The following is a 141,482-nucleotide window of genomic DNA, read 5'->3' on the forward strand; positions in this document are numbered from 1 at the left end:
AAATCAGATTCAGGCCTGAGCTTACTTCCCTGTCCTGGCTCAATGTCAAATTCCTCCCTTTAGCACACTTCCTTGTCCTGGTCCAATGTCAAAGTGCCCCCCACTCCCACTCCTGTGCGCCAAGTGGCCCCAAAAGCTCTCCACAATAATGACCAGCTTTGAAAAATTTCTCCCTCACTCCCTTTCTGCAGTTGGAGATTCGAACTAGGGGTTTTGTGTATAGTAGGAAAGTACTCTACAACTGAGCTAAACTTCAGCCTCTTAAGCCTGTTTTTTTTGTTTTTGTTTTTAAGGCAAGATTTGTCTGTGTAGCCCTGGCTGTCCTGGAACTCATTTCTTAGACCAGGCTGTCCTTGAACTCAGAGAGATAGGATCTGCCTACCTCTGTCTCCTGAGAGCTGGGGTTAAAGGTGAGCCCCATCACTGACCGGTTCACTTCTTTTCTTTCATTACAAGGGTCCTAGGGACAAAACTCAAGGGTCCTTAGTCTTGGCAGCAGATATTATTACCTGAGTCATCTCACCAGCCCCTGAGAAATAGATTTGAAACAGGATGGTTTTCAACCCAATGATACCAGAGGATGACCTTGAATTCCCAACTCTCCTGCCTCCACATTGATTGACTTTGCAGGTGAACAGGGCATAGAGGTACACACTTTTGTTGTTGTTTTTTGTTTGTTTTTTTTTTTTTTTTTGTTTTTGAGACAGCTTTTCTCTGTGTAGCCCTGGCTGTCCTGGAACTCACTTTGTAGACCAGGCTGGCCTAGAACTCAGAAATCCGCCTGCCTCTGCCTCCCAAGTGCTGGGATTAAAGGCATGCACCACCATGCCCGGCTGAGGTACACACTTTTAACCCTAGAGAGAGGCAGGTGATTTCTGAGTCCAAGGTCAGACTGGTCTACAAAGGGAGTTCCAGGACTGCCAGGGCTGTTCTACAGAGAAACCCTGTCTCAACAAACAAAACAAAAAGCCAGGCGTGGTGGCTCATGCCTTTAATCCCAGCACTGGGGAGGCAGAGGCAGGTGGATCTCTGAGTTCCAGGCCAGCCTGGTCTACAAAGTGAGTTCCAGGACAGCCAGGGCTACACAGAGAAACCCTGTCTCGAAAAACCAAAAAAAAAAAAAAAAAAAAAAAAAAAAAAAAAAAAAAAACCAAAAAAAAAAAACCCCAAAAAAACAAAAGAAACAAACAAACAAACAAACAACTGAGATTTCAGGTATAAACCTCCAGGCTGGTTTATGTGTTTCTAGGGATTGAACCCAAGGCTTCAGGCATGCTGTCCTCTACTGGCTAAGCTAAATCTCCAGCTAGTGATTTCTTTCCCGTCTCTCTCTTTCTTACATTGGGGATTAAATCCAGGCCTGGGTGTGCTCCATCTCTGAACTACACTCCCAGGTTAACCTGATCGTTTAAAAAAAATGTCTGAATGAGTTGGGCGTGTCGGCAAAGTTCTTTAGTTCCGGGAGCTCAGGAGGCAGAGGCAGGCAGATCTCTGAGTTCTAGGTTATCTTGCCCTGCAGAGTGATTTCCTGGACAGCCAGGACTAAATTGAGAAGCCCTATCTTGAAAAAAAAAAAAATGCTTGAATGCATTACAGATCTTCTTAAAAGCTCTTGTTACCTGATGGTAAAAGTCACAGTTGTGCAACTCAAAACACCGGTTTGTTCCAGATCTTTCTGACCCTTATCTCGTCCCACTCCTTCTCATTTCTTTAGCCACTTGGGGTCCCCTGTGTTCCTGGCAGTTGACAATTTCTGTAGTAGCCCTCCACCCCAGCAGTGCTTCATGTTCTTGTCATCCACTGTTTTACTTTTCTAAATGTCACCTGTCATCACCTGACATTTAGTTTCTGTTCCCAAGGCACAAAAGCTCTGCTACAGCAGGGGTGTTGTTTGTTTTGCTCCATGGATTTCTCCCAGTCTCCAGAACAGCACTGTGTTATGTCTGCAACATAACACTCAATGCATTTTTTGTTTTGCAGAAGACAAACACCTAGTTGCTCAGACACAGTCTTTTTTTTTTTTTTTTTTCCAGACAGGGTTTCTCTGTGTAGCCCTGGCTGTCTGGGAACTCACTCTGTAGACTAGGCTGGCCTTGAACTCAGAAATCCACCTGCCTGCCAAGTACTGGGATTAAAGGCATGGGCCACCACACCCAGCTAACACAAAGTTTTAAAAGTTCTTTAAATTAAATTTTTTTTTCCTTAAGATTTTCATTATCTTCCCTGCATCTGGGTGTGTATGTGTATGGAGGCTTGCCACAGTGAATGCCTTGAGGCCAGAAGATAACCTTTGTAAACAGGTTGTCCTCCATCACTTGGGTCCTCAGGATTGAACTCCGTCTGGCAGGCTTGGCACCAAGCGTTTTTACCTGCTGGGAACTGAGTCTCTCCCCTCCCCCCAGTGGAAAATAACAAATACTTTCAGAATGAAGTTATAGCCACAGCATCTATCAGGAATTTCAACTGTAGGGAATGATTGATGACAAGGTTCAAACACTGGCTCTACAGATGCGGCAGATCATATAAGCACGTGGTCAGGTGGCCGATTAACTGCATATTCATGTTCTGTGTTCACCAGTGCATAAACAGATGGTGACCCAGAGCCGACTTCCTGGATGACTATGCTACGACTTGGACAGGGGTGGAACCTCGAGGCTTGTGCCTAGGGCAGGTGACACCCACAGCTCAGGGTTAGTGCCGAGCCACTCCCACTGCCAGCTCCTTCTCCTAGGGTGTCTTATGACCAGCTCTCCCAGGAATCCTCCCCGCCTGACACTGGCACTTCGCCTCTGACAGTTTCCGATAAAGAATCTCTGTGATCAGGGATATTCCGTTGACTAAATGAGTATGTGTGGTACTTGTTCATAAGTGTTCATGAATGTTTAAAATATGTATTCGTGAGTGGGAAGTGAGATTTGTTTAAATCAAATTTTAGGTGCAACAACTCCTATACTAGACCTCTAGGTGGTCACCAGTACTCGTTGCACACAGCGCTTGGAACAGGTTATCCCTCCATGCCGAGCTCCCGCCTTCTCACCCAGCCAAAAATTAATATTCATTTCTCCTTAAGCCCCAGACTTCCCCTTCCAGAGCCCTTTACAAGCGTTCCAAGCTATGAGCCATGACCTGCCTGTCATGCACAATCCTGAAACTCCATTCCAGTCACTAATTCCTAAAGTCTCCACTGTCACTCACAGACTTCCCAGCCACCTACGTCAGTCTCCATTCCCAGGAGCGCTCCTAGGTCTCCGCTTAGGCTCCGCCCTCTCACGTAATCGTAGCCTACTGAAGCTCTTACCAGGCCCGCCGGAAGCCCCGCCCCGGGAGGTTGCTAGGCTCCGGCAGCCGGAAGTCCCGCCTGTGGAGTAGTCGTCGCTGCCGCCGCCGCCTCCGTTGTTGTTGTGGTCGCTTCGCCGAAGTCCGCGGCTCGAAGAGCCGGCTCCGTCGCTTCCCGTCGCCATGAAGTGGATGTTTAAGGAGGACCACTCTCTGGGTAAGCGCGGTCGGCCTGCGGGGCCCCAGATCGCGGCCCCTCCCCCACTCCCGCCGCCCTGCCGGGCCCGCTGGGTCGCCAAGGCCCCGGCATCCTGGCGCCTCCCACGGACCCGTGTCGCCCTACGTGGATCTCGCTGGGAGTTCCTGAGGGGATCTGTGGCGAGGGACTCCGGGGCTAGGACTCGGGGCGTACGCACGCAGGCAGGTTGCGGGCGGAGAAGGGCGGACAGGAAGAAGGGGTTCCGGCAGCGGCGGCCCTGCTGTCCGGCAAGTGCGAATGTCAGCCTGGTTTTCTTCTTCCCCAGAACACAGATGCGTGGAATCCGCGAAGATCAGAGCGAAGTACCCCGACCGAGTTCCGGTGAGTGTGGACTCCCCGCCCCCTCACCCCGCTGTCACCCTTAGCGTCTAGGAGAGGTGTCGGGCGGGCGCGCTAGGCCGTGCAACAGTTGAGAACTTAAGGTCTCAAGGTGTAGCCCAGAGACCGAGGACAGCCTGGGGTTCCGCCGGCCCAAGCTTGGGGCTTAAGGGGCTGGTGCTGTCCAGGGGCACCAGTGCTGAATCTCCCGATCTAGGGCAGCAAGCTGCTTGCAGCCTCTCGGCTCCCTCACCAATTATGTAAGGAACCGTGTTCTAGGACAGGGCAACAGGTCACTGCCACTTTGGGGAATGATGGTGGAGGGAGACTGGCATTTGGGGTTGGATACGGTAGCATCCTTTCAAGGTAGTCATCTTTAACGCTGGACCTTTAACTTCGAGTTTCTCTTTACCCTGATTCTGCCATCCTTGTTTGACTAACAAATCTGAAATGCTCTCGTTTTGCCTCTAATCAATAAGTATGTTGCTTTATTTCTGCTTTCTGCCCTAGTTGGGGCGATCGTTTCTGATATCACTATTGATTTTTGAAGGACATAAAGTCTTACTATTGTAGTGCTTTGCTTGTAAACAGTCCCTTTGAGAAGCAGGAGGATAAATGTTAACTGTTCAGAGAGAAGCAACAGGCCAAATGAAAATGTCGGCTCTTGGGTGGCTGTAGTTGTATAGCTTTGCCCTTAGTTCATCCATTTCTTTCCAGTGTTGTTGGGGATTGGAATGCTCTAACAGGGTCTATCTATGGATCAAAAGATGACAGATGAAACCCTAGCCAGATCAATCTTTTCATCGGCCTAGATAAAATGTTAGAGAGCTACCCTTGCAGTGGGGTGGCACGTGCCTTCAGTCCCAACATTCAGGGGTCAGAGGCAGCTGATCTCAGAGTTTGGGGACAGCCTGGTCTACAGTTCCAGGACATCTGGGACTAACAGAGAGACCCTGTCTCTGGAAGAAGATAGAAAGCTTTGTAGCTGTGCTTCTCTTACAAACGCTGAGATCAGAAATGAGGAATATCAGTCAGCTCTGGGCCTCCAGAGCGGGGCTTCTTGAGCTGTGGGCATATTGATTTACTCATCTGTGCCGTTTCCCACACACTGCCTTGTCCACACTCTGCTCATCAGACTGGAGCAATCAAGCCCTGTGGGTAAGTGCTGGAGCTCGCTCTCCCTCGCCGTCCCTCTCACAGTGCTGGGAACCAGGTAGCAGCCTTTGTGGATTCCAGGCAAAAGTTGCTCTGTGGAGGACTGGCCTGAGCTTCTGACCCGTCTTTCCCAGGTGATCGTGGAAAAAGTCTCGGGCTCTCAGATTGTTGACATAGACAAGAGGAAGTACTTGGTCCCCTCGGACATCACTGTGGCTCAGTTCATGTGGATCATCAGGAAAAGGATCCAGCTTCCCTCCGAGAAGGCCATCTTCCTGTTTGTGGACAAGACAGTCCCACAGTCCAGGTAAGAAGTGTTTGCTAGCTGGGCCTGTGGCTTGGAAATCCATTCGCCGCTTATAAAACTCAAACCATAGGAGGTGTTCTTAGTACAACTTCTTCCTTTCCTTTTCCTTCCTTCCTTCCTTCTTTCCTTCCCTCCCTCCCTCCCTCCCTTCCTCTCTTTCCCTATCCCTCCCTCTTTCTCTCTTTTGGTTTTTCAAGATAGTTTATTTCCTCCTTTTTTTAATTAGATATTTTCTTTATTTACATTTCAAATGTTATCCGGAAAGTTCCTTATACCTCCCCCCATGCCCTGCTCCCCTACCCACCCACTCACACTTCTTGGCCCTGGCGTTCCCCTGTACTGAGGCATATAAAGTTTGCAAGACCAAGGGGCCTCTCTTTCCAATGATGGCCAACTAAGCCATCTTCTGCTACATATGCAGCTAGAGACACAAGCTCTGGGGGTACTGGTTAGTTCATTTTGTTGTTCCACCTATAGGGTTGCAGACCCCCTTCAGCTCCTTGGGTACTTTCTCTGGCTCCTCCATTGGGGCCCCTATGTTCCATCCTATAGATGACTGTGAGCAGCATCCACTTCTGTATTTGCTAGGCACTGGCATAGCCTCACTGAAGCTATATCAGGGTCCTTTCCGCAAAATCTTTCTGGCATATGCAATAGTGTCTGGGTTTGGTAACTGATTATGGGATGGATCACTGGGTGGGGTAGTCTCTGGATAGTCCATCCTTTTGTCTTAGCTCCAAACTTTGTCTCTAACTCCTTCCATGGGTGTTTTGTTACCTATCCCAAGGATGAATGAAGTATTCACACGTTGGTCTTGCCTCTTGATTTTTCTTGTTTTGCAAATTGTATCTTGGGTATTCTAAGTTTCTGGGCTAATATCCACTTATCAGTGAGTGCATATCAAGTGACTTTTGTGGGTTGTTTCTTTTATGTAGCCTTGGTTGTCCTTGAACTTTTAAACCAGGCTGACCTTGAACTCATCCTGCTGCCTCCCTGGAATTGAAGGCATGAGCTACCACACCCAACTTTTTTTTCCGAGACAGGGTTTCTCTGTGTAGCCCCAGCTGTCCTGGAACTCTGTAGACCAGGCTGGCCTTGAACTCAGAAATCCACCTGCCTCTGCATACCAACTGCTGGGATTAAAGGCGTGCTCCACCACACCCAGCTACTTTCACTTTTAAAAAATTTTTATTCCACACCCAACTCTTAATTTGCATATCAATAGCTTTAGGGGATGGCTAAGGGCATTTATGTTTGAATTAATTTTAAGAGTATCTGGTGTTATTTGATGTATATGGGTGTGTGCTTGTATCTGTGTAAAGTTCAGAGGACAACATCTGGAGTTGATTCTCTTCCACATTAGCACTCAGGTTGTAAGGCTTCCTGACTAGAGCTTTTACTTTAAGCCTTCTAGCATACATCTGGAGACAGGGTCTCTCACTGAACCTTGAGCTTACTGATCTAAACATAGGTCCACTTGCTCACAGAGTAAGTCATCTCCCCAGACCCAGATCTGGACTTTAACATGCACCCAGAAGTTGACTAAGATACCCTGTGTTGACCTGGCCTCCACACACACATGTGCAAACCCCATGCCCTCAACAAATTACTCCTCAAATCCTTCACAACTTTTTTGGCCATAAGCCATAGGTAGAACTGAGGCCTGCGATGAGGGTCTCATCTATTTTTTTTTTTTTTACAGATTTATTTATTTTATCTGTATGAGTACACTGTAGGTGTCTTCAGATACACCATAAGAGGGCATTAGATCTCATTACAGATGGTTGTGAGCCACCATGTGATTGCTGGGAATTGAACTCAGGACTTCTGGAAGAGCAATCTGTGTTCTTAACCCCTGAGCCATCTCTCCAGCCCTGGGTCTCATTGATTCATTTAAACTGTTTCCTTTTCTCTCTACCAGGGACCAGAATTTAGGCAGGGGCCATGTAGCTCACAGCCTGTTTTTAACTCCCCTGGGGAAGGAAAATCGACTAGCTTGGCTGAGACTTGGTTACTCCTTTCCCATTAATGACTGGGCATTTAAAACCCTGAGTCATATTTCAGCTTTCATGTGTCTCCCCAGTGGGGATTCCTTGTTACATCTAATTTAGTGACCTAAACTAGCTAGGGGGCTAGCCTAGTTTGTAGGAACAAGATTCACTGAGAACTACAAAAGATGCCAGATGTGGTGGCATACTGGACCACATGCACACACATACGCATACACACACACACAGCTCTTAGTTTGATTGGGAATTAAAGAATTCCTATACAGTGACCCTGGGCTCTACAGTGACTCTATCAAAAAAAAGGAAGGAAGGAAGGGAGAGAGAGAGAGAGAAAGAGAGAGAGAGAGAAAGAAAGAAGAAAAGAAAAAGTTCCAAAAGAGAGCTAAGTCAAATTTTATATCTTATTTCTATTAAGGTGAAAGATTGGCTATTGTCTTGGTACTGTTTCTTTGTAAATCTTTGTACTATCTATTTCTGGTCTCTGGTAGAGAGGAAGTTCGGGAGAATAGCAGAAGCTTCAGACAAGCCAATAAATACTTGGCCTGAGGGGATAGGAAAGCCAGAGCCTGAAGACTCAGAGCCTGAGCCACTGGGTGCTACCTTTCTGTGCCACCTATAGCTCTGGAGGTCTTGTCATCCCTCTGCCTCTCTCAGCCTTCATTCAGAGGCTCTTGGGCACTTTGTTGATGGCTGTGCACTTTATTTTACCAGGAGGAAGCTGGGGCATCTGTGGGGCCACTCTGCTCCCCTTAAGGTAGAAGGAAGTAAATCCTTGATGGATTCCAGACCTTGCATGGCACCTTGGTGATCCTGCTTTCCTACCTCTGGAGAGGAAGTAGGACACGAGCAGCAGTGGCACTGGTTTAGTGTCCTTAGTGCCTGTCCTCTGGCACTAAGTGGGGACCCAGGTCAGGGCCTTGTCTTGCCAGGCAAGTGTTCTACTAAGCCATGCACTCAGCTCTAGAAGGGAACGGCTCAGGCCTCTCTAATGGACCCTAATGTCTAGGGATGGGAATGGCTTCTGTGTCTCCTCACCCTTCTCCTGTTGTCCCTGAAGTATAAATCGATTGGAAGTGAAGTGGTGCGACAGAGGTCACATCAGAGCCGTTTTCACTCCAGGTTCTTTCTAGAAAAACACGAGACCATTTTTATTTCTTCTATTTGCCTTTCTAGTCTGCTGAGTCTACCCTAAAGCAGGTTACATTCGACTGAAGTGATCTAGGGCCTAGTGATCAGACCCCAGAAACCAAATTCTGGTTCCTCAGGACAGAGCATGAAGGCCTTTAGTACTTAAGGTCCCAGTTACTGACTTTTTGCCCTACAGGCTAATCTGTATTTCTTTGGGGGTTTTAAAAAATATTTGTTGCTGGGCTGTAGTGGTGCATGCAAGTGGGTCTCTGTAAGTCCCATACAGCCTCGTGAATTCCAGGATAGCCAGGGCTACGTAGAAAGACCTTGTATTAGACAAAAAGAAAAGGTTTTAGAGCCAGGGCAGTGCTGACTGCACGCCTTTAATCCAAGCACTTTGGGGAGGCATAGGCAGGTGAATCTCTGAGTTCAAGGCCAGCCTGGTGAATTTTAGGGCAACTAAGGCTACACAGAGAAATCCTGTCTTAGAAAAACCAAACAAATGAAAACAAAGCAAAATGTATTTGTGGGCCAGGTTTGGGGTAGTAGACACTTGTAGTTCCAGTTCTTAGCAGGCTGAGGCAGGAGCAGGCTACCTTGGAGAATATAGTTGAGGCCTCCTCCAAAAATCAAATCCCAAACCCAAACTGGAGAATAATCAAAAGAGGCACGTGGCATTTCAGACCCATGCAAATGTCACTATCCATCAGAGCCCAAAGGGAAGTACAGCAGGGTCTCTTGCCTAAAGCTGTGGTGACTCAGCTTCACCATCTCCTCAAAGTCTGGCAGTTTCCTTAGGGAACCCCGGAGCCTCCGACATTCATGCCATGCTTGCAGCTTGCACAGTGGCTGGGGAGATGAGCAGAGAGAGAAAAGGAATCTAGGCGTGCAGGAGCCCTGGTCCTTCTGCCATGATTGACAGGCTGCAGAGGGGCAGTGGTGCTTGAGGTTGAATAGAGTGCATCGGTTATGGGGAGAGCTGAGCCCTGGGCTAAGCACGGAGAGTCTCGGGTTAGTATTGTAGTTTTGAATACAGATGCTGTATACACAAAGAGGCAAGCCTGAAGGGGTTGTCCTTTGTTTTTTGAGTTACTGTTGTTTTTTGTGGTTTTTTTTTTTAAAGTGAGATCTCAAAAAAAAAACAAAACAAAAACAGCCAGGCGGTGGTCACACACGCCTTTAATCCCAGCACTTGGGAGGGAGAGGCAGGTGGATTTCTGAGTTCGAGGCCAGCCTGCGCAGTGAGTTCCAGGACAGCCAGGGCTACACAGAGAAACCCTGTCTGGAAAACAACCACACACACAAAAAAAGATATCTCAGCTGCCTTTTCTTTCTCTCCTGTTTTTGAGACTCTCTACATACCTCTTAGTTGTCCTAGAACCCAACATAAAGGCCAGGCCAGGCCTCAACTGCCTGTTTGATGTAATATTAGAAAGTTGAATTCTACCTGAGTGCTTACATCAAGAATCTGGCTGAGCACAGAAGAGGAACTATGCCTTCATGCAGGCAGAACTGAGAACGCATTGGTCTACCAGTTTCCCAGGCATGGTAGTAGACGGGAAACCCAGGTCTGCTCTTTGTTTATAGAAGTTTAAAGTAGAGACAGGAAGCTGAGTGTTATGGTGCACATCTTTAGTCCCAGTGCAGGAGACAGGGAGGCAGAGCTCTGAGTTCAAGGCCAGCCTGGTCTACATAGTGGATTCCAGATGGCAGAGCCACATAGACTGTCTCAAAAATAAAACAACAAAAACAAACTAAAAACAGGAGTGTGTTATTGAGTACACATCCTCAGCTTGTTGCCAGCTTGGCCTGGAGAGACCAGTGCTGCTGGAGGTGGCAGTTGGTTGGTTCTCGGTCTTAAAGTCTGGTAAGATGTCTTAGGGACCATCTTGTTGAGAAGTGTGCTTAAACTTAACAGTTGTGATCAATTCTGGGTAAACACTTCTCTCAGAAATGGCTATTGGTCTGGTGAAGGTACCCAGCAGGTAAAGGTGCTTGCTTGGTGGCCTGAGTTTGATCTCTGGAACACACATTGTGGAAAGAGAGAACTGGATCCTACAGATTGTCCTGACCTGTACACACACATAAAAACAATTGTTTTAAAAGAAAAGAAAGGTGTGTTTTAGGAGTGGCAGAAGATGTCAGAGAAACATGTGTCAAGCCGTCCCCACTCAGCTCTGGGTATTTTGGTTTGGGTCCTGTTAAAAGTTCACCTCACAACCAGTGCCTTTCAAGGTTCACCGTGGTGGGCAAAGAGTACCTGCCTTACCCCACTGTCCTCCCTTGCTGAAAGACAGCAAAACACATGAGCTGCACGGCAGATGGCTGGCCAGGTGGTCATCACACCGCCAGCCTATTTATGACTCAGTGTCTCCATGGCCTGCCTTTGGTTCAGAGTTGAAGGCAATTCCACCGTGAGTGGTGCTCACATGAGCCCTAGGTCAGCCTTCCCCAGTTCACAGGACGATAGAGAAGGAAGCTAAAACTAATGCCATAGTGAGTCCCGCACCTGGCTCTTACTGAGACTTGGCGTTACTGTTGGTCAGTTCCTCCACTGGAGAAAGGGTGTTGCCTGGATCTTTGTGACTTGAATGGAGGCACAGGGAGCAAGCAGCCTTTCAGGGAATTAACTGGGATTCTTCTTAGCACTTGAGACATCATCTCACCATAGGTTGGCTCCATGGTTTACATTTGCCATTGGCATTTTCCATTTCTTTCTTTTTTTTTTTTAGAATTATTTATTATATGTACATTTGTACACCATTTCTTACATTTGCCAATTTCGATTTTTCTTCTTTTTTTTAAGAATTATTTATTTTATGTATATGAGTACACTGTAACTGTCTTCAGACACACCAGAAGAAGGCATCAGATCTCATTACAGATGGTTGTAAACCAGCATGAGGTTGCTGGGATTTGGACTCAGGACCTCTGGAAGAGCAGTCAGTGCTCTTAGCTGCTGAGCCATCTCTCCAGCCCTGCATTTTCCATTTCTTTTTTTTTCTTTTTTTTTTGGTTTTTCGAGACAGGGTTTCTCTGTGTAGCCAAGGCTGTCCTGGCACTCACTTTGTAGACCAGGCTGGCCTGGAACTCAGAAATCTGCCTGCCTCTGCCTCCCTAGTGCTGGGATTAAAGGCGTGCGCCACCACGCCCGGGCTTGCATTTTCCATTTCTTTCTTTTTTTTTTAAGATTTACTTATTTATTATATGTAAGTACACTGTAGCTGTATTCAGACACTCCAGAAGAGGGAGTCAGAACTTGTTACAGATGGTTGTGAGCCACCATGTGGTTGCTGGGATTCGAACTCCGGACCTTTGGAAGAGCAGTCGGGTGCTCTTACCCACTGAGCCATCTCACCAGCCCGCATTTTCCATTTCTTAATTCCTGAGAATCAAGAGTTAGAAGGTAGCAGTGCCCCACATCCTCAGCATTGTTCTTTCTAGAGCTCCAGCAGGAGAGTGCATTGTACTGAAGACTTTGGGTGTCTTCTCCATACACCTTAGGTAGGAAGCCTTGAAATTGTGGTTTGGCTTACTTGATCTAACTGTCCAGCGGGTCTGCAGAGCTTGCCTGGCAGGTATGTTAGAGCTGCCTCCGCTTTAGGACTCCTGACCGACCATTCTGATGGCCACCTCAGTGCAAGTGCTCAGGTCTTGTCTCTGAGAGGGAAGGCCATCTGCCCTGAGCTTTATAGAACAGGTCCTAGGCTAACATATGCCTGCCTCTGCTATAAACTATCTCCTACGCAGGGTCAGTATTGCCTGCGTCTGCTTCATTTGAGTGAACTTTTATTGATGGGACATTTGTTAGTCTGTATGAGGCACACTGTTCCACGGAAGATCCTTGCCAAAGGTACAAGGATCTGATGTTAGGTCATTGGGGTTGGCCTACTTCACTGGGTAGTCACAGTACAGGTGGTGGGGCACACTTGGGAGGCAGAGCCAGATGGAACCAAGTTCAAAGCCAGATCTGTTTAGAGTTCAATTTCCAGAATAGCCAGGCTACAGATGGGGTCAGGGGTGGGGGACCTGAGTCCCACCACAAGATTTCATGTCATTCATGGAGATGCTTACAAAGCGCTCTAGAGATCCCAAAGGCAGCTCAGGTTGCCATGAAAATCAACACAGCAGGTTCTCATGAGCCTGCTTCCTCTACCCCAGGACTGGGCTTCCATGGGAATGGCAGGCAAACTTCATGTGGGTCTTAACAATTCTAGAAGCTCCTTAATCCTCAGCAAGTTAAACATGGGTGAACTTGCAAGTGCAAGACCAGCCTGGGCTACATGAGTTGTCATTTCAGCATGTAACCTAACTTGCTTTATTTTGAAATCTTGTGTTTTGCCACTTAGCAAGCCTCAGTTCAGATGCCACATTTCAGTTGCTGGATAAATCTGGTGATTTCTGTTTTAGAAGTAGCTAAATAGGGTTTTCTTCCCTTAACTGTAGGATTTTGATTAGACAATGTGTTCAGAGATGTTTGCCCTCTTTTTGTTATTTAGATTTTAATGTATGTGCATGAGAGTTACCCAAATGTATATATGTGTGCACTGCATGTCTGCTGCCCAGGGAGGTCATTAAAGGATATCAGATTGCCTGGAACTGGAGTTACAGATGGTTGTGAACTGCCCTGTGGGTGGTGGGAGCCTGGGTCTTCTGTAAGAGCTACAAGTGCTCTTAACTGCTGAGCCATCTCTCCAGTGCATCCAGAGTTAGTTCACAAATTCCACATTAAGAGAGCCTCACATAGAGAACTGTTGTGACTGGAAAAGACAACAGGCTTGCTTTCTGTCTGTCTTTCTGTCTTTCCGTCTTTCCGTCTTTCCTTTCTTTCCTTTCTTTCCTTTCTTTCCTTTCTTTCCTTTCTTTCCTTTCTTTCCTTTCTTTCTTTCTTTCTTTCTTTCTTTCTTTCTTTCTTTCTTTCTTTCTTTCTTTCTTTCTTTCTTTCTTTCTTTCTTTCTTTCTTTTGGTTTTTTCGAGACAGGGCTTCTCTGTGTAGCTCTGGCTGTTCTGGAACTCACTCTGTAGACCAGGCTGGCCTCGAACCCAGAAATCCACCTGCCTCTGCCTCCCAAGTGCTGGGATTAAAGGTGTGGGCCACCACTGCCTGGCATAACAACAGATCCATATTTATCCCCCACATTATTACTTACTAATCTACTCACACAGCCATTCATGCTAAGCTTGTAAATGGGGTGGGAAGTGAAAAAGGGAAGCAAAAACTCCCCCTCAATTAATGGGCCGCATCCCTTGTTTACATATGAGTCTCAGTTAAACACCAGCAACAAAGGCCAGGGGTGAATCGAACCCTGAATCTCTTTATTTCCCCATTGGTCCTTGGTATGCAATGCATTTAGTTGTTTTGGAGACAAGGTCTTATGCAGCAAGGCTGGCCTAGAATTTGATAATGGAGCCACAGGTGACCTTGAATTTACAATCCTCCTGTCAGTGTTGGGATTATAGGTTTGAGCCACCATTCCTAGGCTTTTTTATGTAATGTGGGATGGACTGGTGTCTGGTCTGAACCCATGTTGTAACTATACTATTCAAGAACTCTACCAGCTGAGCTGCATCTCTTTTGTGTCCGTATTTAGACAACTTGTGCCACAGCGACTTGTTCTTGGGTCAGATTCTTCCTGCTGGTCCTGGTTGACTTACCACTTGTGCTCATACTTCTTCAGCATGGTCACGTGGCCAGCGCTTGCATGTGGTTGCAGTAGGTGTTACTACTCTCATTGAGACAACTCAGTTTTCCGGCAGTCTGTTTTGCAGCATAAGGCGAGCTGGGCCTCCACCCCCAGGTTTAGTTAAGGAATCCTATTTTTGGAGGTTCTTCGGAAGCTTGAGCAGTCTTATTACATTTTATTCTTTTGAAATAATGGGGATCCAGCCTAGGCCTTCACCCCTGTTGGGCAAGCACTCTACCACTGAAGTACATCCTTGGCCTCGGGAAGGTTTCTTTGGGTCCCAGGTACCGTGGGAGCTTTGCATTGTACATAAGGATCATAGTGTATAAGATCTCTGGGGACTCGAGATTATGGCCTGAGTGTGTTCATAACAAGGATCCACATTTATCTTTGACTTTGAGTCTGAGTTGTAAATATTTAAATAAATACGAAGAGAACCCAACATGTTCCCTGTGACAGTGGGATGATCCTTTCCATCTCCAAGGAGTTGGCTTCCTTACAGGTTTCAACATGAGTGCAGGGATTCTAGGCATGTGCTGGGCCTGCATCCTAATTTGTTGTGATCTCTGCCCTCTTTTTGTGGGCCCTGTGCCTGCTAGGTTAATGTTGTCAGTGAGCCACCGCCACCCCTCAGCCCATCTTCAGTTTTCCTTGCCTCTGTTTTCTTTCCGTAGAGCAGATTGCAGGTCACAGCAGGTACCGGAATTATTTTTACCTCCTAGCCACCAACCACAAAGCGTCCGATCCTTAGGCCTCATTTTTCCTCTTGATACCAGGACTCAATTCTCACTCATTTTTTTTTTTTTTTTCTCTTTCAAGCCTAACTATGGGACAGCTTTACGAGAAGGAAAAAGATGAAGATGGATTCTTGTATGTGGCCTACAGCGGAGAGAACACTTTTGGCTTCTGAGGCCCTTGCTGGGCTAGGTGCGCCCTTCCTGCTTGTGTCTCTTGTAAATAACTGGCTGTTCTCAGTTACTCTGCCAGAGCCTCCACACAGACCTACTAGTGCATTTGTAACTGGATTTATTTCTTAATATATTGGAAGGTTTTGTTTCCTTAGATTAGTAAATTATCATACAGAGTTTTATTTTCAGTTTTCTTTTTGTGCACTGTCCTCATGGCTATTTGCTCCAGGGAACCTGTCCTCTGGGAATCATATTTAATGAAGATATTTCCGTAATGAAGGGAGGTAGGTGTGGTGGTAAAGGGAAAAGGAGGGGCTGATGCATAGTTCTGGATTATGTTGAAAGTGTTAGATGGCTAAGTATTAAAAGCACCCAGATTAAATCCTTAGCAATCAGAACACTTGCTTCACTAGATTTTGCCAACTGCAAATCATGTTGGACTGAGCTAATCTATTCTTCTTTCTGAGACTATTAAGGTAAATAATTAACAATAAAGCCTCCTTATAAAGGCATCACGGTGTGACCATGTCCGTCATTCACCTCCACGAGTCAGGAGTGGCTCCTGCCTGTCAGGCTTGGAGAAGGGCTTGCAGGGGAGAGAGAGGCCTAGCCTAGGATGGGAAGTGCTGGTTGATATCAAAAGGGGATTGGTTTTTCAGTGGTCAATACAGTCAACAGGTTCAGATTTCAGGACTGTAAAAAGGTGTATACTGCAAAGTCTCGCTTTTACCACTTTTTCTGATCTCTGCTGCTTATGGAAAATTGTATGGGTTTCTTCTCAGTATTTGAGTAGCAAAATTTTAAGTATGAATATACTTTTTAAAAATTATTTATTGGTGTTTTGCCTGCACGTGTGTCTGTGTGGGTGCGGTCTGGATTTGGAGCTAGACAGTTGTGAACTGCTATGTGGGTGCTGGGAATTGAACCCAGGTCCTGTGGAAAAGCAGCCAGTACTAGTAATTGAAGAGCTATCTCTCTAGCTCCATGTATACATTTTTTTGTTTACATATGTAAGGCATGTGTGTATGTTAGTAAAGCAGAGGGGGTTGAAGAGATGGCTCAGCAGTTAAGGGCAATGGGTCCTGAGCTTAATTCCCAGCAACCACATGGTGGCTCACAACCGTATATAATGTGATCTGATGCCCTTTCCCTGTGTGCAGGTGTATATGCAGATAGGGCATTCATACAGATAAAAATAAATCTTTCTTTAAAAAAATAAAACATGTACTTACACACTGGATTTTGTTTTGAGACAGGGTTTCACTGTATAGTTCAGGCTGGGCTCCAACTTGTTATCTGCCTTGGTTTGGCTTTCATTAAGTCTTTACTTACATTCTAGCCTGATATACACACGTCCTTTATATGTGCTGTGTTCTTTTGAGACAGGGTCTCTCTATGTAGTCCTAGCTGTCCTAGAGCTTGTAATGAATCAGGCTGGCCTTGAACTCAGATCCTCCCGAGTGCTGGAGTCAAAGGTAGGCACCACCATGCCTGGTACAAACCCTTGTTCTTTAAGGTTCTCGCCAGTCCCTTTAATCTCTCATGACAATAGATGCTTGTTAGGACACAAAAGCATCTTCAAGAAAGTGGCTTTACATCTTCCACAGATGGACTGTGTTTGGTGACTGGTGACTGTAGCCTTACATCAGTCATCAGGATAAGGAAACCAATAGAACCCAGTGAGGGATCTAAGTAAGGGCCTGTAGGGAAAATGAGAATCATAAACTTAATTTTTAAAAGATTTACTTATTTATTAAATGTATATGAGTACATTGTAGTTGTCTTCAGACACCAGAAGAGGGCATTAGATCCCATTACAGATGGTTGTGAGTCACCATGTGGTTGCTGGGAATTGAACTCAGGACCTCTGAAGAGCAGCCAGTGCCCTTAACCACTGAGCCATCTCTCTAGGCCAAGAATGATGAACTTAAGGAATTTGTCTTATTTGATGTGTATGGCTGTTTTGTCTGCATGTATGTCTGTGCACCACTTGTATGCCTGGGGTATCAGATTCCTTAGAACTAACTGGAGTTACAAATGGTTGTGATTTGCCGTGTGGGTCCTCTGGAGACCATGCTCTTAGCCGCTAAGTTATCTCTCCAGCTCCTGCTCTTGGTTTTTTGATGTCTCATTTGTAGCCCCAGCTGGCCTGGGGCTGAAGGGATCACTTGCCTCTCTGCCTCTTGAGTGTCACCAATACCTGTCAAGACCTTTAATTTCACTGTTACCAGGATATATTATTAGCAGGCTAACACAGCTCTCTGATATCTTTCAACTGGAATTGGAAGAAACATTCTTATCACAAAGATCTTGTAGGGTTGTTTTTTTTTTTCCCTAACTTGACTCAAGAAAGAAAGATGTATGTTTGTCTTTGCTGGTAGTGTGAAGCTAGAAGCAAGTAGACCCTTCTCTCGGGTGACCAATGGGAAAGGGAAACTCAGGCCCTTGTTATGGGGCTTCTTGTTTGTGGTCACATGCACCTGTTTTCAAAACAAAATCCCCAAACATTGATTGGATGTACCAAATGAAGACTCAGATGCTGTGGTGAAAGCCACAAGGCTCAGAGAGGCAGAGCACACCCGGCTGAGCCTCCTCCTCCACCAACATCCCAGAAGATGAAAAGCTCCTCCAGGCTGTCTGTCAGCTCCCAGCCCCTCCTTTCTCCTTCCTGGGTTTTCTTATGTTCACTCCTGCCAACTGGCTGCTTCCTCTGCCTCTTTACTTTGTTTAGTTCTTACAGAAAGCTCTTGGGTTTAAGGGTGTGTCTTAGGGCTGAGCCACACCAGAACAAGAAACAGATTTTTACAGTTCACATTCTCAGGGGTTCACACCGTGACCAAATCCTGCAACGTGCAGCAACTTTCTGAGACTGGCCTAGGCTGTAAAAAGGCACTTTATTGTTTGAGTAGCATAGGTTGGTTGGTTCACCGGCTGTAAGCATTATATGATAAGTAAGATTAAACCTCCTTTCTTGGTTTCTTTTCCTGTGTTGACTTCATTCTCAGACAAGTGATGCTTATCTGCTTTGCACCTCTAGTGAGGGAAGAACACTTTTGTGTTTTGACAGTTTTTCTGTCCTGGTATCCCCTCTGTAGACCAGGCTGGTCTCCAAAGATCTGCTTGCCCCTGCCTCCCTGGGATTAAAGGAATATACCACTACTGCCCTTCTAGTACAAACCAAAGTTCCTTGGACTGGGTGTGGTAGCATATACCTTTAATTCTGGAAGCAGAGAGACTGATACCTGAGTTCAAGGCCAGCCAGGATCAGGAGCTAGTTTCAGGGCATCCAGAGTTATATAGAACAAGATTTTTTTTTTTTTTCTGAGACAGGGTTTCTCTGTGTAGCCCTGGCTGTCCTGGAACTCAATTTGTAGACCAGGCTGGCCTTGAACTCAGAAATCCACCTGCCTCTGCCTCCCGAGTGCTGGGATTAAAGGCGTGTGCTATCACGCCCAGAGTTATATAGAAGAACCATTTGTGTGTGTGTGTGTGTGTGTGTGTGTGTGTGTGTGTGTGTGTGTGTGTGTGTGTGTGTGTGTGATTCTTGGAAGGCTGAGGCAGGGGTTATCATTGAGGCCAAGTTGGATCGACAGACCATTTCTCAAAAGTCCCTTGAAGGACTCTGGCCTTGGGCCATAAGCAGTCCTGCTTGGGATGGCAAGTCTCCTTCGGAAGAGAAGAGCAGAAGGGAGACGTAGCTTTCCTTTTCGTCTATTTCTGTTCTAACCACAAACCCACAAATGCACCTGGGAAGAAGCAGCATGACAAATCTCCAAAGGCAAGTGTCACTGAAGCTGACTAGATTTCTTTCTTTTTCTGTTTTTTTTTTTTTTTTGTTTTGTTTTGTTTTGTTTTTCGAGACAGGGTTTCTCTGTATAGCCCTGGCTGTCCTGGAGCTCACACTGTAGACCAGGCTGGCCTCAAACTCAGAAATCCACCTGCCTCTGCCTCCCAAGTGCTGGGATTAAAGGCGTGCGCCACCACTGCCCAGCTGACTGTAGATTTCTTAAAGGCATCTCATATCCCAGGTTGGTCTCTAGCTTACTAAGTAGCCAAGGACTACCTTGAATTCTGTCCCTCCTGAGTGCTAGGGTTACAAGCAGGTACCATCACATTTGGAATGGAGCCCAGGGCTTGCACTTGGGGCGAGCACTCTCCCAATTTAGCTACATCCTTAACCCTGTTTTTGAGTTTAAGTAAGTAGTTCATGGCTATCATATACGGAGCACCTATTGGATACCAGATGATTGATAGACATTACCATGTTTTTTTCCAAAACGCCTGTAAGGTAAGAGTCTAGTTTTCAGACATTGTAGAGGTGACAGAACTGAGACACCAAATGAGACTTAGGAAGAATAACCGTGTTCAGTCATCCCCTGCTTGTTCCTATTACAATGTCCCCAAGAAGACTTGGCCCTGTTTAGACTACCTAACAGCCCATCTGTGCAGTAGTGAGCTGTTTAACCATGTGGACTCGACAGGATTATACTGTGCAGGACGTGGGGCACAATCTGAGGAAAGGGTCATCCCAGCCTGTCTGAGCTTACAAAGACACTTGTCAGTGCCACGGTTGGAAGTGTTGAAAGGGAGGGGCTGTTGATGGAGAGTGTACTTCAGCGGACCCAGGTTCGGTTACCAGTAGGTGGCTTATGGCGTCTCACACCTCTGGACTCTTCAAACTTACCAGCATTTATATGCACACACACATAATTAAAGGTAAAAATCAAACTGTAAAGACAGTGTTGAAACAGCAGGAGAACATCAGCTGCAAAGCCCACCGTTTGGGTTGGAGAGGTGTCTTGGGTAGGAGAACATACCACTCTACCAGGAGATCCTAGTTTGGTTCCCAGCACCCACACAGGGCAGCTCACAACTGCTTGTAACTAGCCTCGGGGGACCCAGGGCCCACTTTTGGCCTCTAACAAACCCTCTCCCCCATGTCCATGAAAAAATTAAAATCTGTAGGGATAGGAGACATGGCTCTGCAGGTAAGAGCATTGGCTGCTCTGGCTGAGGACCTGGGCTTGCTTCCAAGCACCCATGTGGTGGCTCACAAATTATCTGTAATTCCTGTTTCAGAGGCTCCAAAATGTACACACAAGGTGCACAGACATACATAGAGGCAAAACACCCATACATACAAAATTTTAAAAATCTAGGCTGTGCCTACTGCCTAGGGTTTATAATTCCAGCTACTCGAGACAGAGGGTCAGAAGTCCAGCCTATGGTTATGGAGTGAGGCTTTGTCTCAAAATTACTATTTTTTTAAAGTAGAGTTCCGGGGATACAACTGAGATGTAGATGCCTCTAGGCATGAAACCCTAAATTAAAAAAAAAAACTGTGGGGGCTGGAGAGAGGGCTCAGCGGTAAAGAGCCTTACTTCTCTTGCAGAAGGTCTGGGCTTGGGTCCCAGCACTCACAAGATGGCATGGAGACACCTGTCACTCCATCCTCTGGTCTCAGGTACCAGGCACCCATAAAGTACACATATATGTAGGCAAAACATTTATATACAAAAAGTTGGGGGTTTTTTTTGTTTTGTTTTTTCGAGACAGGGTTCTCTGTTTAGCCCTGGCTGTCCTGGAACTCACTTTGTAGACCAGGCTAGCCTCGAACTCAAAAATCTGCCTGCCTCTGCCTCCCGAGTGCTGGGATTAAAGGTTTGTACCACCATGCCTAGCTCAAAAAGTTTTTAAAAAGAAAGATGGAAGCCGGGTGTGGTGGCACAAGCCTTTAATCCCAGCACTCAGGAGGCAGAGGCAGGCAGATTCCTGAGTTCGAGGCCAGACTGGTCTACAAAGTGAGTTCCAGGACAGAGAAACCCTGTCTCCAAAACAAAACATTGACACCAAAACTCCCAGCACTCAGGCTGAGGCTGGAGAAGTGCCATAAGTTGAGGCCAGCTTGATCCACAGAGTTGTGTTTTAAAAAAGACAAATACCCAATGGCACAAAGGAAGATGGCTAATGAGAAGTCAGATCCAAAGCAGAACTTACTTCCATAGCTCATGCAACACAGCTAGAAAAACAGTTCACTGTGCCCATGCCAGGAAGTCTGGGAAGCAGGCAGTCCTCACTTTATAGATTAAACGATAAAGCCTAAGTAAGGAGCAAACCCTAACTGTATGCATAACTGCTTTTTAAAGATTTTGAATATCAAAAGAAGCTATGAAAATTGGAACCCAGTGGAACATGACTGCTGAACAGCAGCGTGGTTGTGTGTGGTGCTGGAAGCAGACCCTGGGCCTCAAACTTGCTTCACAGGCTGCCATGGGCCAATCACAGCCCCATTACAGAGTCTGATGTTCTTCTATACCAGCTATAGCCAACTAGAGGACAGAGTAGGAAAAAAAATGTTGTGGGCTGGGGAGATGGGTCAGAGGTTAAGAGCACTGACTGCTCTTCCAGAGGTCCTGAGTTCAATTCCCGGCCACCACACGGTGGCTCACAGCCATCTGTAATGGGTTCCAAAGCCCTCTTCTGGTGTGGTGCTCATATATATAAAGTAAATAAATCTTAAAGAAAAAAATGTTTTACTGCTGGCAGGAGCAAAACCTAGAAACATTTAGAAATAAATTTAACACAGACATTTGAGGAGAAAAATAAGCAAACAGTATTGCAAGGAGGCACAAACAGATCTGGAGTAAAGGATGCGGCATACTTGCATCTGAGTAAAGATGCAGCCACATCAGACATGTGTCATTAATGCCACTTCAATAAAAGTCCCCCAGAAAGTCCAGAATAACAAGGAATGTAAGATACTCGAAGCGGGAGAGACCAGGCCCAGTAGACAAAGGACAACATCAGTAGTAGCAGTAATGAAGAACTAATCCAGCTCTCCAAGGCTGAGACGGGTATGAATCTGAGGTCAGTCTGGTGGGCTCTTGAGAACAGAACAACCCAAAGCTATGGTGTGATACAGAGTAGAACATGAGAAACTGACCGTGTTTACAATATAAACAGCACAGAAGCTGGGGGTACATGGTACATGCCTGAAAATCTAGTCATCCATACAGTCTCCTCCATCACTGCTGGTACCTTGCCTTGCCTGGTAAATGTGTTACTTTGAATTTGTATATGTACATGCAGGTGAGTGTGTGTGTGTGTACTCATGTACATATGGCAGCCAAGGGTCAGCCACCTCAGCTCCTTAGGAGCTATCCACCTCTTGTTTTTTTTCGAGACAGTGTTTCTCTGTAGCCCTGGCTGTCCTGGAACTCACTTTGTAGACCAGGTTGGCCTCGAACTCAGAAATCTGCCTGCCTCTGCCTCCAGAGTGCTGGGATTAAAGGCGTGGGCCACCACGTCCTGCTTACCTCTTTTTGAGACAGGGTGTTTCACTGGGACCTGGACTGGCCCTTTAGGCTTTGCCTACTGGCCAGTGAGCCCGGTGGTCCTCCTGTTTTCCTAGTTGCTGTGGTTACTGGTATGCACAGTCGCACCTAGTTTTATCATGCTTGGCTTTATGTGGGTTCTGGAGACTGAACTCAGGTCTTCCTGTTTGTGTGGTAAGTATCCTATGGGCTTGGGCCATAAACCCAACACTTACATGTTTCATTTCATTGGGTTAAATAAGGTCATTTAGCCGGGCGTGGTAGTGCAACACCTTTGATCCCAGCACTTGGGAGGCAGAGGCAGGCGGATTTCTGAGTTTGAGGCCAGCCTGGTCTACAGAGTGAGTTCCAGGACAGCCAGGGCACACAAACAAAAACGTCATTTTATTATGCAAGTATGTAAAGTAGGTTGAGTGTACCCCCTTGTCCTCTCCTGCCCCCCACCATAGTCTCTTTGTTCTCCCACTTTTGCTTCTACACATATGTGTGTGATTTTGTGTTTCTATACAGCACAGTGGGAGGCAACTGTGCTGTATAGAAACACAAATTTTCCCACAAATGAGAGAAAGCCCTGAACTAATTTTTTATTATTATTATTCCCAGTTGTACCCACCATCCTGCACATGGTATAAATTTTTGTTGTTTTTTAATGGCTGAAAATAATGGACACTGAGGTTGCTTCATCACTCTGCTCCTGTGGACACTACTGTACTAAACACTGATCTGCAAGTACCTCTGCTACACCAACCTGTACTAAACACTGATGAGCCAGTACCTCTGAGCCAGTGACCTGGAGTCTTTCAGTGAACTTGTCAGTTCCCTCAAGCCACCACTGCCTGCACCTCACCAGTTATCTTCCAATTACTGCTCTATGGCCCCTGCTACACCATAAAATCCTGGCCTCCTGGCTGTCGTCTCTGTCCTGTATCTTTGGTATAGAGGACAAGGAGCTCCCGAGGAGTAATGTCTATCCCATGACCTCTCCCCAAGTCTCCAGAGCGCTGAGCTGGCAGGCTAAAGCCATTGTCCCTTGCAGGATGACTCAGATGCACAGTCAGCATCCTCCCAAACCCGCCTGGGCTCTGTCATGTTCTGTCCGCATCTCTACCCTTATAGGATGCCCTCTACCTTACATGCTTCCCCTCAGAACTCCCATATGTGCCACTTGCTAGTCCCTGAGCCTTCCGGGAAGGCAGGTACCCTAGAACACACCACCCAAGGTTACTGTGTCCTCCCCTCCGCTGGGCACTGGCTTCCATCACAGTCGCCTCCCACTGTGCTGTGTTCCCTGCGAAGTCAACGGGTCCGTCATCTTCTAGAGCTAAGGAGCATCGTGGGGAGAGCGTGCGTCTTCCCAGACCTCAGATACAGAGCTCACACCCCTCTCCTTTCCCTCATCCCTGCCTTCTGAGGAGTTCTTCTGAGCAGCATTTGGAGGCAGCCAATAGAAATGCTCCTCTTGGGGGAGGAGGTTTGAGGGTGGGGCTGGGAGGATGGAGGGGCCTGTGATCTGGCCTTAAAGTGAATAATCAATGAAAAAAAAATGCTTCTATTTTAAAAAAAATTCTACATTGGACCGGGTCATAGAAAAGTTTAAAAAGTGCAGCCATTTCTCCTTCTCAAGGAGAAAGAAACTGACAAAACAAAATCCTTGTGGGTGGCTGGGTGACAAAGCCACAGAGTTAAGTAGGAGGATACATGTAGGTCTGTCATCAGTGGCTTCAGTACGTCTTGCTGGGTCCTAGAGTGAAGCAGATGTGGGCAGAGCAGCGCCCACCAGCATGCAGGCACCTGCCTCCACCACCAGGTTTGTCCAGTAGGCTTCCACTGAGGGTAAGCTTTTAGCTCTGTAAGTCTAGACAGCAGATTGGACACAGTTGCTTCTGAGCTGAAGGGCAGACCCAGACTGGAAGCTCCCAAGCACAAATCACTGTCAGTGCAGGAGACAGCCCTCCTCTCAAACCTGTGCTGTATATGACCGAATTTCACCCTCCCAGCCCCGATGCCAGTGCGCGAGGATTCTGACACTCTGAGGATGATTGATTACCTTCCTAGGATCCTAAACCAGTACATCCTAGGGCCACATTCCACTCTAACCCAGTGCCAGACTCACCGGGGGTCTGCTAGGTTAGATGGGGAGGAGGCCTGCCCTTGTATATATTCCACAGGAATGTACGTATGCTTTAGATCTAGCATGGGTCTAGAATGGGTCTGCTTTGGGCATGAAGTACACTCTAGTTTAACGTGAGTTTTGGTTTCTTGAAAATTGGGTTTGTGAGCCTTGCACCAATTTTATACTCCATTGTTTTAGAATTCTGAAGTATTTCAAGCAAAAAACTAAATTCCTGTGGCTATCTATCTACCTACCTACCTAATTTTTTGAGACCGTGTTTCTCTGTGTAGCCCTGGCTGTCCTGGAACTTGCTCTGTAGACCAGGCTGGCCTTTAAATCAGAGATCTGCCTGTTCCTGCCTCCTGAGTGCTGGTGTTAAAGGTGTGAGCCCTCCCTCCCCCGCAGCTATGGCCCTTATCGTAATCTGGTTAGTTGTTATACTAAACTATGGTAAGGGAGGTGCTTCATAAACAACAGATTGATCCCTCATATGTCTGGAAGCCAGGAAGAACAGATTAAATATGTGTATTAATTAGTTAATATGTGGGTTAATTAACAGATTAATTAGCGAGACACAATCCCTGTTTCTCGATGGTCATCTTCTAACTACGTTGTAACTGGTGGGGATCTTTCTGAGGTATTTATTGATTTTATTGAGGCAGAGTCTTGTATGACCCAGGCTGTCCTTGGACAGGGCAGGTACCATTATGGCATCACACCAATCCCATTCCTGAGGGCTCTGCCTGATCTCCCTCAAAGATTCTGTCATGTGCTACCACTGTCATATGGGGAGTTAGGATCACGACCTAAGAACTGCAGAAGGAGACAGACATCAAGGCAGAGCTGGGCTTTCAAGTAGAGTTTGGAAGGTAATATGAATGTTCCCAGCAGAGCTCTTTTCTCTCCCTTCCTCCTCTGCCTGGCCAGTCTCCCAATACAGGAGTTACTGATAAGCTTCTATAGAGAGACATTCCTGACAGCAGTGGTTAGCTGAACAACATTATTACTGCAGGAAGATACCAGTGGGAAGGACAGTTCTCACAAGAGGCAAAAATAAAACCAAAACCAGGAAGATGCTGAACCTGTGTATAGGAGGAATGAATATAAATATCTGGAAGGAGCAGGGTCCTAAGACTTCAAGAAACACTTTTCTTCTCAACGAAACCCAACTCGAGGCAGACGGCACCCAAGGCTAAGCATTCATCTGCTGTCCAGAGAATCGGGGATACCTCCGGGTACATTTCCTCAGCAGTTCCCCCACAGGCTCACTGTAAAGGCCTGCTGCTGAACGGAAGACAGAGCTGGGAAAGGGCTCTGTGATACCGCCCAGTGGCCAGGTTGGTTTCACTGCTGAGGGGCCCACCGTGCCTCCCTTCGAGACACCTCTGGGTTCAAAGCGCATCTCATTCTCCTGGCTGCCTGGACAGATGCCCACCACTGTTTCCATTGTGAGCTCTTCCCTTGGGAATACGGCCAGTTTCAAGGGACGTGTACTTGAGACCAATGTCTGGCAGTTTGGGTTCCTACTTGGAGTGACTTTCCGCCTCTGCCTCCCCCCCGCCCCCCAACCCCCCAGCCTCTGCCACACTTGGACACCGGAAAGCAGTGCCAATCAGACTTGATTTGAAAGGTTGGTTCCTAACCCTTGCTGACTCATCCGAATAAGGGCAAAACAGCAAATCCACACCAGAGTCCCCAGGCTGCTAGATTAACACAAAAGTCCCCCTCCCCTCCCCCCATCACTAGTATAACTGAGGCCATAGGCAGGTCAGAGGGTCACAGCATCAGAGTGTCTTCCATTCAACAGCAGGCCTTTACATTGAGGAAAATTCCCCAGTGCTTTACTTAGGCAATTAAGAGGTTTCTTCTGCCTCCGTTTTTGAGCCAGGGTATTACTCCTTAGCTCTGGATGGACTGAACTCCGTAGGCCACGCTGGCCTTGAACTCAGAGGTATGCCTGCCTCTGCCTCCTATGTGTGAATCTAAGGTATGTAATGCCACACCCCACCCAATTAAGAGATGCTAAAAAGTGGAACTAGGGAAAGCTCTGAGCCAAGTGCTTGCTTAGCATGCGGAAAGATGCTGAGTTTGATTCGCAGCACACAACTTTTTAAAAAAATGAGAAAGCCTACCCTACACTTGAAAACACTTGCGCAGCCTAGTTGCTGGTACTTGCTTTTGTAGAACAGAATGGAGGTCACAAGTCAAAGGTTAAATGCCTTCCCAGCATACAGCTGGTTGTTGGTGGCAGAGTTGGTACTATCATGTCATTTGCATCCATGGCTGTACTCAAATTTATTCTGATTCCAAGTAATAAGGACTTTTTTTCTAACACATTCTAAATTGAGGTATAATTACATTTAAAAAAACAACAAAAAAAAAAGGAGCACAGAAAACTGTAGACCTTCATAAACTTCCACAAGATCTGCATTCCTCTATTTAATACCCTAAGTAAAACCCTGACTGTTGGCCAGGCATGGTAGCACCCATCTGTAACAGCAGTTTGGGGAAACTAGGATGGGAACATCACAGAGTTAGAGGCCAGCGGGGGGCCTCCTCCCAAAACATCACCAAACAAACAAACACTACCAACCAAGCAACGTGTGGTTTTGTTTTTCCTAGTGCAGGAGACTGAAAGTAGCAACTTGCACGCATTACCAAGTGCTGCCTCCCACCCACTGTCCCCAGTCTAAATAAATACTGACTAAAAAGGCTGCCTACTCCAGCTCTGAAGCGTCTCTGACTCATTTCTCTCTGTCCTTTGGGCTACAGGACCACCTGAAAATCATTTGGGATCTACTTGGATGGCTTTACAGGGAAACAGGCTGGTTCAGTTACAGACACAGCTAGTTTTAATTTCGGTTTTTTGGTTTTGCTTTTGTTTCTCAGGATAGAAGGTAGCCCTGAATGTCCTGGAACTAGCTCTGTAGACCAGGCTGGCCTTCAACTTTTATCAGCTGGAATTGAAGGCACGCACCAACACTGCCTAGCTTGCTTTTTTTTTTTTTTTTTTTTTTTTTAATGTTTTTAAAAAGATTTGTGTGTAAAGTCAAGGCAACTATGATTCTGCAAAATGAGGTATACAATGAACTATTCTGCTCAGAAAATACTTTCTCTCCTCGACCTCGGCCTCCCTGGCTCTGAGCTCAGGCACAGTCAGGATGGTGTGGCTGTACATCCGGAGCCTGCCTGGCTCTTTCTGAATCTAGCCACTCCCTTTGGTTAGCCAGCTCAGTGCCTTTGGGAAGGTTTGCTTGGGCTCCTGAACAAACACACACACACACACACACACACACACACACACACACACACACACACACACACACACACACACACACACACAGACACGATACACAAGTTCTGGTTTTATTGGTGGCAGGATGGCTGTTGTTTAGAAACTGGAAAACTCTGGCTTAGGAACCTTGTTCTAGGTCTGGGTGGAGGCAGCTTTCCAGCAGCCACAGACACAAGCAGGTCAGACAGGGGGCCTGCACCTCTCCAGCTGGCAACCAGGGCAGCCCCTTCTTCTCCACAGCAACTTCCTCAGTGAGCTCATGCCTGGCACTGGGGAATCCATAAAGCATGGCATTTGACGTGGCATCCCTCCATCCTGAAGAAGAACTATGTGCGCACACAGGTGGTGGCAGACACGGCTGAATCAGATTAGGTTCTGAAAATTCTGAGGAAAACTCTCTCTCTCTCTCTCTCTCTCTCTCTCTCTCTCTCTCTCTCTCACACACACACACACACACACACACACACACACACGCAGAGTCATAACATTAGACCCTATTTAGGCACACACGTAAATGTAATCTTTCCTCCAGAGCCAAATTTGCCTTTTTTTTTTTTAGTTGAAGACACAATTTTGTGGAATTACGCATGGGTTAGAGTTGCTGTTCCAATTCCTGTGCAGCTTCATTTCTGAGGGGCTTCTAGTTTTTCTACAGTTTAAAATATAAAATCCTTCACATTAATTAAAAAAGACCCCTGGGTGGGGTAGCACTGGTGGTTGGGCTGGAGCATTTGCCTACCATATGGAAGGCCCTTCCTAGTTTCTCTGATGAGATGGGGCAAAGGGTCCTGCTGGCCGTCCTGTTCCTGGTGGTGGTCTATGGGCACCAGTGGAGTGGATGGATGGGGAGTGGGGACACGCATGAATGTCCTCATATTCTCTGATTTTACCAAAGAAACCAGGTTTGCTGCAGCCAGGGCCCAGAGAGGACACAGGAGGGACACAGGTCAAATGATAATCAGAGCCACCTTTTCTCTAGAGGTCTTCATGGGTTTGGCCCAAGGCTCACACTGGACAATGTTGCCTGACTGAGGATAAACAGGATACGTGGGATAACTTATGGAGAGGGCTGCTTTCTGGCTTGGGATTTTAGGAAGATAAGGAGTTCCAGGGCAGCCTAGGTTTCAGAAGACACAGTCTGAGACCAAGCAAGCAAGCAAGCAAGCACTTGCCAGGATTACAGAGATGTGATGTTAAGGCATACATACAATTCTAAACTTTTCTTTTTTGGGGCTTTATGAGACAGGGTTTCTCTGTCTCTGACAGACAGCTTTGGCTGACATGGAACTCCAAGTGTTGGCATTAGAGGCATGCACCCCAACCCCCCAGTGTAAACTTGGGTTTTAAGAGCATAAACTAGGATGCAGGCTGTTGGATGTTTAAATACCACCTTTAGCGCTTTGAGACAGTAAGTGAAGCTCAAGGGAAGTTGCCTTTAGTGGTTAGCCTTCAGTGTTTTCTACCCAGATGCCAGTGACTAAGGGTGTGAGTAAACTTGACAGATTATAACTTTAGGAGTAAAAATATATTACTCTTTGAGACCCTTTCTTCCTACTGGGTTTGGGTTGCCTTGTCTAGTCTTACTGCAACTTGCTAGGCCATGGTTGGTTGATATCCACTGGAGGCCTGCCCTTTTCTGAAGAGAAATGGAGGAGTGGATGGGGGTAGGGGAAGGTGAGGTGGGGGAGGAAGGACTAGGAGGAGAGGGGAGGGGAAAGTGCAGTCAGGATGTGAAATAAGTAATTAAAAAATGTTACTACTTCACATTTAATTCAAGTCTTTATAATATAAAAATCTCATAAAAGAACACTGCATGGTGGCACACAACTTTAATCTCAGCACTCAGGAGGCAGAGGCAGGCAGATCTCTGCATTTGAGGCCAGCCCGGTCTACAAAGTGAGTTCCAGGATAGCCAGAGCTACACAGAGAAACCCTGTGTGGAAAAACAAAGCAAAGCAAAGCAAAGCAAAGCAAAACAAAACAAAACACTATAAACCACAGTGACATTGAGTAGCAAGCAGAGCTTCTGCTTCCAGGTGGGAATAAGCTGAGTGCTCTCTCCTAGGTGACAGTTAAACAGGGTTAGCTGCTACGTCGTTTGCTGATTTGTTGTAGGAAATTAAGGCATTTGGGAACTGAGTTAAAAAGAAAACAATTTAGTCAGAACAGGAACCTGGTAAGATTGCTCAGCTGATACAGCTGCTTACTGCCACACACACACCGTGACAGTGTGCCCCCCCCCCCACCGTGACAGTGTGGCCCACACACACACACCTCGACAGTGTGGCCCACACAGATAAAGACACTAAAGACAATCAAACCAGGCATTTGCCTCATGTGGTTTTGTGCAGGCTGGAGCCTTCATTCTTGGCTGGCTGTCTCTGTGTGGTAGGAAAAGACGGTGGCTACTGGCAGTTACAAGACTATAGTGGACCTCATGACATTGCTCAGAAGAGAATCCAGGAAGCAAAGTTTGAGGTGACACTTAGAGGCAGAGGTGGGAAGATCAGAGTTCAAGGTCACCCTTGGCTTCATGTTGAGTTCAAGGCCAGGCTGGGCTATAGAGAGAGGGATCCGGTCTCAAGCAAAAGGTAGAAGGGAGGGGGAGGGGAAGGGGGAAAGGGAAAGGAGAGAAAGAGAAAGAGGGGTGGGGAATGATGGTGGCTTCAAAGTGAGACTGTCTCAAAACCAAAACCCAAACCCAAACCCAAACCAACCAACCTTTCTTGGTAAGTCTGAGAACAGAGCTTTCCGAGGCTAGTCCTGTGCTGAGCCTGATGGTAAAGCTAACTCCAACCATGTCTAGTTGCTGAGGACTGGGAAGTGATGATGGTTACAAAGGAAGGCTGCAAACAGGAAATACATGGTTTTCATGAGTCCGGGAGAGGCTATAAAGCTTCCAGCACCCTAAGATGATTTCAGCCCAATGCGTCCTTGCTGAATCAATGTAAGGAGATCTACACCAGAGCTGCTGCAGGCTACTTTAAAAGCATCTGATGCTGTATTTTAAAGAACCAATAAAACACAATTGAAGGCAGCCATCAAGAGCATTACTGAGAGGCTATTTTAGCACGGAGCTGCTCCAGTCAAGTATAGATTGCTGAGGTTCTGCGGTCCATTTATGACACCAGAGAGGTGCAGCGAGCGCTCTGGGAGAAGGCAGCTCATTCTCCTGGGATTTAACCACCAGAAAAGCAGAGGTTCGTTCAGCATGAAGGGAGAGGCAGACCGATACGAAGGGTCCTGATACCAGCAAGAGTTCATTTAAATTGGTGGTAGTCGGGTGGGTTTCTGATCCAGGACGCAAACGGCTGTATCCTGCGGAGGGCACCCCAGGCTTCCTGGTAGGCGGACGCAGCATCCTTGTACTCCTGATAGGTGTCCAGCTTCTTCGTTACCCTAATGCACACATGCCATCAAGCACAGTCCTGACTGAGTGCTCGCCCACCCTCAGAGCGACGGAGCGGCAGGGGAGGAGCAGAGGGAGCACTCTGTCCCTCCACTCCACAGGGAGTGCATGTTAAAGCAACACAGGCTTAAGCAGGTTAGAATCACACAACACTGGCTTTGTATGGCCCGTGTACAATCAGATCAAAGCTTTCTTTTCTCTGTGGTGCTGAGGATCACAGAGTTTCGTGTACACTGGACGGTCTCCTCCTCCTGTAATCGAGCTGTCTACCCCAGCCCTGACTTAGGGTTTCTACCAGAGGTCCTAGAGACGAAAACCTTGACGGTTTTTTATGCTAAGGACATGACATGACACCTCCACTCTCCTGCTATGTGCTGCAGCTGACATCCTTTAGCCTCTCAGGTGGAAAATGCCCCGTACTCTGAGTAGCTGTAATTCTGAGGAGATTTTCTTTAGATTTGGACCAGGACCAAAATGTGGGTGGGAGTGCTCTGAGTCCTTGTCTTGGCCTTGAGTTCTGCCCTGGCTTTGTGGTGTGAGCTGGAACTCTCCAGTGTCTGTTTAGCTCTCACTCTTTCATCCCCTTCAGTACTGGAGCCAGTTCATCACTTTGGGCTGGGCGGGTGGCTCAGCCGGCAGGGTGCTTGCTGATCAGCACAAAGCTCTGCCTTTGATCCTCGGAACTGAGCAAGCCGGGTGTGGAGCATACTCCTAATCCTAGCCCTTGGAGGCAGAGACAGGAGGAAGGCACTGCCGAGGTCATCCTTGGCTATGTAGCAATTTGAGGCTCCTTGGCCTCAGGAGACACTAACTCAAAGGGGGTATTTTTTTTTTCTTTCTTTCTTTTTTTTTTACTTTCTAGCTCATTACCCTGCCTGCCTTTAGCAAGAATCCTACTTAGTATACGTCTACTAAGAATTACTCTAGCCTAGCTTTGAAATTAGCTTAGAAGGCAGAGGCAGGCGGATTTCTGAGTTTGAGGCCAGCCTGGTCTACAAAGTGATTCCAGGATAGCCAGGGCTATACAGAGAAACCCTGTCTCAAAACAAAACAAAACAAAACAAAACAAAAATTAGCTTAGAATTTTTTTTTTCCATTCTGCTCCTGGCTCAAAGTCTCCACTTGTTCATGTACTTGGGAGCTGAGCCCAGTTTCTTTCCCCTCCAATAGTCCTCTTTACCATCTTTCAAAACGTCTGAAGAAATCTTTCTTTACTACTTCTGCAGCACATTCTTCTCATTCACAGAAGATATTTTTGTTTGTTTGTTTGTTTGTTTTGAGACAGGGTTTCTCTGTATAGCCCTGGCTGTCCTGGAACTCACTTTGTAGACCAGGCTGGCCTCGAACTCAGAAATCCACCTGCCTCTGCCTCCCAAGTGCTGGGATTAAAGGCGTGCGCCACCACGCCCGGCAGAAGATATTTTTTTAATTAAAAATTTTATTTTATGCCTGTGAGCGTTTTGCCTGCGTGTCTGCCTGTGCAGCACGCTTGTGCCCCATGCTCATGGTGCGCAGAAGAGGGCGTTAGATCCCCTAGAACTGCAGTGAGCCCCCAGACCTGAGTCCTGGGACTTGGACTCTGGAGGAGGAGCCAATGATCTTAACTACTGAGTCATCATCTCTTCAGCCAGACTCCCCGGAGAGTTTTATAAATAAAATTTGTTACTGGTTGTTAAAACCAACTAAACTATAAGCCAGGCCTGGGCCAAGCACTTTACATGCAGCATTTTCACTTATATTCTTCTCAGCGATCCTGTGACATGGCTAATTATTATTATTATTTTTTAAAGATTTATTTATTTATTATATGTAAGTACATTGTAGCTGCCCTCAGACACTCCAGAAGAGGGAGTCAGATCTCGTTACGGATGGTTGTGAGCCACCATGTGGTTGCTGGGATTTGAACTCCTGACCTTCGGAAGAGCAGTCGGGTGCTCTTACCTACTGAGCCATCTCACCAGCCCCGACATGGCTAATTATTATTAATTTTCTTACCATCGAATAACCAAGACTCTGATAATCAGTCTTCATTGTCAACTAGATTGGATTGAATCACCATGGAAACTAACCTCTGGGCATGTCCGTGAGGGTGCTGCTTTCTGGGAAGGTCTGACTCAGGTGGGAAGGCCCACCCTGGATGTGGGCAGTGCCACACGTGGGCTGGGGTCCCAGACAACAAAAGGAAAAGTGGAGCTGACCACCCATGCTCCTCTGCTTCCTAATTCTGGATGCAGTATAAGCTGCCACCTCACCTTCCTGCCACTGTGGACTGTCCCCTCCAACTGTGAACCAAAAAAGTCACCCTTAAGTGGTGTTTACCAGGTCCTTTTTTATTACAACAACAACAAAGATAACATACAGAGGCTTGCCTTACTAATGTATTTTATCCTGTTTCTTCACTCCTGTTCTTCTTCTTTTTTTTTTTTTTTTGGTTTTTCGAGACAGGGTTTCTCTGTGTAGCCCTGGCTGTCCTGGAACTCACTCTGTAGACCAGGCTGGCCTCAAACTCAGAAATCTGCCTGCCTCTGCCTCCCGAGTGCTGGGATTAAAGGCGTGCGCCACCACTGCCCGGCTTTCACTCCTGTTCTTTACTCTTATTATTGATTATTAATTATATTATGTGTAAGGTCGTTTTTCTTACCTGAGTACCATGCGTATGCAGTGTCTGGGGAGGCCTGAATATGGTGTCAGACTCCCTGGGATTGAGGTTACAGATGGTTGTGAGCCACTATGTGGGTACTGGGAGGTGAACCTGGGTCCTCTGCAAGAGTAGCCAGTGCTCTTCTTAGCTTCTGAGCCATCTCCCCTATTTTATTATGTTTAATTGTGTCTGTCTGTATGTATGTGTGTATGCATGTATGTGTGTATGCGTGTATGTGTGTATTCGTGTATGTGTGTATGTGTGTATGTGTGCACGCTCACATGATGGTACAGGAGTGCGGTGGAGGATACAGGCTCCTGGGGAGAAGACCACAGGTGGACAGAGACTATGCTTCTTGCAGTAAGTACTGATTTCAGTTTTATTTTAGTAAGTTTTGTTAGTGAAGAGGAGGAGGAGGCATGAATTGATAATTTCAGACTATGCTCCTATAGCTCATCACAGAGGCCTTGGCTTCCATCCCAGCATCCTGTCAGCCAATCAGGCAAATGATAAAATGGGGGAAAAAAACCAAAAACCCACCACCACCACCACCAAAACCAGTGCTGTCATCCTGGCACGTGGGAGGCGGAAGCCGGCAAACTGCTCTGGGTTTGAGCTTAAGCTGGCGTAAACTGTGAGTTTTCGTTTCAGGCCAACCTGAGCAATGAGATCCTATCTCAAATCAAGTAAATAAATGTGTAAGATGAAAACCCAACCTTCCCCTTCCCCTTCCTGCATGAACAGCCTTTCCTCTAACTGACCCTGACACAAATCTGACAACTTCCCATTCTCTCTGGGTAAGCAGTAAGCACCCACTGGCTCACTGAGCCTAATAAGCTCACCAAACATAAGCTAGAACCAGAGGAGAAATCTTTACAGACAGGAGGACAGAGGGACAGACAATATCACCTGATGGAGTCTGGCTGCTCGTCATCTGCAATGCTGCTCAGCAGCTTCTGGAATGATCTAAAGAGTTCCACCTTGCTGATTCGGGATCTGTTCAGAAAAAAGGAGGAAAGATCACTTCCAGTTGAGCAGGAACCAGGACTCATCACAGCGCTCACCTGAATAAAGTGGCCTAGCAGAATCTATACACAAACAATTAACCAGGGCTATACAGAGAAACCCTGTCTCAAAAAACCAAAACAAACAAACAAAAAACTTCTGCTGAGACCCTACAGCTGAGACGCAGTCTCCTGGGGCCGAATTATTATAACTAAATACTAGGCACATGTTCATAAAGCCCCAGTTAATTAATTACTACTCAGAAAATTATTACACGAACAAAGTCACCCCTAGGCCTTCTGCATTATATGTTACAGTTGTTTAACTTGGTCTTCTTGGACTCCTAACAGCAGGAGCAGGGGCTGTTTCTGACTCTTTGGTCAGCTTTTGGGACCTTTCTCTCATACTGGGTTGCCTTGTCCAGCCTTAATAAGAGGGAAGGTGCCCAGTCTTACTGCAACTTGCTATGCCATGGTTGGTTGATATCCACGGGAGCCCTGCCCTTTTTTCAAGAGAAACTGAGGGGTGGATGGGGGTGGGGGGAAAGGAGGTTGCGAAAGGAGACAGGGAAGAGAGGAGGGCGGGGAAACTGCAGTCAGGATGTAAATAAGAAGAAATTAAAGGGCTGGAAAGATGGCTCAGTGGTTAAGAGCACTGACTGCTCTTCCAAAGGTCCTGTGTTCAATTCCCAGCAACCACATGGTGGCTCACAACCATCTATAATGGGATCTGATGCCCTCTTCTGGCATGTCTGAAGACAGCTACAATGTACTCATATACATAAAATAAATAAATGCTTTAAAAAAAGAAAAAATATAATTAAAATAATACATTAAAAAAGAACAGTCACCTATTAAACATTAGAAAGAACATATTCAATGGTAAAGGCAACAAAATGTTCACTTTTCATATACCTAGCAATTTTACTATGAATATAATTTTATCAGTTGGCTATATGTGTTGACTAATAAAATAATTAATCTCAGTCAAGACTTCAGATTGAAAAATATTTGCTTGTTTTTGCCTCCTGAGTGTTGGGACTGAAAGTGTGTACTACCAAACCTGGTGTATTACTGAGTATCAACGAAGCATATGGGAACATTTCATGCACAAGAAACTTCTACCATGTCACACTCTATGTCCTGGAGATCCACGTCAAGGCTCAACAGGCCACCCAGCTGACTAGAAGGAGGCCTATGGGGATCTATTTAGCACTGTTATGGCAACACAATGCAAAGGCAGGTGCAGAGTCTAATGCCCTCTTGGGAGGACACCTGGGAAGGTTCTCGACAATCCGTTCCCTGGAGAACCAAGAGGAACTCTGAAGGGGTTTTCCTGCTTAAGTCATCTCATTGGTAACGGTAAGATGTTGCCCACACATACTCGGCACTCGGGCTAAGGCCGGGTCCAGACCAGAGCCTTTCGGGCTATGCTGTCAGCAGCTCATTCCCCACACCAAGAGGTATGTTTATAAGGCAAATTAGTCTGGGAGCATAGCTCATGATGGATGACTGCTAGCCTGCACACGGGCCTGGCTTGGATAGGGTGGACGGCCAGAAACCTGTTCTGTTTGGAAGCTTGCTCTAGTAAAGCAAGCCTTGCCTTAGGTTTTATTCCACAGCAGGACATGAAAGAAAGAAAACTAAATTCAAGACTTCAAAGCCCTAGCCAGAACGTTTATTCAAGGTCCATGATTCATGCGGCTTGCTAGTTAGGAGGGCTTTTAGGGCTTAGAGCAAAGAACAAAGGAACCAACTAGCCATAAAGATAGGGAAGACATACAAGAATGTCCGGACTGGCCTGGCGCCTCCCTATCTCCCGCCCTTCTGACCTAAGCTAAATGTTAACCAGATGCTCTGCTGTTACCTCAATCTGTACGTACAGTCTGCTGATGTTAAAATGAACCAATCATGTGAAACCGCGCCAATTCCTCCCCCAGCCCCAGCCCCTTTTCTATAAATACCCCTAGCTTTTGAGCCACATGGTCGAATCCACTGCCTCCTGCGTGAGATACGTTTCGACCCGGAGCTCCGCCATTAAACTACCTCGTGTATTTCCATCAAGAAGGTCTCTCGTGATTCTTTGGGTGCACGCCAAATCGGGACTTGAGTGGGGGTTTCCCCACTAGGTTCTTTCAGACACAGTAACCACATGAGTAATGCTTTCAGGAGAGCTATGCTCGGTAGAAACTACTGAATTACCTGAGGACCCGAAGGAAGACTTTTTCTAAGTGGCTGCTGCTGGCTGCTGCTTTCTAAGAGACCTGGGTCCTTTTAGCAGAGAGAACCACATGCAAGGACAGGAAGCCCTTCCCTGTGGGTTAACACTGCTGATTATTGCAAAAGAAAGCACAGGGGCTTTTAGATTATTTTATTTCATTTATTTTTCTTTCTTTCTTTCTTTCTTTCTTTCTTTCTTTCCTTCCTTTTTTTTTTTTTAATATTTCATCTGGGAGTTGGGGGAGAGGGATTTAATTTGATTAAAATATACTGTATGAAATTCTCAAAGAATTAATAAAAACACTACTACTTAAAAATGTCAATGCATGGTGGTGGTGGTGGCTCATGCCTTCAATTCCATCACTGGGGAGGCTAGCCTGGTCTACAGAGCAAGTTCTAGGAGAGCCAGGGCTACACAGAGAAACCCTGTCTCCAAAAAGCCAAAACAGGCTGGGCAGTGTTGGCGCCGGGCAGCAGAGGAAGGTGGATCTCTGGAGTTTGAGGTCACCTTGGACTACAGAGTGAGGTCCAAGAAGGTAAAGGCTTTTACACTGAGAAGTTCTGTCTCCACAAACAAACAAAAAACAAAGACATCTCAAAAAAAAAAAAAAAAATCCCTCATCTGACATCTCCCTGTCGCCCATACTTAAGTAGCTTGAAAATAAAACCTCTCACCTGGGCTGGTGAGGTGGCTCAGGAGGAAGGTGCTGGCTGCTCAGAGTGATGACCCGTCCAGGTTGGATTTCTGGCCTCTGTACATGTACTATGGCATGTGTAAATGTGTGCACATTCATGTGCTATGGGATATGTGAGTGCATGCATAGGTGCATACAAAACAAACAAACAAACAATGTATGAATGTAGTTAAAATCTCTCAGCCCGGGTTGGTGAGATGGCTCAGCAGTCCAGAGTGCATATTGGCTTTACAGAGGACCTCAACTCGGTTCTCAGTACCAGAGTCTGGTGGCTCCACCTCCTCATTCAGCAGCCCCTGGCCTCTGTGGTCATCTTCACCCAAGTGTAGACTCTCACACACACACACACACACACACACACACACACACACACACACGTAAAAACAAACAAGCAAACCCCCCTGCTCATCCTTTTCAGTGAGCTGTTTCGTGATCTTTCCAGAATATTCTAGTGTCTCAATGGACACAGAGGCTGTTTTTCTTCGGGATAAAGAGAATTAGCCTCTACTATGCAGAGTAAAAACCAAGCTTCTTAACATGAGCATCTTTTATGAGGTTATTGGTATTTCCCATTGTTTTACACACTCCCTTCTTGAGTCTAACAATGCCATCTGAGGTCCCCAGAGAGTCCAGAGGGGGCCTCACAATGCATTCACTTAGGGATGAGCGGTGAGGGGCCTGCTTCTTCTAGCAGCTGCTGGTCCTAGGATAGAGTGAGCTGGAATCCCTGTACCAGTAATGTTCAAAGGTCATTAGGTGGCTACAAGGGAAATCAATTTTGCAAAATGCCATTTCGCTCAGTTCTGACACTGCTTAACTTTGCTTTACAGTTGGCAAGTAAGCTGGGAGAGGCTGAGTGCTTTGCCTAGTTACCCCTGGGAGAAATGGTACCAGGGTCTGATACTGGCCCCTTCAGTCCCCAAGGTTTTGCTGCCCTGCAGAGTCTTCCTTCTAATTCATATTCTGTCTGTCAGTCAGTCTGTCTGTCTCTATCCTTATCTTGCAGATAAGGATTAAGTTCTCAGCCTGCCTACTGTCATGCTCCCACTATGATGGTCTTGGACTCACCCTCTGAGACCTAAGCTGCCATTAAAAGCTTCCTCCTGTGGGTTGCCCTGGCCATGGTGCTTGGTCACAGCAGGAGAAAAGTAACTAAGACAAGTGGTCTACCCACGAACTCTCGTTGAACAGATAAAAGAACATTGCAGCCCACAGAACAGCTGGCCTTGCCCCCAACTCATACAGACAATAGGGTTAGAAGGTGACACACTCCAGGTCACACAGGGAACACTGACACACTGTGACAGGCTGGAGAGCTGCACCATAGCACTGGAGAGGTGATCCTCCTGATTCAGGGGGTAGCGGTAGCTGAGTTGGCCTCTAGAAGTGTGAGGGTAAAGACTCTAAGAGAAGCCACAGTCAGCAGAGTGGGGGCCAAAGAGGAGACTGAGTCAGTCCCAAACAGATCCAGAGCACAGCAGGAAACCCGCCCCTCTACCACAGGAAACACAAGAAACAAAGCACAGACCTTTGTAACCCTGATTCCTTAGATAAGCAACCAAAGGTACAGCCAAGCAAAAGAGAAAGTACATAAATTTGACCTTATTAAAATTCAAAACTTTTGTGCAGTAAAAGGCGCTATCAAAACAGGGAGCAGCAGAGAGGACTCAGTGGTTAGGAGCACTGGCTGCTCTGCCGAATCCTGGTTCAATTCCCAGCACTCTCAAGATGGCTCTCAAAACTGTAACTCTAGTTCCAGGGACTCTGACACCCGTTTCTGGCCTCTGTGAGCACTGCACACACATAGTGCCCAGACATATATGGAGGAAAAAGACCTACACACATAAAGTAAAATGAACAAAATCCTTTTTAAAAAAGTAAAAAGGGCTGGGTCTGGAGGCACATGCCTAGGTGGGAGGATCTCTGTGAGTTCAAGGCCAGCCTGGTCCATAGAGACCTGAGTTTGGTCCTTGGGATCCACAAGGTGGAAGAGGAGAACTGAACCCCACAAAATGTATTCTGACCTCCACACGGTCCCCCAAAATACATGGATGTAATTTAAAAATTAAAAATAAAGACAAATCAGTTACAGAATGGGCAAGGAACGAGAGCAGATATTTCTCCAAAGAAGACTACAAATGGTTAGCAAGCACACAGCACATAAAAGATGCCCGTAGTATCAGTGACTGGGAAATGCAGAGCGAAACAAGGAGCAGCCCTTCAGACCTGACAGCAATCACAAGCGTGGGGCAGGATGCAAGGCAGCTGGGGCTCCTCTCCAGGGTTCGTGGGAATGGCCATGGCACAGGTGCTGGGAAGATGGTTCACTCATCCTAAAAAGCTAGCCATGTGGTAACCACATGGCCCGCTATTTCACTGGTATGTGTGTTCCCTAGGAGGAATTACAGCATACAAGACAGGTACCTGGTTGTTCACACCAGCACCATTTGTAATAGCAGCCTGGAGCAGAACGTCCCCAAGGCCTCACTGAAGAGAGGAGAGGCCAATGAGGGGTAAGCAAGCTGCTCACCCATGCAGTGAACATGGCGCCAGTGCACACAGCGAGTGCGCTGTGAGACATGTTGGGTAGGTGAGGCAGACACAGAGGACCATGGGGAAACCACGGGGAAACCACGGGAAAGGGCTGCATTTATAGGAAGTATCCAGAAGACAGAAACAGAGAAAGTAAGTGTAGCAAAGGAGGGATTTCCAAGGGCCAAGGAGGAGGAGGATGTGAGGGAGGAGGAGGAGGGGGAGGAGGGGGAGGAGGAGGAGGAGGAGGAGGAGGAGGAGGAGGAGGAGGAGGAGGAGGAGGAGGAGGAAAGAGTAATTAGTTTCCTTTTGGGGGAAATGAAAAAGTCTCAGAATTGGATAGGAAGGGTTGAATTCATAGCTACCCTCTCCCCAGCCCCAGAAAGCTGTACCTGGCCCTAGGGCTTCCAATCTCTTTCTTTGTTGTTCCCTGTGGAAAACCATTGGCTGTAACATCCAAGGGCTGCTGAGGGACAGCGCTCCAGCTGATAGCTAGGAAGAGAGGAATCCTGGGGTTAAAACCTGGCCAGAGGCTTCTCTCGGCAGTGGGCAGCAGGTAGAACAGAGCTAGAACTGGTCAAAGTGCAGAGTTAATGTCCACTCAGTGTAGCCCCGAATGGGACAACTGCATCAATCCCCACTTCCAAGGCTCGGGGCGCACAGCAGTGGAAGAACGAACGACAGAGCTGGGGGGAGGGGGACAGGCTGGGAAATGTTCTCTGGACAGTTATGGCTGCCTCGCCAGCGTAGCCATGGTTATCTGCAAAATATCCAGCCAAGCTGAGTCAACATTTGTTCAGACAGCACTAACTGGAGACCGGGGGCTACAAAAAGTGCAAGCAAACCCCAAGCCGAAAGCAAAGCAAATAAACCAGTTGTCAAATAGTTCACAAAAATATCTCTGTGATTCTACAGCAGCATGAAAGCTGTCTATGACATCAAAATCAAGTTGGGTGTGATGCTTGGCTCACCAGGGTTCAGTGACATCAAACGGTTCACGATTATTACTATAGCTTACGGTTTACTATACTTATTTACAGGGGGAGAGGCATACACAGGTCATGGTGCACATGTGACGGTCAGAGGCCATGCTAAGTGGAGGTGGGTTCTTCGCTCCCCTTATAAGTTCCTAGCTTACAATTTCTTTGAAAATTTATTATATGCTAGGTACAGAATTATAAATTATAATATATATATGCATATTTATAATATTTAAACATAATTTCTTTTTGTTTGTTTGTTTGTTTGTTTGTTTTCAAGCCAGGGTTTCTCTGTATAGCCCTGGCTGTCCTGTAACTCACTTTGTAGACCAGGCTGGCCTTGAACTCAGAAATCCACCTGCCTCTGCCTCCCGAGTGCTGGGATTAAAAGTGTGCACCACCACGCCCGGCTTAAACAGAATTTCTTAATTCTCATAATAGCCATGATAAGCAATATTCTAATCTAAAAATAAAGTAGGCCAAGACAGGGTAAGTGACCTGGTCAGGACCTCACAGGGCATCTTCCAAGGAACACACTGGGGTTCCCACTGTCCTAGGCTTCGTGATGCTGACCAGTTGGGGTTCCCACTGTCCTCCGAGGCTTCATGATGCTGACCCGTCTAGGGCAGTCTGTGATGCTCCAGGGTAAACAAGCCAACCGGGATCCCTTACCTGCCCCACAGGGGACGAGTCGGCCTGGACTGTCACCTCTTTTCCTGTGCACCGCACAGCGGCTCTGTTCAAACAGTAAACCCGACTGCTGTATTTCCAGTTCTTGAACTCCAAAGCCTCTGGGTAAAACCAAGGTTTCCTCACACCTAAGTTCAAAGGAAAATGCACTCAGTTTAGCTGGACCTAGAGAAAAGGCTCTCAGAGCTCAGTGTCCAAGCCTTCCGAGAACCACAGGGCCCAGGAGCTGGGTGAGTTTGTTTTACTTGCTGAGGAGGGACAAGTGAGCCATGTCAGATTTCCCACAGTGAGAACTTTAAAATAAATGAGGCGGTGGTGGCATACACATTTAATTCCAGCACTCAGGAGGCAGGTGGATCTCTGTGAGTTGGAGGCCAGCCTGGTCTCCAGAGCAAGTTCCAAGACAGCCAGGGCTATAGAAAGACCTGGTCTCAAAAAAATAAAATAAAAAAACAAAAACAAAAAGCAAGCAAGCAAACAAACCAAAAGCAAAACACAAAAACCAAACAACAACAAAAGAAGCTTTTAAATTTATTATTTATTTATTGGAGAGAGGCTCCCGGGTGGCCTAGGATGGTCACGAACCTGAATTCCGGCAGAGGATGACCCTGAAATTCTGATCCTCTTGCCTCTGCCTCGTGAGTGCGGGGTTACAGGTGTGCACTATAGCTTACCCTGTTTTATGAGGTGCTGAGGATCAACCAGAGAGCCTTACTTATGCCTGCCAGCAAGCAGTTTACCAACTGAGCAACGCACCCCCATCCCCAGCAAGAATTTTATGGCTTAAAAGATCCCATCCTACCGGTCTGAGGCATAGCTACAAACGAAGTTAATGCCCATCGGTGGGGGTCAGAAATCTAAAATTTTACTCTCATTTTGAGAAACTTAAACTACACCTTGTTCACACAGGCTTTCTAGGAAATCCTTCAAACAACCCAAACTAAAATAACCCTACACTATAAAAGTTGTATTTTTCCTCTTCTGAACAAGCCAGGTGCTCACATGACGCAAATCCAGTGCACAGATGGGAACTTCAGATCTCAGAAACTTTACAACTATTAGCAGCCAACACCACACTCCATGCCCTTTCCAGTGCCAGGAACGACTCGCCTTTTGTGGTTATTTCACAGCAACGGAGTCAAACGTGTGTGTTACTTCACTTAGCTTGATACTTAATGGCTCACTCACATGGATGCTGTAGCATGTATCTGAACACTAACTAGTCTTTTTTTTTTTTTGAGACTGGATCTCACATAGCCAGGTTAGCCTTGAACTTAATGTAACTTCAAGTCCTTTCTAACAGAGAACAGTACTGCTTGTTTAAATGCACAATGCTTTTTTGTTTGCTTACTTTCTTAAAGATTTATTTATTTATTTTATGTATATGAGAACTCTGTCGCTGTCCTCAGTCACACCAGAAGAAGGCATTAGATCCCATTACAGATGGTTACAAGCCACCTGTGGTTGCTGGGAATTGAATCCAGGACCTCTGGAAAAGCATTCAGTGCTCTTAACTGATGAGCCATCTCTCCAAGCTCTGTTTGTATGCTTTTTAAGACAGGGTCTCAGATGTATACTGGCTGTCCTGGAACTCACTACGTAAACTAGGCTGGCCTCGAAGCTCACGAAGGTCCAAATGCCTCTGCCTCCTTGAGCACTGGGACTAAAGACGTATGTCGCCTCGCCTAAATGTTATCACTGGATAGGAGGGAAAGAAGAATAGATGGGGAGAGAGATCTTTGAATCTAATTTTTTTTCTTTTGTTTCTTCTTTGAGCACAACTAGCAAACTGCAACCAACCCCCTAGATGACCACCGACCACCAACCTTGCCTCTTGAGGCCCTAGCATTTATATACTCTCTGAAAAGTTCCCAGAATTCCAAATATCACACAATGGAAGAAACTATCTGCAGCTGGCAAAACCATGTCTCTGCTAGAGCGCGATTCAGACAGTCCTAAGCAGCCCCATAGCCCACACCTGGGATTAAAATGAAAGCACAGTCTTAGAATGTGTTTTTTCTGAGTTTTAAAAAGAACCCAAAATCCCAATATTGTCACTGTAGGGATAAAAACTAATATTTAGTTTTTAAAAATTGTTTCTTGTTTGTTTGCATGCTTTTTTTCCCTTTCTTTTTGAGACTGGATCTCATGTAGCCTAGGCTGGCGCCTCAAACTCTTATCTATAGAGCTAAGGGTAACTTTGAACTTCTGATCTTCCTCTCCACCCCCCACCCCCCCACCCCACCCCGCAAATGCTAAGACTAGAAGTCTATGTCTCCACTGTCACCATCATGCCCAGTTTTATGTTGTGCTGAGATCCAACCTAGAGCTTTCCATTGAAATTAGGCAAGCGCTCTTCCAACTGAGATGCATGCCCCAGCCCTGGCCATTACTCTGCTTACTGCGGAAGTACACAGAAGAAAGCCGATAATGTACAGCCTTAACAAAGAAGAGAAGCGCCCGTACCACCATGACTCAGAGGTGATTACCGACGAGCAGCCTCCTACAGCTTTCCGTACTGGCATATTTTAGGACAAGACAGAGCTTACTTCATCTTCTAAATTGCTCTTTAGGCCTCACAAACATCTTTTACATTAAATATTTATCAACACTATTTTTAACCAAAAAAAAAAAAAAAAAAAACCCTCACTTAATTTTCAACTGTAGAACATTTCTTTTTTCTTTCCTTTCCCTTTAAGTTACTGTGCATATAATGCAAACCTAAGACTTACACAGTCTTAATTATTTCTTTACAAAAAGTGACAAGATGGGAAACTGAAGAGTCTATGGGTGCAGACTGCTGGCTTCTCGCTCCTCCTCTGCTGCCCTCCCCCACTCCTCTCACCTGCCAGTCAATGCTCTCCTCATGGCTTCCTGGCTGTACGGGCACTTCCCGATGACCACAGCTGACAGGTAGATAGGCTTCTCCAGGAAGTGCATCAGCAGTGCGCCCTGGCATCCGAGGACATTCCACCTTGCCATCTTGTCACTGCAGGACATGGAGCATGTCCTGTCTCCCCTGCCAGGTTTTACACGAAGTAGCCCCACCTGGTGGTAGGCAGCACCTGGCTCTCTCAAGTCTCCAGTTTCTCCAGGAACACACTTGGCTCCCGTCCTGTACACATCCACCACTCTGAAGCTACCTGAAGCTATTCCATTGGCAGCATCTGGTTCCTCCTTGGTGAGATCAGAGCTGCTGACATCTGGTTTGACTGGACCACTTTCCTGGGTCCCATGGTGAGCTACACAATTGGAGAGTGACCTGGCAGGTGTTCCCAGCCTCATCTTCTTGGCTACAGGACTGGCGGGATCTTCACAGTTCCTTTTATCTTTAGAATCCTCTAGATTCTCAGTCTCTTGTACAGGTGAGTTGTTGGCCCAACTTCTGATGACAGGACAGCAAGGCTGTTCTTCAAACTCGAGCATCGGGATGATGGAGGCATCCCCACCTGCACAAGAAGGAGCCCCTGAACCAGTAATTCTCAGAATGAGTCCCCCCGACCAGTGACAGCAATGTGCCTTATGAGTTAGAAATGCAAACTGTGAGGCTGGAGAGACAGCTCGGTGGCAGAGGATTGCCTGGCATACTGGAGATCCCAAGTTTGTGTTCTGTCTGTGTGTGTGTGTGTGCACACGCGCACGCGTGCGTGTAGAGCAAATTATTGGGACCTTGGGACCTAATATACATGCTGAACCAGAAACTCTGAAGGTGGGACCCAGAAGTCTGTTTAATAAGCTGAGTAGGCCATTCTGATGCAAGCTTAAAGACTCATGGCCTTAAAACAAGGCAATGTGTTTTCCCTGCTGAGCCCAGATGAATTAAGAGGGAGACAGGCGATAAGCCTTGGTAAAGCATAGGCCTAAGGGGCATATGGCCAGGTCTTGATTGCAACCAACATTAAAAAAAAGGAAAAGAATAAATAAAAACCCCAAACCGCATGCTCATATGCAGGTGTGCACATGGCATGGCACATGTGTGGAGGTCAAAGGACAACTGCCAGTGCCAGTCCCCACCCTCCTCTTTGTTTGAGACAGGATCCTGTTCCCTGCTGCATACGCCAGAAATCCATTTTGTCATAGGAGTGCTGGGATTATAGGTATGGCCTAGTGTGTCTGGCTTTGTGCAGGTTCTAGAGATTTAAACTCGGACGGAATGGCTGATGGCAAACACGGAGACCTCCATGGACAGTCTTCTTTCCTCAGTAACACTCGGGCTGGAGAGGGGTGCTCAGTGGTTAAGAGGGCTTGCTGTCCTTCCATGGGCCAAGGTTCGGTTCCTAGCACCCACATCAGGCGGTTCATAACCTGTAATCCCAGTGTCAGAGGGTCTGCTGGTACTTGTATGTAGGTGGTACACATAAACACCCACATAATCATAACGTAAGCAACAATAAGGAAATGTATCTGTAAAAGTTAACAGTATATAACATATAAACAAACACGTGTCGGACAGCAAGGTGCAGGCATTCAAGCCCACATCAATCTCAGGTCTGCAGGAAGCTCCTTCCTAGACCCCGCAGGTTACAACTTCTCATGAGAGAACTGGAAAACTGACCACTGAAACAAACATTGCAAGGAATTTCTACCACAAGGAAGTTTAGAAGCCCTGCTTTAGACCAGAGTCTCTCAGTGTCTACACTCATGAGACTTTTGTTTGTCTTCTCTTTTGAGATAAGGCCTTCTGTAACTCGTACTGGCCTCATGGTAAGCACTTTACCGAGTTCCAGCCCCTAGCCTGACAACTACTGATTTACAATGAGCAAGGTATCCCAAGGGCACTTGTGGCCTGAGAGCCTGTAAGATGCCTTGGAAAACAGTAATGGCTTATTTCATGGCTGAGTAAATTCGACAAACATTAATCAAAATATCCTCATCTTGGGGATTTTATGATGTATAGTCTCACAGAAAAGACCCAAAATAAGCTACAAGGTCCAGTCCACACCAGTGTTTCTGAAAGCGCCGGTGTCTCCCTGTGCTGTTTTACAGAGTCCTCATCTCTTCTGTGCCCACAGAAACCAAAGCAAACCTGAGGTCAGGGGAAAGCGCAGCACTCCCTTGAGAGGAAGCTCTTTCTTCAAACACCAGCCCAATGTGTGCTGCCTTCCCAGTGTGCAAAGCGTACTTGTAGTCTTTATAACCACAGAGTGGCAAAGGAAAGAGGGACAGAGAAGGAGAAATGTCGCAGGACAGGCCGCCTGGCTGGCTGACTTCCAGAGACCTTACAAGGTGACAGAAACTTTGGAGAATCCACTGGGGCCCACCTCCTACTCTGTAGGCTCAGAGATGTGATCTCGACAGATGCCTGAGTGCGGGAGGCTGACTCACACCAATAAAACACAAAGGCAAGCGTGGAAAGTAGCTAACCGAGACCCACGGTATTCCCTAGTAATGAGAAGTAAATGTCAGGGGGGCCAGAGTCGCACTTGTAGGCAGCGTGCTCCCTTCCTACAGATAAGCCACGGGCGGGGGAGTGCCACACTGTGCAAGGCGCACCACATTGTAAGGTTACTCATGAACAGAGGGAGTTGTGTCAGTGGTTGAAGAATTTTTTCCAGCAAAACAATTCCCAGAGGCCTTAAGATCAACAGAGGACTGCCAACTTCTTACTTAAGATCTTAAAAAGCAAAACAAAATCCAATTATCACAATTAACAAAAGGAAGAAAGAACCTAACCCCCACCCCCACAACCACCCCCCAGCTGTTCTTCCTCCCACTTCTCAGCACACAGTCATCATTCCCCCAGAGCCCTGAGGAGAACCTGGACGTCATCTCTGCCTTCATCCTTCCTAAGCAATCACGAGGTCAGTCACTGTCCTCCTGAAGCCGGCTTACACTTACTCAACTGTCTCCATCGCCTTAGTGACCGCTGCCCTCCCCAGATCACCATACTCTCACCTTAAAACAAGATTCTGAGACCCTTTACACTTGAATTACCTACCACACTACTACCCACTCTTGAGTTTTCTTGCTTTGCACAGACACCCGCAGAGCAGCACGGCCTGAGTCCCCTGGTCTGGGAAGTCCCTCAGGAGGCTGACATCCTGGATAAACCCCCCAGGGCTTTACTCAGGCTAAGCAAGCACTGAGTCTTCTTCATTGCTTGATACTCAGTGTCCCTATTGTGTCCAGTGTTAGAGAACATCGGTTCACGACAGGACCGGTGGCTCACCTCTGTAACCTCGGGAGGTGCAGGCAAGGCGGACTAATAGCAGGACTGGGCTACAAATACAAACATCCCCAGTGTGCGGAACATGCCTAAATTCCCTACACTTGGGAGACTGAGGCAGAAAGATGGCTCAGAGTTTCTGGTTCGGCATGTATACTAGGTCCCAAGGCCAGCCAGGACGACTTAGCAAAAACCTGTGTCACACCAGTGAGAGGGCTCAGTATGTAAGTGTGTGTAAGTATGTAAGTGAGAGGGCTCAGTATGTGTATAAATGTGTGAGAGGGCTCAGTATGTAAGTATGTGTGTAAGTGTGTAAGTGAGAGGGCTCAGTATGTAAGTGTGTAAGTATGTGAGAGGGCTCAGGATGTAAGTATGTAAGTGAGAGGGCTCAGTATGTAAGTATGTCAGTGTGTAAGTATGTAAGTGAGAGGGCTCAGTATGTGTATAAATGTGTGAGAGGGCTCAGTATGTAAGTATGTGTGTAAGTGTGTAAGTGAGAGGGCTCAGTATGTAAGTAAGTGTGTGTGTAAGTGTGTAAGTGAGAGGGCTCAGTATATAAGTATGTAAGTGTGTGAGAGGGCTCAGTATGTAAGTATGTGTGTGAGTGTGTAAGTATGTACATATGCAAGTGTGTAAGTATGTGAGAGGGCTCAGTATGTAAGTATGTAAGTATGTAAGTGAGAGGGCTCAGTATGTAAGGGTTGCTCGTTGCTGCCAAGCCTAATGAACTGAGTTCCATCTCCAGAGCCCACCTGGTGGGAGCAGAGAACGAGTAACTACAAGTTGTCTGTCTGTCTCTGTGTATATACAGCAGCACATGTATATATGTGTATATACAACATACACGCACAGTCTCTTTTTCTCTCGAAATATATAATTTAAAAAGTCTCAAAAAATGTCAGGTGGTGGTGGCGCTCGCCTTTAATCCCAGCACTTGGGAGGCAGAGGCAGGCGATTTTCTGACTTCGAGGCCAGCCTGGTCTACAAAGTGAGTTCCAGGACAGCCAGGGCTACACAGAGAAACCCTGTCTCGAAAAACCAAAAAAAAAAAAAAAAAAAAAAAGAGAGAGAGCGAGAGAGAGAAAGAAATATATACTTGTTCAATGAATAGATGAATGAATGAAATGGGCTTTAAGATTAGTTACTGCAGTAAGACTTTGTGCTTTTTGAGCCCCTAATAATTCTACTGTACTTTTTTTTTTTTTAAAGATTTATTTATTGGTTATATGTAAGTACACTGTCGCTGTCTTCAGACACTCCAGAAGAGGGAGTCAGATCTCGTTAAGGATGGTTGTGAGCCACCATGTGGTTGCTGGGATTTGAACTCCGGACCTTCGGAAGAGCAGTCGGGTGCTCTTACCCACTGAGCCATCTCACCAGCCCTCTACTGTACTTTGTAGGGGTTAAGTTTGAAGATGCCCACCCCTGACTTTGAGAACTAACAGTGTAAGACTCTACACTGCCCTACATCTGCCCTTTGCTTTCCCCAGAAGCAATGTGACTGTGTATATAAATAGTCGCTGCCATTAGTTTTAGCTGTTTTTAGCCAGAATTACCTTTGGAGAAACATCTCTGTGAGGGAGACAAGCACTGGGAAGCAGGCAACAGAACAATACTCCCAAGGTTTGAGTATACTTACAGGGTGTGTGGCTAGAGAAAAACACAAACGACAGGTCAGGTCTGAGCCTCCACAGTCCTCTTTGGGTCCCTGGAACAAAGATGCTATCCTCTTTCAGGACGGCTGCCAAATGGAGCTGATGGAGAAGGTATCTGAGAGGCACAAGATACCAGAATGAACCGGTAGGCTGGTGACGTAGCTCAGGGGACCTTACATGCTGAGGGCCTAGCGAATGCGACAGATACCCCTTGGCTTGATCCCCTTGCGCTGGAAAATCAGTTAAATGGAGAAAAAGGATAAACAGCACACTTCTGTGGTAAAGAGAGCTCTCAGGTTGGATAACTGCAGGAGAGGGCTAAATAGAATGAGACTGGTCGTGACCTGGCCTTATGGGAATGATAGAAATGAGACCGTTGAGAAGGTTGGAAGCTCTCAGGCTTCACCCTGACCTGCTGAGGTCAGAGTCTGAGAAGGCTGGTCATTTTCTCCACTCCCACCCCTGTGCTGGGTTTGAACCCAGTGCCAGGCAAGCGCCCCATCACTAAGCTTATGCCCCGGCCCAGAAACCTGGGTTTAGCAGGTGATTCTGAGGCTTATGCAGGCTAGAGAGCCACTAACTTATGCCCTGGTAGTTCTGCGAGACATGATCTGCATTAGCGCCAGCTTCCTAGAAATGCAAACCCCGTTCCAAGACCGAGACTATTTGGGGAGTGTAGCTTTACCTCTGGAAACTCCTTCTGGCTATGATCTCAGCATGGCTGTCATTGAGGATGTCCCCTGTGGCAAAGACAGGACATATATTGTAATGAAGACGTGGCATCGAGAGCCTGGAAGAACATCCAGCAGGCCCCCACGCCAGCACTCAGGATGACCATGTTACCCTTGGAGGGCACTGAGCTTGTGTTTCTCAATATATGGGACCATAAGACACTTTGGATAGGGGGAAAGCCTACAGGATATAGGAAGAAGTGGGCGTGGTGGGGCATGTCTTTAATCCTAGCATTTGAGAGGCAGAGGCTGGTGGATCTCTGTGAGTGTGAGGTCAGCCTGGTTTATACAGGGAGTTCTAGGCCTGCCAGGGCGACACAGAGAGACTTTGTCTCAAACAAACAAACAAGCCAGCAAAAATATACAAAATCGTTTAGCCACAAGATGTCAAGAATACCCCTGCCCATGTGATGATGACCAAAATACTCTGGACAATGCCAAAGACACCTTGAATACAAAATTGCCAGTGACTGCCAGGTCCACAGTAGTATATGTAACCCAAGGTTTAGGCAGGAACACCATGAGTTCCAGGCCAGTCTGAATGACATAGCATTTTATAGATACGCCTGGCCTATATAGTAAGATCTTATCTCAAAATACTAAGTATAAGCAAAACAAAGTACCTCTAGTCGAGAACCACTGATTTAGAGAAATGATTTTTTAAGTGCTTCAAGATTGAATCTAGGGTCTTACGCAGCCAGGCAAGTGCACTGCCCCTGAGCTACTGCCCCAGATTCTCTCAATTTTTAAAAGATATCTATCTTATTGTACTTTTATTTATTTTGTATATATGTGCCATGGTGTGTGTGCATGTGACACAAGATGCATGGTGACATCAGCGGACGATTCAAAGCCTCCTTCTTCTACCGTGTGGGCTCAGGGAATCAAGCTTACCTTGAGGCTCGGTGACAGGCAGGGTCTCACCTTGAAGCTCTAGCTGGCCTGGAGCTCATCAGAACGCCATAGAAATCCACCAGTCTTGGCTTCCCAAGTGCTGGGCTTACAACCATGCACCACCAACCCTGACACTTACTCTATTTATTTATTTTTGTGACTTGGGGGTTTCACTAAGCTGGTTAAGTTCTTCTTCAACTCCACCTGTGGCCCAAACAGGCCTTGAAATTTAGATCCTCCCCCTGCCTCAGCTTCCTAAGCCACTGAGATTACAGGCTTGTGCCACCCGGTTACAGAAATCTTGCGTCTGCAACTCAGGGATGGAGATCTCTTATACCACGGCATCATAGTCATGCTCACGGTGACACATTTCCACAGCGGACGTGACACTGTCCTGGAATACAGGAGTGACGGCTAGGAGGACGGAAGGGACGTCAGCATTCTTGCTGATGCCGAAGGCCTGTTCATGGTTGCTTGCCGGCTTCCGAAGCTCCAAGGCTGCCCCTTCTCCCTACTAAGCCCGACTGCCTTCCAGATGTAGCGTGGGATGACTGAACTCAGGAACCTTTGGTTCAAACCTGAGAGCGCTGACTGCCTTTCAGAAGCACAAGCCTGGGGATTTCCGCCCCGATTTGGATTTCTTTTCCTTCTTTTCTCTTGAGGCAGAGAATTTACTATGCTGGTCTTGAACGTCTTTGCCACAGCGTCTAGTGTGGGGTTGACAGGGATGCACCACCATGTTCATGTTCAGCTCTGGATTCTCATTTTTTAAGAAAATGAATGGTCAGCTGGGTGGCGGTGCATACCTTTAATTCCAGTGCTAGGGAAGCAGAGGCAGGCGGATGATCTCCGTGGGTTCGAGGCCAGCCTGGTCTATAGAGTTCCAGGACAGCCAGGGCTACACAGAGAATCCCTGTCGCAAAAAAACAACAACAACAAAACGAAGCCAAAGAACGGTCTTCGGATCCTGAGGACAGTCAGTGGTGAATGAAGGGTCAGCCACTCTAAGCAGCATGGCCCCATTTCCTTGACAAGGTCAGTATGGACTTAGCACAGAGACTACTGTTTAGAGCCCAGTCTTTGCTTACCGCTCTCTCGCATCTTGGACTGGCCTATGCATTTTGTTCCTGTTCCCATTGAGACAACTTCCTTTGTCACTGAGAGGAAAAAACAAAACAAAACAAACAAAGCATTAATTAAGCGAGTGGACTCTCAGAGGCTGAACACTTCCTAGTGTTTCGGTTTAATAAGTCCACATTCCTCCGTTCTCTGGAGGATTCTCACAGATGGAGTCAACGGGACTGCAGTTCCCTTGGGGTGGTTTGTCGCCACCAGAAGTACTGCGCCACCTGGTGGGCAAAATGGGGAAAACACCTAACATAGTTCCCATAACCCAGTAAGTTGCAATGGTTGCTGACAGGGAGAAAGAAAGGGGCTCTCACCTTGCACTTCCTTCTCAGGGATGTCACAAGCTTGGTTAGCTGAAGCCTGAATCTTCACCACAGCTGCCAGCAAGGTCCACTCACGATTTGGCTCAGGCTTCCCCTGCTTGGGCAGTCTGACGTTATAGTGTGCATAGCACAGCTGAGCGATCTCATCCGCGGTCCACATAGGTGGAGCTGGAGCTGAGGCCACTATAGAAAGCCAAATCTATCAGAACAGAAAGGAGAAACAGCGTAGTAAGATAGAACCTCACTCCAACACTCCAGCCATCTCTAGTGAAGCCCCACGGTGCTCAGACTAAGGTTGTTTTTTTTTTTTTTTTTTCTTATTAACCTCCCTCCCTTCCCATCTTTAATGAAGAGTGAAGCCCAGGGGCCGGGCGTGGTGGTGCACGCCTTTAATCCCAGCACTGGGGAGGCAGAGGCAGGTGGATTTCTGAGTTCGAGGCCAGCCTGGTCTACAAAGTGAGTTCCAGGACAGCCAGGGCTACACAGAGAAACCCTGTCTCAACAAACAAAACAAAACAAAAAACAACAAAAAAAGAGTGAAGCCCAGAAGACAAGCTATTTCTTCAAGATCAACACAAATGATAAGTTAATGAATGTGGCCATTCTATGTTTTACACTGTCCTCTCAGATTTCAGCTTGCTTTGGGCATGTTAGCACCTTACAAGGTTTCTTTTGAGACAAATGTTCTTTTCCTCCGTTTCTAATCTACCTCACTCCAGCAAATTTCCAAAGTCTCTCACTGAAAGCTCTCACAGCAGCTGTGTTTAAGGGTGTGGGCATGGAGTTATACTTTCTAGGTTTCAATCTCAGTTTTAATACAGATGAACTGTGTGATTCCTGGGTAATTAGTTTTCACATCTGTTAAAACATGACTAATAGTATTTAACATTTTTTTTTCTAGACAGGGCTTTTCTGTGTAACAGTCCTGGCTGTCCTAGGACTTGCTCTGTAGACCTGGGTGCCCTGGAACGCACAGAGATCACCTGCCTCTGCCTCCTTTGTGCTAGGATTAAAGGCACGTGCCACCTAGCTAGTATTTAACATCTCTTATAAATACTTAAAAAGGCAAATGTCTATATACTGTGATTAGCATTCAGAAGATACAACATTTGGTGATCTGGGAAATTTGTATTGGTGGCAGAAGAGAAGCAATGTAACGGGCACACCAAGCCACTTCCATACAACCTAACAGAACATTATGCAGATCAGATCTGAAAGAGGCCTACAGTTGGCAGAAGAAATTCTCTCACTCTTGGCTGTTAGCGCTCACTGGATATAGCTCGACTTCAGTCGATTATATAAAAAGCTCCGTAGATGAGCTCACGCGATGGCTAGAGATGGCAGAGCATTTGTAGAATAAACAACAGAATTGTTTTTTTTGTTAGTTTGTTTTTTTTCTGAGCTCTGATGCGATGTTTTGGCAAGGTATTTCTAAGACTTCTGCAAAATGCAGGCACATTTTGCAGTAAATGGTAATGACTATTCTGGCAGGGGCTGACAGAGATTGTAACTTTCAAGTCTAACGCAGAGAAGTCTTGTATTTCTAGAAGGAATCCCAGAATCCTGTTAGTTCCTGATAGGCATCACAGAAGTTTATTTTATGAAGGTAGCCATCTGCCATTAAATTCGAGGTACACATTAGAACTACAAAACAAGGGGACGAAGCGGTCCAAACTACATCACGTCATTCACGCAGTTGTCGAACGTTTCGATATTTTGGGTCCGCTGTAATTCATCTCTACAACCCCAGGGCTCCTTCATACGAAGCAGCTCACAACAGGTATTGCTTTGGCTAAAAATAACAGTGCAAAGGTTGAAAAAACAAACAAACACTTCTTTTCCCACCCTTCCTACCGCAGGGCTGGAGAGCCTAGCAGGGCTGAGACCCCTCCCCGTGGGAGCAGTGGACACAGGTCCTCACAGTCTCCCCCCACCGCCCTCCCCTCGGCCAACTGTGTAGAGCTAACCCCGAGACGCCGATCCGGAGTCCCTCACACCCTATTATCCACGCGCCGCAACCTCCACGCGATGCCCCTCTACCGCCACGCTCGTTTAACCAGGTTGCGCAGCGGAAGTGACGCCCTAGAGGGCCGCTCCGGTCAAGCTCTGCCCGCAAAGCACGCTGGTCTTTGTAGTCTGTGGGAACGGTGCAAAGGGGAGGAAGCCGCCTCCGCAGCAAAGACCGACTTAGCTCGCATCTCATCAAAATTTTGAACAGAACTATAAGCAGATCCTCTGACAGTTTCTCACCTCAGTCATGGGCTTGGATGACCTGGCCCTCACTCATTTCTCTCATAACCCATTGTTATTCTTCAAATCGTTTCTTTTTTTTTTTTTTTTTTTTTCGAGACAGGGTTTCTCTGTGTAGCCCTGGCTGTCCTGGAACTTACTCTGTAGACCAGGCTGGCCTCGAACTCAGAAATCCACCTGCCTCTGCCTCCGGAGTGCTGGGATTAAAGGCATGAGCCACCACTGCCCGGCTCTTCAAATACAGTCTTATGGACATATATGCATGTATATATTTTAAAAGATTTATGTGCGTGTGCCTGTATCAATTGTCAATTTGTGCACATATGTGCATGCAAATGCCCAAGGCAGCTAGAAAAGGGTATTGGGAACTGGATCACGGTTGCAAGCTGCCTGACACACGGGTGCTGGGTACTGAAGCCTGGTCCTCTGTAAGAGCATCAATCCCTTGCAGCACTGAGCCATGTCTCCTGTACTGCAGTCTAAGTCTGCCTCCAGCCAAAAGGAACCTGCACTGGATCTGGTCTGGTTCTCCCTCAACTCTGCACTCAAGCCCTAAAGAAAATAAAAGGGATTTTTATGGAAGAAGTGACTTGACTTTTGTTCTCTGGTTGTTTCCAGTATTTCAGCACAATGGCTCATACTGAATAGACAGACATTAATATACATTTATTAGAGATTCTGACTGCAGGTGGGGCCGAGAAGTTGGCTTAGGAGTTAAGAGCACACCCTGCTCCCATGGGGCTGACCTTCGTTTTTCAGCCTCCGTGCTGGGCAGCTTACAGTGCCTGTAACTCTGGCTCTAAGGGACCCAACATCTCTGGCCTCAGGGCACCTGCACTCTAAATGCACACACACACACACACACACACACACACAATTGATAATAAAAATAAATCTTAAAAAGAATACAATGACAGAGCTCTAATTAGACCACTCATCAGACCAGCAGCCCGGGGGAGAAAAAGTAACACTGCATGGGTAAAGAGAGAAATGATTTATTTGGTAACGAGGAATAAAAAGAACTTCTTTAGTTCTTCTCTCTTGTGGAGGTTGGACTGCAGTGGCCAGATGGACGGCGCCACACAGGAATCGCTCCCTCAGACCAGATCTGCTGAGATGCAGACACCATAGTTGCATGTGCCTTCTAGACAGAGGGGCTGGCCTCTGTGCTCTCTGGGGTTTCAGTGGTCGCTGCAGTTTCCTTCTTGTCCTCTGGCTTCATGGCAGGAAACAGAAGTACTTCCTAGAGAAGAGGAAAGAGAAGCACTTCCTGAGAAGAGCAGAGCATCTGCCGAGGTTCAGAAGCACCAGGAGCCGGGCTCAGTGGAACTCAGGAGGCGGGGGCAGGCAGACCTCTGCGACCCGACTTCAAGGCCAGCCTGGTCTCCATATGGTTAAGTTCCAGGACAACCAGACTATGTAGTAAGACCCCGCCTTTCAATAACAGGGCACTATGGATTTTTCTCCCCACTATCCTACTTTTGCTGTTGCCTGATGTTACAAAATCTAGAAGTACGCATCCAGACAAGGACACAGAACCTGCTAGGGTCCCATGCCAAAAGAACGTAAAATTGAGTTCCCGGTGCTAGAGATGGCTCAGCCATTAAGAGCACTTGTTCTTGCAGAGGGCCGAGATGTGGTTCCCAGCAGATACATGGTGGCTCATAGCCATGTGTAGCTTGTTTTAGGGGATCTGACATCTCTTCTGGCCTCTGCAAGCACAAGGGATGCTTTTGGTGTAAATGAGCCACATGTATTTTTTTGTTTTACAAGTGACCCTCAGCTGAGTGGTGATGGCGCACGCCTTTAATCCCAGCAATCAGAAGGCAGAAGCAGGGGGATCTCGCATTTCGAAGTCAGCTTGGTCTACAGAGTAAGTTCCAGAGCAGCCAGGGCTACAAAGAGAAACCCTATGTGGAAAAACAAACAAACAAAAAAAAAACAAACCAAAACAAAACAAACCAAAAGTGAATTTCCTCCTAGGCCTCCACCAACATAATCCCTGTGTTCTGGAGGTAGAGGCAGGAATATGAGTTATATCAAAGTCACTATAAACTACTGATGGCCTTCCAAGAGAGCCCAGGCTACATGAGATCCTGTCTCACAACAAGTAACAACACCAGTAAAACCCGTCTTCACACCTCACAGAACGGACTGATTTAAGGCAAACCATGTAGTGAGGGCTCAGCGTTTCCCTGGACACTGAAGAAAAGCAAACCATTAGTACCCCCTCCTGTCTCAAGCAGGAAAGACTAAAATCCCGCAGAGCCACACGCTCGCCAGTCTCCTCCCGTAAAGTGGAACCTCTTGAGCCTCTGCTTTCTTTCCCAGGTCCTCTACGCTGTCCCCAGCACAGTGGAGTCTGGGGAAGCAGGAGCTGGGCGGCCCCTGCGTACATACCTTGATATTGTTGGAATCGGTGAGAAACATGGTGAGCCGATCAATGCCCATGCCCCAGCCCGCTGTGGGAGGCAGCCCGTATTCCAGGGCAGTACAGAAGTTCTCGTCTATGAACATGGCCTCGTCATCACCGGCAGCCTTGGCCTAGAGAAAATAAGAGTGAAATGTTCAAAAGGATCCAAATCATCTAGTCTGGGATCTAGTCAGCGGTCCTCACCCTTCCTAATGCCGTGACCCAACCACAAAACGGTTCCAGCGTTTCTTCATAACTGTTATTTTGATGTTATGAATCATAATGTACATGTCTGATATGAGACCAAAAAGGGCTCAACCCACAGTTCTAGGCAATCTCAGTGTCCATATGAACAGACTCTAACTTTCAGAAGGGGCACCAGAGGTGCCCAGGACAATTTCTGATGAACTTGCTGGAAAATGATTTCCAGAGACCTCAGGATGAAACCCATTTTAAGTAGAATGTGATGGTACATATCTGTAGTTCAAATTACTAGGAGGGCTGAGACAAAGGATTGCCAAGAGCTGTAGGATAGCCTGGTTTAAATAACTAACTCTAGGCCAACCAAGCCTGAACAGTGAGATCTTGTCACAAAAGTTAAGGGAGCCAGGCAGCCCTCATTATTTTATACAAATAATGTACAGTAATTTTTAAAAAGACAGTCTCTGTCTTCTTAAATCTGCTTGGGGATTTGAGACTCCATACAGCTACTACAGTATGGAACTAAAGCATCTTTCTCTAGTTCCTGAAATCAGCCACCATGGCAGAGGTAGCCGGGACTACATAGACATTCTGTTTCAAGACACAAAGTGAAACAAAACAATACCTGCCCCCTTCCAAAAAAGGGGAAAGCTATAGTCTAAGAAAAGGTATGCCTAGCCAGGCAGTGGTGGCGCACGCCTTTAATCCCAGCACTTGGGAGGCAGAGGCAGGCGGATTTCTGAGTTCAAGGCCAGCCTGGTCTACAGAGTGAGTTCTAGGACAGCCAGGGCTACACAGAGAAACCCTGTCTCGAAAAAACAAAATAAATAAATAAATGAATGAATGAATGAATGAATGTCCTTGTTAAATGTACTTTTGAGGTGTCGAAATATAGGCAATCTTCAACTCACTATATGTGTTGTATAATAAAAGCCAGTGTGAGTGGCTGTGGTATGCAGCCCTGTATCCCCAGCCCTCAGAGGCAGAGACAAGAGGGTCAAGGATTCAGTGTGGCCTTGGCTACCCCAGACTGTCTCAAAAACAAAAAGAGCAGCTCTATTTGAATGGGACTTCCTCCTGCAAAGCCTCTTTATGGAGCTGGAGAGTTGGCTCAGCGGTAAGAGATGCTCTTCCAAAGGATTCAAGTTTGATTGCAAATGCACACTTGCGTGCGCGCGCGCACACACACACACACACACGCACACGCACACGCACACGCACACGCACACGCACACACACACACACACACATGCTACAATACAAAAGTTGGGAAGCTTCCCTGGCTTAGGTAAAACACCAAGAAAGTGTCCAGCAACACAGGGTTAAGGGCGGTGCTTCCTGGTGTGAGGGTAAGCAGATGCTAGTCTCACTCACTCACTCACCTTGGCCTGCTCCTCAAACAGCTGCCTCTGCCGCACGGGGTCATTCAGCTCAGTATAGGCATTGCATATCTCCTTCTTCATGACAAACAGCTCAAAGCGCTCCGTGAGACCCTCTTTGGAGCGGTGCCTGGGGACGCGAGACCACAGAGGATGAATATTCAGAGCTCTCATAATGCAATACCTGACTCAAAAGTCAAAACTGGAAGCCTCATCAACTTCCGCACTGATCTCTGGTACCAGAGCCAAGGTGAGAGAGACAAGAGACTTGACTGCACTCCTGACAGGCACGGGGACGGACTGGACCCAGGCCCTTCTGCTTTGCTCTCATACTCTGGGCTCCCACTTGTTTTGGTCAAGGACATATTGGCAAACGTCTGGCATATATTTGCTTGTTGAGGCTTGTTCTTTTGGGATGCCTGCCTTGAGAACCGAACCACCATGCTGACAACAGACTACTGCCAGAGAGATCATGTGAAGAGGCCCTGACAGGATTTCCATCTTAGATATTGTATCAATGCATGTCGCAGAAAGACCACCACCAAGTCAACACAGGACATCAAAAAACCTCTATCACTTTATACCATTAACTTCTGTTTTTTTTGTTTTTTAAAAACACTACTGAAGCTGGGCGTGGTGGCGCATGCCTTTAATTCCAGCACTTGGGAGGCAGAGGCAGGCGGATTTCTGAGTTCGAGGCCAGCCTGGTCCACAAAGTGAGTTCCAGGACAGCCAGGGCTATACAGAGAAACCCTGTCTCGAAAAACCAAAAAAAATAAAAAAAAAATAAAAATAAAAAACAAAAACACTACTGAAGGACCAGAGAGACGGCTCAGCAATTAAGAGCACTGAATGTTCTTCCAGAGGTCCTGAGTTCAATTCCCAGCAACCACATGGTGGCTCACAACCATCTGTAATGAGGATCCAATGCTCTCTTCTGGTGCATCTGAAGAGAGCAACAGTGGACTCATATACAATAAATAAATACTTATTAATAAGCAGTGGTGAAGATTGAGCCTAGGCCTAGACTCACGTTAAGTAAATGTCCTGCTGCGTAGGTACAGCCGCAGAGGCCCACGCCCTACTTGAGGGTTTCTGCAGTGACAAGCTGTATCTTACCATTTGGCCAAAGGACTCATGATCTGTGGGTGATCACAGATGAAGGTAGGGCTGATGCATGTGACTTCGAGGAACTCGCCAACGAGCTTAATAGGAAAACAGAGCAGAGTTACACGTGGCTTCTCAACACCACTGACAGTCCAGCCCAAGGGAAGGTTTTAACTCATACAGATGAGTTCACCTTGTAGCTTTTTCAAAGGACAGAGTTTTGAGTAACATAATATGCACTATTTGGCAGAAGAGAAATATTACATTTCAAAGCTCCCTTTTGCTTATATTTCTTTTTCCCTCATTAATTTATTTTATTCACTTTTCATCCTGATCACTGTGTCCCCACTCCTGGTCTCCTCCGCAGTGCCCCTCCTCCTCTCCTCTGAGAGGGTGGAAGTCCCCTGGGATCACCCCAACCTTGGCACATCACGTCTGTCTCTGCAGGGCTAGGTGCATCCTCTCCCACTGCGGCTGGACAAGGCGGCCCAGTTAGGCAAATGGGATCTGGGGATGGGGATTGAGCCACCCCTTCCCTGGCCTTGGTTTGCTAAGTGAGTACTCTATCACCGAGCTACATTTCCCAATCCAATTCAGAGTTTGAATTCTCCCGTTCCTCTGTAAGGCTTCCCTGCGAAGCTGCAGGGGAGGAGTCTCCCGGGGGATCCATGCCCTAGGGATCAGGGTGCTGGTAAGCACTGGACGAGCACAAGTATGGTCTCTTGCCTTATCAAGGAGCCTGGCTGTGGTCCGAGGTGGGGGGCATTCAACAGCTTTTGCAACACAAATATCATCAAGAATTTTCCGAGTTTCTGTGACAGAAATGTGTGAGTTAGGACAGGGAACATCACTGTGTAAAATGTCTATAAATACAACAGGTGGGACATTTTAGCTTTAACCCAAATAAATCTGGAGCTGACCAAGAAGGCAGGCCACATGGTGGAGTATTGTATGTTACCTTCAGTTTCAAAGAGACTGGTTTCTGGCAGCTTCACACCTAGGGCTTTCTCAAGCTCTTCTACCATGCTGATTCTTCGGAAGGGTGGGGTGAAGTCGACCTCGTAGGCTTGGCCTTCCGGCCCATCTGGGTGGTAGGTGATCTTGTAACTGCCTGTAATGCTCTTCACCATCCCTGGGAAGAAAGCAGCCCTCTCAAGGACGGAGAACAGAAGTTCTCCTCTACAGGCAGCACGGCCGTCTTCCACCCGAGTATGAGCTGAAGGCAGCAGGACTCACCTGACAGCATCTTCTCTGTGATCTCCATGAGGTCATGATAGTCTGCATAGGCCATGTAGAACTCACAGGTGGTGAACTCAGGATTGTGAGTCAAATCAATCCCTTCGTTCCGGAACTGGCGCCCAATTTCATAAACCCGGTCAATGCCACCAACCACCAGCATCTACCAAAACCACACAGCCACAGTCATGTGTTAATAGCCCTATAGGCTCCTAGGAACTAACTGCTTTTCATAGCTTAGGTACGCTTTCCATTCAAAATGCCCAGTGCCCTGCTATCTTTAGACATCAACTTGCTTCTGATTTTATTTGGCTGGGCAGGACTCCCGAGTCTCTTCCTGTGTCTTTGCTATTTCTTATTTGTTGGGTCTGAGTTTCTCCAAAGCCTCTCCACCTGCCAGACACACTAGTGACACGTCAGCATGGAAGCTACCAAAGGAAGGTGTAGGTGTTACACGGAACTCACTGTGGTGAAGGGAACCAGAGGCAGCCATCTTTCAAACAGGTTACTGAAATTCTAGTGCAGTGACCTGTGCCCAGTAGGTGACAGAGTGATATGATCCAGTATCATTTCCAGGCAGGACTCCTTGGCCTTTAAGGTTATTGTGGCTTTCTTACACAGGTGAATAAATTTTGCTCTAACTTGTTACGTATCTGCAACTAAGAATCAGTCTTTGGTATTTATACGGATAATTTGAAGAGATTTAGTTTACTTTTCTAGAAAGAATTTAAGACCAGCAAAAGTTCTTTTATGAAAGACTAAACAGAGAAGGACTGGGATGTAGTTCAGTGGTGGATTTCTTTCTTTTCTCTTGAGCTAGGGTCTCACTGTATGGCCTTCACTGGCCTAGAACTCACTGTATAGGTAAGAGTTAAGGGATCTGCTCGCCTCTGCCTCTGCCTCCTGAGTGAGCCATTAAAGGTGTTTGCCACCGTGGCAGTTGTAGAGAGTGTTTGAAGAAGGCAGGCAGGCAGGCAGGCAGGCAGGCAGACACAACTGAGATCTAACCCCAGGAAAACTGCAGCTAAAGCTTTGGGATTGAGTTAAAGCTTTAACCAGAACAGGGTCGTGTGTACACGTGTACAACACGATGCCTACAATCCTCAGCTGCTTCCAAGGACATCACAACCCCCAAACTACAGAACTGGAGCCTTCTCCTGGCTGCTTTATCTAACTTCACTGCTCCTTCCTGCAGACTGGACTGGTCTGGCCAGTCATTTTTCCAGCCTCCTTCTACTGGAAGGAGACAGGGTGTGTGGCTATTGACTACCTTGTGGTAGAGTTCTGGAGCAATTCTCATATACAAGTTCATGTCCAGCTCATTGTGATAGGTGATGAAAGGCTTGGCCACAGCTCCCCCGGGAATGATGTTCATCATGGGAGTTTCGATCTAAAACAGACAGAAACAAACAGTTCTTAGATAACCAGAGGCCTTGAGGACAGTGCATTCTTTGCATGTAGCATAGACTAGGCCTGTCACATAACAAAGAAGATGAACAGACTATCTGACTCATTAGAACCGCATCTCCATTCCTTATATTACAGAGTACTGTAAGTGCTGACAGGCTGTAAGAGAACTATAAATGAATGCTGCAGCTTTTAGGCTTAATTTACTGTGGTAGTTTGAAAGAGGATGGTCCCCATAGGTTTAAATGTTTGGTTTCTAGTTGGTAAAACTGCTTGGGAAGGATCAGGAGAAGGTGTGGCCTTTTTGGAGGAGATGTGTCACTGGGCATGAGGTTTTAAGGTTTCAAAAGCCTATGCCAGGCCCAGTGTCTGTGTGACTGTCTTTTCTTTCTCAGTCTTTCTGCCTGCAACCTGTGGACCAGGATATAAGCTCTCAGCCCCAGGCCCGCCTGCTTGTGTGCTGGCATACTTCTTGCCATGATGATTCTGGACCAACCCTCTGAAACTATAAGCCAGCCACCAAGTAAACAGTGTCTCGGTCATAGTGTCTCTTCACAGCAACAGAACAGTATCGGAGGCATTTACAGTATTTACTATCTACATCCTTAAAGAAGCATCAGAGGGCTGGAGATGCTCAGCTGTTAAAAGCACATACTGCTCTTAGAGAGAACCCAAGTGCTCTGGCCTCGAAAGGCACTGGCATTCCCATGTACAAACCTACACATACATAAATGTCGTAAAGAAGAAAGAGGCTAAGAGTTATAGAAGACGCTGGGCATCCTCCCCATCCTTTGCACATGCACACAGACACATGCACCAGCACGCAATGTACACATAAAAAAGAGCAGGTTTATTAAGAGTGCACATAGCATGACTACAATTTGTATTTAAACCAAAAAATAAAACTCTGCCGAAACATTTACATGTGCACTCCATATGTAGAGAGAATACATGTGCATTTAGAGTATCCATGTGTGCATATACCTGCCTGCCTATACCTCCTAAGTGCTTGGACTAAAGGGTGCCACGCTACCTGGCTTCTAAAGAGATTTTTAATGCTACAGACCCTCCAGCGTCACTGAAAGTGGCATCATTAGCACAGGGATGGTGCATTCTTTAGAAAGCCTGCCCCATGAGCACTAAACAGGTAGAAGAGACACTGCTCGGGCATGACGGACCCTGGCAGGGTATGCTGTGTAAAGGAAAGACGGGACCGTGAGAGACAAGCACAGCCAAAACGGCGCCGTTCCAGGTAAAGACCCCTTCGCCCTCGTCACCTCTAGGAAGCCCAGCTCATCCAAGAAACTTCTTATGTATGTGATGATCTTAGAGCGGACGATAAATTTCTGCCTCACAAAGTCGTTCAGGATCAAGTCCAAGTATCTTTGACGATACCGTGTTTCCTAAAGCAAAAGCAGCGAGCGGTTAGAAACCGGTGCTTTCTGTGATGGCTACAGGAGGAGGCGCGCATCCGAGATCAGCTGTGGGGCTTACCTTGTCTTTGAGGCCAAAGTGAAGATGAGGCAGCATGTGCAAGCAGGGGGACAGCAGCGTGATCTCCTGGGGGATGATGCTCAGCTCGCCCTTCTTGGTTTTCCCGGGATTGCCCTCAACTCCAATTATGTCTCCCCGGCGCAGTTTGTTATTGATATGAACAAATTCCTCCTCTGATTTGTAATTCCTGGGTGAAAGGAAAGGTAACTGAATGCATAGCTCTACAAATGAATACAGACCCCTGCCTTCCTCAGGAAACCTTCCCTCAGAATACAGACCCCTGCCTTCCTCAGGAAACCTTCCCGCAGAGCCAGACCCCTGCCTTCCTCAGGAAATCTTCCCGCAGAGCCAGACCCCTGTCTCACTCAGGAAACCTTCCCGCAGAGCCCCTGCTTTGGGGACAACTGCTGGAGGGTTTCCTTTATGTTTACTGTACTTTAAGGAAGGACAGACTTTCATTGTTAGGTCTTTCCACAACCTGCCACTCAACTCTACCCAACCATGTCTCACTCCTCGATATCCTAACTCTAAACGACAGTGGGAAAATAGGACCACACTAGCCTGTGTCTTCAACTGCCTGTCTGTTACGCTGCGGTGTGACACAAGTCGTTTTTTAGTTTGTTTGGTTCTTGTATTTTTTTTTTTTTTGAGATGGTTTCTCTGTAGCCCTGTCTGTCCTAGAGCTTGCTCTATAGAACAGGCTGGCCTCAAACTCAAGAGATCCACCTGCCTCCTGAGTGCGGAGATTAAAGGCCTATGCCACCACCACCACCAGCAATACAAGATCTGTAATTGTGTATTTCTGTGTACCTGGAGTTGGCCATGACTTGTAACTTGACCCCCTCTCCTCGCAGGTCATAGAAGATGAGCTTCCCTCCAGAGGCCCTCTTGGCGTGGATGCGGCCTAGAGAGGAAACAATGAAGCCATTGAGAGGAGAAACCTCTTGAGCTCTCTGTGCAACACGGATCACAACAATCTGGGTGTGGCTCGGGGTCTGCAGCCTGCCCTCTTCTTCATGTCAGTGACCTTCACTAAACCAGTCAAGGCTGTACAGGAAGACCTCTCTAAAGACGGTCAGTGGATTCTTGGACGATGGCAGTGGTATTGACAACGCGGGTTTCGGGTCTTCCTGAATCTTTACATAAAAATTCAGTAGCTAGGGACTAGATAGGCTAAGCCAAGCCCATTAGTAACCGTCATGCAGGGAAAGGCCAGGCACAGTAGCACACTTCTTTCCTCCCGACACTTGGAAGGCAGAGCAGTTTCCAGCCAGGAGGTCCCTCAGAGAACATCCCTTCCCCAGAAGCGTCTACTCATGTAGAATTCCACCCATGCCCCAGGGCTGCTCTATTCTCTGTGAGTAGATAGAAAGGCACCGTCTATCCCCACCAGCTGGGACAGTGCAGCATGAGATCTCAAGTTTGAGGCCAGGCTAGGGCACACAGCAATATCTGGACTCAAAAAAACCAAAAGGGGCAGAGGGTGCAAGACCAGCCCAGGCCCTCCTCTGTGTTAGCATAGAAGCCTGCCCTTGTGAGCTGAGAGGCGAGTGAACTGTCAGGGACCTGCCTACCTGCCACTTTGAGGGTGACATCAGTCAGGTGGTCCCCAGGCTGCAGGTGACTATATTCTTGGATGAACTGAGTGAGTGAGATGTCCACGTGGAACTTGTGTGGGTACGGATCCTCCCCAGTGACCTTCAGCTGCTGGACGGCTTGACTTCGGATCTTGTAGTATTGCTGTTAAAAAAAGAAAAAGAAAAAAGAGCTAGTCCTTCTGAAGTGGAACCCTGTCAGGTGTGGCTTCTTCAGCAGAGTATCACATTAATTACGTTCCTTGTCACAATGACAGAATACCTTACAGGAGTATTCTAGTTTAAGAGAATATGGTTACAGCAGGGAAAGCGAGACAGCACAGTGGCTTGTCCAGGCCTTCAGAGGTTTATGACCGTCATCTCTGCAGATCGTGCAAGACACACACACATGTTGGGAAGAATGAAGCTGAACCACAACCCATTAAGACTCGACAGCAGGGGGCTGGTGAGATTGGCGGCTGGAGAGATGGCTCAGACCACTGACTGCTCTTCCAAAGGTCCTGAGTTCAAATCTTAGCAACCACATGGTGGCTTACAACCACCCGTAATGAGATCTGACGCCCTCTTCTGGTGTGTCTGAAGATAGCTACAGTGTACTCATACATGAAATAAATAAAATAAACCTTTAAAAAAATGAATGTAGATTCACAGAATGAATTTAAAATACAAGGTTCAACAGAATTAAAAAAAAAAAAGAGGTTCACCCAAAATAACAAAACTTAATTGCTGCAGACAGTCTCTCTTGTGGACTGCACTTGCGTGGTGAAGTGACTTTCTTAATTATTCTTCTGGCCACACATTAGACTCTTCCCTTGGGCATGCTCAGCAAACCTATAAAGTGCAGCTATGAAGTAGTTTACCACAGGGGTTGTGCGATGGTTTGTATAAACTTGGGCCAGGGAGTGGCACTACCAGGAGGTGTGGCCTTGTTGGAGTAGGTGTGTCTCTGTGGGTGTAAGCTTTAATACCCTAGCCCTAGCTACCTGGAAGGGAGTATTCTGCCAGCAGCCTTCATATGAAGATGCAGAACTCTCAGGTCTGCAACACCATGCCTGCCTGGATGCTGCCATGCTCTGACCTATAAGCCAGTCCCAACTAAATGTTGTCATTAAAAAAAAAAGAAAAGGGCTGGAGAGATGGCTCAGTGGTTAAGAGCACTGACTGCTCTTCCGAAGATTCTGAGTTCAAATCCCAGCAACCACATGATGGCTCACAACCATCCTTAATGACATCTGACTCCCTCTCCTGGTGTGTCTGAAGACAGCTACAGTGTACTTACATATAAAATAAATAATAAATAAAAAAAAAAGAAAAAGGTTGTCCTTTATAAGACTTGCATTGGTCATGGTGTCTGTTCCCAGAAGTAAAACCCTAATTAAGACAGCTTGGCAACTTTTTAAAAATCATATGTATGCATGTGTGTCTGTGTGGAGGTGTGTGTGTATGCATGTGAGTGTCTGTGGAGGCCAGAAGAGGAAGCTGGAGTAACAGGTGGTTGTTAGCAACCTGATGTGGGTATCCTCTGGAATAGCAGTATACACTTAACCACCAAGGCATCTCTCCTTTTCTACCAAGGCATGTTTCCTTTTCTACTGTTAACAGTGGCAAATTAGCCTTGGAGTGATACAAACAAAGGGTGTGGCTGTGCTTATGTACAAAACCAGGAAGTGGGGGAGGAGGGTGCATTTGGCATGAGGAATGTATTTTGCCAACTAATAGACACTCTAGTCTATCTTGAGGGAAGACACCCCTACTGTCATTGTTACAGGCTCAGCTACTTCCACCAAGTAGTTACTTAGGGCAACTAGCCCTACTTGGACTTGAAACTCAGGGTTAATCCCAGCACTTGGGAGGCAGAGGCAGGTGAATTTCTGAGTTTGAGGCCAGCCTGGTCTACAAAGTGAGTTCCAAGACAGCCAGGCCTACACAGAGAAACCCTGTCTCAAAAAACCACTCAGGGCCAGGCGTGGTGGTGCATGCCTTTAATCCCAGCACTTGGGAAACAGAGGCAGGCGGATTTCTGAGTTTGAGGCCAGCCTGGTCTACAGAGTGAGTTCCAGGACAGCCAAGGCTACACAGAGAAACCCTGTCTCAAAAACAAAACCAACAAACAAAAAAACCCCAAAACCAAAACCAACCAAAAACCCCCACTACCAACAACAAAAAACCACCCCGGGCTATGCCAGTGACAAACGGCATGCACTGCTCTCCCAATTCTCTTGTTGGTTCAAGTTCTTATTTATCTTGTTAGTCACTTGGTCTCTCCTGCTGTTTGTTAGCCACAAGCCTCTCAGAAGCTCTGTGTCCAGTCATCCCAGTGGCCCAGGGGGACTCACATTTGGGTCCAGAGTCTCCTCCTCAGCACCCACGCCATTGTCAGCCGTGTGGTTGGGAGCGGAAGCAGTCTGGTTTAGCTGTTTCTCACTCAGCTCTTTCTGCTTGGCCTCCTTCTCTGCCAGTTTCTTCTCAGCTTTCAGACGCCTCTTCAGCTCACTGTTGGGAAGATGACAGCACCCAGTGTGACAGCTGCCTCAAGAACCCTCTGTCAGAAGCTCCACTGCCACTTTCCAAACGCATGAGCAGCCTGGGAAAGTGTTCCTGCTGCACGCCACACCCACAAGTGATCTTACTCCCCAGCTCTAACCTGTTAGTCACTAAGCTATTTGAGGGAACAAGACAAAAAGAAAACCTAAGCTTTGAACAAAGACGCAGCAGGTCATTTCCAGTCTCCACTTGGCATCAGAAACCAACTGGAATCAAGATACTCAAAGGTGAAGAAGCCCATATTTACCAGTTTATGCGAGCACTGAACAGAGATTTCCCAGAAAAGCTGCAGGATAAACTTTTAAGCCCCCTGACACTAGATACTGCATCCTGGTAGTTTGGCATCCCTAAGAAGACCAAGTCCCCCTTGAAGGTGTAAGGTAATACCTCTGGCTCTGTCAGCTTTCTGGCTCTCCTAGAGAAGTGGGCTAGACTGTAGAGAACTGGTCTTCAGAGCTTGAAGACACAATCTCTTCAAGAGATAATTCCAGAACAACTGTCAAAGACTGGGGGGGGGGGGGGATTGGGGATGTGGCCCGGTTGGTAGAGTGCTCGCCTGGCATGCACAAAGCTCTGGGCTTGATCTCTAGCACCGCTGATGTGATACTGCACATCTGTAAACCCAGGACTTGGGAGGTGCAGGTAGGAGACCACAGGTGTAAGGTCATCTACAGCTACGCAGTGGATTTGAGGCCAGCCTGAGACCCAGCTCAGAACAAAACTGGTCCGACACTAACCAGGATGGACTGCTATCCGAAGCAGCAGGATACAGGTAATATCATGCTATGTTTGTAGTCAAACTGCCTAGCACTAAATTCTAAAACACTAACCACTTGAATGGCATTGAGCAAATGACTTATCACCATCTAGAAAAAGGAAAGAAGCCACCCTCTCACCAGTTGTGAGGACTGAGATGTTAATAAGAAATGATCGGGTCCCAGAGTGTAATTAGGGCTCAAAAGTGGGTTCTATGCCTCTCACTACTTAACTCTTCACATTCTGCCTCCAGGACAGAACCCAGACAAGGCTGGATCCATCTCTAATCAAGTCTCTCATCATCCAAACTTCACACATGTTACCTGAAACTCAAAACAACGGGGGCAACTCTGTGACCCTTGACCTGAGCTTGCTATCTGAATCCAGGAAAAAATAAACTCACTTAGACAAGAATATCTTCGTTATTCAAAGAGAATTTATGGATGGATCATTCTTTACAACTGATCAGTCTTCAATAGTGAATCATGGCAAAAGATTCTAAGTCATTGTATATTGTCTGGCTTTAGAATACACCCTTCACTTTGTTTGTTTGTTTTGCACTATTGGAGCTTGAACCCAGGGGTCCAAGTATGCTAGGCAAGAGGTCTAACCCTGAAGTACCCCCAAGCTCCTTTTTAATTTTGAAATGGGACTGCTAAATTGTTTGATCTGCCCCTGAACTTGCGACCCTCTTCCCTTGGCTTCCCAAGTGCTTGGGATTACAGATATAAACCACTGACTGCTCTTTGCTCTATCTTTGTTTTTCCATATGAATTTAGCAAAATTTAAAGAAAGAACTTATCTTTTTTTTTTTTTGATTTTTCGAGACAGGGTTTCTCTGTATAGCCCTGGCTGTCCTGGAACTCACTTTGTAGACCAGGCTGGCCTAGAACTCAGAAATCTGCCTGCCTCTGCCTTCCGAGTGCTGGAATTAAAGGCATGCACCACCATGCCCCGTGTAAAAAATAATTGTGAAAGCTTCAAAACAGGCAGAAATTTAGTCTTTCTAATAAATACAATCTATCTCACTTTCATCTTTCTAACAGTCCGTGGTCTAATCAGTCTGTAACTCAGTGAACAAGCTTTTAAGATAAAGTCTCTTTTCCGCTTCATTCATTTGCTCTTGTAGATTATAAGGACAGTCTAAAAAGAGACCCTAAAGGTAGCACTAAAACTAGGTCAAAGTTGATAAACAAACCCCAGGAAGACAAAAAGAAGGGGAAAATAACTAGCATTTGAAATTCCTTATCTCAGGCAGGGTGGTGTAGCACATGCCTGTAATCTTAGTGTGGGAAGCTAAAACAGAACGACCTTTAGTTTAGGGCCAGCCTTCATTACATAGTAAATTTGAGGACAGCCTAGCCTATATAGCAAGATCCTGTCTCAATAAACAAACAAAAAACAAAAAAACATTAGTCAAAGGGGAGAAAGAGAAAGAGAACAGAAAAGGGACTACAGGGAGAAGGACTCTGAACTCATAGAGTAAGAGGGGAGTCTTGGCTTGGGCAAGAGAGCTCTGTTTCTTTAGCACGTCCAGAGACTTAGCCAGCTAAAAGACCCTGAAGGAAAGATTCTGCTCCTGGAGCAATAAAGAAGGTAATGGGCACCAACCTTCTTCTATCAGAAAGTGGCTGGTCCTTGTGGAGCGTTGTGAAAGGAGCAAGGTGGCCCAGTCGAAGTTCCCTCTGACCCCATTCTGCCCATGAGGTTTGGCGCAGGGCCCCCCTAACAAGCCTGACAGCAGCTTGCATCAACATGGCGGAACACCCTGGAACTACTGATTACCACCACCTAGCAGGAAACAGAGACGTGTAGTCAGAGGGGACCAATAGCATACACCCGCTCCTCCCGCACTCCTGGGGAGGGGAGCCATGATTTGTACTAACGTGCAATGTCCCTCTGAACTTCAGTCCCTCCTGACTAACATCTGCAATGTTCTTAGTCCTGTCATAGAAAAAAACAAAACGTTTCATATCTGGGATTCGAAACCCAAATGCCAGCTGGAGAGAGATGGCTCAGTGGTTAAGAGCACTGACTGCTCTTCTGAAGGTCCTGAGTTCAAATCCCAGCAATCACATGGTGGCTCACAACCATCCGTAATGAGATTTGAGGCCCTCTTATGGGGTGTCTGATGACAGCTACAGTGTACGCACATATAATAAATAAATCTTAAAAACAAAACAAAACAAAACAAAAACCCCAAATGCAAGTCAATAGCCTAGCTGCAGAAATGCTCACAACTTCCTACAGTGTGGACGGCAACATGTGGGGCTCTGAAGTGTGGTCTCTCCCATGAGGATGGACTCCTGGCAACAGGATGATAATGAAAATGCCAAATGCAGATTTTAGACAGGCCTAGCTACTTGGGAGCTTGGGAAGGAACATGTGAGGGAAGGGCAGGTCCTCAGACACCATGTTTACTTGTTATCAACACGATGGCCTCAGAGCTACCAGGATCACACTCTACTGTGTTTCAGTAACTTGAGGAATCTTTCATTTGAGAATAAGTGATTTGGGCAGACAGACCATCTGTTTTTAACTTTGGGGGACTTTCTGGAATAAAACAGTCCTCAGGAAAAAAACTTCAAGAAATGCCAAGGACAATTAGGAAAAAGAAGGGGATATCATATTATTCACATGCACAAAAATTATTTTAGCTGGGAACGTAAAAACTGGTTCATTTTAAAGCCAGCTCGCCGGGCGTGGTGGCGCACGCCTTTAATCCCAGCACAGAGGCAGAGGCAGGCGGATTTCTGAGTTCGAGGCTAGCCTGGTCTACAAAGTGAGTTCCAGGACAGCCAGGGATATACAGAGAAACCCTGTCTCGAAAAAAAAAAAAAAAAAAAAAAAAGCCAGCTTGTGGTGGTACAAACACTTTGGAGGCAAGTAGATCTAGATCTCTTAGTTTGAGGCTAGCCTGGTCTAGGGCAGCCTGTGAGTTCTACACAGGGAAACCCTGTCTTATAAAAACAAAAAACAAACAAAACTACCTGATTTCATTAGGCAACCGAGGATCACAGATTTGGTATAGACTTCCCTTCAGATATCTGTCCCAGTGCTTCAGAGCAATGCTAGGAAGCACACGAGGAACATATATTTTCATTAGCAGTACCCCGGAAATCAAGAGCCTTGTGCATGGAAGCAGCCATTAAGCCACACCCACAACCGCTGGGAACTCCCATTTTCTCATAAACCCAGGGCCGTAGTTTCTGACTTGGAAATGTGGGCATGAACATTTCTCTTGCAAGATTACTACTGAGATTAGACAAAGTTTGTATAGTGCCAGCGTGGTGTTTAACGGGTAAATTAAAGTCAAAGGTATATTTAAGAAAAGTAACTTGAGGGCTGGGTGTGGTGGTGCACACCTTTGATCCCAGCACTAGGGAGGCAGAGGCAGGCAGATTTCTGAGCTCGAGGCCAGCCTGGTCTACAAAGTGAGTTCCAGGACAGCCAGGGCGCCAGGGCTACACAGAGAAATCCTGTCTCGAAAAACCAAAAAAAAAAAGAAAAGAAAGAAAGAAAAGTGACTTGAAAGCAGCAGTAAGGCTTCCTTAAATTACCTGAAAACTGAGGTACTTTCTTTCGCTTGTGACTCAAAATTCCAACTACTGATTTAATAAACTCACCCATCCTCCGCTAAGGAATCCACTAAACTGCTCACACAAAGGACAACCAACCAGGGAGCCTGCAACCCATAAATTTAAACATTTTCTTTAAAATCCTTCTAAACCACACAAAGCAGAAACACAGCCATAAAAAGGAAACCCAGTTATTATCTAGAAGGTTTCTGGTATTTCCCTCGGGGATCAATAAGGGGATTTATTTATTGCTAGGGTACTAACGAAAGCAGCCATGGTATGTGACAGCTTAAACTAGTTATTTCCTACAGCTTTGGAGGGTACTATGTAGTTCCAGGCACTAAGAAGACATTCAAGTCATTGCTAGTGTTCTGTGGGTCAAGTGGACTAGAGTGTAGTCCTAAAAGCAACCAGTTAAAGGGAGGGTAATCTTATCTGCCTACTCAATTCTGGGATTTGGAGTGTTTTACAAAGATACCCCCAGCAGTGCAAAGGGAGCCTGGTGTATCCCGCTAAATAAGGCCACTTGCTCCCGTGTCACAGATCCTTTGAGTGACACATATGGGTAGGTACACTATTGTTTCAGAACGTACCCCCTTTTAACACCCAAGGTGCAGAATAACCTTGGATAGGCCAAGGATAATGTAAAGGTTCTTCTTTTAAGAACAAAGATATTTAACCATTTTCCAGTCTATCCGTTGGGGGAGTGGTTCAATTAAAAGAGCATTTCTTAGAAGGTAGGGAAAAGTTAGTTTCACTTTTCTTTGCTACCATTCCCGGTTTCTGTGCTGGCTTTCCCTAGGTATGCTCGTCCCTACGGCTAGGACCAGGGAACCCATCAGCCACGCAGTTGATCCTCCTGGGGCATCCTGGAGGCTGTAGGTTCTACGGCACTGCATCTCTGTCCCAGCATGTGCTCACCCACCGGAAAAGACAAGAGGGACCCCAGGCACAGTCGCCTTGGCGGGAAAACTCCAGGCACTTCCCATCGGAACACTGCAACAAGAGACACTTAGAGATCTTCAACGACACTTACTTCTTGCTTAGTTTCTGCTCGCCATCCACTTTGACTTCACTCTCCTGCAGCGTGGCCATCTTCCCCACTGGCCCGACCCAGAAAAAAAAAAATTATGACTAGCGTAGAACTAGAACTTCCAGGTCGTGGCTCTAAGTCCTGCCTCTTCCGGGAAAGAGGGCGGGCCCTCGGCCGGACTCTCGCTGCGCAGGCGCAGTGCTGGGCTCCTCCGGCGGAGAGTCCGTCTTAGTGGTGTCGTTTCTGCGCTTTACTTGTACAGCGGGGCGACAGGTATGGCGGAGGCGATGGATCTGGGTAAAGACCCCAATGGGCCCACTCACTCCTCCACTCTGTTCGTGAGAGAAGACGGCAGCGCCATGTCGTTTTACGTGCGGCCCAGCTCGGCCAAGCGCCGGCTGTCGACGCTCATCCTGCACGGCGGCGGCACCGTGTGTCGGGTGCAGGAACCCGGAGCCGTGCTTCTCGCCCAGCCCGGGGAGGCGCTGGCCGAGGCTTCGGGCGACTTCATCTCCACGCAGTACATCCTAGACTGCGTGGATCGCAACGAGAAGCTGGACCTGGAGGCCTATCGGCTGGGCCTGACGGAGCAGGCGTCCGATCCGAAGCCCGGGGCTTCCACCGAGGGCTCCACGGAACCGGAGCCGCAGCCCCTGACCGGGCGCATCGCCTACACCGACGCGGAAGATGTGGCCATCCTGACCTACGTGAAGGAGAACGCCCGTTCGCCCAGCTCGGTCACAGGCAATGCCTTGTGGAAAGCGATGGAGAAGAGCTCGCTCACGCAGCACTCCTGGCAGTCGCTCAAGGACCGCTACCTCAAGCACCTACGGGGTCAGGAGCACAAGTACCTGCTCGGGAACGCCCCGGTCAGCCCGTCCTCCCAGAAGCTCAAACGGAAGGCGGAGCAGGACCCCGAGGCCGCGGATAGCGGAGGTGAGGCCGGCACCTTCGGGGCTCCGGGGGGCGGGGCTGCCTGCCTGTCAGCGAGCGTCTTTTTGGGCGCCGTGGGTGGCATAGCTCAGCCCCTCTTCTCTGTTGAGGTCCGAAGCGAAAGTGCACCGTTTCCTCTTATCCCTTGTTTTCTGGTTTTAATTTGTCTTTTCATTTAACTTTTCCTTCCCGTTGACTGGATGTTTGTTCGTTGATGGATTTGGGTTTGGGAGGGCGGGGAACTTGAGTCTCTTCGCTGTGTCGCCCAGGCTGTCCCCAAACTCTATGCCTGAAATATTCTCCTGCCTTCGGAGTGACTGAGACTACGGAACAGTAACTAGTTTACAAAAACGGCTCTGTGTTCAAAAGGAACACAGTACAGTATATATGGAAATCTTCTACCCTTCCTACCCACCATACCCAGGAGGTAACAGGGTAACCTGTTTCTGTTTTCAGAAATTTCAAAGATATTTTCCCTTCCCCCTTTTTCCTTCCTTCCTTCCTCCTCTCCTTTTCTCCTTTTCCTCCACCTCTTCTTGCGCCTCCTCCTCCTCCTCCTCCTCTTCTTCTCATCCTCCATCTTTTTTATTTGAGAAAAGGCCCCTGGCCGTTCATTTTAAGATATTGCCTATATTCTGGTCTTACTCAATATAAACTATGTGAATGGCATGGCAGGTCAGTTTACTTTCCGTATTTTGGCTTAACTGAATGTACTTCTATATAAAGAGGAAAGTTGCTTTGTGGTCTTCTTAGGTGAGGTGAATTTCTAAGCACTTGAGGTTAAGATCTGGCTGTGATTAGTGTATAGTACAAAGGTGTCGCTTTTTTTACTTAGGTCGTGTTGTAAGTTTGTTTTTTGAGACAGCCAGGCTGGCCTCCCAAGTCTAGGCAATCCTCTTACCTCAGTCTCTAGAGTGCTGGAATCACACAGCTGAGCCACCATGCCTGGCTAAGATATCTGCCTTTTCTGTAACCAGTATTGACAGCTTAAATGGCAGACATTTTTGACTTTAAGGCATGCTTTCTCCATTTGGGCTGTGTGTGTGTGTGTGTGTGTGTGTGGGGAGGTAAAATCTATTTCTCTAGTTCAGCATGCTTAAAGAGCACTGAGTGCTCTTCCAGAGGTCTGAGTTCACTTCCCAGCTCACAGCCATCCTTAGTGGGAGCTGATGCCCTCTCCTGGTGTGTCTGTAGACAGCTACAGTGCGCTGTCAGTGTGCCAGTCTCTTGCTCTCCAGGTTCCTGAGTATTCTCTTTGCTCTGCCTCCCCCTTCCCTCCTCCCTCTTTTCTTCTCCCTTCTTTCCTCCCCCTCTCCTCTCATGGCCCAGTTTAGTGTGGACCCTTCCAGATGCCTCTGGCTACACTCTCCCTCATATCTACAATAAACCTCCACCATACTTAAAATCCTCGTGTCCTCATTTATTTCTTTTTTTTTTTTTAAATTCCTTAATTTTTATTCCTGGTACCACTACCACAATTTACAGGGCAATATACCTGATGTAATGAAAAGAAAAAGAAAAAGACAAAGCTACAACAGATAAAAGACCTCAGGAATGTACATCTAATTGACACTACATTGCATTAATCAATAGCTGCACTTTTTGCAAACTGTGGCTATGACAGTCCTGAACAAGAAGGGTTTCCTGTTTAAGCTGCAGTAACTTTTCTGACTATGGATCATCGTTCCTTCTGTGGCAGATTTTTACAGTTCCTCTAATGCATTTGGGACGACTGTCTCAAAGTAACCTGCAGCTTTCCTGACAACTCCTCGCTCTCTCTCCTGCTAAGAACTGTAGCCGTTTCTGTTTTATTTTAAAACCTTCTGCTACCATATCCACCACTTCCACCTCCAGATCCATAGCCACCACCATAGGGACTGCCTGAGCTTCTTCCACCAAAACTGCCCCCCTTCATGGGTCCATAATTTGATTGTTGCTGTCCACTATAATTTCCAAAGTCATTATAGTTTCCACCACCACCATAGTTACCTCCACCAAAATTTCCTCCTTCATTGTAACCATCATAGCCTCCTCCTCCACCACCATATCCACCACCCTGGTTTCCATATCCTGGTCCACCACCTCCATAACCTCCTCTACTACTGTAACCAGGACCACCACCATAGTTGCCACCATCACCTCCAAATCCATTATATCCACCATCACCACCTCCATAACTACCTCTGCTGCCACCACCTCCACCACCATAGCCACCTCTTCCTCCAAAGTTTCCTCCACCACCTCCAAAGTTTCCTCCACGACCCATAAAGTTGCCAGATCCACCTCCACGATCTCTCTGTGATCCAGCAGACCGCATCTCTTGTTTAGAAAGGGCCTTTTTCACTTCACAATTATGCCCATTAATAGTGTGGTATTTCTGAACAACAATTTTATCAACTGTGTCATGATCATCAAAAGTTACAAAAGCAAATCCTCTCTTTTTCCCACTCTGCCTGTCTTCCATAACCTCTATGGTTTCAATCTTGCCATACTTTTCAAAGTAGTCTCTCAGGTTATATTCTTCCGTATCCTCTTTAATACCACCAACAAAAATTTTCTTCACCGTTAAATGGGCACCAGGCTTTACAGAATCCTCTCTAGAGACAGCTCTCTTTGGTTCCACCACACGCCCATCAACCTTGTATGGCCGAGCACACATTGCAGCATCCACCTCTTCAACACAAGAGTAGGTCACAAAACCAAAGCCTCTGGAACGTTTTGTTTGGGGATCTCTCATTACCACACAGTCTGTAAGTGTGCCCCATTTCTCAAAATGTTCTCTTAAGCTATCATCTGTGGTTTCAAAGCTCAGACCACCAATAAATAGCTTCCTCAGCTGCTCTGGTTCCTTTGGATCATGGCCCTCCATTTTGAGACCGGACTCGCCTCTTCCAACTCGAGTTCAATATGGGACCGAGAGCATCCTCATTTATTTCATTTGGCCTAGAACTCACTTAGAGCCCCAGACTAGCCTCTTAACTCAAAACCTTCCTTGCGTCGTGCTCCCGGGTCCTGGGAGTAGTGGTTATTTTTGGAAACAAGTGTGAGAATTATTGAGTATGCATCTCTTACGCTCTCTGTACATTTCTGAATAATAAACAGGAATTTTCTAAAAGGAAAAAATCTGCGTGCACAGAACTGATGCAGACGGTCTATGCGAATGAGCTTTGTTGCTCTGCTGTTCTTTCCTTTAATAGAGCCACAGAACAAGAGAGCGCCAGACTTGCCTGAGGAGGAGTGTGTGAAAGGAGAGATCAAGGAGAATGGAGAGGCAGACAACAAGCTGTTTGAGGAAGCCGCTCCGGAGTTCGGAGAAGCCGTGGTATCTGAACTTAGTTTACTTATTCCCTCCCCCTGCCTCGTTCTCATTTGCTTATTAACCTGGGCTTTCCATCCACCCGAGGCCAGGAACATACAAGACGGAAGAGGAGAGAAATAGATGTGACCTGGCTTTAGGCTTCACAAAGCCTTTAATATTTGGCAGGATAGGATAAGTGGCTGAGGGAGAAAAATCATCACACCGAATAGGGACAATTTTATTTTAGTTTTTGCTCTGAGACAAGTCTCACTGTGTGGACCTGGAGCCATGGGTGGGTCTCTTCAGCCCAGATCTTGTGAATTTAAAAAAAAATTAAAATTTTTTATTACAATTTTATTTATTGGATAATAAGTCCATCCTCTTTGTCTACCATGTAGAGCCCCGAGAATAAGCTCAAGTGTCTGGCCTGGTGGCAGCTGCTTTTACCTGCACAGCCATCTTGCTGGCCCTGAATTAACACAAGAGAAAGTGGTTATGGAGTCATGGTGGCATGTGCTTTTATTCTAGTGTGTGGGAGAGGCAGGTGGATCTCTGAGTTCCAGGCTAGCCTGGTCTACATAAGTGAGTTTCAGGATAGCCAGAGATACATAGTAAGATCCTGTTTTGGGAAAAAAAAAAAACAGGAAAAAGAAAGAAAGGAAGGAAGGAAGGAAGAAATTATGATTCAGTTTTCTGTTCCCTCCTGCCTTCCTTACTTCTCTTCCAGGCTGGCCTTCCTGCCCTGCTTAAATGCATTTTCCCCTAGAACTGAGGCCTGAATCCAGAGCTGCACACATGCTAGGCAAATGCTCTGCGAGTGAACGATACTCCAAGCCACATTCTGCCCTTTCCTCTTAAAGTTACTGGCCAGCCTGTCACAGTGCTGTTTGTCTGTGACCCCAGCACTTTAGAGATGAAGACAGGAGGAACAGGCATTTAGGGTCATCCGTGGCCGTATTATCTCTGAAGCTATCCTGAGCTACTTTGTCTAAAATTAAGAAAACAAAACAAAAAACCTACCCCAGTGAATGTGGTGGTACATGCCTATAATTCTGCACTTGGGAGTTAACTGAGGAGGGACTCAGAAGTCAAAGGTGAGGGCTGGAAAGGGGCCTTAGAGGGTTAGAGCACTTGTTGCTCCTACAGAGGGCCCAGATTTGATGCCCAGCACCCATAAGGCCGCTTATAACCGACTGTCTGTATCTCCAGACTCAGGGACCTATTGCCCCCTTCTGACTTTTGTGGGTACCAGGCATGCACTTGTACACATACAACCAGGCAAAATACTCAAACACATAAAATAATAATTCTAAAAAAATGTTTAAATTAATTCAAAAAGGGGAAGAAGTTAAAGATCATTGTTTGCTACGAAGCAAATTCAAGGCCAGCTGGGCTGCCTGAAACATCGTCTCCCGGTACAGCCAGAACGGCCCTGAGCTTATGGGAATGCTGGGGTTACAGGGATGTATCACCACACCCGTCTAGTATTTAGTATAAAAGAAGGAAATTAAGTTTGTATAAATGGTAAGTGACTATTACTGATGGCCAGAACTAAAGAATTTCTGTGTTTTGTAGTTTTGCATGTTGTTTTGTTATTTGATGATTTGTTCATTTCCTATCAACTGTCAAACTCAGCAGTTCTCAGACACAGCTCTCATGTAACATGCTTTGTGATATGCCTAAATGTCCTATAGCTTGGAAAGCCTAGTAGACTCATACAGCAATATTGAGGACTTAGTCACAGGCTTCATTGATGAACACAGCATGCCTGGTTCCTGCTTTTATGGAACTTCACATCTTAGTCACAGGCTTCATTGATGAACACAGCATGCCTGGTTCCTGCTTTTATGGAACTTCACATCTGCAAGTGCATTGAATAAGAGATCTAATGGCATACAGGTTACACATGTTCTCTCTCTCACACACACACCATGCATTCTGTATTTTATTTTTTAAGAATTATTTATTATATTTTATGTATATGAGTGTACTGTAGCTGTCTGAAGACACCCCAGAAGAAGGCATCAGATCCCATTACAGATGGTGGTGAGCCACCATGTGGTTGCTGGGAATAGAACTCAGAGCCTCTGGAAGAGCAGTCAGTGCTCTTAACCACTGAGCCATCTCTGCAGCCCACATTCCATATTTTAACCAGTTAAATATATACGTGTAGATATGCACGACATGCTGCCCTTCCACGTATTCTCCACATGCATGTCTGTACACATGTCAGCATGGATAAATACAAAGGAGAGGGACTGAAGGGAGCCTGGGGTGATGGTGATGGTGATGGAGATGGCTGTGTGAAGAGCCAGGGAGCGATAGTCAGGGAGAGAGATACGTGTTCCAAGAGCTCAAGGCTTAATAAATAGGAACTGGTTTCTCTCCTTGTTCTTTCTAGGTGGATGAGAGCCCTGACTTTGAAATACATATAACGATGTGTGATGGTGATCCACCCACACCCGAGGAAGACTCAGAAACACAGCCAGACGAGGAGGAAGAAGAACCAAAAGTTTCTACGCAAGAAGTGGGAACTGCCATTAAGGTGATCCGGCAGCTAATGGAGAAGTTCAACTTGGATCTATCAACAGTTACACAGGCCTTGCTGAAGAACAGTGGTGAGCTGGAGGCCACGTCCTCCTTCTTAGAGTCGGGGCGGAGACCCGACGGTTATCCCATTTGGTGCAGACAAGATGACTTAGATTTGCAGAAGGACGATGACGACACGAAAAATGCACTGGTCAAAAAGTTTGGAGCTCAGAACGTTGCTCGGAGGATTGAATTCCGAAAGAAATAAACAGACAAGAGGATGGAAAAGATAGGTGATGATGTAAGCACCTGTGACCATTGACACCGACCAGCAGGCGATCGTGTCAGCACCAGTGGCCAGTGACCCCGCCGGTGCTGCTGTAGCCACGCAGTGTAATGTAGCAGGATAAAACAAAAGACACTGGAATTAGAGCCGTCCATGGCAAGTATCCCCTGTTTATGATAGGCAAATCTAAGCCAGAGAGGTTGGTCTGTGTACTAGTCATTTTTGGATGGACTGTGTCCCCCGTTGTACAGGTGCCAGGAGCCAAGTGACAAAGTCAAAGTTGGAAATGAAAGGGCATTTGACTTGGTGAGGGAATAATTCTTGTCTTTTGGCAGAAGTTGCTTTAGCTGGAGGGTCCCAAACCAAGAGTCTAGAAGAACGATTTAGTTGCAGAGCTTGTACCATGACTCCCAAACTATCCCATCCCCCAGGGACCTCTGGATTCTGTGTTGACTGAGTTGAAAAACCCCATAGTCATCTTGCTATAAATCTTTGAAATCTCTTCTTCTTCCTTGGCTGTTGCTTTTTGACTCTGAGTCAAGTCTCTATAGAACATACTTGCTTACTTACCACTCAGTTTTGTGTACATAAAGCCCTAGGCTTGAAGGAGCTTCCATCCTTTGTACATTATAAATGATGTCATGTACAAACTTCACAGTCAAGAATCAAAGGAAAAAATCAAGTTACACACACACACACACACACACACACACACACAGTCTTAAAACTCTGTTCTAGAAGGCTGTGATTCAGTGTCTCACCCTTGTAGCTATCCTCGGACACTGTTGGTTGGATACTGTTAATTGTGATATGTCAATTTTAAAATTATGTGGAACATACGTTTTCTGCTGAAAATTATGCTAGACTTAAAATTGAGTGGCCTTGGTCCACTTTGCTGTGTTGTTTTTGTCATTGAAAATAAATAAAACTTTGTGTTGAGTCTTGTCAACAAGCATTTTCTTTGATTTTATATAGGAAACAGTTTAGGTAAATTTTCATTTTAGAATTAATAAGCCTTGAAAAGATGATCCTCTAGGTGGAGTGAAGGGAGGATGTGTCTCAGTCAGGGTTTGTATACCTGCACAAAACACCATGACCAAGAAGCAAGTTGGGGAGGAAAGGGTTTATTCAGTTTACACTTCCACATTGCTGTTCATCACCAAAGGAAGTCAGGACTGGACCTCACACAGGGCAGGAACCTGGAGGCAGGAACTGATGCAGAGGCCATGGAAGGTGCTGGTTCCTGGATTGCTTTCCCTGGCTTGCTCAGCTTTTCTTCTTGTAGAACCCAAACCACCCAACAGCCCTCCCCCTTTGATCAATAATTGAGAAAATGCCTTACAGCTGGATCTCGTGAAGCCGTTTCCTCAAAGGAGGCTCCTTTCCCTGTGAAAACTCCAGCTTGTGTCAGGTTGACGCACAAAACCAGCCGGTACCGTGTGCATCAGAACTATGAAAAGAGGCAGAATCAGTTGAAATTCTGCGAGTTGAAGAGAAGCAAGCCAGAGGTGTGTCACAGGTGTGAGCCCCATCTCCAGCAGTCTGGACACTCAAACTTCACACTCACCAACAGGAATCTGATACGTGTCTACGCGAAGCATTCTAGAGTTAATGTCTTAGTTTTAGGTAATCTTAAAACTTAGTTTTAGTTTTTAGTTTACCTAAAACTAGTCTTAGTTTTAGGTAATCAAAGGATGTGAGAACAGAGGTCTCCTGTTTACCACCTAAGTGTATTTTGGAACTAGATGCACTGAAAAAAAAAAGGTTGTTTGTTTAGAGAGAGGAACTTATGTCTTCTACTTTCTAAAAAACTTCTAGTAGAGTCTGGTATAAGTGAAATGTTTAACCTGAGCCCTTTTCTGAGGATGTTTTAGGCATGTGACACACGTCAGTAATGTAATTCTCACTACTCTGGTGACTAAGATGGGAATTGAGAGGGGTTATATGGTACGATTTGTTTAAAATGTGTACTCTTTTTGATAGGACTCTAAAATGGTTCAAAATTAACTGTCTTAAGGGCTGGAGAGATGGCTCAGTGGTTAAGAGCACTGTCTGCTCTTCCAGAGGTCCTGAGTTCAAATCCCAGCAACCACATGGTGGCTCACAACCATCTGTAATGGGGTCCGATGCACACTTCTGGTGTGTGTCTGAAGACAGCTACTGTGTACTCGTATAAATAAAAATAAATCTTTAAAAAAAAAAAGAAAATTCTGTTTTTGTAAAAAAAAAAAAGACAGCTACAGTGTACTTACATATAATAAATAAATCTTTAAAAGAATTACTGTCTTAAATAAATGATTTATTATGTTCAGGCCTTAGTAAAGTTGCCATCTACTGGTTTTATAGAGCTAGAATCCTATTTTTGTCAAATATTGTCCAGAGATCTGTTATTCCCTACGTCTTAAAAGACATAGAAACCAAAACACAAAGCAGCTTACAACTTGCTATATATTATATATATATCCTGACAGCTTAATCTGGATTGCGTCTGGAACCAACTAAGAGACATGCCTCCGGGATGGTCCGTGAGGTCATTTACAGGAAGGACTAACCAGAGAGAAGAGACCCTCAGAGTGGATAGCGTCTTCCCCTGTAGTGGCCCAGGATATGCATAGGAGGCAACAAGCAGTACTGCTTCATTTGCCTGCCCTGGTTTCTTGCTGGCGAATGCATGTATACCATTGTTGCTGCTGCTGCTGCTGCTGCCATTGGAACCCAGCTTATTCAGCCTTTCAAAGTGGACTGAAAACTATGGGCTCTCCAAGGAGTTCTCTGGGCCTTCAGCTTCAGCTTAGGACTGCTGAGACACCAGGTTTATGGATTGAGTAGCCACAGTGCTCTGGGCACTGTTGGACTAGCCAGCCCTTGCTGTGTAAGGCAGTCTACAAAATGACCATGTATAGTACATATTCATCTTATTGGCTCTGTTCCTCTGGAAAACCCTGATTAAAACAGGCATGCTCTGGCTTTCTGCTTGTGCCCTTTATTCCTCTAGGAATGAGTTTATTCTCCCGCCAATCTTTTCTTCTAACCCTGCAGTCTGTCTTGTGATGATGTCCACCACTGCCTCTTCTCATAGTTTGCAAGTGTTGCCTAAACATAGCTACAGAGTACATGGATTAAACAACAGAAATATGCTGGGCTGTGGTGCCGCACACCTTTAATCCCAGCACTTGGGAGGCAAAGGCAGGTGGATCCCCAAGTTTCAGGCTAGCCTGATCTACAGAGGGAGTTCTAGGACAGCCAGGGCTACACAGAGAAACCCTTTTTTTCTTTTTTTTTTTAATATTTATTTATTATATGTAAGTATACTGTAGCTGTCTTCAGACACACCAGAAGAGGGAGTCAGATGGTTGTGAGCCACCATGTGGTTGCTGGGATTTGAACTCTGGACCTTCGGAAGAGCAGTCGGGTGCTCTTACCCACTGAGCCATCTCACCAGCCCGAGAAACCCTTTCAAGTGACCATCCAAACAAGAAACCCCAACAACAGAAGTTTGTTTCTAAGTTCTGGAGGCTACAAGTCCAGGAACACAGGGTCAAGCTGTGAAAAGGTTTGGTTCCTTCTCTCAACGATCAGATGCCCTCTGGCTGTGTCTCTTAGTACACTCTGATTTCTTTTTAAAGGACAGCTGTTAGATTGGAATAGGGCCTACCTTAATGAATGGCTTCATTTTACATTAGTTAACACCTTAAATACACAGCACAGTGCCCTTTGAGGTCCTAAGGGTTTTCAACATATGAATTGGGAGTAGGGGCATAATGGAGGCCATAACATTTCTCCAAGGGCTAACTCCTGTAGCAACATCACTCCCCTTTCTCCTAAGCCTCTTTTTTTGCCAGAGTATTTTTTTTTTCACTGCAACAGAAATGGATACCAGAAGTAGGGTCATTGTTGTTAAAGGAACAGAGGCTCTATCAGAAAATGGGTTAGGGGGTCATCTGTGTGATGCTTTGTCCAAGAAACTGGCTGCATTCTGCCCGTGTCCTGAAAAGCTGAGTGAAGTCAAACTGAAAGATGATAGACTAGGTTGGCTGGTGTTCAGGCCTGTGGAGAGATCAGCGCCACTGAAGTAAAGTGTCCAGTGCTACACAGGGACAATTGGAAGGATATTCTGAGGTCAAGGATCTCTGACCTTGTAGGAGGCATCGCCTTGTGGAGTTCCCAACTACATTAGTCAAGGGTTTCCTCCAGGTCAGCTCACAGAATCTGATACAGTCATGGCTCGTCGACATCGCCAGCTGGCAGCACAGACTGGCAATGCCATAAGCATTGTCCATGTGCCACTGATCTTAAAAGTATGACGAGCCGGGCAGTGGTGGCATGCACCTTTAATCCCAGCACTTGGGAGGCAGAGGCAGGTGGATTTCTGAGTTCGAGGCCAGCCTGGTCTACAGACTGAGTTCCAGGACAGCCAGGGCTATACAGAGAAACTCTGTTTCAAAAATACAAACAAACAAAAGCTGGAAGGATGTAAGCTTGAGAATGTCATAGAGAACTGCTAAGAGCAGGTGCCACTTGGCAAGATGGGAAGCTCTACAAGGCTGTCTGTCCAGTAAAGCTGAAAAATCTCAGTTGTAGTTAAAATCCTAGGACCATGGTGACATCGGACCACCCAGAGCTGAAGGTGTGGAACTACTGACCTCTGCCTAAGGGAGAAGTTGGCAGCCATAGGAGGCAGGAATGGGGCTGCCCAAACCTTTTGAGTACAAAGATGTAATCTAAGGTCTGGATGCTGGACACAGCTGTTGCTGGATTTGGGGTTTGCTTTGATGTTGTTATTTTAGTATTTAGTACTCTGTCTTTCCATTTCGAAATGAGAATGTTTCTCCTGTGCTATTGCATTTTGGAAATACATAACTTGTTTTGTCGGAAGGGAGTTGAGAGAAAGGCAGAGAGAGAGCCATGAGCGCGTGGAGAGAGAGGGGGAGGGGAATGAAAGGAGAGGGGGAAGAGGGTAAGTGAGCAAGGGCAGGAGAGCAAGAGAGAGCATTTGTTGCTGTTGTTGTGTTTGCTTTTTAAATAGGAGTGGGCTCACAGTAAAGAAATTGGATAGTTAAAATGTAAACTTTCGGGGCTGGAGAGATGACTCAGTGTTTAAGAGCACCGACTGCTCTTCCAAAGGTCCTGAATTCAAATCCCAGCAACCACATGGTGGCTCACAACCATCCCTAATGAGATCTGACGCCCTCTTCTGGGGTTTCTGAAGACAGCTGCAGTGTACTTAGATTTAATAATAAATAAACCTAAAAAAAATGTAAATGTTTAAAACTCTGGCTATTTTTAAAGTTAGATTGTGTTTTACATTATGAGACAAACATGAACCTTTGGGGATGGAAAGGGTGAAGCTGTGGTGTCATCAGTTTTAACTGTCAACAGGATAACGCAAATTAGATTCCTTTGGGAAGAGGCTGAGTAAAGAATTGTTTACATCAGGTTGGCTTCTGGGCATGTCTGGAGGTGCCCATTATGGGTGCCACCTTTCCCTAGGCTTGGGTCCTGGACTTATAAAATTGGAGAGAGAGAGATGCTGAGCACAAGTGAGCATGCATGCATGAATTCTCTCTGTTCCTGACCATGGCTATGACTAGCTGCTTTGAGTTCCTGTTTGGACTTCCCCTTAGTGCTGGATTAGAACTTGGAATTTTAAGTCAAATAAGTCCTGTCTTCCTTAACATTGCCTTTACTGGAGTATTCTACCATGGCAGCAGAAATGCAGACAAAACATTATCTAAGTGCGTTCATTATTCTTTACCTTTTCAAGGTGTTGGTTGAGACAGGGTTTCATGTATCCAAGGCTGGTCTTGAACTTGCTATGTAACTGAGGTTGACCTTGAAGTTCTGACCCTCCTACTTCCATCTGCAGAGTGTTGACATTATAGGTGAATGCTACCATACTGGGTTGTGTTGGGACAGGGCCTTGCATCCCAGCTGCCTTTGAACTGTGTAGCCAAATCTTCCTGCTTCAACCTCCAGAATGCTCTATACAGGTCTGTATCACCAACTCCCAGCTAGGAAAGCTTTCTATTACTATTCTTAAAATAAAACGTGTCATTTGTGATTTAAAAAACAAAAAAGAATTAACATTATTAAAGGGAACTGGAGAGGTGGCTCAGTGGTTAAGAGCAGTGACTGCTCTTTCAGAGGTCCTGAGTTCAATTCCCAGCAACCACATGGTGGCTCACAACCATCTGTAACGGGATCTGATGTCCTCTTCTGGTGTGTTTGAAGACAGCTACAGTGTACTCATATAAATAATAAATAAATAAAACTTTTTAAAAAATTAACATTATTAAAAAGAGTTTGTTATTGGAGGGGAGTGGGGATTGGACATATAACTTATATGCACACATGAAATTCTTAAACAGTAGCCAGGTGGTGGTGGCGCACGCCTTTAATCCCAGCACTCGGGAGGCAGAGGCAGGCGGATTTCTGAGTTCGAGGCCAGCCTGGTCTACAGAGTGAGTTCCAGGACAGCCAGGACTACACAGAGAAACCCTGTCTCGAAAAAGCAAAACAAAAATTCTTAAATAGTAAAAGATTAAGAGCACAACCTAGTGGTATAGTCTAGATCCAGCCCCCAGTAACACACACTAAATTACCACAGGACCCAACTACACTTCTGGTTATGTGTATTCAATGATGATGATGATAATAATAATAATAAAGTCCACACAAACACACGTGCACAAATGTTTATAGTAATAACCATAACTTCATTGTGGCACTAACACAAGTGTTCATCAGATACGGAGAGGATACGCATAAGACAATGAACTACAAGAGCTTAAGGCTTTGGTGAACCTCACAGGGATGACAGAACAAACTATGTCTCTTTCAGAGGGTTCCACCTTGCAAGCATATCCAGGCGGCCCTTGTCCCACCATTGCATAATATAAGCTACATCGTGGATATGATCTAGGTCCTCGGAGTGTCTGTTCTCATGCTCTGGACCAGACTGAGAATAGAAAGGAGCCTGGCTATCTGAGAGATCCTGTCCTGCAACTGGCTGTTCTGGTGAGTGATTCCTGTAAGTCAGAGGGGCATCGGGGTTCTGTCTTTGCTGCACAGCTTCTGGGGTCTGCATGATCGCAGGGCTTGGCACTTGGCTCCCAAAGACCCCAGAGGGATCCCAAGGAACAAATGCCTGCGAGCTAAGAGGGGCAGGTAGGGATGCGTGGTCATCCCAGCAGGGATTAGAGGAAGGGAGACAACAGACTGGGGGAGTGACTCTGTTGAGGTACTGCCACTGAGTGGCTGGGGGTGTCCCCTCATTTGTGCCATGTCTTGATAAACTCATGGGCTCTTCTCTATGCTCAGAATTTAGGGTCCATTGCTTCTCAAACCATGCCTGAGGAAAACAAGAGATAAACATCATAACACAAGTGATAGGAGCTTGTTGCAAAATTCTATCCCATAAGCTTGGAAGTTCAACCAGGGCTATACAGAGAATCCCCATCTTGGAAAAACAACAACAATAACAACAACAACGAAAGTGCTTTGTGTATATATTAGGGCTTCCAGTTTTGTGTTTTCATGGGATTCCTGCGTGTGGCTCTGCATCTCCATGTTTCTTTGACTCTTCCTTTAGTTTGTGGATTCAGATGGGAGGGGGAGGGGAGAGGAACTGGGAAGAGTTGGGGGAGGGGAAGAAGTCAGCATCTTCATCAGAGCAGCTGTGACTAATTTAGGAAAGCCACAAGTTTGGGTCTGTTGGCTCTTGACATTCCTTCACAGGAGTGGGTAAAGGGTCAGGAGACCCTTACCCGAGACTCCAGCCACTCTTACCTGCGCCTCCAATCAGCTGTCTATAGTTCTGCCCTAACTGCATATGGCTTCAGGCAGCGATATGATTTATAACTTTTGGAAGTTAACTGCAGCTATGGCAAAGTTGTCAAGTCTAGGCCAGTTCCCAGGGATGCAACTGCTTTGGGGTCACCCACACTTTCTGCAATTAAGCCCTCGAAACTCACTGGATCTTTGGTCTGTTGTTAGTGTAAACAGACATTGACCCAAGGAAAGTTCAGAGGACACTAGCTCAGCTTCTCCTATCCTGTAAGCAGTCAGGCTGAAGTATGACTAGAGGGGTAGACACATACAAATGGATACTTAACAACAGATGAAAAGACCATATATTACTTTATGTGCATGTGAGCTTGTATGATGTACGTGTGTGCTATGAGCATGCTGGATGCGTGCTAAGTCAGATATTGATGTCCACCATTGTTTGTTTTTTAGTCTCTAGATAGCCCTTGCTGCCCTTGAACTTACAGATCTGCCTGCCTCTGCCTTCCTGAGTGCTTGAAATTAAAGGCATATGCCACCATACTATGCTTACTGGGGACAATTTTGATTGTAAATTGTTTTGGTTGTCACTAAGGGGCTAGAGGATGTGGACGTGACCATGGACTACACTGGTATATATTTGGTAGAGGACAGCTCTGCTGAAAAATATTCTACTGTGCACAAGAACTCTCAAAAGAAAGTTATCTGGGGCTGGAACATTGGCAGCTAAGAGCACTGACTGTTCTTCGGAGGTCCTGAGTTCAATTCCCAGCAACCACATGGTGGTTCACAACCATCCGTAATGGGATCTGATGCCCTCTTCTGGTGTGTCTGAAGACAGCAACAGTGCACTCACATGTATATGTAAAATAAATAAATACATCTTTAAAACAAACAAACAAAAAAACCCAAAAGTTATCTGGCCAGAGAGAGGGGAGTGGGGTAGGGTGGAGAAATATTAAATTACACATTTCCCAGCTTCCCTGCTTGTGACTCTGTATGGATGCATTTCAATTTCGAAAAGCCTTCCTTTGCTGGAATGCGACATTTACTGTTACCAGTTTACACAGTCCTTTGCCCTGTCTGGGTACACCCAAGATAGCCCAAAGCTCCAGTCTCATCCCTAGGGAGAGTGTCACTCACATACAACAGACTGACTCAGTGCCTCAGACACCCAACTTACTTGAGTTCTTGATTCCTCAAAGCCCATTTTCATAGCCATTTCTTTCCTGGCAGCGAGGTCAGGGCATCCGCTCTTCTTAGAGGCTTTCCTTGGGAAGCCCGCTTGACTTCGTTTGAAGGGCATTTGGTGTGGTTTGGCTTAAGATCACAGAAACAAAAAGGAGTTTTTCAGTCAGTTGCATGTTCATGCCAGAAAATAATGCTCTTGGCAGTTGCTCTCTGAGTCTCCCTGGGGTGGGAGGAAAGAAGGCATCGTGGAATCTGTCTGTTCCAGGCAACTCAGGACCAATGTTTGGGATTTTTGTTGTTGTTTTGTTTCTTGAAATATGGTATTAACTTTGTAACTCTGGCTGGGCCGGAACCCACTACATGGACCAGACTGATGCTGAAGTTACGGAGAGGCAGGAGCAGAGATTAAAGGCATGGACCACTATGCCTCACAATTAATGTTTCCTTTGAAACTCTCCTGTCCAGAGCAAGCTCTAAAAGGCTCTTACATGGAGAAATCTTCAGGAGACGTAGATAACGGTCATTTCTACTCTCGGCAAGACTCTTGGCAACACCCTTGGACCAGTGAGTTAATACATTCAGACTGGTCTTGTTCCAAGACTTTTCTTTCTGTGGCTGCTAAACCAAGTCTAACTAGAAAAAGAAGCTGTAAGCTGGTCGTTTTTATTTCGGAGCCAGCAGAGATGGGACGGGACACCTCGAACTGTCTCTACTGTCACTAATACAAACAACAGAATGCTTTGTTGATTCCTTTGTTACCGGAGTCAAAATTGAACCTATTTTCTAATGTCCCCCGTGTTTTGCTTTGGTAACTTCATACTTCTTGAAACAAGCATCTTATGTAGTCTAGGCTGGCTGTGAACTCACCATGGAGCAGGGGTAGGACTTTGAACTTCTGATCTTCCTGCCTCTACTTCCCCAGTGCTAGGATGACAAGCATGTGCCACTAGGCCCAGTTTCTGCAGGGTAAGGGATGGAACCTGAGGCTTTGTAGGCTAGGCAAGCGCTCCACCAGCTGAGGCGAATTCCTGGCTTCATAACTTGATACTTTGGGAGAAGACTTAGGCTGTTAATGACAACCTAGAGATTATGATGAAAGGTTCTACCTTCTTCTCCGTGTTAATTTATCCAAAGTATTTTCAGCTGAGACGCCACAAGCACAGGTGAAGCCTGGAGACTCAGATGCTGTGGCGGAGTCAGCCTTACTCTCTCTATTGTTTCTTGGACTTAACGTCCTTACTGCTAGTTTAAGTACATGAAGGCCTCTGGTCCAAACCAGTTACCAGATATTCCCATAGGATGTCCTTTTTATTGTTGCAATTTGCGTAAGCCGTCTCTCGTACTCAGTATAGATACATGGGATAAATATACCATCTCTCTTACATCATCCTGGACCAAAGCCATACACCCAATGGCTTATCCAAAACCATGTAGCTGACATAAAAATGGAACTCATATGATCAACACACACACACACACACACACACACACACACACACACACACACGCACACACTCGGAATTGTGAAAGAATAAGAAAATGTTTGAGTTGAGGCTGGAGAGATGGCTGAGCAGTTATTAGGGCTTGCTTACTCAATCATGAGGACCACAATTCAGAGCCTAGAACCTACATTGGGAGCTCACAAATGCCTGTGATTCCAGATTTAAGGGATCTAATGCCCTCTTCTTGCATCTGTGGGCACCCCTCCCCACTCCCAGAGACACACACACACTTGCATATTGGTTTTCTAGGTTTATACATGTGTCCAAACTCATTCAACTGTACACTTCTGATGTTTGAATTTTCTGCCCGTAAATTAAGCCAAAAATAAATCGATCAAAACATCAACAAAACTACCCAAGCCCAGGCTCTGTCATGGTGCTGTCCTGAATTGATTTGTACAAACCAGCTAAAAAAATATAATTAGGACATATGGGAAATCTCCATTGTGTTCAGGTAGGAGATAAAAACATATTGATTTGTAAATCCCAAAGATAACCAAGTAGAAAATATGCATACAATGAAATAGTATGCATAGTGTGATCTTTTATGATTATAAATATAACACACATTTGTAGAAAAAGTGTAAGAGTATATTCTGCTATTACTGTGGTACTCTTCATACCATGAGAATGTCAATGCTTTGATTTTATATTTTTGCTTGTATTTATTTTCTGATCTCATACCATGCACAAGAACCATTTCTATTAATAAGTTTTTGTGAGCAACGTGAATATTGTTTAGGAAAACAGTATTTTTTTTCCCTGAAATTTATTTTAGTTACTTTTCTCATTTCTGCAACCAAATATTTATCAAGAAGCAACTCACAGGAAGAAGGATTTATTTTGGCTTACAGCTCAAAAAAAAAACACGGTCTATTACGGCAACAAAGGCATGGTGGCCCGAGAGTGAGGTGCCTGGACACATGGCATCCTCACTCAAGACCAGAGAGAACAGGAAGTGGAGGCCCCCAGGACCCGCCTCCTCCAGCAACTCCGCCTCCTAAAATTTCCACAACTTCCAGAACAGCAATATCAGCTGAGCCCTAAGTGTTCAAAACCCGAGCCCACAGGGGAGGGGGGTGGACTTCTCAGTCAAACTGCAACACCTCTTCCCACAAATATTACATTCCTTTAATCCCAGCACTAGGGAGGCAGAGGCAGGCGGATTTCTGAGTTCGAGGCCAGCCTGGTCTACAGAGTGAGTTCCAGGACAGCCAGGGCTACATAGAGAAACCCTGTCTCGGAAAACAAAGACGACGACATCAACAACAACAACAACAAAGAAAAGAGAAGAAAGAAAAAGAAAAAAGAGTGGAAAACAGGGTGGATCAGGCAATCACTTGGAAATCCTGTGACAAATGTAACTTCAGAATTCATCAAAATATATAGCTATTGTTAAGATATGTGAGGGCCGTGGGATGGCTCAGTGGGTAAAGGGGCTTGCCACCAAGCCTGATGACCTGAGTTCAATCCCTGGGACCCATACGATGGAAGGCGAGAACTGGTTCCTGTCCATTTTCTTCTGACTTCCATGTGTGTGCCCCTCCGACCCCCACACATCTGAACATAATTAAGAACAGGACTTAGAGCCAGGGAAGGTGGCACATGCCTTTAGTCCCAGCGCTAGAGAGGCAGGGGCTCGGAAGATAGCCTGGTCTACACAGTGAATTCCACGATAGCTAGGGCTGTATAGAAAGATTTTGTTTTAAATTTACAAAAGAGAACAGAGCTGTTCCTGTCTAAAAGAACCTCAGGGACAAAAATGGAGAAGAGACTGAGGGAAAGGAGGTCCAGTGACCGGCCCAAATTGGGATCCAGCTCAAAGGGAGGCTCCAAGGCCTGACACTATTACTGATGCTATGGTGTGCTTACAGACAGGAGCCTAGCATGGCTGCCCTCTGAGAGGCCCAACAAGCAGCTGAACAAGTCAGACAGATATTTACACCCAACCAATGGATAGAAGCCAGGGACCCCTGTGATTGAATTAGGGGAAGGCTGGAAGAAGCTGAGGAGGAGGGCGACCCCATAGGAAGACCAGCAACCACAACTAACCTGGACACCAGAGATCTCAGACACTGAACCACTAACCAGGCAGCATACACCAGCTGGTATGAGGCCCCCAACACATAGACAGACAGCGGAGGACTGCCAGGTCTGACGTCAGTGAGAGAAGATGCATCTAACCCTCAAGAGACTTGAGGCCCCAGGGAGTGGGGAGGCCTGGTGAGTTGGGGGGTGGGGACATCCGCTTGGAGATGGGGGTGGGGTAGGAGTGGGGGGAGAATTGGGATGAGGAACTGTTGGAGGGTGGACCGGGAAGAGGATAAGGACGGACTGTTTAAAAAAAAAGATTAAAGATAATTAAAAGAAAGAAAGAAAGGAAGAAAGAAAGAAAGAAAGTAAAAAGATTTTCAGGAGGCGGAGGAGAGTCAGGTGGATCTCTATGGAGATTGAGACCAGCATGGTTTACAGTGAGATCCAAGACAGCCAGAGCTACACAGAGAAACCCTGTCTCAGAAAGGAAAAGAAAGGATCTGGTACACACAATTACAAAGAAATCACAAGGGAACAACAGGAAGGAGGAAAATTAATAAAAAGAAGTGAAACTACCCTGGTGTGTGTGTGTGTGTGTGTGTGTGTGTGTGTGTGTGTGTGTGTGTGTGTGATGGCACAGGTCTTATCCCAGCACTGGGAGACAGAGGCAATGGGATCTCTGTGAGTTCAAGGCCAGCCTGGACTGGGGACAGCCAGGGCTACAGAAAATAATCGTCTTAAACAACAACAACAACAACAAAATGATACTACTGAAAGTGAAATATACAAATGAAGTAGCATCTATTAAGTGGTTTGTGTCTCTACACATATGCACGCGTGCGCGCACACACACACACACACACACACACACACACAGAGCCCTTGCTTCTTCAAGCATCAACTTTGAAACTTTAAGCAAATGAGATGAAATGTCCCCCTCAAACAAAAACAAGTTTAGGTAGTGTACTGGCTGGTTTTGTGTGTCAACTTGACACAGGCTGGGGTTATCACAGAGAAAGGAGCTTCAGTTGGGGAAGTGCCACCATGAGATCCAGCTGTGGGGGGGGGGGAGTGGGGGAGGGCCCCTTGTGGGTGGGACCATCTCTGGGCTGGCAGTCTTGGGTTCTATAAGAGAGCAGGCTTTGTAAGCCAGGAGAAGCAAGCCAGTAAAGAACATCCCTCCATGGTCTCTGCATCAGCTCCTGCTTTCTGACCTGCTTGAGTTCCAGTCCTGACTTCCTTGGTGATGAACAGCAGTATGGAAGTGTAAGCCGAATAAACCCTTTCCTCCCCAACTTGCTTCTTGGTTATGGTGTTTGTGCAGGAATAGAAACCATGGCTAAGACAGGTAGGTAACAGATAACGAAAGGAAAACATTGGCTGGCTATCATTTTACATTAAAATTCATTTCCAACTTCAAATCCCTCACAAAAAGTCACCAGAAAACCCTCCTTACCCACAATCTGTCGCTCTAACCACCTCCGTACTTCACTTTCCTACACAGAAAGCGTCCCGCCTAACCTGAAGACACAGGTGAGTGAACGAGCGAGCAGGTCTCCAGACTCCAGAAGGAGAAGGTGACTGAGGTGGCCCTTAAGGAATGTGCCTACCTCCTTTTCAGGAGCTTGGGTTTAATCTCTTCCTTACATATTCAACACCTTAGGGAAGAAATCTGAAGCAAGGGGATTTCTAACAAAGAGTGGATTTTACTATTGTGATACCTTTCCAGATAGCCTGGATATGCCTGGAGGAGAGAGAGAGAGAGAGAGAGAGAGAGAGAGAGAGAGAGAGAGAGAGAGAGAGAGAGAGAGAGAGAGAGAGATTTTTTTTACATTTGTTTTAAAATTAGATATTTTCTTTATTAACCCTTTCCTGGTTTCCCCTCCGAGAACCCCCTAGCCCCCTCCCCCTGCTCACCAACCTATCCACTCCTGCTTCCTGGCCCTGGCATTCCCCTACACTGGGGCATAGCCTTCACAAGACCAAGGGCCAGAGAGAGAGACATCTTACGGTTATGTACAAAAAGGTCTTCTTTCTTCGTTATTTGTAAAAGGCAAGTGAGACCTATAGCTACATTATGCAACGATAAAGCAAGAAATCCCATTCGTCTGAGAGGGTATTTTGTAGCTTCGGTTGGGTTATGTAATCGACGGGCATTCTGTAAAGGTCCTTAGTTTGTATCATCAAAGTGGGCTTGATAGGGAAAAGCCTTTGTTAACAGCAGAGTGTCAACTTACAGCTTACAACTGTAACCCCACCACTTGGGAGGAGGAGGCAGCAGGATCACTGAGAATTCCGGGCTAGCCTAAGCTACAAAAAGTGAAACCCTGACTGTTCTAGGATGGCCTGCTTTCCCCTCCATGTTTGTCAAGTTTCCTGGGTACCTTGGAAACTGCTTGGACACAATTAATGGAGCTAATTGAGAATAACAATACAGGGTTCGGCAGGTGTACGGTCATGGTGATGAAGTCATTGACATAGCTCAGTATGCCACAAGACCTCCTCCTGAGATTTCTGCTGTTGTTTGCTCCTGCTCTACCCCAGGTGCAAGTGATCTTGGGAGACACTGGAGCACCGGACACTGGAGCATAGAGGTGAAAGGTTAGCTGAGGGGAGATGCCGAGATGCAGATCCCTTCGGTGATGATTCGTGATGGGGCGGGACTTTGCAGTGATGCAGCTCTTAGGTTACTCACACTGTGGAGAGTAACCCCTCAACCATGCTCTGAAAGTGTATATTGGCCCCCCCCCCCAAAGTCATCTCTGGTGGAATGCTTAAGTTGGTCTGTCATTGACGTCCTTCTGGGATTAAAAAGACATTTATTCTTGTCTACCTAGGACAAGTTAATGAAGGACTGTTTTCAAAGCAGAAACACAAAACAAGACACCCCAGGCTCAAGCCGAGCAAAGCTCAGACTTCCATAAAGGAAACAGACTCTCAATTTCCCTCCTGTCTGTGTTCAGGCTGCTTTTCCCAGGGGCCTGCCATACAGACTCCATTCTTGCATAATAACTTCCCGGATCCTGCTGGAATCGTCTGTATTGCTAAGACCTGGGTATTTATGGAGCTACATACCCTTAGTTAAAACTCTCGAAGGCAATCATAACAGGAAGGGAGGCTCTCGGGAGTGACTTCAATCATGGACACGCAGGTCTCAGGAGTTTGAGTATTGACTTAGGACAACAGGAACACAGCCTCATGCCACACTGGCAGCTGCCAGAGGAATATTCTCTTCAGAGACCAGAGATCTCTCTGGAGGCTGAACCTGGTTTTGTGACTTCAGCAAAGAAATTCTTTTCTCTCTCTCTCTCTCTCTCTCTCTCTCTCTCTCTCTCTCTCTCTCTCCTTCCTTCCTTCCTTCCTTCCTTCCTTTTTTTGTTTTTTGTTTTTGTTTTGTTTTTTGTTTTTTGAGACAGGGTTTCTCTGTGTAGTCCTGGCTGTCCTGGAACTCACTCTGTAGACCAGGCTGGCCTCGAACTCAGAAATATCCCACGCTCTTTCACAAGACAGCTTCCAGAAAAACACCACATGACCCGATAGAGTCTCCAAAGAAACCAGACATTTTCTATTTCATTTATAGCCTTAAAGGTGAATGTGATTTAAATAATATGTCACATATCTCTATGATTCAGTTACCATGGGCTTCAGTTTTAATAGAAAGGAGAGGCCTGGCGGTCCTTGGCATGATATATAGGGCTAATATTATCATTAGATAGCCTCGGCTGGTTCTCAGATTGACAGCGGATGAGGCTGCCAAGCCAACCAATTATTTGGAAGGACAGTGATGTGGGTGGGTAAGTTAATTTATATGAATTTATTAGAGTTACTTATATACTATGGATGAGGGGTTGTTTATAGAATATGGGTGGCCCCAAAGCAACCACATTGGCAGAAATGGATTCCCCTCTTCAAGATAACCTTCCACAGTCTATATATTCTGTTTCCACCCGAGACGGCATAGACCATGTCTGTTTTGGGGCAGAATTTCATACAGCTGGCAGGGATGTTGGAGTTTTGTGCCCTTTGTGGTGTCTTGGTTCCACAAGCAGAGGGCTTTTCCTTGATGGAGTCATAGTGTATTAGCGCCACCTTGTGGTCATAGGTGAAGCGTGACTTTGCTCCATTATGACCCCTGACCTTTTTATAGCTTTCCAGCTTCCTGACTGACAGCTCAGATTTCTGCAAACACACGAACACAAGCGTGTGGAAGTTCGATCTCTTTTAATGAAACGAGCAGATGACATTATTATTAATAGGGCTAAGAAGCATCTGCAGTATAAAGTACTGTTTCACAGTTTGTGTCGTGCGTGTGTTTTGCTACTCATGCGTGCATACGTGTTTGATGTACTTGTGTCTGTGTGGGCATGCGGATACAATGGGCATCAGAGGAAAACGTTCAGAGTCAACTCTCTCCTCCCACCGTGTTGGTGCTGGGAATCAAACGTAGGTGGGACTCCTGTCATCAAGCCTGGCAGCAGGTGCCTGTACCCACTGAGCCCTCTTGCTGTTTTAGGTTCTTGTAAAGTGAGAAGCCAAAGGAACATCAAAAGTAGTTTGTCACTTAAAAATTTAGCTTCTTTTCATTAAATAGTTTAAATCGATAGATAAAATGTAAAAAGTGCGTGTGTGGGTGGGGTACAGATAAGCTCTTTCAGTTCTGACCTTTGTTTGAGACAGGTATGTAGCCTGGGCTGACCTGATGCTCACTATGTATTCTAGGATGGCCTCAAACTCCCAGAAATCCTCCTGTGTCAGCCTTCTGTGTGCTGAGATTACAGTCATTTAAAAATGAGAATTTTAAAAACTAAATTCTTGGCAGTTAATGGAATGGTCACACAATGTAGTGTACTCATTGAGAATACTAATACTGTCTCTCCTTTTTTGTTTGTTTGTTTTTTGAGACAGGGTTTCTCTGTATAGCCTTGGCTATCCTGGAACTCACTCTGTACACCAGGCTGGCCTCGAACTCAGAAATTTGCCTACCTCTGCCTCCTAAGTGCTGGAATTAAAGGTGTGTGCAACCACTGCCCGGCTCACCATTTGTTTTTTTTGTTTTTGTTTTTGTTTTTGTTTTTTTTTTTGAGACAGGGTTTCTCTGTATAGCTCTGGCTATCCTGGAACTCACTTTGTAGACCAGGCTGGCCTCGAACTCAGAAATCCACCTGCCTCTGCCTCCCGAGTGCTGGGATTAAAGGCGTGAGCCACCACGCCCGGCCTTTTTTTTAATCTTTTTTTTTTTTTTTTTTTTTTTTTTTTTTTTTTTTACCATTTGGTTTTTGCAATGCTTTATTTTAAACAGCTGCAAACAATCCAGGCCTTTACTTGGTCTGTGTGATTAATCGTTACACCGTGTGTGTGTGTGTGTGTGTGTGTGTGTGTGTGTGTGTGTGTACTGTATGGCATATATGTTTTGTGAACATACACCTGTATGTGTGTCTGGAGGCCGGAGGAGGATGTAGGGTGACATGCCCTAGCACTCTTTGCCATGTTCCCCGGAGTCAGTTTCTCTCTGAACCTGGAACTAGGTTTGATGCCTCCACACCCAGTCATTCTCCTGCCTCTGATTCCCACTGTGTGGGAGTTACAGGGTTGTCTGACTATGCCTGACTTTTTTCTTGAAACGTAAGTATCTGCCAGGCAGTGGTAGCGAATGCCTTTAATCCCAGCACTTGGGAGGCAGAGGCAGGAAGATTTCTGAGTTTGAGGCCAGCCTGGTCTACAGAGTGAGTTCCAGGACAGCCAGGGATAAACAGAGAAACCCTCTCTGGAAGAAAAAAGAGAAGAAGGAAGAAGAAGGAAGAAGGAGGAAGAAGGAGGAGGAGGAAGAGGAGGAGGAGGAAGAGGAGGAGGAGGAGGAGAAGAAGAAGAAGAAGAAGAAGAAGAAGAAGAAGAAGAAGAAGGTGTTTTCATGCTCAGTATGTGCTCTTACCCACTGAGGCATTTCCTCAGCCTAGCAATTCAACTTTGAAACTAATTTATTTGATTGTATGCCACAGCTTGTGTGGAGGTCAGAGGACAACTGGTGGGAGTCAGTGTCCTCCTTCTACCATGTGTAGCCCAGGGACTGAACTCAGGTTGTCAGATTTGGCGGCAAGCATCTCAACTGCCTGAACCGTATTGCCAGTCAGGCCTGTGTAAGATAGATGCTCTAGCAAGCTTACCGAAGAGGAATTATTTTCTGTGAGTGAGTGAGGAGTGAGTGAGCTGAGCATGAGAAATATTGGCCCATGGTCCTGAGTTAGAGCAGAGAGCACAATGGTTGGTTTTTCATGTTCCTTGGACATGTGAAGTCATACATTTCTACTTGACTTGGTAAGGTGTGACAACAAAACAAAACAAAAACAAACAAAAATACAAAACAAAAAACCTCCCAGCCTTTAATGCAATACTATTTCCAAACTTGCTAATTCTGACTTAGTAATGTGAAATAAATAGCCGAGTATTCCAGTTTTATGTCGGAGGGAGCATACATAAGCTCTAGTGGTCGCTAACACATTATTCTTGGGGAAGGGTGCAGGGGAAGTAATATTTTCTATGTCTCCAGCAATTTCATTTAGTTCCTATAGTATGTGCTAGAATATGAATTCATCGTGATAGCTTCTCCTACACAACAGACTGTGGCTAACACAGAGCAAAAGCAAAACAGAATCTGCAAATTATCAGAGCCGGAGCAAGGGCATAGGAAAATAACACTTCTCATACAAATTATAAAGGACAGTTACAAAGAGGTTCCATTACCCTTCTCCCTAACTCAATTCTACAGAATAAACTCCACATATGTTGTCCCGGGAACTGTTAAGAGCGCATCCACGGGCAGCCTCCACCGGCAGCCTCACGGTGGACCCACTCGGCTGCCAGCCAGGCCCAGATCCTGTGCTTTGAGTAGGTCCACCCCAACGTTCACTCCGTCCATGAGGTGCTGAAGCGGGGGGGAGGAGCCGATGTTGCAGAACCAGATCCAGGAAGGAGTCATCACGATCAAAGATGAAACCCTGGGTCATGTCTGTGATTGGAGCCAGCACCCGCGGTAGGGAAGCAGCTCAAAGGAGCCTGAGAGCAACACAGAGGCTCCGAGGGTGACAGGGTGGTGGCAGAGGAGTCTGCGGAGCCCCGCAGAATCCCCGGAAAAGCTACAGAAGGGCGGCAGGGCCACAGGAAGATGTTTTTAAAAGTAGACTCATGAAACTGAAAGGAAATAGGGTGGAACAGAAGGTGGTGGTGGTGGTGGTGGTGGTGGTGGTGGTGGTGGTGGTGGTAGTGGTGGTGGATCTGGGGAAAGGAAGAAAGGGGTGGAACAACGGACGGATATGCAGTGGTCCTTGCTGTAGCCAGATACCACGGGGAAATTCTGGATCCACGCTCCCGTTTTGTCTAAAAGGCAAAGAAGCTTTTTTTGGTGGTTTTTTTTTTTTTTTTTTCTTTTCTTCTATTGGGGGGGGGTGGTCGTAAGGGTGTGTGTGTGGGTTGGGGGTGGACCGGGAGGACTGAGAAGTAAACGGGATGGGATGCATTATGTATCATTTCCAAATAATCAATAAAAACACTAAGTTAAAAAATGCATCATCATCAACAACAAAATGCATCAATACCATGGCTCTTTCCAAAGATGGCGAAGACAAAAATGTTCCAAACATGGAACTTTCAGAACCAACGTGGCGATTTGAGAGCAGGCTGAACCTTTAGGTCCCAGAGCCCCTTGCGGTGGATCAGGATTTCTGCAGCGCACAATAGAATAGATTAGGATGCCATACTGTTTATATACGGATGAGACCATAACCTTGGGGTGAAATTTTTACTTCATTGTTCCATTTCCTGCCTACCTTTGCCAAACCCACTGTGTACAAATGCAAACGAATCAGACAATCACCAGGGACCCGCAGTGTGTCAACTCAGTTTCTGTTGTTGGTTGGAGACAGACTTTGACATGGTAGCCCAGGCTGGCTTCAAACTTGTAATCCTCCTGTCTCAGCTTCCTTCGTGCTGGGATTGCAGGTGTGAGCTGCTAAGCCCTGCTGTTTGGTTACTTTTCTAAACCGACTCTGCCAAGTCTCTGTTCTTTGTCACACGTGTGCACTGGTATCTCTGTTTAGTATTATGTTTCTAGTCACTGACAATGAAACTGAAGTTTCTTGAAAGGCCTGGAACCAATGTATTGTTTCCTGCAGGGCTCTGTGGATGTCGCATCATGTCTTCAATACCAGGATGAATGTGATGCTGCGTGCCTATAATTTGGGCATTCGGGAAGTGAGGCAGGGGCTGGAGAGACGGCTCAGCGGTTAGGAGCACTGGCTGCTCTTCCAGAGGTCCTGAGTTCAATTCCCAGCAACCACATGGTGGCTCACAACCATCTGTAATGGGATCTTCTGATGTGCTTGAAGACAGGGTATTCATACACATAAAATCAATCAATCAATCAATCAATTTAAAAAAAAGAAAGTTGCAGCATTAAGTCACTGACCCATAATCCCCACTCCCCTGTCCCCACTCCACTCCAGAACAGGGTTTCTCTGTGTAGCCCTGACTGTCCTGAATGTGCTCTTGTAGATCGGGCTGGCCTCGAACTCACAGAGATCCACCTGCCTTTGCCTCCCGAGTGCTGGAATTAAATGTGCGCACCAGCTGCGGCACCTTTCTTAACGAATGAGTTCAATTCAGCTTGCTTACAGAGGCTTAGATGAGGAGCTATGCACAGGAGTATGGGCATCTTACTGTATATCGCATCACTGACGAAAGTGCCTTCACCCCCCAGAAACTATAAACGGTCAGACAGACATTTGTGGTGTGTGTGTGTGTTCGTTAGTTGTGCATGTGCATGCATGTGTATGAACTATGGCAGACGTACGAGTGTGTGTGTGTGTGTGTGTGTGTGTGTATGTGTGTGTGTGTGTGTGTGTGTATGTGTGTGTGTGTGTGTGTGTGTATGTGTGTGTGTATGTGTGTGTGTGTGTGTGTGTATGTGTGTGTGTGTGTGTGTGTGTGTGTGTGTGTGTGTATGTGTGTTTGTGTGTGTGTGTGTGTGTATGTGTGTGTGTATGTGTGTGTGTGTGTGTGTGTGTGTGTGTGTGTACAGGTGGACTCATCTGTTCCTGCTCTGGAGGAGGCGAGGGTCTTCAAGTATTTTCCTTTATCAGTTTCTACCTAAAAAATGTTTTGGTTAAAAGAACATACACAGGCCGGACCTAGGGAAGCCTACCTCCCTGCTCATATGTAGCAGATGTGCAGCTTGGCCTTCCCGTGAGTTCTGAACAACTGGAGTGGGGACTATCCCAAAAGCTGTTGCCTGTCTGTGGGATATGTTCTACTAGCTGGGCTGTTCTGTCTAGACTCAGTGGAAGGGGAGGCGCCTAGCCTCGCAGAGACTTGAAGTGCCAGGGCGGTGTCAGGGTGTATGTGTGTGGGATTCCCAGGGGGATCCTTACCTGCTCAGAGGAGAAGGGGAGGAGGGATGGGGGAAGGATGTGGGAGGGGTGGTCAGGAGGAGGGCAGTGAGTGGGATGTAAAATGAATAAATAAAAAAAGTTAAATTAAAAAAAAGTTTTGGTTAAATGAATTAATTTATTTTATTTATGTGTGGGTGTGAGCCTGCTTGTCTGTATGTGCACTATGAACACACAAGTACATGAAGACACCAGAAGGGGGCATCGGATTCTCTGGGACTCTTACAGGTAGTTGTGAGCCACTGGATGCTGGAGATCGAACCTGGGCTCTCTGCAAGAGCAGCAAGTGCTTTTAACCATGTAGCCAGCTCGCCAGCCCATGTACCTTACATTTTTAAGGCAGTCTTTTTCTTTTCAAAACATTTTTATTGATTATTTGGAAATTTCACATAATGAACCCCAATTGCACTCTCCTCCCAGTCCTCCCAGATCTGTCCTCCGAGTCTGCTGAAAAGAAGGAACGGGGCTGGAGAGATGGCTCAGTGGTTAAGGGCACTGACTGCTTTTCCAGAGGTCCTGAGTTCAATTCCCAGCAACCACATGGTGTCTCACAACCATTTGTAATGGGATCTGATGTCTTCTTCTGGTGCATCTGAAGACATAGACAGTGTACTTACATAAAATAAATAAATATAAATCTTTTAAAAAGAAGGAGCAGGAGGAGGACAAAGAGGAGGAGTTGTCGTCGTCTAATTTGTTTGCCCATATACACTACACACTGGAGTATGGTCGAATTCCCAGCCCTTTAAAGAAAACCTAGTCATCCCCCACCCACGTCCCCACCAGAAGCCATCGCTCGTGGAGAGCCATCTCTTCAGCACCCTTAACACAATTTTTAAGAGTTCTCTTGGGTGGCTTCTTAGCTAGGCTGTGACTTCTTTTTATTTGTTTGTTTGGAGGGGGTGGGATGGCAGTAGGGGCTGTCACATAAGCCTTCTATGTCCCTCTTTTTCAACTATGTTTCTTCATTCATCATTACCACGGCAAAGGAAGCTTCCTTGCCCTTCAGAGTCAGTGGGAGCATGGACCCTGAACTCACATGGTCTCTGGCATCACTATGTGCCACAGATTTCAGCATGGTCTCTAGTGGCAGTAAAGACCAAGGACATCACCATGGCCCTCTGCCATAGCACAGGCTTCGGACACCAACATAGCCCTTGGTGGTGGGTAGCACGGCCCACAGACTTCAACAGGCAGCCCGTGTGCTGGCTAGTTTTATGTTGACTTGACACAAGCTAGAGTCATTTGGGAAAAATGCCCTACCAGATTGGCCTGTAGGCAAGCTTGTGGTACATTTTCTTGATTGATGATTGATTGATTGATGTGGGAGGGCCCAGCTTGATGTGGTGGTGCCGCTTCCCTGGGCAGGTGGTCTTGGGCGATCTAAGAAATCAAGCCAGTAAGCCGCATCTCTCCATGGCCTCTGCATCAGCTCCCGCCTCCAGGCTCCTACCCTGTTTGAGTTCCTATCCTTACTCTTTTTGATGATGAACAGTGATACGGAAACAGAAGTCAAACAACTCCGTTTTCTCCTGGAGTTGCTTCTGGTCATGGTGTTTCATCCCAGCGACACCGACCCCAGCGAGGACAAGAACTACATGCGGATGCTGCACAGTGTGCGTGTGGAGGTCAGAGGAGAACTCGCAAGGGTCAGTCCTCTCTCTGTGGGTCCTAGGGATTGAACTCAGGGTGTCACACTTGGTGGCAGGTCCCTTTACCTGCTGAGCCATCTCGCTGGCCCTCAACAACAACTTCTCCTCTTTTCTCCTTTTTCTGAAGATCAAAGGCAACTTTGGGATCTGGATGGGCTGGGTGCACACCTGCAGTCTCAGTGCTTGGGAGATGTAGGTGGGAAGACTCAAAGTTCAAGGGATAACTGTGGTTTGGTTTCTAGCATACACACAACCTCACAGACCATTACCCGATGCAGCAGCGAGGCTAGGCATGGCGTGGCATACCTATGGTCCCTCCCACCAGGGAGGCAGTGGTTGGAGGATCTCAAGTTCAAACCTAGGCTAGGCTACATGGTGAGACTGTCAGAGAACAGAGGGAACTCTGCATCCAGTGTGCAGTTTCTTGGTGCCTGTCATTGTCCACTCCCTATATCTTATTTTTAATTAGACTTCTCTTGGAAGACTGAGATGTTTTCATTTTCAGTATGAAAATGTTGTGTCCCAAGAGAAAGAAAATGGAAACAGGCTGATAAGATGGCTCAGCAGGTGAGTGTGCTTGCCATGAAACCTGATGGCCTGAGTTTTTTTTTTTTAAATATAGATTAAAAAAAAAGATTTAATTATTGTATATGGGTACACTGTCGCAGTTTCAGACACACCAGAAGAGGGCATCAGATCCCATTACAGATGGCTGTGAGCCACCATGTGGTTACTGGGAATTGAACTCAGGACCTCTGGAAGAGCAGTCAGTGCTCTTAACTGCTGAGCCATCTCTCCGGACCCAACACTCTGAGTCTAACCCCTGGGACTCACATGGTGAAGTCAAAGAACCAAACCCAAGTTGTCCTCTGACCTCCACACATGCCCCCCAGCATCTGTGTACCCCATATTCCAAATAAATATTAGGAAGAAAAAATGAAAATGGCAAATGTAAGAAATGGTGTAAGCCGGGCAGTGGTGGCACATGCCTTTAATCCCAGCACTTGGGAGGAAGAGGCAGAGGCAGGTGGATTTCTGAGTTCGAGGCCAGCCTGGTCTACAGAGTGAGTTCTAGGACAGCCAGGGCTACAAAAAGATATCCTGTCTCAAAAAAGGAAAATGGTGTAAAATGAGGAAGCCAAATGACCTAAACTATTCCATATTAAGATTTTGCCTGAAGTTCTCTCTCTAGTAGCCAAATGTTGCCACTAACATTTATTTATATTTGTACCTTTTAAAGGCCCCTCTCTCCGGCTGGAGGGCTGGCTCAGTGGTTAAGAGTGCTTACTGCTCTCATAGGTTCAGTTCCCAACACTCATATTAGACAGCTCACAACTGCCTGTAACTCCTGTTCCAGGGGATCCAACTCACACACACACACACACAAACACACACACACACAAATAAATAAATAAATAAAATTATTAAATTCCCGTCTCCTTTTTGAATAAGTGAAAGAAAATCAAGTGACCGAATCATGGCAGATCAGTCGTCAAAGGCTGAGCTACCGGATGCGTTTGACGAGCTGAGGACCTGCCAAAGCGTCAAAGACTCACCGGCACCAATTTCTGAAGAAAGAAGATGAGCTAGGTTGGAGCCAGGCGGTTGCTGACTGGGGAAAGCAGAGGTGGGCAGGGTTAGAATCCAAGCGGACAGAGGCAGTAAGCCCTCTAGAAGAAACTTTTCCAAGGCTACAATTTAGAGGGGCGACCCCCTGATATACAGAGATGGAACAGCTTTTGATGTTCAGGGAGATAAACACTTAGAGGTGACTAAAGAAACTAAATGACCAGCTTGGCGTGGTGGCACACGCCTTTAATCCCAGCACTCAGGAGGTAGAGGCAGGTGGATTTCTGAGTTCGAGGCCAGCCTGGTCTACAAAGTGAGTTCCAGGACAGCCAGGGCTACACAAAGAAACCCTGTCTCAAAAAACAAAACAAAACAAAACAAAACAACCCCCCCAAAAACAAAAAACAAACAAACAAAAAAAGAAACTAAATGACCAAATGGAAGATTTAAGCAGAATTTTTATTCCAGTAGTTAGAATTTAAAAAAACATCACTTTTCTTGTGTGTGTGTATACATTTTAGTGTTTGTGTATGTGTATATATTTGTCTTTGTGTGTACACTGTGTGAGTGAGTGTGTACAGACACAACCTAGGGCACACTGTGATGGTCAAAAAAATAACTTACATCTTGTGGATTTTGAGGAATGGTCGCAGGTTCGGTGGCAAGTGCCTTTAGCCACTGGCTGAACCATCTTGTCGTCGGCCCAGTAGTTGAAATTTTTATTCAGTCTCTCATGGAAAGGATTCAATTCAAATCTTGTAGAATTTAAATGAGTAGTAAGAAAACATTAAAGTGTTCAATGAATCTAACAACTGGTCAGTGCAGTGGAAAGGAGCAAATTAACAATGTTTATATATATGCGTATGCAAATATACACACATGCAGATTAATATAACACACACATATATGTATGTGTGTATATATATATATATATATATATATATATATATATATATATATATATATATATATATTCAGGAGACAGAGGCAGGTGACTCTCTGAGTTCAAGGCCAGCCTGGTTTACGTTGTGGGTCCCAGGAAGGACATTAGTAATGGGATCTCAGGGTAGGTGTCAGTCAGTTACACAAGAGTATAGTGATAGCCATTTAATAAAGAAGACACACACTGTTATTAAATGTAGCATGGGCCAGCTGCTTTCCAGTCATCCCTGTGCCCCCCCACCCCCAGCCAAATGGAAGAAGCAAGACATTTGTAGCCCCATTTCCAACCCTGAGGTGAACTGGTTCTCCTTGGTAAGACAAATTCCCCCAAATGCCTCCAAATGGAGGCAAGAAGGATGAAGAGAAGGCAGACACACGCAGGGAACGTATAGCCTGGATATGTATTGTCTGTGACGTGCTTCCCCTAAAACTGTTAGTCTCTTAATATAGAACATTGTTCACAAGTACTTTTAACAAACACTACAGGAAATGACATGTAAATCTGTGTCGGCTCTGTTTAGATTTACAGGACATAGGTTTTCAGGGAAAGAGGAAGATATTAGTTCTAGCTTCTAACCAATGTCCAGTTCCCATGGGATAGTATTATAGACGCAGCTGGAAAGAAGCTGATTGTAACTCGCCCTGTCTAACTTAGAACAGTGCTGTTCAATGTCTAACTGTAGAGAGTCACCCATTAAACTACACACGCATATTACAGAAGCTCTGCACACACACACACACACACAAACCTTAAAAAAAAAAGAATTATTTATTTTACGAGTATAGCTGTCTTCAGACACACCAGAAGAGGGCTCTCAGATCCTGTGACAGATGTTTGTGAGCCACCATGTTGTTGCTGGGAATTGAGCTCGGGACCTCTGGGAAACAACCAGTGCTCTTAACCGCTGAGCCATCTTTCTGACCTGAAATACTTCTTTTAAAAGGCTTATTTTGTTTTCTTATATGAGTGTCTGTGCACATGTGTATGCAGTACCCATCCAGGCCAGAAGAGGGCATCAGAGCCCCTGGGGCTAGAGTTAACAGGTACTGGTGAATTAAATACGGTGAGTGCAGCGCAGGGGAACTGAACTCTGGAAGAACAGCAGGTGCTCTTAACACTGGGTCACCTATGCAGTCTGCTCGCCCTCCCTCCCTCCCTCCCTCCCTCCCTCCCTCCCTCCCTCCCTCCCTCCCTCCCTCCCCTCCTCCTCCTCCTCCTCCTCCTCTCCTTCTTCCTTTCATTGAGACAGGGTTTCATGTAAACAGGATGCCTTTGAACTTAATTTATAGCTGAGGTTGGGCTTGTATTACTGATCTTCCTGCATCTATCTCCCTGGTGCTGGGATATAGGTGTGTGTACTCTTCTAGGCCTATTTAGTTCTCAGAATCACACCAGGGCTTCATGAGTGCTAGGCAAGTACTCTACCAACCAAGTGACACATACAGTCCCCTTTCATTTATTTATTTATTTATTTCTGAGATACACTGCTCTGCCTGGCCAAGATTTTAATTTTAAAAACTAGCTCTCTCTCTCTCTCTCTCTCCCTCTCTCTCTCTCTCTCTCTCTCTCTCTGAGTCATATATATTTTGTCTGTCTTCCCCCAGCCCCTGGTGTAATTGAAGCTTGGATCTCCTTACTCAGTAGGCCAGAAGCTAATCTAGTTCCCAGTGTTTGTAACCAGAAGTCTGGGTTGCATGACCGCGTTCTGAAGATGGCCACTAGGTGGCACTGTTGCACAACTGAGAAAAGCGTTACTGGGTTAGAGACACTGTACGCGAGATGATATATTTAGTCTTGGTTTGGGTACCCAGGTCTGTTTCGCTGAGCTCCATTTTATTGCTATGTCTGTGGAATTGTAACGTCAGTGCAAGATTTATTAAGATATTTTGCCTAAAATAATATACACTGTAGATAGAAATGATTTATGACTTACTCTTCATTAGGTTTTAGTAGTAGAAATGATACAGTTGCCAGGGAAAATTCCAACCTCCAGAGAGATTGAAACATATTTACAAGGACACTGGTTTGCTACTTAAGACCAACCCAAGGAAGAAGGAGAAATACCTGATAAGTGTCCAGTCCCTTGGGCTGGCCAGAACGCTCAGCGGGTAAAAGCGCTTTCGGTGGTGAGTTGGCAACCTGAGTTCCCCACCCCAGGGCAGAATAAAGAATGGACTCCACAGAGTTATTCACCCCGTGCGCGTCATATATATATATATATATATATACACACACACACATACACACACACACACATACATATGTATATGTGTATATGTATGTGTATGCGTGTGTGTATGTATATGTATGTATGTATGTATGTATGTATGTATGTATGTATACACACACACAGAGAATTAAAAGTGTTCCTTGTTCCAAGTGGGTTCTTGTCCTCATGGGGAGATATGAGTGGGCCCCTAATGACAACCGTCTAGGGGAATCTGGAAGCTGCTGTGAGTAGATAACCACAGAGCAAGATTTGAGGATGTTTTCTACTCAGGAAAACAGGTGGATAGCTACCTTTTTCTACACTGGATCTTAGCCCAAACACAAAGCAGCAGTGGCTGTCCTCTCCTAAGGATGCATGTGTCACATCGAAGGAGTCAGGGACTTCATGCCATGTGGTTATATGCAACTGGGGGCCCAGCTATGTATGGCAGAGGGTTGTTTGAGCCCTCACGCTTAAAATATAAGTCTGTCACTGTATGTATGTATGTATGTATGTATGTATGTATCTATTGATGTATCTATTGATATATCTATCTTTGATGTATCTACCAATGTATTTAAGTATGTATGTAAGTATGTATGTACGTATGTATCTATCAATCTATCTATTTATCTATTGATCATTTACCTATCATTTATATCTATCTATCGATGTATTTATCAATGTATCTATCAATCATCTACCTATCATATCTATCTATCTATCTATCTATCTATCTATCTATCTATCTATCTATCATCTATCTATCTATCTATCTATTATCTATCTATCTATCTATCTATCTATCTATCTATCTATCTATTATTTTAGCAGACTGCAATGAAGGAACTGGGTTGGTTCATGTTCTCGCAGGGGCCTCAGTACAGTGGCCTCACTGGGTTTTGAGGTACACTACTGCCTTGATGGTCTGGCTGTTCTCTCTGTGTACTTTAGAGGACCTTTGGAAGCCTAGTTTTGAAATGATCATATTTGCTCATGCTGCTTGCTTTCAGTCTCTTAGAGATGTCACTGTTGGTGTGAGAAACACCAAGACCAAAAGCAATGTGGGGAGGAAAAGGTTTATTTGCCTTGAGCCACAGTCCATCGAGGGAAGTCCAAGGTAGAGACTCAAGCAGGGCAGGACCCTGGAGGCAGGAGCTGATGCAGAGGCCACAGAGGGGTGCTGCTTACTGGATTGCTCCTCATGGCTTGCTCAGCCTGCTTTCTTATATCCTCAGGACCTCCAGCCCAGGGATGGCACTTCCCCAAAGGGCTGAGCCCTCCTGCATCAATAACTAACTAAGAAATGAGTGACATCTTGCTTACTGTCTGGTCTTATGGAGGCATTTTCTCAACTGAGGCTCCCCGTTCTGAGATGACTTCAGCTTGTGTCAAGTTGACATGATAACTAATCAGGACAGCTTCCATTCTCCAAAATGTATACCTGCTTGAGATTAGGGTCTCTCTCTCTCTCTCTCTCTCTCTCTCTCTCTCTCTCTCTCTCTCTCCTTCCCTTCCATCTTTCCTTTTCTCCCCTTCTCTTTCCTTCTCTCCCCTTTCTTCTTTCTCCCTCCCTCCCTTTCTTTTTTCTTCTTTACCTTCTCCTTTCTCTTCTTCCTCCTTCCCTTCTTCACTCTTTCTCCTTTCCCATCTTTCCCCTCCCTCTACCCCACCTTCCCTTTCTAGATATTACCTAAGACAGGCAAACACTCTAACAGCAAACCACATCCCCACTGCAGGGATCCCCCTAGTCTCCCCTTGTTTATTATTTATTGTATCACCAGTGCTCAGAGAATACCACACTGAATGATCAAAACAAGCTCATTGGCCGTGTGATTAAATGAGTATTCTCAGAAGAATCTGATGTCATGTCCTTTGTCATTATCATCAGTGTCAAGGAACATGCACCAGGTGGCAGCAGGCTCCCAGTGGGCTTTGCCTGTGCAGTACAGGATAAGACCCTGGACTGAAGAAGTCGAAGTAAATAAAGAGATGACCAGATGATCATGTGCCAACGGCGTGGCTTCTGGGTAATGCCAGCGGACTCCCTTATGCTTGAAATCATCTCACGATGAGGATTCTGAATACTTCAGTAAATAGACACCTTGGAGTAAAGTCCCCCACAGATCCTCCTTCAACTGCGCGTAAACACTACTCCCAACAGCATTAAAAAGAAAGGGACTTTTTTTTTGCGTAGACATAAGTGTATGCATGAGATAATTAAAAAAAATCAAGTTGGGATTAAAAGCTATCTAAAACTAATTTAGACACACAGTTATATTTAATCGACTGATTTGGGTAGAATAAAATGGTAATAATTGTTTGACACAAATTTCGCTTCATTACTTGAGTTTGTATTGCTTCTTTTCAAGTGGGAATTACCTTCGCGCACGCGACCTAAGAGCGGAAAGGCTCTCTCGCCTTGCTGGGACAGGATTCTGGTGTTGTGGCACTGGAGACCTCGAAGGGCGTAATTACAAGATGAATGCGCCTCACCTTCCAGGTCTGTCCAGGCTGCCTTTGTTCTTTCCCTCTGGCTGAACCTGGTGAATATAGAATGTCTCACTGTTGAATAATTCGACCACTTTTAGGCAAGAATTTTTGTGATGTTATAAAAATCGGGATCTAAAAGGAAATTTAACCTTCAGTTCATTCTTTTGATGTATTTTGCCCGAAGCGTAGCACTAAGACCTGTTATCTCAAATAGACGATATAAAAATATCTTTCTAATTCACTCGTACAGCCAAAAGATCCTTCTGGATTGAAATTACTGTGATCTGTCAAAATTCACTGTGTTGTGGAAATAAAAGCAAATCACATGTCAGACGAGGAAGGATGACAAGCGTGGTCCATCTTATTACGGCACAGAAAATGAAAATACCTCATTGATGGCAATCCGAGGCTTTTAAACAATTGGGAATGTGTGTCAAAATTAGGGGAGCTGATGCTTCCTCATCCTTCCTGATGTTTGCTACATCCTTAAGGTCAGGGTTTTAGAATCAGTGGCAGTGTTTGATGTGATCGTAGGTATTTTTATGCACAGCTCACCTGCTTTAAAATTCACAGCGTTACAGTACACAAGTTAGTGATATTCAATGTTTCTACAAGGTAATGCAACTATCATGACTATTTAATTTTAGAATATTTTCATGTAAAACCATAACCATATTTTCTTTTCCGAGACAGGGTTTCTCTGAGTAGCCCTGGCTGTCCTAGACCAGGTTGGCCTCTGACTCACAGAGATCCACTTGCCTCTGCCTCCTGAGTGCTGGGATTAAATTCATGCTCCATTACTGCCTGGATGGCCATGTTGTTGTTGTTGTTGTTTTTAGATTAATTTATTTTTTCATATGACTACAGTGTAGCTGTCTTCAGACACATCAGAAGAGGGCATCAGGATCCCATGGTTGTGAGCCACCATAGGGTTGCTGGGAATTGAACTCAGGACCTCTGGAAGAGCAGTCAGTGCCCTTAACCGCTGAGCCATCTTTCCAGCCCCTGTTTTGTTTTGTTTTTTAAAAAAGATTTATTTTATTATTTTTCTTCACGTTTAGGCGGGAATCTGTGTGTACGTGTGCCACATTGTCTGCAGTTCCCAAGGAGGCCAGAAGAGGGCGTTAGATCCCTTTGAGCTAGAGTTACAGGTGGTTGTGAGTGGTACGACATGAATGCTGGGAACTGAACTCAGCCCTTCTAGAAGAGTGGCAAGAATTCTTGACCTCTGAACTGTTGCTCCAGCCCTGAACTTCTTTCTGCATATCTGTTTTTCTTTTTCTTTTTTTTTTTCAGGGCATTTTATAGAAAAGAAGTCATATGGTAGGAGCTTGTTTTTGCCTGACTCTTTCTCTGAATACAATGCTTCTGAGATCCACCTATATTGCACACGTATCAGTATTTCATTCCCTCTTGTGCTTGAACAATGTTCCATGACCCAGGTATGCCACATTTCATTTATCCATTCCCCAGTGGGTGGTGGATTTGTTTTGTTCTTTTGGCTGTTATGCTATGGACGTTTGCTTACAAGTTTTAGTGTGGACACGTTTTCGCTTCTCTTGGGTGTATACTTCAGGGTGTGTATTAATATCTGTCCACACATATGTATGTCTCAGTGAGGGCTACTATTGCTGTGGTGAAACAGCATGACCGAAAGCAATGTGGGGAGGGAAGGGTTTATTTGGCCTTTAGTTCCATCATCAAAAGCATCGAGGTCAGGAACTCAAGCAGGGCCGGAACTTGGAGGCAGCAGCTGATGCAGAAGCCATGGAGGGGTGCTGCTTACTGGTGTGCCCAACGTAGCTTGCTCAGCCTGCTTTCTTATAGAACACAGGAGGACCAGTCTAGGGATGGTACCACAATGGGCTGGGCCCTCCCTGATCAATCACTAATTAAGAAAATGCCCTACAGCCTGATCTTAAGGAGGCATTTTTGTGTCTTTTCTTTTCCTTTTCCTTTCTTCTTCTTTTTTTTTTTCTTCAAGACAAGGTTTCTCTGTGTAGTCTTGACTACCCTGGAGCTCACTCTGTGGACCAGGCTGGCCTTGAACTCATTGATCCGCCTGCCTTTCTGCAATGTGCAAAGGCAGTGTGGAGAGTGCTGGGATTAAAGGTATGTGTCAACAGCACCCGTACAGAGGCATTTTCTTTTTTTCTTTTTCTTTACATAGGAACAATGCAAGTAATTTTATTTCTTTAATTTTACAATGTGAAATGTATGTGTTGACTTGACTTCTCATATCCACAACTCAACAGATGGGTGAATCCAGATCATTACATGAAGATGACTGTATTATTTCCAAAGTTTATTCCAATCCATTTTTTAAAAAAAAGATTTATTTATTTATTAGATGTGTGACTTCAGACACTCCAGAAGAGGGCATCAGATTTTTGTTACTGATGGTTGTGAGCCACCATGTGGTTGCTGGGAATTGAACTGAGGATCTCTTCTCAGTGCTCTTACCCGCTGAGCCATCTCTCCAGCCCCGCCAGTCTACCAATCCACTTTCTTTTATACTCTAGAACATCTTCATTAGGTTGTTCGATGAGATGAATCAACAGGAAGACTGAAGTGCCAAGGTGAGTCCAACTTTCAGCCAATTAGGTTTCACATTGACTGGCTCCGGGACATAGAACTTTGGCTGTGTTGACAAGCAGCGCCGGAGCCCGGCAGGGGGCAGCAGCTATGCGAGCACAGTACCACTGGGCAGATAGAGGGCACTATCTAGCCCCTCAGGCTCTGCCTCTTCTGAAGATGTTTTTTTTTTGTTGTTGTTGTTTTTGTTTTTTGTTTTTTTCGAGACACTCTGTGTAGCCCTGGCTGTCCTGGAACTCACTCTGTAGACCAGGCTAGCTTCGAACTCAGAAATCCGCCTGCCTCTACCTCCCAAGTGCTGGGATTAAAGGCGTGCGCCACCACCGCTCGGCTGAAGATGGTTTCTTAATTGAAGTTCTCTTCTCTTTGGCTTGTGTCAAGTTGACATACACTCTCCAGCACAATACATGTGCATAGTGTGCACGCCTGGTGTAGCAGAGACCAGAAGACAGTGTCAGAGAGTTACAGGTCATTGTGAGCCGCCAAATGGGTGCTAGGAACGGCTCTTACCCACTGAGCCATCTCTCCAGATTTCCCCATCTCTCTTTTTGAGACATGGTCTTGATGTGTAGTTCTGGTTGGTCGAGTGCTCACTATATGCGTATTATGTAGTCTAGGCTGTCCTCAAACTCATGGTCATCCTCCTGACTCAGTCTTCTAAGTGCTGGGATTCCAGGCATGTGCTACCACATCTGGCTTCTTTTAGTTTTTTATTTGTGTTGTTTTCTTATAATTCAAAGAGCTCACTGTCCAAACTGGACATATTTCCTAGTTAGATATAGGGCTTGAGGTATCTTCTCCCATTCCTTTGAAAGGTACTCACAGTATGTGTGCGTTTGCGTCTGGATTGAGTCCAGTTTCTCTCCAGCTTGTTTCTTTCTTTTCTTTCCTTTCTTTCCTTTCTTTCCTTCTTCCTTCCTTTCTTCCTTTCTCCCTCCCTCCCTCCCTCCCTCCCTCCCTCCCTCCCTCCCTCCCTCCCTCCCTCCCCCCTCTCTCTTTCTCTCTTTCCTTCTTTCTTTCTTTCTTTCTTTCTTTCTTTCTTTCTTTCTTTCTTTCTTTCTTTCTTTCTTTCTTTTGGTTTTTCGAGACAGGGTTTCTCTGTATAGCTCTGGCTGTCGTGGAACTCACTTTGTAGACCAGGCTGGCCTTGAACTTAGAAATCCACCTGCCTCTGCCTCCCGAGTGTGGGATTAAAGGTGTGTGCCACCACGTCCGGCCCAGCTTGTTTCTTGAGACTGAACCTGGAGTTCTCTGTTTTGGTTGGACTGTTGGATCAGAAATGAGACCCTCGCCGGGCGTGGTCTGTCCTGTGAAGTCAGAAGAGAGGGCTGGAGCCTGGAGTGACAGGTGATCTGAGCTGCCTGCTGCAAGTGCTAGGAACCAAACGTGGGTCCTCTGGAAGAGCATCAGGCACTCTTCACGCTAAGCTATCTCTCCAGTCCCAATAAGCATCTCTAAAGCCCACCAACACACAGACTTTTCTTATTGGGTAACTTATCTTGGAACTTCTCTTCCCTCCCTTCCCCTCCCCTCCCCTCCCTTTTCTTCTCCTTCCTTCCTCCGTTTCCCTTTCTTTCCCTCCCTCCCTCCCTCCCTCCCTCCCTCCCTCCCTCCCTCCCTCCCTCCCTCCCTCCCTCCCTCCCTCCCTCCCTCCCTCCCTCCCTCCCTCCCTCCTTTCTTTCTTTCTTTCTTTCTTTCTTTCTTTCTTTCTTTCTTTCTTTTTCTAGACAGGGTTTCTCTGTATAGCCCTGGCTATCCTGGAACTCACTCTGTAGACCAGGCTGGCCTTGAACTCAGAAATCTGCCTGCCTCTGCCTCCCGAGTGCTGGGATTAAAGGCGTGTGCCACCACGCCTAGCTCTCTTTTCTTTTTTAATATTTTAAAAATGTATATATTTCTATTTTGTGTGCTTTGGTGTTTTGCCTGCATGTATGTCTGTGTAAGCGTGTCAGATCTTGGAGTTACAGAGAGCTGTGAGCTGCTATGTGGGTGCTGGGAATTGAACCTGCATCCTATGGAAGAATAATCAATGCTCTTAACCGCTGAGTCATTTCTCCAGTCCTTCCTTCCCTCCTTCCTTCCTTCTTTCCTTTCTTTCTCTCTCCCTTTCTTTCTCTCTCCCTTTCTTTCTCTCTTTCTTTCTCTCCCTTTCTTTTGTTCTTTCTTTTTCTTTCTTTTCTCTCTCTCTTTCTCTCCCCCTTTCTCTCTCTCCCTTCCTCCCTTTCTTTCTTTCTTTCTTTCTTTCTTTCTTCTTTTTTCTCTTTCTTTCTTTCTTTCTTTCTTTCTTTCTTTCTCCCTTTCTCTCTCCCTTTCTTTTCTTTCTCTCTCCCTTTCTTTCTCTCTCCCCTTCTCTCTCTCCCTTCCTCTCTTTCTTTCTTTTGTTTTCTTTCTCCCTTTCTTTCTCCTTTTCTTTTCTTTCTCTCTCCCCTTTCTCTCTCTCCCTTCCTCCCTTCCTCTCTTTCTTTCTTCCTTTCTCTCTTTCCCTTTCTTTTGTTCTTTCTTTCTCTTTCTTTTCTTTCTCTCCCTTTCTTTCTCTCTCCCCTTTCTCTCTCTCCCTTCCTCCTTTTCTCTTTCTCTCTTCCTTCCTTTCTTTCCTTCTCTCTCTCTCTCTCTCCCTCCCTCCCTCCCTCCCTCCCTCCCTCCCTTCCTTCCTTCCTTCCTTCCTTTCTTCCTTCCTTTCTTCCTTCCTTCCCTTCTTTCTTGTCTCATGTAGCCCAGGCTATCTTGGGAGGACATGTATCCAAGGGTGGTCTTGAACTCCAGACCTCCCTGCTCCACCTCCCAAAGTGCCTTTCAACATTTATAACTTTAGAGGCTACAAGATTTAGAGATCAGTAAGGATATCAAGAACCTTTAGTTCTATACAAGGAACTGGCACTCTTTGCCTGAGTCTTCCCTTGAGGTGGGAGTTTGAAGCTGGAGGAGGGATAAAGTCTGGTTGCAGGAGGTAGCTCTGTAAAACTGCCAAGTCCAAATTCTTCTCAGCAAGTTTCCAGCATCTCCTCTTCAGCCCACTAAATGCAATCTCTCCCCACTATGTTCTTTTCCTTTCTGCATGGTAGGGATTTAACCAAGGGCCTTATGTGTAGCAAGTGCTCTACCACTGAGCTGCACCCTCAGCTAAACTGCTTCTGTTCAAGTCAGGGCCTTTGGGCCAGTCCCCAGGACTTTGGAAACAAGAAGCCACCATACTCCCCACCCCATTCCCAGTCCCCAGCATCAGTGTAGATTAAATGAATGTGACTAGGAGAGTCCCAAGGTGGCAGCCAGCAGTTTGGGTTCTGGTGGCAGACTCAGTCCTGTTTAACATTTTCTGTTTGTTAGCATACCATGCCTGGTAGGATGGCCTCAACAACGGTTTCTGCACAGCCCTGGAAAAATTGACAGTTTAAAAATAAAGGCTTTGCAGGTAAAGGAGATAGTTCAGTTGGTAAAGTGTTTGTCACACAAGCATAAGGACCTGACTTCACTCCCTAGAACCTTCAGGAAACTATAGACAGGGTGGAGGAGTGTGTTTTTAATTCCAGCACATAGGCTGGAATGTGCATGTTCATCCTGCTATAAGAACACACACACACACACACACACACACACACACACACACACACGCCCGTGCACACACACATATATGCATGCATGCACACATACACACACACATTCACACACATACACACATACATACACACATGTGCACACTCACACATGCATGCATGCACATATACACACGTACACACATACACACATGTACACACACACACAGAGTTTTGTGGTGAAACTGAGTTGAAGGTGAACACTTTGGAAGCACCTGTTTTGAAGTCCTCAGACACATCTGATTGATATTTGTACTGGTCTGCAAGCGCCGCATAACAGAGAATCCCATGCTGAAGTGCAGGGCTGGCGCCCATCATGACTATTAATCCAGCACTCAGGAGGTGAAGCAGGGGAGCCACTGAGAGGTCCCGATTAGCCAGGTCTGCATAGCAAGTTCCAGGCCAGCCACGGCTGCACAGTGAGCTCTTGTCTCTTACACCCCACAAAGACCAAACCAAAGGAAACCAAACCAAAATACTACACACTGCTCGCCCCAGTAACAAAATGTATCTCTTTTATAATTCTGAGGTTAAAACCCAAGACCTAGGTATCAGATTAGTTTCTTTTGAGGCCTTTTCCTTGGCTTGTAGCTGGCTGTCTTCCCAAAGTGTCTTTATGTGATCTTCCCTCTATAACCTGGGTCACAATTTACTCCTGTTCCAGGGATGCCAGACATGCTGCGTTATTCAAACCTAATAACCTCATTTTTGATCCAAACATTCCTTTCTTGTTTGTTTTAAAGATTTGTCTATGTACATGAGGACTCTCTTTGCATGTATGCTTTCATGACAGAAGAGGGCATCAGATCCTATTCTAGATGGTTGTAAGCCACCATGTGGTTGGTGGGGATTGAACTCAGGACCTCTGGAAGAGCAGAAAGTGCTCTTAACCAATGAGCCATTTAACTGATAGGCAGAGGCAGAGGTGGAGCTGGAGGTGGAGGCATGGTCAGGGACAGGGTCGGGGGTCAGGGGTGGAGGCAGATAGATCTCTCCAGCTCCTTCTCTTGTTTGTTTTGATGTAGGGTCTCTTTAGCCTAGGCTGGCCTTAGCTTAAGATGCCTTTGGTCTTGCTTTCACCTCCCAAGTGCTGGGATTAGAGTCCTGTACCACCATGCTTGACTCAGTTGTGTCTTTATTTAAAGGCCCTATCTCTAAAAGCATTTATGCAGCACCAGAAGTTAGGATTGTAACATGAATTTTGGGGAGATATATTTTAGTTCTTAATAGTGTTAGAATGGGAAATATTCATGAATAACTAAAAAGTACAGACGCATCTGTCTACATAGATATGTCACAGACCGTACCTGTGGCAGCCAACTTCACGGTTGCTTCCAGGGCATATCCACAATCCAGAGAGACAGGTGATTACAGGGAAACCCAGCCAATATCTGGTTCAGTGGAAGCTGCTACCCAGCAGGACTGCCTGCGTAATTAGCCAATTACTTAGAGGCTGAGTGTAGACTAGCTTGAGAGTCAAAATTTTCATGGTACCAAGCATGGTGCTACACACTTTTAAGTTCATCATTCTAGGGGCAGAGGCAGAGAGGCAGAGAGGCAGAGAGGCAGAGAGGCAGAGAGGCAGAGAGGCAGAGAGGCAGAGAGGCAGAGAGGCAGAGAGGCAGAGAGGCAGAGAGGCAGAGAGGCAGAGAGGCAGAGAGGCAGAGAGGCAGAGAGGCAGAGAGAGAGGCAGAGAGGCAGAGAGAGAGGCAGAGAGGCAGAGAGGCAGAGAGAGAGGCAGAGAGGCAGAGGCATCTCTGAATTCAAGACCACCATGGTCTACATAGCAAGTCCCAGGTCAGCCAGAACTACAAGAGACCACATCTCAAATAAAAACAAAACCAACCCAACAAAACACAACAAAAGCATTCCTGATGTCTAAATCTTAGTGAGCAGGGTACATGTTGGTAAGTTTTACCTCCAACAGTATAGCCAGATTGTCAGCATAAGTCGAAAAAAAATTCTGGGCCTCCTGCAGGGGAGAAAGGAAACCAACCATACTGAAATACGTCTCGAACATTCTGTACAAGGACTTATCCTCAGAAGGCTACTACTGGACCAGAGCCTTGCCTGCCTTGGAAGGATCATTAAATGACCCTGTCTCCCTCTGGCCATCCTGTCACACATGAAAAGGGAAGAAAAAGCTAAAGCAGTGCTGTTGGTGGTCACAGCCCAGGGATTTGGGTTCTCAGAACGGATCTACAAGATGACAGTCATTCCCGCCTCAGCACTTTGTTAACACTGCCAGGCCTCCAAGCATAGGGATAGCCAGAGCTATGAAGCACACACTATTTAACAAGAAGTTTTCAGTGGAAACCCAAAGACAATGGGGTGGGGGTGAGGGGATGTGAACCACAGAGCAGCAAAGCAAAACACGGAATCCAGAGGAGATGGAGGTCCTGCATAGGTGACATCAGACACAACCCACAGCCCAACTCCTGGACAGATCAACATAAAACCTCACGCTGAAGGCTTGGTTATCTCAGTTCATCATCTTGTCTCACTTTCATCAAAAATCTACCAGCCTTGCTGGGAAGGAAGAAAAGCGAATAGACACATCAGTCAGAAGAGATGGAGTAAGTTCCAGGATCAGACGCATGTGTGGATCCAGAGCTTTGCATGAACCTTTGGTGGACGGTGCTGATTTTCACATCAAATGTGTGCACACACCTGCAAAGGAGACCACCTCTGTGTCGGTCAGCAGGAGACGAGCTAGGATGGAGTGTGGCTCATCTAGGCAGGATGAGGTGGAGATTGTGAAGTTTTAAGAAAGGTTGGAGATGCTCTTGGTGTGTGGATACGGGCTCTGCATATGCACCCAAAAGGGAACAGCTCTCTCTCTCTTTCTCTCTCTCTCTCTCTCTCTCTCTCCCTCCCTCCCTCCCTCCCTCCCCCCCCCTCTCTCTCCTCTCTGATTAAAGGCATGCACTACCACTGCCTGGATAAAGAATTTTTTTTTTTTTTTTGAGACAGGGTTTCTCTGTATAGCCCTGGCTGTCCTGGAACTCAATCTGTAGACCAGGCTGGCCTCGAACTCAGAAATCTGCCTGCTTCTGCCTCCCGAGTGCTGGGATTAAAGGCGTGCGTCACCACTGCCAGGATAGAGAAACATTCTTAAGAGAATAAAAAAAGGGCTGTGGGGCTGACAAAGATAGCTTAGTGGGGAGAGGGACTTGCTGCTAAGACTGATGACCTGAGTTTGAACCCTGGTCCCACATAGTGGAAGGAGAGACCTGACAGCTGTGAGTTGTCTTCTGACCTCCACACCCTCCCGTGCATGTGTGTGCTTACTCCCCCTATAAATAAATGTAGAAAAATATCAAAGACTAAGAGAAGCCATGCAGTGAGAGAACATATTTGTAACATACAGACTCAAGAAAGGACTTGCTTTTGAATAAGCAGAAAATTTAAATAAAAGAAAGTAAACAGCTCAGTTAAAAAGGGTGGGCCAAGAGCTGGATGGATACCATATAGATGTACAGATGGCAGTGAGCCCACACAGAGCCACAGGCATTGGGGAATTATAAATTATGACAGAGAGACACCAGTATGCATGTCTCAGAATGGCTAGAATCTCAGGAGAGTAAATGGTGGTGGGGATGTCACAAAGTCTTCCATTCATTGCAAGTAGACACAAAAAATGACAGAGGTTGACATTGGTTTGGAAGTGTGAGGGTTAATCTTGGTTGTCAACTTGTTATACTTAGGAAGAAGGTACCACAGCTGAGAAAATGCCTCCTTCCAATTGGCCTGTGCAGATGAGATGCACAGGGAAGGTAGAGGGAAGGCCAGGGGAACAAGTCAAAGCAATATTCCTTCTTGGTCTCTGCTTCAGTTTCTGCTTCTAGGTTCCATTTTGAGTTCCTATCCTGACTGCCCTCTGTGATGGGCTGTGGTATGGAAGTGTAAAACAAATAATACCTTTCCTTCCACAAGTTGGTCTGGTCAGTGTTTTATCACAGGAACAGAAAGCAAACTTGGACAGGCAGTTTCTTATGAAGATGAATAGAGTATTCTCACATGGCAGAGAGATCCTACTCCTGATTATCCAAATGAATTGAAAATTTATGTCCAGAAAACACCCTCATGCAAATGTTTATAGCAGCATTAATCATAATTGCTCCAAACTGGAGGCAACTAAGATGTTTTTCAACAGGGAATATAGATCAATAAATGTTAGTAGATCCGTACAATGGTTTGTATATCCGCATAGTAGTGAAGCAGAGATGATGCTGGGCAGATGGCTCAGTGGGTAAAATGCTTGCTGTGTAAGCATCAGGACTTGAGTTCAGATGCCCAACCCTCATGTAAAGGTTGAGTGTGGTCCAAGCAAGTGTAGCTCTAGCAGTGTTGGGGACAGAGTCAATCAGGTTCTGGCGTTCACTGGCCAGCTGGTCTGTGAGGTTCACTTAGAGATCCTATCTTGAAAAATAAGAGGAAGAGAGGAAGAGACTCAGTGTTGACCCTTGTCCTCTGCATATGCACGCATGGGTGAGAGCATCCATACACGCATACACACATACAGATGCACAATTTTAATATATCTGTAAAAATCACGGATACACAAAACAAGAGAAAACATGCAGTGTTTTCTGAGACTGACTTAGTTGATGGGTGTGATGTCTCCATTTGTATCTGTTTTCCTGCAAATGAAATTATTAATTATTTCATTCTTCTTCATGGTGGAGTAAAATTCTATTGTATGTGATCATGCGCTTGCGCGAGTGCGTGCGTGCGTGTGTGTGTGTATGTGTGTGTGTACCATTTTCTTCTTGTTCGCCATGTTCTTTGTGCTCAGCCCTCTCTTGACAGACACCTCTTTTGGCTCCCTAATTTAGATGTTGTGAGTAGTGCCATGGTAAACAGCCAGGTGCAGGTGTCCCTGTGATGTGTTGACTTGGAGTCCTTTAGGTACATTTGCAGGAGGAGTGCTGTGACTGGATTACACAGAAGAACTTTATTTAGCTATCTGAGGAATCTCCGTATTGGTTTCTGTAGGGGTTGATCTAGTTTAGCTGCCACCAGCCATGTATAAGGGTCCCTTTTGTTATTTGTGTTCTTGATGATTGTCATTTTGATTGAGTTGAGATGGAATTTTCAATGTAGTTTTAATTTTCATTTTTCTGCTGGCTACAGTAAACTTTCTTTTTTTCTTTCCTCCTTCTCCTTCTTCTTCTCTTCTTCTTTGTCTTCATTGTCTTTCTCTTCTTCCTTTTCTGCTTTCTTCTCACTCTTCTTCTTCCTCTTTTTCTTCTTTCTCCTCCCCCTCCTATTTCCCCTCTCTCTTTTCCCCCTCCTTTTCTCCTCTCCTCTTCTTCTGTTTGTCCCCCCCCCAAGACTTGGCTGGCCTTGAACTCACAGAGATCCTCCTGCCTCTGCCTCCTGAGTGCTGGGATTAAAAGCATGCACTACCATGACTGCTTTTTAGAGTAAACTTCCTCTCCATATGTGCATTGGCCATTTATAGTAAGATATGAAGAAGGTCTCTTAAGTGGATGTGTAAGTGAAATAAATTTAAGTATTTCACTATTCCACAATGTAAAAATTTGAAAGGCAACATTAGGAAGATAGTGAGTAAAAAGTGGTGATTCCCAGACTCTGGAGAAATAGAAAGAGTCAAGAGACGAAACAGGTGACTAAACATCTAAATAATTTATTATCATTGCATGTGAAAATGTTTATGTGTGGTTCACATATGCCACGATGCACATGTGTCGTTCTGAGGACAATTTTCCACCTTTATATGCATTCTGGGGACCCCAGGCTTGATGGTAAGTGCCTTTACTGGGCTGAGCCAAACTAAAGGAGGTGATTTCTAAGGCAGTGGAACTATTCTCTATGATACTACAATGGTGGATACATGAAATCCTTCACAACCCATGGATGCATACAGCTTTATAGTATATGTACTATAAATGTCAGTCAATAATAGCTGTTCAGCATTGTTTCATTACCTTTAACATTTGGGTCCTCAGAGGAATTATAAGCAGTAGGGGAAATTACACGAGGGAGAGGTATAGATAGGGCTTTGTACTGTTTAATCTTTCTGTAAGTCTAAAACTCTTGTAAGAATAATGTCAATAACAGCCCTCCCAATCTACATATGTATATCTTTATCTATATCTATATCATCTCTATATATCTGTCTCTGTGTACCCAATTTCAACTTGCTGACAACATACTCAGAAATGAAACATTTCAGTTTTGAAATAATCAGGTTGTCCAAAAGAGGGCGCCAAAGACTTACAAAGGCATCATCTTTGTTTATGCAAAAAGAAATGAAGTAGTGAGATAGACTCAAGGGTGGAAGGGTGGGGGCTCTGACTCAAGATCACATAGGACACGTGCGCCTCTTTCCTGTGGCTTCTGTCCTTCTTTAGAGTGGGTAAGTACTTTGCCCTATTTATTTCCTTTATTTTTGGGAGTCAGTCTCTAGCTCAGGGTGACCTTGAACTTGCTATGAAGCTGAGGCTGACCTTGAACTCCGGATTCTTCTGTTCTCACTCCCAAGTGTTTGGAATACCACTGTGGGACATTAATACCTCTCAGTCCCTTGTTTGCTCTGGTTTCGGATCTTTGGGAAGTGTAACAGCGTAATCTACCCTGTTGATGCCCTGCTGACATCAGCGCTGATCCTGGCTTTGAAGAGACCCCCAGAAGGCTGGAGAGATGGCTCAGTGGTTAAGAGGACCCTGCAGCTCTCAACAGCCGTGACAGCTGCACACAGACACACAGGTAAATAAAAATTAAAAAATTAACACACATAAATAAAAATTAAAACAAATTAAAAGGAAGATTCAGACATGTAAGCCAAATAAACTCTTTACTCTCTCAATCTGCTTTTGGCCATGGTTTGCCACAGCAACAGAAGGCAAACTGGGAAAAGTGTGTGTGTGTGTGTGTGTGTGTGTGTGTGTGAGAGAGAGAGAGAGTCAGAGTCAAATAATACACTTAGCTTTTCTTCAAAACAACTACAGATATGACTTATTCAATTGGGTTTGAACAGGAAAATTCATAATTCAAATTCTAAAATTCTAATTTCCTCATTTTTATTTATTAAAAGATTTGCATTTATTTAATTTTATCTGAATGAGTTCAAAAGAGGGATCCCCCAAAGCTGGTGTTGACATGGTTGTGAGCCACCATGCAGGTGCTGGGAATTGAACCCTGCTCTCAGTAGGAGCAACAAGTGCTCTTAACCCCTGAGCCATCTCTCTAGCTGCAAATTCCAGCTTTTAAGAATTAGCATATTGCACTCGCGTCGGCAGCACACATACTAAAATTGGAACAATACAGAGAAGATTAGCATGGCCTCTGCTCAAGGATGGCACAAAAATTCGTGAGGCACTCCATATTTTTTTGGGTAGCGAGTAGGATGTAAAGTGAATAAGTAAAAAAAAAAAAAAAAATTAAATTAAAAAGAGAATTAAAAATATTTTCCATGATGCACTAGAAATTTAGAGATATTCTTAGGTCACCTATTGACAGTATTCTTTGTCTGTATGTCCATCTAGACAGGGACTTTCTTTGTAACTCTAGCTGGCCTGGAACTCTCTATGTAGACCAGGAGAAAGCACTGGATCCCTGGGTTAGAGTTATAGGTGGTTGTTAGCTCCCTAGTGTAGGTGCTGGGAACTGAACCCAGGTCCTCTGAAAGAGCAGCAAGTGGTGTTAACCACTGACCTATCTCTGCAGTCCTCCAGGGATTCCGCTGCCACGTCTTCACTGTAGGAGGTACAGATGTCCTTGTGTTCACATGTGAACACCAGGGTAGTGATTTTCAACCAGGAGGTCATGACCCCTTTGGTGGGGGTGTCGAAAGACCCTTTCACAGGGTTTGCATACCAGATATCCTGTGTGTCAGATATTTATATTAGGAGTCATAACACTAGGAAAATCAGTTACGAAGTAGCAATGAAAATGACTTTATGGTGGGGGGGGCACCAACTCTAGATATTCTTAGGCCATTAGAAACTGAATTAAGAGGTCCCATTATTAAGAAGGTTGAGAACCCACGGTACTAGGAGAACCTGGAATGTACACAGGGTTTTTCTTGTCTCCCGAGGGCCAGTCTGTGCTCTGTTGGCTGTGGTGGCCACAGAACTCCCCTTCCCCCAACTTTTTCATACTGGCCTCGAACTTACAAAGATCTTCTTGCCTCTGTGTCATGAGCACTGGGATTCCAGGTGTGCACCAAGATGCCCTGCTGCCTGTTTTCTGAGACACAGTCTCAGTCACATACCCCGGGATGGCTGTGACTTTGTGACAGCAGCTTTTATCTTGGTTCTTTCTCTGTTCCTAGGATTCTAGACTAATCCATGTCTTCCCGTGTCGACAGGCATGCTTCAGGCTCCAGGTCTGCCCATCTCAACCCTGCCAAATGCTGGGACTGCAAGCATGCTCCACCATGCCTGGCTTCTTGTGAAATCTTGGTGAGTATTTTGCCAAGGAGAGAATCTCTGTTAGAAGAATGTCATAAGTACACTAAGCTTTGCCTTCTATATGTTGCCTTTTCATTTTCCTTGATATTTTGCTTGATCCTAAAAGCCACATATACACTTATTAAACAAATAACCAGAATGAGTGAAACTTATTCTGACTGAAGAGATAAATCTGTCAATAATTTCTGTAACTTTCTTTGTCTGTCTTTTCTTTCTTATTTCTCTATTTTCAAGGCAGGGTCTTATTTAGGTCTTAAACCCCCTCTATAACCAGTGATGACTTTGAACTCGTTGTCTTCCTGCCTCTACCTACCAAGTGCTAGCATTTTAGAGGTGTACTACTATGCCCAGTTAACTTTATTTGGATAACAAATAAACTGTATTCATTTATGGCATATGACATGATGTTTTAGTACATTTATGCACTGTGGAAGGCTAAGTCAAGAGATTTAACACGAAATCACCTCACATGAGAATATTTAGCATCTGGTCTCTGAGAAACTGTGTGTGTATGCTTGCACGCGTGTGAGCATGTGTGTGCACACTTGCATGTGCGCATGTATGTGTGTGCTTGTGGGATTCAGATCTCTTCTTTCGTCATGTGTGTTCTGGGGATTGAACTCAGATCATCAGTCTTAGCAGCAAGCTTCTTCACCCTCTGCACCATTTTGCCAGCCTCCCAGTGGTCTCTTGATGGACCCCGACATTGGTTCTGTTTTTTTGGATATGGCGAATAATTCTGCGACTAACAGAGCAATGCACACATCCCTTTGCTGTGCTGCTTTTCCGTCCTTTAGAATCTCACTCAGGAGTGAGATGTCTGGATCACGTGATCATTGTATTAAAATTTATTTTGTTTGATTTTATGTGTATGGCTGTTTTCTCTACACTCATATATGCACATGCCATGTATACAGTACCTGAGGAGGTCCAGAAGAGGGCTTTGGAGCCTCTAGAACTGGAGCTATATAGGTTGTTGTTAGCCATGTGGGTGCTGGTAATTAAACCACGGTCCTCTGTAATAATAGCTAACACTCTTAATTGCTGAGCCATCTCTCTAGCTCTCTATTATTATTTTTTTTTAAAGTTTTATTTATTAATATATGTAAGTACACTGTAGCTGTCTTCAGAGACTCCAGAAGAGGATCTTGTTGTGGATGGTTGTGAGCCACCATGTGGTTGCTGGGATTTGAACTCTGGACCTTCAGAAGAGCAGTCGGGTGCTCTTACCCACTGAGCCATCTCACCAGCCCCTCTATTATTTTTTAAAATTTTATTTTTGTTGGTGATTTGTCTGTATGTCTATATGAGGGAGTTACAGTCAGTTGTGAACTGCCATGCGGAAGCTGGGAATTAAACCCTGGTCCTTTGGATGAGCAGTCAGTGCTCTTATCTGCTGAGCCATCTCTCCAGCCCCTGGCCTTCTAATTTTTTTTAAAAATTATTTATTTTTACTTATGTGCATGTCTGTGCTTTTGTGAGTTTCTCTGCACCATGTGTGTGTGTGTGTGTGCTCAAGGGTGCTAAAGAGGCATTGGATCCCCTGGCCTGGGGTTACAGGTGGTTGTTATTAGCACCTGATGTGGATGCCAGGAACCCAGTCTGGTTCCTCTGCAGGAACAGTAAATGCTCCAATGTGCTGAGCCATCTCTCTGGTCCTGTGGTCATTCTATTTTAATTTTATTTTTTGAGATTTATTTATTTATTATATGTGAGTATACTGTAGCTGTCTTCAGACACACCAGAAGAGGGCGTCCGATCCCATTACGCATGGTTGTGAGCCACCATGTGGTTGCTGGGATTTGAACTCAGGACCTTTGGAAGAGCAGTCAGTGCTCTTAACCGCTGAGCCATCTCTCCGGCCCCTGTTTTAATTATTTTGTGGAACCTCCACATGATCATGCTTATTCACACGCTTACCAACTGAGTTCACAAGTTCCTCCACTTAAAAATGATCACCACGAATATTTAACTTTATCTTTTTGATAATAGCTATTTCAGCATGTGTGAGGTAGTATCTCATTTGTGGTTTCAATGTTATTTCTCTAGATAATTGGTGATGTTGAGCATTTCCCTATATGCTTGTTGAACATTTGTGTGTCTTCTTTTGAGAAACACCTACTTGGGCTAACACCCTTTCTTTTGAGGCAGTGTCTCTCAATAAAGCTCAGGCCAGCCTCAAACTTGAAATCCTCCTGCCTCAATCTTAAAAATTATTATTATTATTATTATTATTATTATTATTATTTTGTGAGTGTCTTAGTTAGGGTTTTACTGCTGTAAACAGACACCATGACCAAGGCAATTCTTATAAAGGACAACATTTAATTGGGCTGGCTTACAGGTTCAGAGGTTCAGTCCATCAACATAAAGGCGGGAGCAGGGCAGCATCCAGACAGGCATGGTGCAGGAGGAGCTGAGTTTTACAACTTCATCTGAAAGCTGCTAGTGGAAGACTGACTTCCAGGCAACGAGGACTAGGGTATTAAAGCCACACCCAGTGACATGTCCACTCCAATAGGCCACCCCTCTTAACAGTGCCTACTCCCTGGCCCAAGCATATACAAACTATCACAATGTGTATGGATGTTTTTGCCTATATGTATGTCTGTGCACCGAGTGTGTGTGTGTGTGTGTGTGTGTGTGTGTGTGTGTGTGTGTGTGTGTATTTGTATGTGTGTAGTTCCCACAAAGGCCAGAAGACGGCATCAGATCCCCAGGGACTAGAGTTACAAATAGTTGTCAGCTGCAATGTGGGTGCCTGGATCAGACCTTGGAAAGTGGTCTTAAGTCAGTGGTCTTAGCCATAAAGCCACATCCCTACCTCTTTACCTCAGCCTTTCACTACTGTGGGTATGTAGAGTGAGTTCCAGGCCCAGGAGGGATATATACTGAGACACAGTCTGAAAAAGCAAGGCTTATACTAACCATGTGGTTTGAATTGGGCTTTTCATTTGTTATGGTTAATAATATTGCCAACTCAACACAATCTAGACTCACCTAGGAGACAGACAAACTTGTGGGCAGGACAGTAACGGTTTTTAGATACTAACTGTGGGCTGCACAGTTCTATGACCTAGAATCTAGAGCCCCTCTATGGGCTGGGGTCCTGGACTGCTCTAGGGGTGGGGTCCTGGGCTGCTTTGTGGGAAGAGAGTTCTGGGCTGTCTAAAAAAGCAGAATGTGTTCTGAGATGCAGTATTCCAGTTTCTCCGCATCCCTGTCTCTCTGCATCCCAGTTTCTCTGCATCCCTGTCTCTCTGCATCCCAATTTCTCTGCATCTCTGCCTCTCTGCTCCCTGGTGTGGGATTAGTGCCACCCGCTGGCTCATGTTCCCACTGCCACGAGTTCTTTTCCTTGATAAATTGCACCCTCAAAATAAAAGCTCAAACAAACCCTCCTATCCTTAAGTTGCTTTTGTTAGATGTTTTGCAGCTACAACAAGAGGAGGAACTAAGGCAGTGTGTAAGGGTGATTGCTTGTCCTCCATTTTGCTAAACCTCACTTCTTTACCTCTCTCTCATTCCGCTGTTGAGTATATTGGTTGCAATTGTGTGTGGTGGTGCACACTTGTAAACTCAGTTATCTGGGAAGTGGAGGCAGGAGAGTGAGGAATTCAAGGCCATCCTTGGCCTACACAGTGAGTCTGAGGCTAGGGTAGGCTATAAGAGCCTTCTCTAAAGAAGAAGAACCTTGATTGAATAATAAAAAAAATTGTATGCACACATTTATGTATTTGTGTCAATGGTTGAATTGAAATTCCAAATTTGGATGTAAACATAACTTACATTTCGATAAACACCCGCCTAAGTGGTCTGATACGTTTTATAAATAGAGAATCCCGGCTCACTTGCATACTCTTCTGGGATATTCTTAAACCAGACGGCAACTGCTTCTAAGAATGAGTCATTTTGGTTCAGTGGTGTCCAGCATCGAAATGTCTGAGGGCCAGGAAGCATCTGCAACAGCGTTTACCTCTTCAGGTACATGTTACAAAAGAATCGTCCCAAGGATTGTTCGTATTTATATCCTTGATGTTTCTATTTTAACAAAGGATGTCCTTTGACGGGAACAGCCTCTCACCGATCTCAAAGCCAGCTTCATGTTGCCGCTCCGCACTCTCTGGTGATCTGGCTATGTGTGGTTTCTGATCTCTGAGCTGCCGATGTGCTCTGTGAGAGGTGACATCTTAAACTTCAGGAAGGCTTTCTTCTCTGTGGGTAGGAAGACTGGAGTGACGCGATTATCCATCCAGAGTGCGTTTCCTCTCAATTCTGTACTCAAAATATTTCTTTTCTTGAAGAAGAAATTAAAAAAAAAAAAAGAGCACCCCTGTTATCGGAGAAGGAATGGAATAAAAGGACAATCCTGTTTATCTCTTCCAATTTCTTTTCAGAAAGTGTAGCAAAGCAGGGGTTTCTAGGCATTTCTATATATATTTTTAAATGAGGGCCCATGAGCATGCATTATTTTTCCAAGTGAAGATATTATAGCAAGCAGACACTCTCCCACAAACTCTCCCCAGAAGTAACAGAATCAACATTAAAAAAAAATTCAAAAACCACAATTATCATTTTTATCTCTTACTGGCTGTGTGATCTCGGCCAACCTGTTTAAATTCTTTTCTCTTTGAGACAAGGTAGCATGGAGCCCAGGCTAGCCTGGACTTGAGGGGTAGCTGAGGATGCCTGCTTCCACTTCCCAAGCGTTGGGATTTCAGGCATGCACCACCATGCTCGACCTTAGTTGGTGTTGGGGATCGAACCTAGGGCCTTGTGCGTGCTAGGGAAGTGCTCCACCAACTCAGCTACATCGCCAGACCCACATTACCTAATTTCTCTGTCTAAATATAAGCTAGAATAGAGCAAGCATGACTATTGAGTTACATACACATACATTACATGGTGAATGGTCATGAGATACTAGTATATCCCTTTCTTCTTTTATTCGTCTCTCGTACTTTACATCTTGACCACAGTTTCCACTCCCTACACTCTTCCCAGTCTTCCCCAGATCTTTGTTTTTTTGTCTTTGTTTTTAGATTTATTTATTTATTTATTTATTTATTTATTTATTTAATGTATATGAGTACATTGTTGCTGTCTGCTGACACACCAGAAGAGGGCATCAGACCCTGCTATAGATGGTTGTGAGCCACCATGTGCTTTATGGGAATTGAACTCAGGACCTCTGGAAGAGCAGTCAGTGCTCTTAACCACTGAGCCATCTCTCCAGCCCCGTTGTTATTGTTTTGAGACAGGGTTTCTCTGTGCTGTTTTTGAACTCCTGTTGTAGACCAGGCTGGCCCTGTAATCAGAGATCTTCCTGCCTCTGCTTCCCCAATGCGGGAATTAAACTCCTGTGCCACCATGGCTGGCTCTTATTTGTATCAGAATAGCCCTCATAGACTCATATATTTGCATGCCTGGTCCTTTAGTTGGTAGAACTATTTTGGGAAGAAGTAGGAAGTGTGGCCTTAAGTGTGGCCTTAAGTCAGGCGTGGTGATACATGCCTTTAATCCCAGCACTTGGGAGGCAGAGGCAGGTGGATTTCTGAGTTCGAGGCCAGCCTGGTCTACAGAGTGAGTTCTAGGACAGCCAGAGCTACACAGAGAAACCCTGTCTCGACAAAACCAAAAAAAAAAAAAAAAAAAAAAAAAACCAAAAAAACCAAAAAAACCCAAACAAACAAAAAAAAGGAAGTGTGGCCTTGTTGGAGTAGGTGTGGCTTTGTTGGAGAAAGTTGGTCACGGGGGAAGGGGTGGGCTTTGAGGCTTCGAAAGCCCATACAAAGCAGGCCCAGTCTTTGTTTCTACCTCTGCCTTTCAGAGAATATGTATATAAGCTCTCAGCTACTGCTTCGGCACTATGCCTGCCTACCTCCATGCTTCCAATTCTCCTCATGGACTAACCCTCTGGAACTGTAAGTAAGCCCCAAATTAAATGCTTTCTCTTATAAGTTGACTTGGTCATGGTGTCTCCTCATAGCAATACATTGATTACAAAGACTATGTGTTTGCCAGGGTCCATTGTGTGGTGGGTCAGTTGATAACTTTTTTTTTTTTTGAGACAGTGTTTCTCTGTGTAGCCCTGATTATCCTGAAACTTGCTCCGTAGATACAGAGATCTGTCTGGGTCTACTCCCCAAGTGCTTGGTTGAAAGGTATGTGCCACCACTGCCCAGCTCAGATGACAACTTTTAAGAATTGTTTTTTTTTTTTCAACCTTGGGGTTTCCAAGAGTCAAACTCATATCTTCAGACTTGGCAGCAAACATCTTGGCCTGCTAAACCATTTTGATAGTCTCACAGTATCATTTTAAAGTGAATTTATTTTAGTGAAAGTTCACTTATCATCCATAGGATATAAATTTAGTTTGGATTCTTCCCAAAGCAGACCCCCAGACAGGAACTTGGCAAGCCATGGGGACAATGAAGGGAAAGTAGAGGAACCATTTGGACAAGGGAGGGGACAAGGCTGTAAAGTCAAGGTCTTCAGGCCAGCTGCCACGAGAGACACCTGGAACAACATCCTAGAAGGGGTCTCTGAGAAGCAGGACAAAGCACACACCTCCGATCTGATTACGAGATGGCACACACACCTGAGGTGTGGGGCAGTCACTCCCAGGAAAAGCAGGCTAATTGTTCCGAACAAGTTCCCACGCTTTGGATTTCTCTCTTGATGTCATGCAGTTTGCTCCCCTGCCGACTCTATTCCTAGGATATGGGTAATTATATTCGGAAGCATGACTTGACTGAGCCTCTTTCTTGGCAAGAGTGCTTCATAAGCGGTGTTGGGCATTTTCATCATGACTACAAGACGTCTGCCTCTTTTGGAATGTTAGGAACCATTTATAGCTGTTGCCCACCTTCCCTGGGACTTGGCATATGTTCCCTCTCCCATGAAAAGAAATTTTTCTTTATCAAATATTTGGTCACCTTGTAGTATAGCTGTTGTGTAGAAAGCAGGTCGAATATTTGACTCCTCTGCTTATCTCCCTGCTTCCATAAAAACACGTGGATTCCCTTGCCACTTCACTGGCTGCTAACGAAGGCTTTTATTTTTCTATTTCAGTCACATTTAAAAAATTTAAAAATATGTTTGATGAGAGTACATTCTTTGAAGTTATTATTCTTATCAATGCTTTGGTCAGTTGGAGCCTCTTCAAGTTGTCCCTTTTGGTAGTATCCTGGGAGCCTTAAGAGAAGGAGGGGAACCCATGGTCGGGTATAAAACAAACAAACAAAACCAACAAATAAATAAATTTTAAAAAAGAAAAAGCGATCTGTCTGCTTCAGGTGTGGTAGCATATCATCTAGTTTTTAATGTATCCCATACCCCAGATCTTACAATTAGTCATTTTTTTTCGAAAGTGTTTTACTTTTTTTTTTTAAGTTTTTTTTTTTTTAAATTTTATTTATTACATGTAAGTACAGTGTAGCTGTCTTCAGACATCCCAGAAGAGGGTATCAGACCTCATTATGGATGGTTGTGAACCATCATGTGGTTGCTGGGATTTGAACTTACGACCTTCTGAAGGGCAGTCGTTCTTATGAGTCGTTCTTCTGAGCCATTTCTCCAGCCCCTTGTTTTACTTTTTAAATGAAAGCATCACTGTATATGCTAGGCATAGGACTTGTAATCCTAACACATGGGAGGGGAGGCTGTGGGGGGAGGCATCCTAAGCTCAAGACCATAGTTTGGTTCACAGCAAATGCAAGTTTGAGGCCAGCCTGAGCTTCGCCAGACCCTGTCTCAAAAAGCAAAACAAAAATAGAAGTTTTCTCCGTTTAGAGAGAGAACAAAATGTATGTGCTTGGAGCATCGTGTACTGCTGCTCGTGTCTTTGTCTCTAGGCTTACTTTCCCTGGGTAGCTCCCTCACGTTTCCTTCTTCCTTCCTTTCCATTTATTTGTGTGTGGTGTCTGCATGTGCTTGCCGGTGTAGGCAGGTGTGAAGGTCGGAGGTCGGAGGTCCGGAAGTCCGTGCTGGGTTTATTCCTCTACTGCCCGCTATTGTTCTCTTCTTGAACTTTTTGAGAGAGGCTCCCTCGTGGAACCTGGCTCATTTGAGCTAGCGTAGCTGGCCAGTGAGATCTCTGGTTCCCCCTGTTTCTGCTTTCCGGTGCTGGGGTCACGGACCTGGATGGTGATGCCTTGATTTTTACCGTAGGTGCAGGGGATGTGAACTCGGGTCCTCATGATTTTGCAGGAATGCCCACTGAACCTTCTAGCTAGCCCCTCTTTCCTTTTTATCTTTCTTTTGCTATGGGATCTTGCTGTATAGCTTGTGCTTGCCTTGCTGGCTTTGAACTCATGCCAATCCTCCTGCATCAGCCTTCTTAAAAATACATGTATTTTCATTTACGGGTATGTCTGTGTGAATGCATGCCACATGTGCGCGGATGGCCTTAGAGGCCAGAAGACAGTGTGAGAAACCCTGGAGCTAGAGTTGCAAGTGGTTGTGAGCCACCTGACCTGGTTTTGGGAGAGCAGTAAGTGCTGAGCAATCTCTGTTTTGACAACAACCCTAACCCAGTTTCTTTGAACGTCCTTACGCAGGGCATGCAGGACGAGCATGCGCACTGTCATCGGTGGTAGTGATTTATCTCCATTCAGCAGTAGATTAATAAGACTGTAATAAAGGAAGTTGTTTTGGATCCCTTTAGACCAAAGAAAGCGTGGGAACAAACGGCTTGGCAAAAGCAAGAAATCCAATTTGGATAGAAGTCTGGTTAGAGGGAGGGACACAGTCGGTGCTAAGTCTAGGGAGAAAAAAACGTGTGAAGCCTGGGCGGAAGTGCCCGGTGCTGCCAAGTCCCTGAGCACCGAGCAGAGCATTTCGCCTTAAATGAAAGACCACAGATCTGCTCGTGAATCACAAAGATGAAGGCCAGTGGAGTCAGGCAAACCTGGGCTCAAATCGCGGCATCGCCATTTACTGGATATCAGCCTAACTTTATGTAGGTTAAAATACAGGCCATCCACGGTCACTTTCCATCTTTTCTCTTTTCTTTCATGGTCTCAGTAGTAAACCTTATGATTAATACCTTATGTCCACTAGGCAAACACTGCCACTGAGCTATATCTCCAGCCCTCTTCATTGGAATGTGTGTGTGTAAGTGTGTGTGTATGTATATGTGTGGGAGACTGAAAGGGTGGAGGCTGAGATGGAGTCTCACATAATTCAGCTTTGAACTCACTGTGTAGCCAGTGTGTGCGCGTGTGTGTGTGTGTTGTGTGTGTGTGTATGTGGGTATGTGTGTATTCAGATTTGAACTATGTAGCTAAATTACCTTAGACTTCGGGGTGACCCCACTACACCTTCTCAAGTACTGTTATCACAGGGGCGCGCCACCACACTCAATTTTAGCCCCCGCTTTTTGTTTTTGCTTAAAATATTTTAACCAATTAATTGTGTATGTGAACGTATAGGCCAAAGGTCAACCTTGTACCATTCCTCAGAATCTCTCCACATTGCTCCTTGAGACAGCATCTCCCAGGGGGAGTAGGGGCTTGCCAAGAAGGTTAGCTAGCTAACCAGCCCCACGGATTAACCTGTCTCTGAATTGCCACCATGCATAGCTTTTTGTGTGGATGGTGGGACCAAAGTCAGGTCCTTGTGCTTGTGGGTAAGCTCTTTAGGACTGTGGGCAAGCGCTTTAGGACTGTGAGCCCTCACCCCAGCCTGAGAAGAATCCATTATTCCGTCTGTAGATGGACACAAGGGAAGTTCACTTTGGAGCCGTTCTTTTTTGTGGTGTTCTTTTCCTGCTCTTTTCTGTTTCCATCACAATAATTGATTATATATGTGTGTGTGTGTACTTTTTTTTTTTTTTTTTGAGATGGTTTCTCTGTGTAGCCCTGGCTGTCCTGGAACTCACTCTGTAGACCAGGCTGGCCTCGAACTCAGAAATCTGCCTGCCTCTGCCTCCCAAGTGCTGGGATTAAATGCATGCACCACCACTGCCTGGCATTTATTTATATTTGTATGTATGTATGTATGTATGTATGTATGTATATATGTATGCGGTGGTACTGGGGGTCAAACCCAGGGCTTCACACATGCTAGGCTAGTAGAGTCTACTACTCCATCCTAGATTTGACCTTGACAGAATCCTGGGAAGGGTGGTTACTTCTTTTTTCCTGAGGTAAGATGCCACCATTTCCATGTTGACCATGTTGACACTCATAGACGAGGGGGCCAGAGAATGTCTCCACGTTTTATTTTGTTTCTTTTTCTTTCTTTCTTTTTCTGTTTTATTGAAAATAAACTCCCCCTCTCCACACATAATATAACCTGAATACAGTACCCCTCTACTTCTCTCAGGCCCTCCCCTCCCCCTCTCCCTTTCCACCTCCTTTCTGTCTCTCATTAGAAAACAAACAAGTGGGCTGGTGAGATGGCTCAGCAGGTAAGAGCACTGACTGCTCTTCCAAAGGTCATGAGTTCAAATCCCAGCAACCATATGGTGGCTCACAACCATCTGTAACGAGATCTGACGCCCTCTTCTGGAGTGTCTGAAGTCAGCTACAGTGTACTTACATATAATAAATAAAAAAAAAAAAGAAAACAAACAAGCTTCTGAGGGGTAATAATAAAATAAAATATAATAAGACTAAAAATATACAATAAAATAAAAAAACCTAACACGTTGACATAAGACAGGACAAACAAACAGAAGGGAAAGAGCCCAGGAAAAGGCACAGGAAATTGACACAGACACAGAGACCCACTTATTCACACAGTTGGGAATTTCATAAAGCATCAAGCTGGAAGCCACACTGTATATACAGAGGATCTGTAGGACAGCCATCTATATCTAATCTATATCTGTGTCTACATCTGTATCTAATCTATATTTAACCCAATCTACATCTAATCCATATCTAATCTATATCTAGTCTATATCTATATTCATATTTAATCTATATCTGTAATCTATATCTAATCTATATGTATATCTATATCTAATCTACATCTATATCTATCCCTGACAAGACATTATGAGACAGGGAGACTCCAAAGACGCCATGGAGTTCATTTTCTGCTGGGCACGCAGCCAACACTTAAAGAGTAGTTTATTTCCCCGATGCGATTCCCTTGGAGAAAACTAAATTTTCATTTGCAAGTGCTTATCAGTTAGAAGCAGCTTCTGGATTAGGGATGGGGGCATTCGTCCACTTCTCCTTTCAGCTCTGGGACCCCATCTGGCGCCTGCTGCCTCAGTCTCTGTGAGTCCCTAAGTTCAGCAATCATGTTGATTTAGAGGTCCTCCTTTCTTCGGCGTCCTCCATCCCCTGTGGCTCTTACACTCTTTCTGCCTCCTCTTCCACGGGGTTCCCTGGGTCCTGAGGGACATCCCTTTTAGGGCTGAGTGTGCCAGGTCTCTCACTCTCTGCATGCTGTCTGGCTGTGGGTCTCTGTATTTGTTCCCATCTGCTGCAGGAGGAAGTGTCACTGATGACGGCTGAGCGAGGCACTGATCTATGAGCATAGCAGAATGTCATTAGGAGTCATTTTATTCTGACTTTTTTTTTTTTTGTAGAATAATTGTATTTGATTTTTGCTATAGGTCCCTAGGCTATCTATCTAGTCTCAGGTTTTTGATCACCCAAGCAATGTGAGGTATGGGTTCCATCTTGTTAAGTAGACCTGGAGTCAAATTAGATATTGATTGGTGACTCCCACAAGATTTGTGCCACCATTGTCCTGGCATATCTTGCACGTAGGACACTGTTGCAGACAAAGGGTTTGTGGCTGGTTTTTACATTTCTCCTTTGGTAGGATTCCGAGTACTTTGCTGTCCCAAGGACACTAGTGAAGGGTCTATGTAGGCACGAGATTGACGACCCCGTGTTTAATGAGTTGTGCAGGGCTTGTCTTCAGTAATGGAGACTTGTTGTCAGTGAAGAGCAACTCATAGTCTTGGCAACAGCCTGGGTTGTGTGTGTGTGTGTGTGTGTGTGTGTGTGTGTGTGTGTGTGTGTGTGTGTGTGTGGTGGTTCCCTTGGGACCTCTTTGGTCAACAATTCCATTAGATATACCCTATTCCCAGTACTGGAAGCTTCATTTGGTGACAAGAGATGGCTGTTGGGAGCTCTATCTCCTGCATTATTTGGCAGTTCCATTTAGGATTACATTAGGAAGCTTCTACTGTGTTAGGTTTCCATACTACTCCTCAAATAGCCTTTACTTGTAGTTATCTGTTCTTGTATTTCTTCCCTTATCCGCTTTTCCCCCTCCCTCTTCCCACTTAACCCTTTCATTCCAACCTGCCCTCTCCAATCCATCCATGACTGTCTATTCTATTTCCCTCTCCTAGTGAGATCTATCTGTACCTGTTCCCCTCAAAGTCCCGTATTCTATATGTCACCTCTGTGGTTCTATGGATTGTAGCTTGTTTACCATTGACCTAACATATATAAGTGAGGACACACCATATTTGCCTTTGTGGGTCTGGGTTACCTCAATCAGAATGACTTTTTTGTAGTTCCATACATTTACCTGTGAACTTCATGATTCTATTTTATTTTATTTTTTTTAGCGGCTAAGTAGTATTCCACTGTGCTACATTGTATAAACGTAGCACATCTTCTTCATCCATTCATCTGCTGAGGACATCTAGATTGTTTCTAATTCCAGGTTATCATGGACAGAGAAGCAATGAGCATGGTTGAATAAGAGGTTTTGTGGGAAGATGAAGTATCCTTCAGACGAATGGTCAAGAGTGAACCTCCAAGTTTCAGAGCAAGAAGAAGCCTAGAGTTGGTTTGGTAAGTACACATTGTTAATCTAGCCACGTGGGAGGCAGAGACAGGCAGGTCTCTGTGAGTTCTAGGCCGGCCTGGTTCCCGTAGTGAGTGCTAGATCATCTAGAACTAGTGAGTGAGACCCCGTCTTAAGAAGAAAAAAGAGGAAGAAATCTGGATTCTCCAGTTTGTCTTCCACTTCACAGATGCAGCTTCTCATGTTTATCGTCTCATAGCAGAGGATTAAAAAACTTGAAATAATTAAACAACGATGCACAAGGGCGTGGTGCTAACAATTCTATCTTGTAGAATTCTGTGCGCTCTGGGAAGCCAGAGCGGAGATTGTTTGCAGTAGAAGCAACTGCAGAGAGACAGAGCCTTGATGTTATGGAGTGGGTACAGCAGAAGAGGCTTAACCTACGTGAGTACCAGTCTAATGGTCTGGGAAATTAAGGACCAAATTTAGGAAGCCCAAGAAATGGTAGGCAGGAAAATAAGAAAGTACATTTACTTAGAAAAGGAGACCAATGTATGGGGCTGGGAAGTCAGGGGTAAGGACTTAGATCTCTGGGAGATCTTAGTGATGTCTTGGTGGACAACTTCAAAATCATATTTTAGGGGCTGGAGAGATGGATGGCTCAGCAGTTAAGGGCCCTGATTGCTCTTCCAGAGGTCCTGAGTTTAATTCCCAGCAACCACATGGTGGCTCACAACCATCTGTAATGGGATCTAATGCCCTCTTCTGGTGTGTGTCTAAAGACAGCTACTGTGTACTCATATCAGTAAAAATAAATAAATCTTAAAAAAAATCATATTTTAGAAAGGCCAGCTCAGAAGGGACGGAACCATGCTGGAGTGTGGGTAATAATCAACGTGACCCTAGAGAGACTACATTTTAGAGATCCCAGATACAAAAGACCAACTTCACTGTTAATCTACATGAAAAGGAATTCATAAATATAAATTGCATAAAGGAATTTTTTTTAAAATAGAAAATTTCAACAGTTTTATTCTAATTAGTGGGTAGAAATATGGCCACGTAAATAAAATTTGTGTATAAGATTCCTGTTCTGATGGCTCAAAACTCTACTCATACACGTTCATATTGTTAGGTGCCTTGCAAGACCAGGTTACAAAGACTGTATGTCTTAAGAATTATGAGTGATCCTATTAGACTCATATTAGACTCATATGCTAAACATGTAGACTGACTGTGCTATTTGATTCAAAGAGGAAAAAAAAAAAAGAAAAAGAACCAACCAAAGATAAAGCAATGTGCACATTTTCATTATATATAGAGGGATCTGTGTAGTACTGTTATATAAGCTTTTTTTAGCCTCTAAGGGCCACCCTATGCTCTTGGCCAATGTGAGCTAGTTCATATTTTTCCTCTGTTTTATGTCCTGGGACCCTGAGTGGCGCAATGCTCTTGGCTTATGAGTTCTTTACGACTTCATACAGGGGATGTGGTTTTCTAGCTAATGCTGTTAAGAGCTATTTGCTACCCAGTGACCTTTCTTTCTGCAATTTATTTTGTGTTCTGGTGAACATTTTTGACCCATAAAGGCTGGCAAAACTGCGTAAATGATAGAAGTAAACTTACCCTAAAGGAACAAAGGATGCCATCATGCAAGTTCGGTAGACTATAATGACCCAACGAAATGAGAGAGTAATGGAGATCGTTACAGAGGCCATAAACATCTCAGCAGCCCAGAGGGGCTGGCCTTCAGTTTGCACAGGCACCTGGAGGGATTCATGGCAAGAGGCACAACATGATTCTGATGAACTTGGGTGGGTCTTTGCTAATGATCACCCCAGAACGCTGTTTTGTAGTATGGCCAGGCCGAGGGCTGAACTTGAAATAAGAATTGAAATTGTAGGAGCAAGCCAAAAGATTTTTAGTATGTGTGTGTGTGTATGTGTGTCGGTATTAATGTGTGTATGTATGTATGCATGTATGTTTTTGGAGGTCAAAGCACAACTTGAAGTCAGTTTTCCTTCCATTATATGGGTCCCCAGAATTGAACTCAGGTCCCCAGGCTTGGTGGCAAATACCTTTATCTGACAAGCCATCTCATCGTGTCCCCTCCACAATCTGTTTTAATCTCTCCTACTCAATCTTATAAAGAAGGAAATGTGTCCCTCCAGGAGTCCCGTAATGAGTGTGTTTATAGACCATAGTTGAGTGACAACAATCTCCCCTGCCCCCCGCCCCCCACCAATAAGGAGAGCCGGGAGAGACGATTTTACAGTGTTTCCTCTCATCAAAGTAACGCAGGCTTGTCTCTCGCTTCCTGACACAGAAAATTGCATTTTGTCACCCATTTGTCAGTTCTTACAGATTTTAAGATAATTAAAGAACATTATAGCAGGTGACAGCTGTTGCCGAATGCCGT

At 45.7% G+C, this 141,482-nt stretch overlaps 4 protein-coding genes, 2 long non-coding RNA genes, 1 other non-coding gene and 1 pseudogene across 18 annotated transcripts; 4 read left to right on the top strand and 4 right to left on the bottom strand.

Moving 5' to 3' along the window:
- The first annotated feature begins 3,343 nt into the window (after nt 1–3,343).
- On the top strand, nt 3,344–15,556 carry Gabarapl2 (gamma-aminobutyric acid (GABA) A receptor-associated protein-like 2). Its single transcript, NM_026693.5, has 4 exons — nt 3,344–3,493; nt 3,801–3,856; nt 5,143–5,315; nt 14,956–15,556. Exons 1-4 carry the CDS (start codon nt 3,460–3,462, stop codon nt 15,044–15,046), a joined length of 354 nt encoding a protein of 117 aa, NP_080969.2. The 5' UTR covers nt 3,344–3,459; the 3' UTR covers nt 15,047–15,556.
- Nucleotides 15,557–21,560: 6,004 nt separating this feature from the next.
- On the bottom strand, nt 21,561–54,948 carry Adat1 (adenosine deaminase, tRNA-specific 1). 5 transcript variants are annotated; one of them, NM_013925.5, is made up of 10 exons: nt 54,822–54,943; nt 52,846–53,053; nt 52,492–52,560; nt 50,464–50,518; nt 49,763–49,893; nt 44,803–45,406; nt 41,940–42,085; nt 40,680–40,779; nt 34,746–34,832; nt 29,539–31,185 (listed from the first exon to the last, which is right to left on the bottom strand). In NM_013925.5, the coding sequence occupies exons 2-10, from the start codon at nt 53,012–53,014 to the stop codon at nt 31,047–31,049; spliced, it is 1,500 nt and encodes a 499-aa protein (NP_038953.1). In that variant the 5' UTR covers nt 53,015–53,053; nt 54,822–54,943; the 3' UTR covers nt 29,539–31,046. The 5 variants fall into 5 exon arrangements, with proteins under 5 accessions (XP_006531138.1, NP_038953.1, NP_001344115.1 ...); NM_001357186.1 differs by lacking the exon at nt 40,680–40,779; NM_001357185.1 differs by lacking the exon at nt 29,539–31,185 and having other exon boundaries at nt 33,506–34,832.
- Nucleotides 54,949–56,079: 1,131 nt separating this feature from the next.
- Nucleotides 56,080–73,995, bottom strand: Kars (lysyl-tRNA synthetase). Of its 5 annotated transcripts, NM_001363430.1 has the most exons (17): nt 73,851–73,995; nt 72,863–72,921; nt 71,123–71,180; nt 70,848–71,027; nt 68,273–68,429; nt 65,916–66,081; nt 65,152–65,245; nt 64,342–64,528; nt 64,125–64,250; nt 62,711–62,830; nt 61,441–61,603; nt 61,163–61,336; nt 60,931–61,016; nt 60,217–60,302; nt 59,101–59,227; nt 57,505–57,648; nt 56,080–56,347 (listed from the first exon to the last, which is right to left on the bottom strand). In NM_001363430.1, the coding sequence occupies exons 4-17, from the start codon at nt 70,991–70,993 to the stop codon at nt 56,249–56,251; spliced, it is 1,875 nt and encodes a 624-aa protein (NP_001350359.1). In that variant the 5' UTR covers nt 70,994–71,027; nt 71,123–71,180; nt 72,863–72,921; nt 73,851–73,995; the 3' UTR covers nt 56,080–56,248. The 5 variants fall into 5 exon arrangements, with proteins under 5 accessions (NP_001350359.1, NP_001273313.1, NP_001350358.1 ...); NM_001286384.1 differs by lacking the exon at nt 72,863–72,921; NM_001363429.1 differs by lacking the exon at nt 71,123–71,180.
- Nucleotides 73,996–73,999: 4 nt separating this feature from the next.
- Nucleotides 74,000–83,169, top strand: Terf2ip (telomeric repeat binding factor 2, interacting protein). The gene is made up of 3 exons (NM_020584.2): nt 74,000–74,783; nt 77,978–78,102; nt 80,480–83,169. The coding sequence occupies exons 1-3, from the start codon at nt 74,123–74,125 to the stop codon at nt 80,873–80,875; spliced, it is 1,182 nt and encodes a 393-aa protein (NP_065609.2). The 5' UTR covers nt 74,000–74,122; the 3' UTR covers nt 80,876–83,169.
- Gm6793 (predicted gene 6793) lies at nt 76,074–77,677 on the bottom strand (annotated as a pseudogene). The gene has a single exon (NR_033513.1). The product of NR_033513.1 is annotated as a predicted gene 6793 (transcript).
- A 4,339-nt stretch (nt 83,170–87,508) lies between the features above and the next one.
- On the bottom strand, nt 87,509–94,996 carry Gm9564 (predicted gene 9564). Of its 3 annotated transcripts, none has more exons than NR_164170.1 (3): nt 94,862–94,996; nt 89,862–89,998; nt 87,509–88,244 (listed from the first exon to the last, which is right to left on the bottom strand). It is a non-coding gene; the product is annotated as a predicted gene 9564 (long non-coding RNA). The 3 variants fall into 3 exon arrangements; NR_164171.1 differs by lacking the exon at nt 94,862–94,996 and adding an exon at nt 90,737–90,944; NR_164172.1 differs by lacking the exon at nt 94,862–94,996 and having other exon boundaries at nt 89,862–90,144.
- Nucleotides 94,997–124,212: 29,216 nt separating this feature from the next.
- Nucleotides 124,213–126,317, top strand: Gm36671. The gene is made up of 3 exons (XR_388036.3): nt 124,213–124,278; nt 124,405–124,628; nt 126,232–126,317. It is a non-coding gene; the product is annotated as a predicted gene, 36671 (long non-coding RNA).
- Nucleotides 125,146–125,252, top strand: Gm22827. Its single transcript, XR_003947646.1, has one exon. It is a non-coding gene; the product is annotated as a U6 spliceosomal RNA (small nuclear RNA).
- Nucleotides 126,318–141,482: the final 15,165 nt, after the last annotated feature.

This window comes from Mus musculus, chromosome 8 (genome assembly GCF_000001635.26).
Source record: "Mus musculus strain C57BL/6J chromosome 8, GRCm38.p6 C57BL/6J".
In the NCBI taxonomy this organism is placed as follows: Eukaryota; Metazoa; Chordata; class Mammalia; order Rodentia; family Muridae; genus Mus; species Mus musculus.

What these genes read in the sequence shown, in the direction of transcription:
- Kars (NM_001130868.2), bottom strand. Translation starts at nt 70,993, where the DNA reads ATGTTGATGCAAGCTGCTGTCAGGCTTGTTAGGGGGGCCCTGCGCCAA. An exon ending in CAGTCTCTTTGAAACTGAAG is followed by an intron (nt 61,017 to 61,162) that starts GTAACATACAAT and finishes TTTCTGTCACAG; the next exon opens with AAACTCGGAAAATTCTTGAT. An exon ending in TGTTTGAGGAGCAGGCCAAG is followed by an intron (nt 57,649 to 59,100) that starts GTGAGTGAGTGA and finishes TATTTTCTCTAG; the next exon opens with GCCAAGGCTGCCGGTGATGA.
- Terf2ip (NM_020584.2), top strand. Translation starts at nt 74,123, where the DNA reads ATGGCGGAGGCGATGGATCTGGGTAAAGACCCCAATGGGCCCACTCAC. An exon ending in CGAGGCCGCGGATAGCGGAG is followed by an intron (nt 74,784 to 77,977) that starts GTGAGGCCGGCA and finishes TTCCTTTAATAG; the next exon opens with AGCCACAGAACAAGAGAGCG. An exon ending in CGGAGTTCGGAGAAGCCGTG is followed by an intron (nt 78,103 to 80,479) that starts GTATCTGAACTT and finishes TGTTCTTTCTAG; the next exon opens with GTGGATGAGAGCCCTGACTT.
- Gabarapl2 (NM_026693.5), top strand. Translation starts at nt 3,460, where the DNA reads ATGAAGTGGATGTTTAAGGAGGACCACTCTCTGG. An exon ending in TAAGGAGGACCACTCTCTGG is followed by an intron (nt 3,494 to 3,800) that starts GTAAGCGCGGTC and finishes CTTCTTCCCCAG; the next exon opens with AACACAGATGCGTGGAATCC. An exon ending in AGTACCCCGACCGAGTTCCG is followed by an intron (nt 3,857 to 5,142) that starts GTGAGTGTGGAC and finishes CGTCTTTCCCAG; the next exon opens with GTGATCGTGGAAAAAGTCTC.
- Adat1 (NM_013925.5), bottom strand. Translation starts at nt 53,014, where the DNA reads ATGTGGACCGCGGATGAGATCGCTCAGCTGTGCTATGCACACTATAAC. An exon ending in GCCAGAAGGAGTTTCCAGAG is followed by an intron (nt 49,894 to 50,463) that starts GTAAAGCTACAC and finishes TGTGCCTCTCAG; the next exon opens with ATACCTTCTCCATCAGCTCC. An exon ending in GAGCAGCCAGACTCCATCAG is followed by an intron (nt 31,186 to 34,745) that starts GTGATATTGTCT and finishes TGTGTGCATTAG; the next exon opens with GGTAACGAAGAAGCTGGACA.